Below are 137,795 nucleotides of genomic sequence, written 5' to 3'. Positions count from 1 at the left end.
TGAAAAAACAAACCAAGACTCTTCTCCGGGATCGGATGGCATAGACTACAAAATGATTAGAAAGATGCCAATAAGATGCAAGCTTCTGCTTCTGGACATATTCAACGAAATTTATACAGCCCAAACCATACCAGAAGAATGGAGAAATTGCCAGATCATATTCATCAAGAAACAAGATGGGAATGGCTACAGACCCATAACACTATCCTCATGTATGTGCAAGCTGTTTGAGAGAATGCTAAATAATAGACTTCAATGGTGGTCTGAGCAGCAAGGAATCGTGCCGTCTTCTCAATCAGGATTCAGAAAAGGAAGATCCTGCGTTGACAATCTCTTCAATCTGATTACGTACGTCAAATCAGGTTTCGTAAACAAACAATATACCGTAGCAGCCTTTTTAGATGTAAGTGCAGCCTTTGATAACGTGCAATGTAACATTCTGCTGAAGAAACTGGCTGAAATAGCAGTTCCGATAAACACACTTAGCTTTATAGCTAATTGGATGTACTATAGAACTGTTAATATCTTAAATGGAAACTACAACAGAAAAATGTATAAAGGAGTACCACAAGGGGGAGTATTAAGTCCATGGCTATATACGGTATACGTATCACAAATTTTTAAAGGTATAACAAAGGATATCCAAATATCACAATACGCAGATGACATTGCTATATACGTTAGAGATAGTTCCTTAGATAAAGCTAGAGTACAAATCGAACAAGCAATAGAAATAGTTAATTATAATCTAAAGCAAATTGGGTTAGATCTATCCTCAAAGAAGACGGAAATAGTCATTTTTAATAACAGAAATCTGAGACTGAATACTATACCCATAAAAGTAGAACAAGACATTAAGTGCAATATAGGGCAAGTAAAAATTTTAGGTATGATCCTCGATAGTAATCTGAAATTTAATAATCACATAGATAACATGAGAAAGCAATGTCTAAAAGCATCAAATATCATAAGGTTTCTCAGAGGAGTATGGTGGGGAGCAGACCCAGAAACGCTGTTAACAATCTATAAGTCATATATAAGATCCAGAACGGATTACGCCTCCTTCATTTACTACCCAGAAGTAGATCACCAAAAAAAAAGAGTTGAAGCCATTCAAACAATGGCGGTAAAAATGGCTTTAGGACTTCGTATGAGTACGCCATCAAATGTAGTTCTAGCAGAGGCATGTATACCATATCTACAGGTTAGAGCATCCTTTTTGTCTAAATTATACTTAAGCAAAGTCTTATCGAATACTCAGCACAGTGCCATCAAATACATCGAAGAATTTAGACACGTAATCAACTCACCTAACAACGTAACAGAAAAGTACAAATACTCTATAATAAACAAATGTATAAAGGAAGTTAAGGAAGTGGAACATATGTATTTCAAGAAAGAGAACTATTCATGCTTCTCAACAGACTACAATTCAATACTGACAGATGTAGAAACCAACATATCCAGTGGAAGACAGCTACAGGAATCTGACGCAGTGAATTATGATTTTAACATCATTCTGGATGAAAAGTACAGGGAAAGCACCTGTATTTACACGGACGGCTCGAAATGTACAAAGGAAATATCCACAGGAGCAGCTATCTATTGCCCTAATAAGGACATTAGCCAGACGAGCAGCATACATAAAACAGCGTCAGTTTTCACAGCAGAGTGCTATGCCATCACAATGGCTCTGGATCTGTGCTTGGAGGATGCTGAAAAGTCTTATGTTGTAATCACGGACTCTCTTAGTGCCTTCCAAAGTTTAACTAGTACAACCGTCAATGTTAAAACTAAGAACTATATTTTAGAAAGTAAGAATAAGATCAGGCAGTTCAAAAAGAAAAGTACAAATGACAGCAAAGTAGAATTTATGTGGATTCCTTCACATCGAGGTATAGAAGGAAATGAGGCAGTGGATCGGTTAGCAAAAACAGCTACAATAACCGAATATAATGAACTAATTAAAATACCCCATACAGACTTTAGGCAAATATATAGGGAACAAATGTGGAAGGAATTTCAAGATAATCTCAATCACCAGTTTATTACAAAAGGTATATTTTACTATGAAAGATACTATGAAACCAGAAGAAAACCATGGTTTCACAAAAGAGGAATGCCGAGAGATGTAATTGTAAGAGTTTGTAGATTAAGATCAAATCATTATAATACTAAAGAGTCACTAGTTAGAAAAGGTATATTAGAAAGCGCGGAATGTGATTGTGGAAGTCCTGTAAAGAGTATGAACCATATTTTATGGGACTGCCCATTATATGAAAAGGGTAGACAAGAATTTTTTGTAAAATTGAGAAAAGTTAACATAGAACCACCGGTAGATGTAAGTTATTTTTTAAGCGAACCAAAGACAAGACTGTTAAAAATACTTAAGGAATACTGCGATGCTAACGATATTAGAGTATAAGAGAAAAAAAAAAAAAAAGAAATAAAAATATATATATATTGTTACGTATGGAGACGTGTCTCCACGTTCATTTCGATTAGAAGTTCTAATCTCTTTTCTGAGAACGAAAAGCGTCCCAACAGGCCCCTTGTTTAATAATTGTACTCCGGCTGGACGCAGCTGGCACGAAGCATGATTCAGTAACAGCACCGTACGATTTCCTAATATGGAAATCTTCAAAACATCCCCTTCTGGAATGTTTTGTCAAGATAGTCTTTGATAGGAAACATCCTGGCTAACCCTTCGTTTTACCCCTATAAACAAAAGATCCAGCTGCAAACCTTAAACTCACTAGAAACGACAAATACGAGTATGCGACCGTAAAATAAAACAGATACATTCCCCTCTCATTTTTAGGGTATATAAACCCATGCATTTTCATCCTCTTTGGTTAGTCGAGAAGCGGTTCAGTCAAGATTCAGACGCGGTTCAGTACTCGTGCAGTCACGTCGCGTCAAGTCTAGTGAGATCGGGTTAAAGTCCCTTTCGAATCAAAACGTAACCTTATAGATTCCGTCAGTTCGGTATATATTCTATTTGGCATTCAACAATCGCTATCTAACCCCGCATTGCCAGTGCGTCAACACCGTGCATCATTAGGTAACAATTTCTCTAATTGAACATTTACTACATCCACTCGCGACACAAACAATCACACTTGTAACTATTCCAAATCAGAATATATTTGTCTTGTTTGTTAACTCGCGTAATCTACAACCTTTAATTATTGCCTGATATCCTAATCTAATAATTGAACGTTCCCACATGATACAATCTTACCGCTCGGATTGTATCCATTAAATTATATATAAGTTACGAGGCTTACTAATCTTAGATTCAATTCAACGAAGATTTCTCCAACCTAGTGGCTCCCCGGTTTCGCATTGGGTGCGTCCACGAAAATTATACCATCCTAGCGGAACCCTGATTTCGCATTGGGTTCTTCCGTATCCTAGCAGCTCCCTGGTCTCGCATCAGGTGCGTCTGTGAGTTATCCACCTTCCTTTAAATCGGGTTCGCCGCGTGTCTCTCCTAGTGACTCCCCGATCTCGCATTGGGTGCGTCCGCGTACTTAACTAACAAATTGAAACCATATTCCTGGGGTAACAACCCCACGCCGGCCTCTCGCGTTGCTCGCAGCCCTGGCTAAGTCAAATCGTTATGTATATAGGTATAAGAGAAGCATATATTTGCGGCTAATGGGTCCGAGTGGACTCAAGTCTTTGTATTATTGTTGTTAATATTGATAGCAATAAAAATAAAAAAAAATAGGTTTAAGGGTCCCGCGGATACATGCGGAACCAAGATGCAGCCTACTCTGCACAGAACCGCTGGGAGACTTTTTATCGATAGTGATTAACTCGTGTATGTTGTAGCGTGGCCAGTTGACCACGCGAACATAGCTAGATATATATAGTATCGATTAATGGCGCGGAGAGGCAAATTTAAATATAAGATGCAATCGCGTATTTCATACATACGTATTTTATTTGGGCGCGATAGTTTAGAGTAGGTAAAGAAAGACCGGGAGAGTTCCATAGAGATCCTTGACGAAATTCGAGTCGGCGAGACTAATTGCGGAATTTAGAGAAAGTCACGCAGCCTCTTAGAGTAGCTTCTCCAATTCTACATAAATTAGGGATAGTCGAAGTCCGGAATCAGTTAAGGACAAGAGGTCATAAATTCTCAGTCAAGGACCTCTTGGAACTCCCTCGGACCTCTCGCTCGTTCGGTCCCACATGGCCCCACGTCCCTTGTTTTGGCGGGGCTTCACCCTCATGCGTACCCCACTCCCGTGCGTGCGCTATTAAGATCCATCCACTACCAATCACCATCAAGCAGCAACCGGAAGACGAGTGATCCGACGAATCAACGCCTAGCCAGAAGATCCAAATTTTCCTATTGGCTAAGGAAGCGAGACGAGAAGGAAGAAGCTAGAAAAAGGATTCGAAGCTCCAGGATGAGACAGAACTCATTGTAGAACTGAGGGAGTTACATCTCCCAGTACTTCTAATAAAATCTACAACAGTATTTCGCCTTTAAACTCTGTGTACAAAGTTTATTTCTTAACTTCCACGAGCAGAGCGCTTCAGCGCTCCACGGGCACTCGAACCCACAACCAAAATACCTATTCCACCACACTGCGACGCAACAATGTAACTGTAGGGAGTATCGTTGACTCCCTAGTGCATCCGCTAGGCGACGCAGCAGGCGCCAATAAATAGGAGCACGACTCTATGTATCTAGGGATTTTCCCCGAGACACGGTCGGCGTCCTCCCTAGGCACCAGTCGCACTGAGTCTGCCGCCACGTGCAGATACAAATAAAGTTCCTCTTACCAACATACACGTGCCTAGTTCTTTACCTGGATAGTAGGCCCCATACCTACAACTGGTGACCCCGACGTGATTGATATGGAGCCGCCTGCGCAAAACATGGCCGTAGCCGTGCACATGGCGAAATTCTGGGCGGAAAAACCAGCATTATGGTTTGCGCACCTGGACGCCCAGTTCGGTTTGCGCGGGATAACGCAAGAGGACACCAAGTACCACCACGTGGTGGCGCAACTGGATGTAAAAACCGCGCAAGAAGTAGAGGATATCCTGCTGAACCCGCCGGAGGAGAATAAGTATACGCGGCTAAAGGAGGAATTAATCGCGCGGCTCTCCACTTCCAAGCAGAGGAAGATTAAGCAGCTCCTCGAACACGAGGAACGAGGAGACCGGACGCCGTCGCAGTTCCTGCGGCACATAAGGAGCCTGGCGGGCAACGAGGTGCCGGAGGATTTCATCCAGACTCTGTGGATGAGGGCGCCAACCAAGGAGCAGCACGCCCAGCAGCCGGTACCGTAGACGTTCCCGATCGAAGTCCAAGGCCGAATCTCGCCCCAGCGGCATCTGCTGGTATCACGGGCGATTCGGAGACAAGGCGACAAAGTGCACGAAGCCGTGTACTTTCCAGTCGGGAAACGACCTACAGAGTCGCTGATGGCGACAAGCGGCCCTGAGAGGACAGCACGTCGCCTCTTCGTAACCGACGCGACGACAAAGACCCAGTACCTGGTCGATACCGGGGCTGAGGTCAGCGTGTTCCCGCGGAAAAAAGTGACCGGTGCGCGAACGAAATCGAGCTACGTGCTGACCGCGGCGAACGGTTCACTAATTAACACTTACGGGCACGTAGTGATTAGTGTAGATTTAGGATTACGCCGGGCATTCCCGTGGACGTTTGTTATTGCAGACATTTCGCGACCCATTATTGGTGCGGACTTTTAAGCCCGATTTGGTCTCCTGCCGGACGTTCAGGACCGTCGGTTGATCGACAAAATCACCGGCCTATCGGTAACCGGAACAATACCGACCGGCACGGTCGAATCGGCTCAATGCGTGGCACCAGTGCGGTATACGCGCTGTTAAAACAATTTCAGGATATTACGCGTCCCTCAGTGTGTGGCAGTGCGGTGAAACACGATGTTAAGCATCACATCGTGACGACACCGGGACCTCCCGTATCGCAGCGACCGCGGCGTCTCACGACGGACCGGCTGAAGGCGGCGAAGCGGGAATTCGAGTATATGCTGCAACAGGGCATCACTCGTCCGTCAAAAAGTGCCTGGGCATCGCCGTTACACCTGGTGCCCAAAAAGAATAGTGAGTGGCGTCCGTGCGTGGACTATCGCGCGTTGAACGCTAGGACGGTACTCGACGCGTACCCAGTGCCGCACATTCAAGACTTCGCGCAGAGTTTGCACGGGAAAACGGTATTTTCGAAAATAGACCTGGTGCGCGCGTACCATCAGATCCCGGTCGCGGAAGCAGACATTCATAAGACCGCGATCACTACACCGTTCGGGTTATTCGAATTCCCGGTGATGACTTTTGGACTGCGTAACGCCGCGCAAACGTTCCAACGTTTTATGGACGAGGTAGTGCGCGGGTTAGACTTTGTGTACGTTTACATTGACGATGTGCTGGTGGCGTCGGACTCAAAAGAGCAACACCTCGGACACTTGGAACAATTGTCCCAGAGGTTCGCCAAGTTCGGGGTAGTGATAAATTCGGCAAAGTGCGAATTTAGCGTCCCGGAGGTGCCTTTCCTCGGGTTCACGGTCGGCAAAGCAGGGATTTGCCCGTTGGCCGATAAGGTGGAGGCCATCACTCGTTACCCCAAGCCGGTAAACCAAGCCGAACGCAGCAGGTTCCTGGGCATGGTAAACTTTTACCGGCGGTGCATCCCTGGGGCGGCGAACATCCAAGCTCCACTCGTGGCTTGCCTGACATCAGGCAAGAAGAGCGAGCCCGTGGAGTGGACACCGGAGGCAGACGCGGCGTTCACGAGGACGAAGGCGGCTTTGGCAGCTGCAACCACACTGGTGCATCCGTCAGCCAAGGCCAAACTGGCCATGATGGTGGATGCCTCGGACATCGCGTTGGGAGCAGTGCTGCAGCAGTTCCGGCAAGGTACCTGGGAACCGCTTACTTTCTTTTCTAGGAAGCTAAACCCGGCGCAGCGGAACTACAGCGCGTACGACCGAGAGCTGCTGGCAATGTACGCGGCGGTGAAATATTTCCGCCACGCGGTGGAAGGCAGGAATTTCACCATTTTCACCGACCACAAGCCGCTGACCTTCGCCCTCAGCCAGAAGCCGGAGAAATGCACACCCATTCAGTTCCGCTACCTGAACTACATCGCACAATTCACCACAGATGTGCAGCACGTCAAGGGCGCAGAGAACACCACCGCCGATGCCCTATCGCGCATCGAGGAAGTGGTTGCACCGGTGGATTTTCACGAGCTCGCCGACGCGCAAGGTTCGGACGCCGAGCTGCAGCGGTTGATGGCAGACCCCCGAGGCCTGGTCATCAAGAAGATCCGCCTCCAGCAGCCCAGCGTGGACGTGTACTGCGACATTTCCACCGGCCAGGCACGCCCACTCGTGCCAGCAGCTTTTCGCAGAGCCATCTGTAACAGCCTACACGGTCTGGCACACGCCGGACCCAAGGCAACCGTGAGGCTGGTCACGCAGCGCTTCGTCTGGCCGTCCGTCAAGAAGGATTGCCGCACCTGGGCGCAGACGTGCATGCGGTGCCAACGGGCGAAGATTTCACGACACGTGTCGACGCCGGTCGGGGAGTTCACAGCTCCCACCGCGCGTTTCGACCACATTCACGTGGACATCGTTGGACCACTGCCGCATTCCAGGGGCTACACGCACTGCGTGACCGCCATCGACCGCTTCTCCAGATGGCCGGAGGCGTTTCCAGTGGCTGACATCAGCGCGGAGACCGTCGCGCGAACGCTGTTCGCGGGCTGGATTTCGCGCTACGGCGTTCCACTGAGGATAACGACGGACCAGGGTCGGCAGTTCGAGTCCGTGCTATTCAAGACATGGGCACGAGCGCTGGGAGCGGAACACCATCGAACGACAGCTTACCACCCACAGGCCAACGGGGCCGTAGAACGTCTTCATCGGCAGCTGAAAGCGGCCATCATGTGCCGCCAGGAGGAAACCTGGTCGGAGGCGCTTCCGGCAGTCCTGCTCGGCATCCGGGCAGCAGTCAAAGAGGACAGCGGGACGACACCAGCAGAAGTGGTCTACGGGGAGACTCTGCGTCTACCCGGCGACCTGATTGCGGGCAAGGACCAGGTGGGGCTATCCGTCTTCGTGGAGCAGCTGCGAGACCACATGAAGTCGCTTAAGCCGGCTCCGAAGGCGCATCACGGTCATCGACGGGTGTTCGTGTTCAAAGACCTCGACACGGCATCGCACGTGTTGGTGCGTCGCGACGCGGTTAAAAAACCGCTACAACCACCGTACGAGGGACCATATTTAGTTTTAAGCCGTAGTGATAAGAACTTTGTACTTAGAATACGACAACGCGACGTAAACGTTAGCAAGGACAGGCTTAAGCCAGCGTTTCTGGTCAGCGAGAACTAGTGGTACCGAACCATCACGTGCAATACCAGCTAGAGCCTCCCAAAGACAGAGCAATTTTCCTGTCTACCGATAAACATTATGTTTACATCTAAGTTCTGCAAAGTTTAAATAGTCGTTTGTATATATTTCGTAGTTATAGCACCGTGGATTTATGTATATATGTTATATTTTGTTTTTATATATATAGCGCGATAACCAAAGAGCAGAATTAGCATGTCTGTCTGCGTCTCACCCGCCATTACTGGCGAGGGGGGTGGTGTAGGGAGTATCGTTGACTCCCTAGTGCATCCGCTAGGCGACGCAGCAGGCGCCAATAAATAGGAGCACGACTCTATGTATCTAGGGATTTTCCCCGAGACACGGTCGGCGTCCTTCCTAGGCACCAGTCGCACTGAGTCTGCCGCCACGTGCAGATACAAATAAAGTTCCTCTTACCAACATACACGTGCCTAGTTCTTTACCTGGATAGTAGGCCCCATACCTACATAACAAAACAACTTTATTCGACTTCACTTCGAGAGCGTAGGATCGAGACGTCTGTCTCGATCGAGAGTCCGGCAGCGAGAGAGTACATCGGGCGGTTCTCTCGCCTGCATTGCCCGAGGTTGAGAGTGCCAACCTCGTCGGAGCATATTCTCTAGGCGCGTGCCTAGGGGAATGGCGCGGCAGCGCCAATATCCCTACACACTCCCCCCCCGAGTGTATACGACATTTAAATTAACCGCTGCTTTAACAAGGAGAAGTGTTACACATACTGCGTGCACTTACAATTTTCTTTTTATAATTCTACTCGCTTCGGTAGCGAACGTAACGCGCTTTTTATTTGTATACGTGCGGTTCGTGCTGCTTCCCGAAACGACTGCAGGGTCGCCGGCAGCTTCTAAGTTCGATTCGCGAACTGCGTACGCGGGTTTTACATTTTCAACAGATACCGAACGCGGTTTACAATTGACCTCGATTTCGATGACTCTGTCGTTGACGCGTTTTAAGACTTTATGCGGTCCCGTGTATGGACGTTCAAGCGATTTCTTGAGAGTGCCTTCGCGAAGGAACACGTGCGAACATGTTGACAAATCTTTAAATATGAACGCGCGCTTCTTGTGTCGCTGTCCCATATTTGCGGGTCGGACGGACCGTCGTCGGGAAGAACAAACTCTCCCGGAATACGCAACGTCGTGCCGTACAGGTATTCGGCAGGTGAGGACCCGGTGTGCATCACGTTGTTTCGCAACCCTAACATCACGGTGGACAGGACTCGTGATCATTTCGTGTTCGCGTGACACATTATCGCGGTTTTCAGGCAGCGGTGCCATCTTTCGATCATGCCGTTAGAGGCGGGATGGAACGCGGTAGTACGTATCCGGTGACAACCGGATAGTTGCAATAACGCTGTGAACAATTTGGATTCGAACTGACTACCTTGGTCAGTTGTTAGCGTTTCTGGCGTGCCGTATCGCGAGATCCAGTGATCTACAAAAGCTCTACACACGGTGGTTGCTTCGATATCCGGCAGCGGAATGGCTTCGGGCCATCGCGAGAAACGATCGATTATTGTAAGGCAATAGCGATTGCCGTCGGAAACCGGCAGCGGACCGACAATGTCCATATGGACGTGTTTAAAGCGGCTGTCGGGGGCTACGAATTCCGCAGGAGCCATGTGGTTATGCCGCGTTACTTTAGACTGTTGACAGTCCAAGCAGTCTTTGGACCACTTAATAATGTCGCGATGCATGTCCGGCCAGACGTAACGTTTCCGAATTACCCGATCTGTGATCTTAGCACAGGGGTGTGCAGGGTTGTGGAAAGTGTCGAAAATCTTTTTTCTAGCCGGCTGTGGAATGTACGGACGCAAGGTTTCGCCCGTGAGGTCGCACGCGATCGCAGAGTGGGAAGGTCCCCACCTTATCTGTCGCAGGGACAACGAGTGGTCAGCGGAGCGCAGTACTTCCTTAAGCTCGTCGTCGCTCTCTTGCATTTTGGACAGTTCATCCAGAGAAATGTTCGAGGCGAGGCGCAGCGAGTCGACTCGTGATAATGAATCGGCAACGACGTTTTCCGAGCCAGGAAGATGCTCAATGCGAGTGGTGAATTGTGAGATATACGACAACTGTCTGAGCTGTCGAGGAGATGCCTTGTCGGCTTTCTGACGAAACGCGTACGTGAGAGGCTTGTGATCTGTCACAATGCTGAATTCACAACCTTCTAAGAAGTGTCGGAAGTATTTTAGTGCCTCATAAGCGGCAGTCAACTCGCGATCGTACGCACTATAATTGCGTTGGGCAGGACTGAATTTCCTGGAGAAGAAAGCCAAGGGCTTCCAGGAGTCTTCGAGCTTTTGCTCGAGTGACGCGCCCATGCCGAAATCGGAGGCGTCAGTGACGATACGCGTCACTGCGTTTGCCGCGGGATGAGCAAGCATGGTTGCGTTGGCGAGGTCACTTTTGACCCGAGCGAACGCTTCCTCAGATTTAGGAGTCCATACAATCTCGCGTTTGTCATTTTTCTTCGACTCGCCGAGGTACTCGTGCAGGGAGGCCTGCACGTCGGCAGCGTGTCGAATGCTACGTCGGTAGAAATTGGCCATGCCAAGGAACCTACGAAGATCGGCAACGGTCCGAGGCCTTGGAAAATCTATTATGGCCTTGACTTTCTCGGGAATTGGGCTAGACCCGTGCTGGTCAATGACATGACCGAGGAATTCGAGAGATGACTTCCCGAACTCGCACTTTTGGGTGTTTAGCCGAAGACAATATTCCTGCAAGCGTTGCAGGACTACGCGTAGGTGATCTTCATGCTCCTTTCGGTTCGAGGACGCAATGAGAATATCATCGATATACGCGAATACAAAGTCTAAATCCCCGAGGGCACGGTAGATGTAACACGCTGGAAGGTTTGTCCGGCATTACGCAGGCCAAAGGGCATTACCGTGTATTCGAAAAGTCCAAACGGGGTAATGACCGCCGTTTTCGGAATATCAGACGGGGCGATCGGAAGTTGTTGATATGCCCGGTGAAGGTCGAGCTTCGTGAAAACCGATTTTCCGTGAAGGTTCACGGAGTAATCGTGAAGATGGGGGACTGGATATTTATCAGGAATCGTTACCGCGTTGAGACGGCGGTAATCGCCGCAGACGCGCCAGCCCCCCTCCTTTTTCGGGACGAGATGAATAGGACTCGCCCAAGGACTGCTAGAAAGCTTGCAAATTCCCGAGCTGACGAGCTGTTTGAACTCTGCTTTCGCGGCGCGCAGTTTTTCCTGCGCTAGCCTCCGTGCGCGTTCCGCAATTGGTGGACCTTCGGTCACAATATGATGAAGGACGTCTTGTGGCGTACGGTCATTATTCTGTGACGGCCCGACAACATTCGGAAACTCGGTTAAAATTCCGGCGAACGCGGACGCTGGATCGACCGATTTAACATCGCGCACGGACGAAGGTTTTACAGTGCCGATGGCGGCAATCTTCGTCATGGAGTCGATCAGTTTGCGGAGGCGCAAGTCAACGAGCAGCCCGTAATGTTTTAGAAAGTCGGCACCGATTATCGGGTACGGTGCCGATGCGACGCAGAAATTCCACGGGAATGAACGGCGGAGGTTGAGATTCAAAGTCAAACGCTTCTCGCCGTACGTGTCAATCATTGTCTCATTTGCCGCGTAGAGTTTATAACCCGTTGGGCGACGCGAGCCTTTGGCAACCGGCAGCAAAGAGAGGTCGGCTCCGGTGTCGATTAAGAACGTGAGACCGAGATCGCGGTTCCGCATTTATCCGCGGGACCCTTAAACCTACAACTGGTGACCCCGACGTGATCTGGAAATCAAGAACCACGCTGCACGTGCCCGGAAACTGGTGCACGTTTTCACGGAGACCACCAGGAAGAGATTGCCGGTTCTTGGCGGCGGGCAATCCGCTCGCTGCACGCTGCCGTTGCTGGTTCCTGGCGGCGAGCAATCCGCTCGCTGCACGCTGCCGTTGCTGGTTCCCGGCGGCGAGCAATCCGCTCGCTGCACGCTGCCGTTGCCGGTTCCAGGCGGCGAGCTATCCGCTCGCTGCACGAGGTCGAACACTGCACATCGGATGCCATCCTGGACGTCTACAGAGGACGAGCTTGCTGGAGTTCCGCTAATTGCGTGAAGCCACCGACCACCGTCGCCTTGACGAGCATCACATTGCAGCCAGTCTATCGACGAGCCCAACCATGCGTGCGCCGACAGGTATCGTTCCGATTATGCGAAATTTCGCCCCATTATTGTAAACGATCGTGATCGCCGCGCGGTACCTCGTGGCGAAAATAATCTACGAAGCCATTTTCGTATGCCTGTTGATTCGACCGTTTCGCGACCTTCGCGTTGTTGTGTTTATGCCGTGTCGATTCCCCCGTCGACTCGCGTGACCGCTACGACACCGGATAGTTCATGTTTACCGCGTCGCGCCGTGCCCTTGCGAAACTGCGTACGTCTGCGCAGAGCACGCGTTACGAATAATTCGCTGCCGGTCCAAACATACGAGTGTTCGAAAATCGCGCAAAATGTCTACCCCCGCGCAGCTCACTCAGGATGAACTCCTTCATGCGTTGTTACAGGATCGCGTCGATTCATACCGGCAACCAAAAGTGCCCGATTTATTCAAAGAAGATCCGGCACTTTGGTTCGCCCAAGTCGAGTCCTCCTTCCGCGGCAAGGATTCATAATCAAGCAACAATGGTCGTACACACGCACCCACGCCCTACACTCGCGCCGCGTACACACGCACACACGCGCTACACTCGCGCCGCGTACACAAGCGTACACACGCACACACGCGCACGCACGCGCCTGCGCACATTTCAATAATGGCAAGAGATTCTTAGATTGTTAGCGATCGAAATTCTCGCGCCACACGCACGCATCCGCACGCGCCGCGCACACACACGCGTTCGCCGCGAACACGCGCACACATACGCGCCGCGCCCACGCACACGCGTCACACACACGCGTCTGCCGCGACACGCGCACGCGCCGCGCCACACACACACACACGCCCGCCGCACACATGCGCACACGCGCGCACGCACGCGCCCGCACACATGTCCAAATGGCAAAAGAATGGTTTAGATCAACCCCGATCGAAATTCTTGCGCCACCACTCCGTGCAAACCGCGCGTTATTTCCGCGAGGTCCTGGAAACATTCTTCCAGCGCACCCCGTCGCGAGCCAGCGCACGGCGCTGCGTACCTTATCGCGTACTTAGTCATAAGTTGTACATAGTCCTCGCGTATCTTAGCTGTAAGAAACATTAAGAAATTGTAAGCGTACGCAACTACGTCGCATTCGCTGCAGGCACTCTCAAGAAATCGCTTGAACGTCCATACACGGGACCGCATAAAGTCTTAAAACGCGTCAACGACAGAGTCATCGAAATCGAGGTCAATTGTAAACCGCGTTCGGTATCTGTTGAAAATGTAAAACCCGCGTACGCAGTTCGCGAATCGAACTTAGAAGCTGCCGGCGACCCTGCAGTCGTTTCGGGAAGCAGCACGAACCGCACGTATACAAATAAAAAGCGCGTTACGTTCGCTACCGAAGCGAGTAGAATTATAAAAAGAAAATTGTAAGTGCACGCAGTATGTGTAACACTTTTCCTTGTTAAAGCAGCGGTTAATTTAAATGTCGTATACACTCGGGGGGGAGTGTGTAGGGATATTGGCGCTGCCGCGCCATTCCCCTAGGCACGCGCCTAGAGAATATGCTCCGACGAGGTTGGCACTCTCAACCTCGGGCAATGCAGGCGAGAGAACCGCCCGATGTACTCTCTCGCTGCCGGACTCTCGATCGAGACAGACGTCTCGATCCTACGCTCTCGAAGTGAAGTCGAATAAAGTTGTTTTGTTGCATACACGAGTGAATCACTAGAGATAAAAAGTCTCCCAGCGGTTCTGTGCAGAGTAGGCTGCACCTTGGTTCCGCACTTCTCCGCGGGACCCTTAAACCTACAGTGTTTTTCGAGCGACACATTCTCCCGTAAGGCTGGCAGTCTTTATCAGGGAGGGCAATCTCCCATGTATAATGTGTGTGTGGGGCCGGCGACACAGCCGCGCATGTGCCGCGCTGTAAGCGCTACTGCGCCTGCGCGGCCGGGCGATAGCGGCAACGAGCGCGTTGCCGACTCTGCCTTTCTCTCTTCTCGCGACGCCTCTTATCGAAAGCAAACGTGTTTTGTATACCGTGTATCCTGCGGCTTACTGCCGCAGGACCGTGCCGGGTTCTCCGTATATTGTTATCGCGACTCGTTCTGGAGTGTCGCGAGCTCTCATTCTGAGTTTGTTTAATAAACCTCGTTATTTCGGTCGTTACCCGACGTGTTTATTACTCGTGAGGAGTGGGCCTCACGTGCTTAACCTAGATCCTCCTTGCCGCGACCACTTGGCGCGTCCATCTTGAACGCAGTCCGTCTGGACATTTATTTCGTGCGTTCTCGCCAGAGAACGCGTGGCCTCCGGCCACTGGTGACCCCAATCTCTCGTGTGTTACGAGATCTATGTTCCTAGTCCCCACGACCGTGGAGGATCGTCGGAACTCATCAGTGCGTACATCTGTACGCCTCCACCAATAAAATCCCCACATTGGTGACCCCGACGTGATGTTGGGAGTCGTGGGAGACGTGGTGGACCAAAAATCCCCACATGTGGACATTAGCAGTGCCACCTAGACCCATTCCCTCCTGACCTCAACTAAAAGCTATATATATAGCTATACGATTCTACAAACATACACATACGCATATACACATACACATATATCTACTGTACAGTACGATTACTACATAAATTTAGAAGTAAACTTATATAAAAAAAAAAGGATATAATATAATAAAAGGATATAATATGCTTTGCAACAATACATTATTTTTACAATATTTTATTTCAAAACATAATAATACATAAATATACATGTAACAGATAATTACATATAATATCAAACTAATACAAATGATAATATCATCATCCAATTATTTTGTACACTCTTTACACTTGCTGCTGCACTGCTCTGCACCTCCCTATCCTAAAACAAACTTAAAAAAATTTTATAATTAATGCACAAAGTAAAATTCGAAAAATAAGCTCAGAAATAAGTTCACTGAGTTCGCTCAATTTTGAAAAATTATTTCTAAAATTGATTCGACACTGAGCAAAGTTTTTTTCAATATTTTTTCAATATTTCCTGGGCTTACTACTCGAATTTTCAATACACTTAAATTTTTGTATTATTAAAACAATATGAAGAAGGTTTTGAAGGTTATAATATCACAGTCCGCAACGAGTCACACGATCATTCATGCCATGCAGCAGTGGTTTTGGCAGGAATAGTAGCGTCCAATAGCAGCAAAGATTGGAACATCAGTCACGTCCAATCACGTTTAATCATGTGATGGTGTAGGTTTAAGGGTCCCGCGGATAAATGCGGAACCAAGATGCAGCCTACTCTGCACAGAACCGCTGGGAGACTTTTTATCGATAGTGAGAAACTCGCGTATGTAACAAAACAACTTTATTCGACTTCACTTCGAGAGCGTAGGATCGAGACGTCTGTCTCGATCGAGAGTCCGGCAGCGAGAGAGTACATTAGGCGGTTCTCTCGCCTGCATTGCCCGAGGTTGAGAGTGCCAACCTCGTCGGAGCATATTCTCTAGGCGCGTGCCTAGGGGAATGGCGCGGCAGCGCCAATATCCCTACACACTCCCCCCCGAGTGTATACGACATTTAAATTAACCGCTGCTTTAACAAGGAGAAGTGTTACACATACTGCGTGCACTTACAATTTTCTTTTTATAATTCTACTCGCTTCGGTAGCGAACGTAACGCGCTTTTTATTTGTATACGTGCGGTTCGTGCTGCTTCCCGAAACGACTGCAGGGTCGCCGGCAGCTTCTAAGTTCGATTCGCGAACTGCGTACGCGGGTTTTACATTTTCAACAGATACCGAACGCGGTTTACAATTGACCTCGATTTCGATGACTCTGTCGTTGACGCGTTTTAAGACTTTATGCGGTCCCGTGTATGGACGTTCAAGCGATTTCTTGAGAGTGCCTGCAGCGAATGCGACGTAGTTGCGTACGCTTACAATTTCTTAACGTTTCTTACAGCTAAGATACGCGAGGACTATGTACAAGTTATGACTAAGTACGCGATAAGGTACGCAGCGCGGTGCGCTGGCTCGCGACGGGGGTGCGCTGGGAAAATGTTTCCAGGACCTCGCGGAGATAACGCGCGGTTTGCGCGGGGTGGTGGCGCAAGAATTTCGATCGGGGTTGATCTAAACCATTCTTTTGCCATTTTGACATGTGCGCGGCGCGTGCGCGTGTCGCGGCAGACGCGTGTGTGTGACGCGTGTGCGTGGGCGCGGCGTGTATGTGTGCGCGTGTTCGCGGCGAACGCGTGTGTGTGACGCGGCGCATGTGTGTGCGCGGCGCGTGTGTGTGACGCGGCGCATGTGTGTGCGCGGCGCGTGTGTGTGACGCGGCGCATGTGTGTGCGCGGCGCGTGCGGACGCGTGTGTGTGACGCGGCGCATGTGTGTGCGCGGCGCGTGCGGACGCGTGTGTGTGACGCAGCGCATGTGTGTGCGCGGCGCGTGCGGACCCGTGTGTGTGGCGCGAGAATTTCGATCGCTAACAATCTAAGATTCTCTTGCCATTACTGAAATGTGCGCAGTCGCGTGCGTGCGCGTGTGTGCGTGTGTACGCTTGTGTACGCGGCGCGAGTGTAGCGCGTGTGCGCGTGTGTACGACCATTGTTGCTTGATTATGAATCCTTGCCGCGGAAGGATGACTCGACTTGGGCGAACCAAAGTGCCGGATCTTCTTTGAAGAAATCGGACACTTTTGGTTGCCGGTATGAATCGACGCGACCCTGTAACAGCGCATGAAGGAGTTCATCCTGAGTGAGCTGCGCGGGGGTAGTCATTTTGCGCGATTTCGCGAGTGTTTGGACCGGCAGCGAATTATTCGTAACGCGCGCTCTGCGCAGACGTACGCGGTTTCGCAAGGGCACGGCGCGACGCGGTAAACATGAACTACCCGGTGTCGTAGCGGTCACACGAGTCGACGGGGGATTCGACACGGCATAAACACAACAACGCGAAGGTCGCGAAACGGTCGAATCAACAGGCATACGAAAATGGCTTCGTAGATTATTTTCGCCACGAGGTACCGCGCGGCGATCACGATCGTTTACAATAATGGGGCGAAATTTCGCATAATCGGAACGATACCTGTCGGCGCACGCATGGTTGGGCTCGTCGATAGACTGGCTGCAATGTGATGCTCGTCAAGGCGACGGTGGTCGGTGGCTTCACGCAATTAGCGGAACTCCAGCAAGCTCGTCCTCTGTAGACGTCCAGGATGGCATCCGATGTGCAGTGTTCGACCTCGTGCAGCGAGCGGATAGCTCGCCGCCTGGAACCGGCAACGGCAGCGTGCAGCGAGCGGATTGCTCGCCGCCGGGAACCAGCAACGGCAGCGTGCAGCGAGCGGATTGCTCGCCGCCAGGAACCAGCAACGGCAGCGTGCAGCGAGCGGATTGCCCGCCGCCAAGAACCGGCAATCTCTTCCTGGTGGTCTCCGTGAAAACGTGCACCAGTTGTAGGTTTAAGGGTCCCGCGGATAAATGCGGAACCAAGATGCAGCCTACTCTGCACAGAACCGCTGGGAGACTTTTTATCGATAGTGAGAAACTCGCGTATGTAACAAAACAACTTTATTCGACTTCACTTCGAGAGCGTAGGATCGAGACGTCTGTCTCGATCGAGAGTCCGGCAGCGAGAGAGTACATTAGGCGGTTCTCTCGCCTGCATTGCCCGAGGTTGAGAGTCCCAACCTCGTCGGAGCATATTCTCTAGGCGCGTGCCTAGGGGAATGGCGCGGCAGCGCCAATATCCCTACAATGGCTGTGAACGTGGTGCCATCTAAGCTCATTCCCTCGCAAGTGAACTAAGCGGTCCAAGGTCATACATAAGAGTTTCCTCCCCCTGGTCTTTACTCTTGGTCTTTATATATATCTCGTCGGTGTCCGGGCCCGGGCCGCGGCTCTTCTTTCTTTTTTGCCGCGTTAAAACAAATGGAGCACGTTTTGTTTCGTACTCCAATGAATAGAACTTTCCTCGTGTGATAGCCTATTATCACGCCGACACCAGAGATTGAATTGTACTTTCCTGTGCGGTAGGACCGCTTCATCCAACTTCCGTCAGCCACGACGGGAATGTGTGGAATTCCACATGCTAACACGTCGCCTCTTCCAACGGCTAGTCTTTTCTCCTCTTCAGCCGCTGCTACCATTTCCGCTTCCGCAGTACGGATTAATTTCTCCACGATGTCGTCATGGCATTTGCTGTATCTCTTCGTTGACATACCGGGGACATTAATGGCAGTGAGGAATTGTTCCATTTGTGCGTAGCCGCCTCCGTTGAGAATGGTTCCTGCCACTGCATTCCGATTGATATCCATGACCTGAGGATCATCAGGTTGACTGTGGATATCGGCTCTATAATCGCACATCATGCATTTCACGGTCAGGGTGGTCTCCAACCCCGTTCTCTTCATACGTATTATGTTCAAATCTTCCATCGAACAATCTAATATTTCGGAATGTTTGCTTATGCGTTTCATTTCTTGAAAAATATGAGGAATATCCACAATGCTGAGAGATCCGTCCGGAAGACACAATTCTTCCTGTGGGTCGACCGTCGTTTCTCTTTCCACGACGAGCTGGTGGGCCTGCACCTCCGCTTCTTCCTTCAGAATGTCTTTGATGGTTTTTTTACGTTTGACTATTTTTTTTTGTCATTTCTTGACTATGCTCGGCGTCAGAAGAGGTTGTCCGTAATATTTCTTTCTCTTGTCCACTTGACGACGGCGTTATACTTTCCATCGTGGATGGCTCGACCGTCGTTTCGTTTTCCTCGACGAAGTGCATTTCTTCGTCGGTGGCAGTTTGCTCCCCGAGTTCTTCAACGTTATCGGTATCTTGTGTAATTTCTTGACTACCCCCGGCGTCAGAAGAGGTTGTCCGTAATAGTTCCTTTTCTTGTCCACTTGACGACGGCGTTACATTTTTCATCGTGGATGGCTCGACCGTTGTTTTGTTTTCTTCGACGAGGTGCACATTTTCTGCTGACCCTGCCTCTTCATACAGGAGACGGCTTGACGTATCCTCCACGGCAAGATTCGCTATCTGCTTCATTCTACATACAGATTACAAAAAAAATTGCTTTAGGTGGATACGGCCCCCCTTTACAGATGCGTTTTTAAAAATGGTAACACTTTAAAAATGGCGAAATTACAATTATTTCAAGTGAACGCTGCATCGCAATTCAGTTGTTCATCATAATCTTGCGAACTTCCAAGTGTCACAATACTTCTCATGCGGTCGGTACTTCTCGAATACTGTTGCTCTCGCGTCTTCTTCTTGACTCTTCGTTTTGGGGCTTCGATACTTTACTTCTTTCTTGAAGACGATTTGCGCACTTCTTTCTTGCCGTCTTCACGGGTGTTTTCCCCTCCAAACAACCACCGAAACTTCTTTCAGGATGCACCTCCAATTACCGCAAAAATCAATCTGCAGTAATGTGGGAGCCGGTGCATCGCTTTTTGTGGACCGGTCGGGAAAGGGGGTACCCTCCTGGGGACGTATCCCCGCGAGGATACCACTTCCTCCCCCGAATACCTGGGACCGTATCTTCCACAAATGAAAGGAGTTCGATGCGTTGGTACAGAGATCACACCCTCGCCTTCTGTGACGACACGTCCTCTTCACAACGAGTCATTTCTTCCGTCTTCATTTCCGTCTGTCTCCTTCATTATTCCCTAATGGAACGTATCCTCCACTTTCTCATGATGTCCATTGAGCAATGAATAATAACTGTTTTACGATGCAGCGTCCAATTGAAATAATTTTAATTTCGCCTTATCATTTTTAAAAACAGGTCTGTAAGAGTGAAACTGTAGAGAAACACCTCCTTTGTTTAAAATAATTGCAGAAACTTAACCCTTAGCACTCGAGTGGTTACTCTGAAGCACCACTGGAGATTGTTGTGACATTATTTCAAAGAAATTACAAAAAATATTACAAAATATTTGTTCTATTGCAAAATTTGTATTTCATAGATTACTAAACATTTCAATATTATATGTGGAAATCGGATCAGTTTCGTATGAATAAAATGAAAATATTCTAAGACGGAAGAAAAATTTAGTTTTAGAATGAAAATAGCGCCAAGTGCAAAGGGTTAATTATTGCCTAATATTCTAATCTAATAATTAACAAAGATTGCAACATTGAAAACAAATTGAAACCATATTCCGGGGGTAATAACCCCCTCGCCGGCGTCCCGCGTTGCTCGCAGCCCTGGCTGATAACAACAAATTAGAGCAATTACTTGACCACATGACGTGAAGAAAAATATTTTGAAAGAACATCCAACATCTTTGCCGCTCACACAGGCACGCACGCACACACTCACCCGCGCAAGGTCGACGTACTCAGCAGAGCCCGCCGATGTCCGTCAGCTGTTACGGTAACGACACACAGTGGTTCAGATTGGAAAATCGTGTGACATTTCCTTAAAATATCGACTATCGCATATCAATATTTAATACTTATGTACTATTTCTTAAATGTCTATCAGTCTATTTGATCTTTTAGTGGCAATGTACAAAATTATGAATGGTATTACATGCCAGCGTCGATTCATAAATTACTAGTACATGGGGCGGAAATTATAAAAAATGCGTTATGTGTTTACAGAAATAAATTGTTGCTGCAATCAAAGTTAGCAAGGAATTAGGTAAGTAGGGTCCTCAATGGACCCCACGTATGCATTCATGTGCCTAGTATTTAGTATTGTAGCGGCTAGCTGGGCGCCGGAAGAGAAATCTTCAGCGCACCAGCACCAAGAAAGATTTATGGTTTGCACAGCATAAGACGCTATTTGTGAGAAAACGTCTTCAACGTTTTTGGCCACTTAGCGGACAGATGTGTCAATAGCGCAAGTGGACGCCATAAATTTTGGGTATTCGAAGGGTCTCCAGCCTAGAGTGTCCCAGCGACGCGTGCCCGGTTTCTGTCACCCGGGAAAGCTGGGACAGCAGCCCGCACAGAAAAATATGGAAAGCCGTGCTAAAATTCAGAATATGCCAAAATATGTGAAAGATGCACTTAGCAATCTACACCATCTAATCACCAACAAGAAACAAGCCTAAAAAAGCGAGGAAGATGCTACTTGTGTTCTCGAGAAGAAGACAAAAAATCGCGCATTATCTGCAAGTTTTGTGATAATTTTGTTTGCGAAAGGCACAAAAAGGTTGAAGGTTTTGTGTGCAATGTGTGCCATAATAAAGAATACAAATTTTGATTTCTGTTATGACTTTCCGATTGTATGTTTGGAGTAAAATACTTGTTTTTACTTCTACAATAAAGATCCTTAGATGTCATTTCTCTGTTTTCTCAATTAAGCACATTTTAATGTGGAGTCCATTAGGGACCCCACTTATGCATTTACGGAATTTTTTGTTACCTATCCGTAGGTTAGCAATTCAACATTATCTGGTTCAAGTTTCACGCTAATATCACATACGGTTTAAAAGTTATACAAAAATGTCGCACGATTTTCCAATCTGAACCACTGTACGACAGTTTGCTTTCTTTTTTTTTTCCGGCGATCAGCTGAGAACGTCGATCCCCCCACCCCCCACACCTGTGATGCTCGATGAATTACGTTGTACATATATGTACATACAGTGACAGTTAGCACGTGTTAGGCGCCGACAGGAGGGCACCTAGAATTTCGTTCAAAATTTATTTTCCACGACATGTTGTTGACTAATTGTTCTAACTTGTCGACAAAATCCAAATCGTATGATGCAATATTTAGTGCCGGGCGAAAAAGAGGTGCCTATGCGAAGTTAACCGGCCGGATTTCACGATTTTACTAGGATTTGGAAAAAAGCTCATAAAAACCAAACGAAAAGCAATATTAATATAATTTAAAAAGCAGTGTATTAAGGACGAAATAGATAAGAAAACAGTGACGCTAATTTTTCTATATTCCTAACCTAACCCAATCTGAATTTTATAATATCGTTGTTCGGATCTGATCAACAACTACCACAAAATACAGTCAGTCAAAAAAGTTTGTTAACGGTTCAGCGGAATGTTTACAAATAACTCTCAAGGAAACACTCTATGGTCAAGTACAATTTAGTTGCTTGGCTGTTAGCAAGAATAAATAACGTTTTCGCGAAAGAATTTCTCCGAAATGGAAGTAGCACTTGCGACCAGAGATTTAACTTTAAAATTAAGAGAAGATGGATTATCTATTAGAAAAATAGGTCAAATAGTAAAAAGGACAAATTCTTCAGTACAATATATTCTTGAGAAATACGCAAAAACTAAATCTATTAAAAGTTTACAACGTACAGGTCGACCACAAAAATTAGAAACTAATCGTAAACGTGCAATCCTACGAACAATTCGTTGTGATCCACAAACGAGTGCACCAAAATTGGCCAGTATGATAGAAAATGACTATGATATAAAAGTAGTGCCCGAAACTATTCGAAATGTTATAAGAAAAGCTGGATACAATGGTCGTACAGCGAGGAGAAAACCGTTCGTAAGTGAAGTTAATAAAAGAAAACGTTTGTATTTGCAAAGGCACACGTTAATAAGGATCAAAGCTTTTAGAATAATGTTATATTTAGTGATGAATGTAAATTTACTATTTTTACTTCGGATGGAAATGTTAAAGTGTGGAGAAAACCAAATGACCAGATGAAACTCGAAAATTTACTCCCATCGTAAACACGGAGGCGGCAGCGTGATGGTGTGGGGGTGTATGAGTGCAGCAGGGGTGGGAAATTTAGTCTTTATTGACGGTATAATGGATCAACATAAATATTTGAACACTTTGAAAGAAAATTTAAAAACCAGTGCCAGAAAATTACATTTTGAAGAGTCGTTTATCTTCCAGCTGATCACTAATCAACAAATTATGAATAATAGTGTTACATGTACGGACACTTTTTTGACCTCGTTTTCGTTGAGTTTTACTTTTGACTTTGTTTATTTGTCAACAAATAAATGTAATATAGCTTTTTTTGCACTGTTAATAAATGTTATGTTTGTGAACATAATAACGCAAGAATTATTTATTTATTACCGTATCCTTTAAAATTATGCAACTTTAAATAAATTCTTGTACGGTGTACAGAGACTTTTTTGACTGACTGTATGTAAAAGTCTATAATTTTTAGTAACGTAAAATTCAGCTGATAATTAAGAAACCAAACCTTAATCATCATTTATGTATTTAAAAAATAATTAGGTATCTTATAATTTATTATAATGTGTTTATAGTAAATAATTCATTTAAATGTAAATTAGAACAGAACACGACTTCGAAAATAGTTTGTCGCTAAATGATGAGTGTTTGGTTTCTTATTTATTTGAAAAGTTCACACAGTATATGGATTGTTTGTCACTTACCTATTCAGGTGTAATCTTCTTCTGCTGTATCTTTTCGCTGAGATGCGAAGTTTTTTGGTTGATGCAGTCGCCTTGGATGCTCGCTTGGCCGCCGTTTTTCCCGCGTGCTCAGTTGAAGACGAATCACCAAACTCCATTTTTTAACAGTTTTCACACTTTTTTCACAAAAACTGCAAACTATACACACTCCCGCTGACAGGCCAGTTCTGGCATAAAGCGCAATAAAAAAAAAACTACACACACTCGCGTCACCACAAGTCCGTATACTTATCTGTTCGCGCTGTCTATAAATTGTTTAACAAATGAAACAGGAATGATTCGCACGCGACACGAATGCGTTCCTGTCCATCAGTAAACTGAATGAAACAAACAACGCCCCAACTAGCTGTTGCCAGTTGCGTCATCGGCCCACCCCCTCCCCCCACCAACAGATCTTTCGCTCTTGATTTGTTTATCTGTGTATACTGAAAAATGTGTTGTAATTTTTAAATAATTTTTTTTTCTTTTTTCGGTAAAGCCACCTACGATCCTCAAAAGTGACCCCCGAATCAAATTGATTTGTAGTCACACCGTGCCGAACAAAAAATTACGAAAAAATTCATGGATATTCTACTTACTAGCATACATGAGTGAGATTTTTTTCCGAATTTTAGGTGGAAAAATCGATTTTTACACAAATCCGAAAGCATAAAATGCCCGATTTTATATCAAACTTCTCGATTGACCCCCTTATATTGTTATGTTCGCTGTGTCTTCATTGTGATTATTAATGTGTATTTTTTTACAGTTCTTTCGGATTATGCAAACGTGTTTGTTTAAAAAAAAGTGGAAATCTCCAAACATTCGAAGAAAGTGCGTATTTCGTATTGAAGTTTCAGAGACACCGGTTTTATAAAAATTCAGTAGTTTCGAAAATTAACAAACAGCATAATATCTGTTGATAAAGCTTAAGCAATTAACAGTTTGTGATGGGGTAGTTAAATTTTCTACACCCGTAAAGTCATTTCGGAAATAAAATAATTTTGCCATCCTGCAAACGTCAGGGTAGGTTTTATTACCTTAGACCCTAACATCTGCAGGCGGTCAACTCTAACATCTTGCGATGCGAATCGCGTACCGCTACACACGCACAAATTCGAAGTATGAATATTCGAGAATTCATGATGACTCGTGTGTAAATTGTAGAATATGATCTTGTAGAATTAGTAAAAAGTAATGATGTTGAAATCGTAAATTCGGTATCATTGCAGTTCAAAATTGGTCATTGCTATTGAGTTTAGGTATACAATTAAAAATACATGTTCTAATATGTTAATATTTTTATAAGTACGCGACATTAATTACCAACCAAATTAAAATATGGCTTGATCGTCTAGTGCTAAGCAAAGGATTACATGTGGTGGCATTTGGAAAATATTCTAACATTTAATTACAGGGAACTGTTTTTGTTACTTCGAAAAAACAGTCAAATTTGCATACATTTCTAAGCCGTTTGTTATGTTCCCAGTGCTTTCTAGACAATTTTTTTTGCAAAACGTCGAGAATTTATCTAACTGTAATGCTAAAAAAGAAAAAGTATAATTTGGTTGGTAAATAATGTCGCGTACTTATAAAAATATTAACATATTAGAACATGTATTTTTAATTGTATAACTAAACTCAATAGCAATGACCAATTTTGAACTGCAATGATACCGAATTTACGCCTTCAACATCATTACTTTTTACTAATTCCACAAGATCATATTCTACAATTTTCAAAAAGATAAACAAATTTTTATTCGTTATTCGAAGGTTCGAATAAAAAAAGTATCTTTATTCGACGAGTATCGAATGAATAATTTTATTCGACGAGAATTTATCCGACGAATAAAGAAAATTTTTTTTATTCGAACTTCGAATAATATTTTCATCTTCTATCTGTATCTTTTATTCGAAGGCTTCGAATAACGCATAAAGATGAAGTGTCTTTTATTCGAATCGTTATTTAAACAATTTTTTATCGGAATAATGCCTAACTCTGGATTGGGACATCTGGTTATGGCATGGGTATTGCTTTACGCTCTTGGAACGTGACTTTTGGGATTTTTAGAAATTAAGTACGGAGTGGCCTTGTCACCGTAAATTTAGCTAATTTCCCAATCGTGTCCGTTCCCAAGGCGTACAGTTAGCAATTGTATGTAGTTTTCTAGGACCGTGCCATAAAGTTGCCAGAGGTCCCATCCTGCCCTTCTTTAGCTTTGCGCTTGACGATTGCCAGACGCTCTGGGTTTTTCCCAGGCTCTAGCAACTCTTTGTATTTAGCAAGTGGTTGATGACACTTAGTCGATCAGGATGGCCTTGGGGCCATCAGGATGTTCCTTAGTCCCATCTCCTACTTTCCTACCGTCCACTCCCTATTGGTCCTCGTCCTGGCCAATCCAGGGATGTTTTTTGTCATCTAGGAAGGGAGGAAAAATCCCGAAGCAATAGGGAGGATCTACGGTTCACTCGATCCTCCAAGTCAATTCGGTTCCAAACGCGCCAGAGGCAACGTCTAATTGAATCAAGAGTTTTCCTGGAAACACCACGCAGCCGTACGTATCCAACTTGTTGCAGAATATATATTAGTGTTGATACTTCTAGTTAGTGTTGATCAGTGTTGACATTTGACTGACTGTGGCAATTCTTCAGATGGAGAATATACAATTTGCGGCGGCGACGGCACCAGCACCGGCAGAGGCGACACCAGAACCGGCGGCGGCGACACCAGCACCGGCGGCGACACCAGCACCGGCGGCGGCTCCAACACCGGCGGCGACGACACCGGTACCGGCGGCGGTGATGGCGGCAGTCGCCCGCCTATCACTTAAATCGAGGCGTGAAGAAAATGTAGTGAGTAGACGGTATATTTCGTCATTCCTAAACGTTTATTTATTTCTAAAACTTTTCATTTCATTTACAGAAAATTGTAAACGGCCGCACCGGCGAGGGGACGTCCCTAGACGTGAGGACCGCGCCTAACCCGCCATCCAGCCCGGTCATACAAATGACCGAAGATATGTTCGTGAGTACAGAAACATAAAAATGTTATATACAATAAGGAGCAAAACTGAGTCCACACTATTTGAAACAACATAACTTTTTTTATAATTAGATCAAATGACTTGAATGTTATTGAGAAGCTAGAAGGATTAGTTTATTAGACGAGGTGTAAAAAATTTTTGAAAAAATTGAAATTGGTCGGAATCGCAAAGGAGATAGTAAAAGTTGGATTTTTCACCTTTTTTTTCTGAGCCTGTATTGAAAATTTATAATAAATAGCCTGTATAATAAATTATATCCATGCTGAAAATTTCACCGATATTGGTTAATTCGTTTACGAGTTATAAACGCTTAAAAGTGGGAAAATTGCCATTTTTATAACTCGTAAACGAATTAACCAATATCGATGAAATTTTCAGCATGGATATAATTTATTCGAGCCAATCAAACACATTCTTTAAATTTTAGATACAGGCTCAGATAAAAAAGCTGAAAAAACCAACTTTTACTATTTCTTTTCCAATACAAATTTTTTTCAAAAATTTTTTATACTTCGTCTAATAAACTAATCCTTCTAGCTTCTCAATAACATTCAAGTCATTTGATCTAATTATAAAAAAAGTTATGTTGTCTCAAATAGTGTGGACTTAGTTTTGCTCCTTACTGTACATGTTGCATATAAATGTTGTATATAAATGTTGTGTATATCTTTCAGACGAAGATAATGAAGGAGATAAAGAGGAGCTCCTACCGCCGAGGAGGGTGGGGAAAAAGGCGCGGTGGCAGCGGGGGGCGTGGCGGCGGCGGGTGGCGTGGCGGCCGCGGCGGGCGCGGCGGCGGCGGGTGGCGTGGCGGCCGCGGAGGCCGCGCGGCCCCGTACATAAATATACAATATTAAAATAAAGTTCATTATTTTTAATATATTTAAATATACTTTCTTCATTTATTGTTCCCCTCAGGGTTACATTTCTATTACACCTCCTTCCTTTCCCCGCTACTATCCTAACTCTAACCCTAACTGAAAAGAACAAAATAAAATAAATAAATAAAATAAAGAAAGTAGTCTTTTTTCTCACACATCTACGCCCCTCCTTCCCTAACAAGCGGAAAGTAGGACCTGCCGGTGGTCAAGCGATCTAGATTTATCCTTCGTCTACCGCTTTTGACCAATGACATGCCCCACCTTTGTATTATAGAGTCAGGAATCGCGGCCTCCCGAAACCTTGCTAGTCTCATCGGTACACGTACAGGCCGACTTGGCGGTGTGTGAGAGTGCCGCGACACGGCTGTTCGAACGAAGCTACGGCAGCGCCGTCGTTTACGATGTCGACCACGCGTGCCCAGATCGCCTCTCTGACAGGCGTCATGCGACCGAATAATGGAAAATGTTGCTCGAAAACGCAAAAGTAAGACCTGCCGGTGGTCAAGCGATCTAGATTTATCCTTCGTCTACCGCTTTTGACCAATGACATGCCCCACCTTTGTACCATAGAGTCAGGAATCGCGGCCTCCCGAACCCTTGCTAGTCTCATCGGTACACGTACAGGCCGACTTGGCGGTGTGTGAGAGTGCCGCGACACGGCTGTTCGAACGAAGCTACGGCAGCGCCGTCGTTTACGATGTCGGCCACGCGTGCCCAGATCGCCTCTCTGACAGGCGTCATGCGACCGAATAATGGAAAATGTTGCTCGAAAACGCAAAAGTAGGACCTGCCGGTGGTCAAGCGATCTAGATTTATCCTTCGTCTACCGCTTTTGACCAATGACATGCCCCACCTTTGTATTATAGAGTCAGGAATCGCGGCCTCCCGAACCCTTGCTAGTCTCATCGGTACACGTACAGGCCGACTTGGCGGTGTGTGAGAGTGCCACGACACGGCTGTTCGAACGAAGCTACGGCAGCGCCGTCGTTTACGATGTCGACCACGCGTGCCCAGATCGCCTCTCTGACAGGCGTCATGCGACCGAATAATGGAAAATGTTGCTCGAAAACGCAAAAGTAGGACCTGCCGGTGGTCAAGCGATCTAGATTTATCCTTCGTCTACCGCTTTTGACCAATGACATGCCCCACCTTTATATCATAGAGTCAGGAATCGCGGCCTCCCGAACCCTTGCTAGTCTCATCGGTACACGTACAGGCCGACTTGGCGGTGTGTGAGAGTGCCGCGACACGGCTGTTCGAACGAAGCTACGGCAGCGCCGTCGTTTACGATGTCGGCCACGCGTGCCCAGATCGCCTCTCTGACAGGCGTCATGCGACCGAATAATGGAAAATGTTGCTCGAAAACGCAAAAGTAGGACCTGCCGGTGGTCAAGCGATCTAGATTTATCCTTCGTCTACCGCTTTTGACCAATGACATGCCCCACCTTTGTACCATAGAGTCAGGAATCGCGGCCTCCCGAACCCTTGCTAGTCTCATCGGTACACGTACAGGCCGACTTGGCGGTGTGTGAGAGTGCCGCGACACGGCTGTTCGAACGAAGCTACGGCAGCGCCGTCGTTTACGATGTCGGCCACGCGTGCCCAGATCGCCTCTCTGACAGGCGTCATGCGACCGAATAATGGAAAATGTTGCTCGAAAACGCAAAAGTAGGACCTGCCGGTGGTCAAGCGATCTAGATTTATCCTTCGTCTACCGCTTTTGACCAATGACATGCCCCACCTTTGTATTATAGAGTCAGGAATCGCGGCCTCCCGAACCCTTGCTAGTCTCATCGGTACACGTACAGGCCGACTTGGCGGTGTGCGAGAGTGCCGCGACACGGCTGTTCGAACGAAGCTACGGCAGCGCCGTCGTTTACGATGTCGGCCACGCGTGCCCAGATCGCCTCTCTGACAGGCGTCATGCGACCGAATAATGGAAAATGTTGCTCGAAAACGCAAAAGTAGGACCTGCCGGTGGTCAAGCGATCTAGATTTATCCTTCGTCTACCGCTTTTGACCAATGACATGCCCCACCTTTGTATTATAGAGTCAGGAATCGCGGCCTCCCGAAACCTTGCTATTCTCATCGCGGCACGGCTGTTCGAACGAAGCTACGGCAGCGCCGTTGTTTATGATGTCGGCCACGCGTGCTCAGATAGCCTCTCTGACAGGCATCATGCGACAATGATCGGAAACAGAATACAGCGCTCGTAGCGAAAAATGCCGGAACTATATTTAATTGAAATAATAGGTGCGGGATGGTTTTCGGGGGCCACGATTCCTGTGTTTAATACGTAATTATACAATACAATAAAGGTTGCATTGACATTGTATATGTCACTGCTAGGTCGCTTGAGTCCAACGGTCTCCATAAGAACCCGGTTATTTAAGAAAATTGTCCTTATGTGCAAATTTTGCCGAATTTTGCAAATTACGCCTAGAAAACGCAAAAGTAGGACCTGCCGGTAGTCAAGCGACCTAGATTTATCTTTTATCTAACGCTTTTCACCCTTGAAAAGCCCGATCTTTGCATTATCGGGCCATAAATCGTGGCCTCCCGAACCCTTGCAACCTTGTACGATCTAGCGTTGTGTGCAGCAAACCATGGCACACGCACACGGCACGCACACGGCACACACACTGTCATTTGAGCTTCTCCTATGCGGCCGTTCGTAGCGTGACGATCGCTAGGAAGCTTCTCCTAGTTCCTGTTAGGAGCGTGGCGACTCAAGGCCACGTAGGAAAACTGGCCCTTAACGATGACGATATTTCAAATCTTGAAACACGAAACCCCATATGTTGATTGGTCTATTCCTATACCTCGTCCGTGCTTACAGATGCATGCACTCTGGAAATTAGTTATCAAAATTGACGAAGTTTTATGGTCTTACCATTGTATCAATGCTCTGTGTTAAATGCAGAATATGTTTTCATTAATTACTTAGCATCTCTCATCATCATCGTACCACAAACAATTAAAATGAACATTTTATTAAAATCTTGTATATCCACAAATTAATAAAGTTGATTTATAAAAATTTGAATATATTTTTATTGACTGAGTATAGATCGGTTCTGTCGATAAGGTATTAATATGTTGTGTGAGAATAATTCTTCAGCGATACCGTTGACAATTTTTATTAAACCTTTATTGTTGAGGATAGTGGTTGTGGCTGTCTAAAAATTACTTACATACATCAATAATTCCTAAACCAATTTAGTTCCATTGAATTATTTCATATTTGAGCTGTTCGTTACTATTCGTATGCAGGTTTGAAATCTAATCGATCAGTTTGGTTACTTTGACGAAGGTAGCGGTGTTGTATGTATGTATCCTTCTTTTATGTTGTAAGTGCGCGATTTCGTTCGTTCTGTGAAGCGTGTGAAGCTTGAATACCATATACACTGAAACAAATTGTGACATGTTAATCGTGAACTAAGAAAAATTCTTTGTCGAAATAAAATAGTATAAATGCATCATGGCTGATTCATCTTATGAGAAAGGTCTAACCGAACTTTCGAAAATGAAGGTAATTTGTGTGTATTTTGTTGATGTCGTTCTAAACCCGGGAAGATAACCTCAACATTCATTTTGTACACAATATAAAATTTCTATATTTACAGTGTTGTTTATGTTCTGTATACGTAGTTATTCAGAAGTAATTCTTATTAAGATTTCATAGCAAGTGATTTTAAATATAGTTGTCGAATTAATTTTCTGAAATAGGTTGCAGATTTGAAGATCGAATTGAAACAGAGAGGACTTCCCACTAGTGGTAATAAAACTGAATTGGTCGAAAGACTTCAGTTAGCAATTCATGGTGGTATATGTTTATAAATGAGTTTTCAACGTATGCATATCTTTCTCTAAGAATTGTGTATTGATTGAGCAATGTTTTCCTCGGTAGATTCTGCGTTATCTTTAGATGAAACAGCTGAAGAGATTTTAGATGAAGATGCAGTCCTCGGTGTAAGTACAGATAGCAGAATTACTTAACATTTCAAAACAATGTTGGCTCTTTGATCCGATTCAGTTATATTGTTTATGGCATAAACTTCATAGAAAAACTGATTTTAATTAGAGTAATTGTAATTCAATTTCTATTAGTGTAGACGTAACAAACAATTTTTATGGTATAGGACGAAGAAATAGAAGAGTTATCGAGTAAACCAGATTCTCAAGAAGTTAACGAAAAAAGGAAATTATCTACAGAGAGTAACACAAGTGCAAAGAAAATAGTTCTAAACCGCAAACCAGTGATTGAAGAAACTAAAAACGAATCGATAGAAAAAACTGAAACTGATGCAAAATCTACTGAAACTGCACCACCTGAAAGGAAAATTATTAAACTATCAGAACTTGGTGTTAAAGAGGTAACAATAAACATTGTAATTTATAAAAATTGTAGACACGTGATTAGTGGCTTTCGGGAGAGAGCCACTAATCATGTGTACATTCCAGGCCGTGAAAGCATCAAATCTACTATATTGTAGACGTATTAAATGAAAATATGTTATCACAATTTGTTTGCTTATTCAGAGATTGGAAATGAGAGCTAAAAAGTTTGGAATGCCGCTATCGGAAGCTGCCAAAAAGGAGGCGAGATCTGCCAGATTCAGTATTAATAATCAAAATAATAAGTCTGCTGCTTCTGTAAAAACACCTGTGGTATGTATTTTTTATTAATTACAATGAAAACGCCATGATGCGATTCAAATATACAAAATTCATTCATTATACACGTTTACAGCATACAACATACGAAGTTTTAAAAAAACGAGCAGAAAGGTTCGGTATGTCTGTTTCCACGTTAATGGAGAAGGTACTAAATAAGTAGAATAAAATAAAATAAAATATATGTAACATTCAATTACTGTTAAATGAATGTATTGTATTCGATTTTCACAAATATGCTTGATTTCAGGCCGAGTTGGAAGCCAGAATAGAAAAGAGAAAAATGAGATTTGGAGAAGTAACATCCAGCAATGATAAAGTACTTCAGAATAAAGTTAAGATTGTTAAATGATATTCAGTGTTATATACCAAAACAGCAACTTAGATTGCAAACCTTATTCTAAGTTTTCTTATTTTCAGTACAATCATTGTATACACAATAAAAGATCATCGTATTTGTTATAAAATACTTTGCGCAATGAATGCAAACTATTCTTTTGTTTTGTTTTTTTTTTGCTGTAACGTTATGCCGACTAATCGTTGAAGCGTATCTAATCGTGTCTTGCAGGAAACAGTGTAAATACATTGGATGCTCGCTGAAATTTGCTAAAAAGCGTTAGATGTAATAAGAAGATTATAATCGGTGTTACGATACTATTTTTTTCTTTTGAATTTATTGATGTCGGAAGTTTTCTATCACTACGAATTCATACAATAAAACGAAGAAATTTTGATTTCGAGCCGATGCGCAATGAAATCGGATACACCGAAAAAAGAGAAAAGCATCCTACAAGATTACTTCAATATATTGAATTTTATTATAAAATGTTTGTATTTAGGCTACAACATGTAATATAATAATTGCGTTTGGTCTAGACCTTTACGAAAAGAAAAGCTAAACTGCACCACATTTACAGTTGTCCCGACGAGACGTTTTCGTCAAGTTTACGTTTCAAGGAAACACTCTTAACGTAAATGTACTATGTTTTCTTTTGTTCTTTCTTTTTTTTTTAGTACGCGTGAAATTAAGGTACATGCGTCGATCTCGAATTTATTATACATAGAGCTTCGAAATGTGTTCTCTATTTATTTTGCTGTCATTCGAGACAATAAAGTCATCGTGTTGTATCACAAAACGTGTTCTGTAAGAAATACACGAATGTACATACATACAATACATATACAGCGTCTGAAAAATTGTTTCACCGTTTTATTCTCATTTCTTTCAAAAAGATCAGATAAAAACGAGTCTTCGGCCATCGCGAAAGACTACGTAACGATTATGTTACATCTGTGTACACGACGATTGCACGTATTAAATCTGGTTTTACGATTGAAAACTGACGCAGCCACGAGTTTATATTCAAGAATACTTTATAGAAATGTTTACACACGATCGATCGAACGAAGTCGCATTATTCCTTGAAGCGCACCCTAAAAGACGAACGGGCCGAGGACACACACGATTACGTTATGTTAAAGAAGACGATAGAGATTGTACATTGAAAACGGTATAGAACCGAAATATATCGTATAGGTGTAAAAATAATGAAATTATAGATGTAGTAAACCGCTCTCTCTCTCTTTCTTTCTCTCTCTCTCTCTCTCCCTCTCTCTCTCTCTCTATGACAATTGTACGGCGTGTAAATTGTGTAATGATCGTTCGAAATTCGGTCCTGTTGACCCATTAACGGTCAGTGATCCCGTTTCGCTGATTAAATTGCACGTGTTAAGCTTTTAGTCTATACCAGTACTTTCAATAATTTCAGATTGGAACGCGAAACTTAAACGAAAGTCTATTAAAAGTTTGAGGTCTTATTTCTGTTTAGGGTTTTCTATGAAGTAAAACCGAATAATTAATACGCTACTCTTTGTCGAAATAAAGAACACTGCGCGTTAATGGACGAAGACTGTCGACGAAGTAAAGGAAACTATTCCAAGCAGCTAATCCTAAGATAATGTATTTTCTTTTCTTTATTTATATAACTTCTATTTATATTAGGTATGCACGTACGTGTGATAACTAAACAGATACACGATCTTTCTGACGCAAAGAGACACTACCAGCTTTGCGATCCGATCGAAGAGCAGGAGGCTGTTGCGCTATTAACAAACAAATAAATCAATCACAAAAATGAAGTAACATTTCTCACTCACTCACTCACTCTCTCTCTCTCCCCTTTCTTCTTTTATAAATATACCTAAATTTGCACGTAATCGTATCTGTTCAACGAATCACTCGAGTCTATTGAACTACCTACTTTTCGTTACGTTTGTTCTTTTTCCTTCCTTGTAATGAATCCACTACTTGAAATCAGACAGGACTTTTATGAAGCGTTTCAAGCAGAAGATTCGTAAACAAAGATTTTTCAAAGCTGCGCAGCAGAGTCCGCAATGATTTATAATAACACGACACGTTCGTATAATATATCTTAATTAATTCTTTATACTTTATTACATATCTATCTCTGTGTGTATATTTTTTCTTTTTCTTGAAAGCTTGAAAAGCGTCTTAAAAAAAATCTTTAGAAACAAAGAAAGAAGATACGAACGATGAGATAAAGATGAAGATAACTATATTTATATATATAATAACTATATACTTTGTAATTATGTATATAAAAAGAAGAAGAAAAAGATTTGTTAGCCTTTGACTCTATTCGGTTGCACATGCTTGGAAAAATCATATACAATTGTGACATAATTTACATATTAACTATGTATATAGTTGTAATTGCACAGCAAAACGAAATAGAATTTCACAGTTTCCACAAGCACTCTCAGCCGATTAATTTTTGCACGCTCCTTTCCGCGCGTGTTTTCGGTCGTCTGACTTTCTTAGAATTGGACTCGGTCAGCCTCCTGTTCTCCAATATAACTAATATATATATATATATATTCATACATATATTCAATGCTCTTGTTCTGTTCTCATCCTTAATAATATAATAATAATCAAGTAAAATTTGTAAAATACAATATTATCACTACCTATGTCATAAATTCTTAATCTTCTTCATTTATAAATAATTATAGTAGTAGTCTTCACACCATTTGTAAATTTATTATAATCGGATCTGCCGTGTTCATTTAATTTTTCCTTCATTTTTCTTTGTTTCCAATTTAAATATTACATTTGTGCCCTTTGCACTAATTCACTTTATAAGTATTCGAAGTGACTCCATGTCTCTGTGTATTAAGTGTATTTGTGTTGGTGGTGCTTTGTACCTGTGGTCTTCTGTTCGTTTACACGTGTGTACGCTTGTACATGTATGTGTATGTTTCTCTGTGTATATATAATACATATAATATAACCTAAAGGACTTATTATATTTACATATGTACACGTAACAACGGTGCGTAGTCCGAATATGTTAATAAGTTTTTCCTCCTTTCATTCTATTTTTATCTCCCTTTCTCTCTCTCTCTCTCTCTCTCTCTCTCTCTCTCTCTCTCTCTCTATCGATTTTCTCGTCGATTACTACTAAGACCGACTTGTTTCAACAGAAAACGTTTACCCAGGAAAGGATACTCTACGAATCTACGCCGGATTTGGAGGTCGTTCGGTTAATAAACTGTGCATTATGAATATCATTTCTGTATATGTATATCGTATTAACGGGAAGAGTCAATAATTAGTTAAAATTCTGGTCAGATCTTCGTGTAATCCTGCTTCCCGAGCATTAAACGCGATTATATTTCTTCGTATCTCTGTCGTTTTGTAATCTAACTGTGTGGTCGTTATCCGCTTCCATAGAAACTTTAATCAAACTCGAACTAATTACAAAAAGCTTACAACTCTTAGGAAATAGGCTCCATTGTCAGCGATTACTACATTATTATTTTCTTCCTTTTTGTTCTCACTTGGCCAACCTTGGATTTGGTTCCCCCGCGCTCATTCTCTCAATCTCTCTACAATCTCTCAATCTCTTTTTCTCTTTGTTCCTTTCTTTCACCTCAGAAAGTGCAAAAATCGTAAGACAACTGTTTGCTTAAGAGGTCGAAGAGGAAGACGATACTAACATTACGCGTGTTTCTTACGTGTTAAAACGTTACTACAGTACGTTGTTAGTAGAAAATAATGCTAGAACGTACATCGTTGTTGTTAACACATTCAGCGCGATGTCGCGTCTCATTGTATTAAATAATTTGGAAAGTTTTGTCGATCGCTAGATAAGAACGCCCGTTGTTTCAGCAGAAAATTATAAAATAATATATGTAGGATGACCACCGACCGGCGACCCGTATCTAACTTGATCTATCGATTACAATAGCGGTCGGTCACCGGCAAGTGATTTCATTTTTGTTCATTCGATTAACATCGTAGGACGATCGGTGGCTACTGGACACATCGTTCTGAATATGTTAATATAATAATAATAATACAAATACTCTTAATTCGTTATTTGAAACATTTCAATGCCCCGAGACACATATGTATATTATATGTATATAATATATATATATCTAATTTTTGTTTGTTTCGTTTAGGATTACGTTGTAGTACGCTAAACCGTAAATCCGTTATACGTTATACGTTATATACGTTGTACGCTTCGCGTTTCTCTTGTACTTGTCCCTCTCGAGCAAAAGTTGCGATCTTACCTGTGCCATCGAAAAACACGCGCCTCCGTAGAATGCGGCGTGCACGGCTAACGCGTGCTACCTAATGATTCAGGGTTGGCCAAGGTCTCACTCATGCTACGAATCAAGATCGTCCTCTCTCTGACTACTAAAGTACGATACCAAACCGCCAAACTCTCCCGAGCCTTCTTCGTCGTACTGTTTATTTCCAGGACCGGCGGCATCGTTCGAATGGCCTTGCTGTTGAGGCGGTGGTGGTGCCTGCGGAGGCGGTGGTGGCGGTTGGATGGGTGGTTGATTGTCCGCAGGTGACGAGAAATGATCCGCTGGATACGGGGAACTCTGGTAGGCTGCCGCGTCGTCTGCCGTAGACATTGGCGGAGGTGGTGGATAGGCACCGTAATGGTAATTAGGAGGAGGCGGAGGATGGTATGGTGAGAAATTACCTGGAGGCCGATTAGGAGGTGGCGACGGTTGTTGCATGTTATGGTTGACCGGAGATGCGTTCGAGAAGGGAGGCATTTGGTGTCTGGGAGCCATGGGATTGTCCGCGAACCTGGATAACGGAGGAGGGGGTCCTCTGACATAAGGAGGCGGCGGAGGAGGAGTAGGGCCACCTTTGGCAAGGGGACTTCCGGCAGCTGGCGGGATCATTGCGGGTCCAGGCCCGAGCGGAGAACTACGATCCCTGTTGTTGATCGATATCGGTCCGCCCCCCGACGGAGATGGATCCATAGGATGATGAGGCGTATGATACATTTGCGGACCAGGCACTCTCATCCTCATGGGTGGAGTTCCCGACCTTACAGCTGCGAAATGAGGTGGTATAGAGGTTTGCCCGGTTTGCCTGTAAGGTGACGGAATCCTTCCGCGCGGTTGTATCTCGTAACCCGTTGATCTAGGTCCACCCATCATTTGACTTCCAGCATTTGGCCCACCAAAGTACTTGTGCCCCATCGCTGCGGCTGCAGCGGAGAACGATTGCGGGCTACTCGACACTGGCTGGGACTGAAGCATTCTGGTGATAACGGAAGACTGTTGCTGTTGCTGCTGATTGTTCGGCGGTAACGTCGGGTAGACGGGCTGCTGCGAGGTTGGAGTAGTTTGCGAAGCAGGCGGCCCTTGCGTCGTGACTACGCCAGCGGGTGGTGTGGACGGTGCCGATCCGGATGTGCTGCTACCTGGTGTAGGAAGTATATTTGGTATATCGCCAGGTTTGATCTCCGGATTCGAGTCGGTGCCTATACCAATTAAACCAGCTTCAGCAGCAGCCTTGGCTGCTGCCTCTGCGGCTCTAGCTGCCTCCAAAGCTAGAGTCTTTTTACCCTTACCACGCCCTCTTCGTTTGGGTTTCATTGGGGACCCATCGGGATTGAAAAGTTGTCCGTCCGGTCCTGTCATCATGGGAATGTGTCCTTCGCTAGATCTCTCTGCCTCGGGCGTCATAATCGTTGACATAGTGGATACCATGGTGGGCGACATGTTACTCGTTACATTCTGCGGCAAACTGGTTGGTAAACTGCTGGATAAACTGGTAGGTAAACTAGTTGGTAGACTAGTTGGTAAACTGGTTGATAGACTAGTTGGTAAACTAGTTGGTAAACTAGTTGATAAGCTAGTTGATAAACTAGTTGGTAAAGTAGTGGGCAAACTGGTAGGTAAAGCGGTAGTAGGTAAAACTGTAGTGTTCAAACTAGGAGCGCCGTCCCTGCGCATTTGTTCCGCAAGGATTTCAGCTTTGCTCCGGCGACCCCTTTTCTTCTTTTTTGGTACCTCGCCGTCGGTACCTTCCGGCGCATTAGGATCTCGTTGTCTCTCGGCGGCCAGTATTTCCAACGCCTTTAGCCGCGCTTTCTCCAACTTTTTGGCTTCGCGTTCCTCTTTCTTTTTCTTTTTTGCTATTTCAATGGCAGCAAGCTCCAATTGTCGCCGACCATACTCTTCGTCTTCCATCATCATCTGTTCGAGTTGTTCGTCGTCTAAATCTGCCAATTCGCCAGGACCGAGCCCCGTCAACGAACCCTCTGGAACATCTCCGCTAAAAGAACCTGCCACCGACATAGTCGTACCAGATAGTCCGACGTTTTCCGAAAGATTATCGTCTATTTTCGAATCGATATCCGCTATAGGATTGTCCATAACATTAACCATGAGATCCTTCTCTCCGTCTTGGTCGTCTTTCCTTTGCATCATCGACCCGACCAAAAAGTTTTGCTTTCGCGCCTTATTCTTACTGCCAGGCTTAGGACCCGGTTTCTTTCGCTGTTTCGGCGTTCCGTCGTTTATAGTTTTTCGTTTACCTCCAGGACTTTTACTTTTTCTTGGTTTCCTGGCTTTTGGAGATTTGTTTTTTAATTTGTGACCATCTTTTTTTGGATTATATATGTCCCCTATAATATATAACATTACAGTTCAGATTAATTGGTACCGCCGTGAAAGCTTCAGGTTCAAACTAACGAGAACACATGCTTCTACACAAGCTACCTGAATCGGAATCTTTTTCAACGTCATCATTTGCATCTTCGCCTTCGTTCACGACGAATTCGTCTTCGCTTTCGCCGGTTCTTCTCAGTGCCTTTTTCAGCTCCTATAACATTAGATAAGACACGTTTTTATCTTTTCTTCAGGTCCATATATTTTTCTGCATTCGATATCATTGTTTTATATTTGATTACCTCTTCGCTGTCGGACGCTATTTCCTCCTGATAATTAATTTTTCTCCCTCGAGTTCGCCTGCCTAAAATTTCTTCCTCCTCCGGCTTGTTTTCATCGGGAAGTCCACCGTAAATGATCTGAAAGCGTTCGATCGAATTCAAATTAATCCAGTCTAATAAACATACAATACCGAATGATCGCAATGCAATTATATTGTACAATAGTTTACATACTTTCCTACGTATTACCGGGGCGTTCTTTGGTTTCGTCGAGATCTCCTGAAAAAAATTAAGAAACAAATAAATAAATAAATAAATTGAAGATATACAAATGTAAGATTTCATAATAAATCACTCTCTCACTCTCTTTTTCTTTTGCTGCGCGACTTCTGGGACCGGTAGAACTGTTGGTATTTCAGGTATTTCTGTATTTCCATCCTCCATTTTTTCGTCTTTTATTTCGTTGGTGTCTGTAATCTCATTATTCTCATTCATACTTTCAGCTTTGATCGGGTCTATCGTTTCTTTAGAGGCTACAGTTTTTTCACTTTCTACTTGTGATTGCGGTTCAATTGTCATTTCCTCGTTCGACTCCTCGTTCTCGCTTTGATTATCAGATTCGATGATACGTTTTCTCTTTTTTTTCTTCTTACTCTTGGTTTTTGGCAACGCCCTGTATCTAGACGTTGATATAGTTCTACTCCTAAAATGAATGTACAATAAGTTCAGACCATCGATCATAATTAGATTATAATTATAATAATGATGGATGATATCTTACTTTTTCTTTCTCTGTCGCCACGAGTTGTCGCTATCTTCGTTATCAGAGTCCCAAGCAGATCGAGATTTCTTCCTCTTTGGTCTATCGCTTTCCTCGCTATCATCATTTACTGTGAACAATTCGTTATCCAATAATTCATTGCCTTACGTAAATAAGCTATTTAAAGTAATCAATATAATAATAAGAAGGTTTAAAGAATTACATAATTCCTTAACTGGTTGGTTAGTTAGTTTTGGAGTTGTTCTTTTATGTATCTGTACTTACTAAAGTCTTCTTCGTAGCGCATAGTTCTGGCCCGAGTACTTCTACGAACTGATCGCGAATCTCCCTTTTTACCGCGTCGTTTCACATCGGCAAAAGTACTTTCTTCGGAAGAAGTCAAATGATCGTAGAAATCTTCTTCTTCGTCCGAACTTGTACCCTTGAAGTCTTCGTCGCTTTCTGGATCATCGTCGCTGCTTATGTCGAGACTATTCAGTTTCCGGTGTTTTTTTCGCGACAATATTTTCCTTACAACTCCCTTGTGATCTTCCTCGTCGTCTTCCATACCGTCTTCTCCTTCCATCTTGTATTCTTCGTCGCTGTCTTTTTCCGATTTCCGGTCAATATTGGTTTTGCCCTCTTGCGTCTCCTCCATATTTAATTCTTCGTGTTTAAAATTAAGCTGCTGAAAGGTTTCATTAATTGCAGGGGAAACCTTTAAATAATCCGAGCGGATGCGTAGCAGTTGCTTTATGGATGCACGATTAACAACTTTACCTCTGCTTCCTCTTTCTTCGCGTTTACTATAGTCGCTATGTCCTTCCCCCTTCCTTGGTTTCCGGCACCTTGGACAGCCTCCACCTCATCCTGAATGGCGGCATTAATCATGGCATCGTAATCGTTAAATTTATATCTGTTGGCAGATCTTCTTTCGCGTAACTGATACACAGGCTCGCTTTCTTCGCTGGACGATGTTTCCGAACTCGAAGAAGAGGAAGCGGTTGACGATTCTACAAAAAATTCTGTACATATCACAAATACTCCGACAATGATATCCAACCATAAATTAAACAACAGAACAGAACTCATACTATAAAACTTTGAAGAAAATACACGATACCATTGTCAGACTCTTGACTAGATGCTTTCGACTCTCTCTGACGCGGAGATTCATTTTTCTGTAGAACATTATCCAAGCTTATACCGACGAAGGCTAGTCTTTTCTTTCTTAACACTTCGTTCTCGTGTCGCTTCGCCAACTGGTCGTACGTTTTCAAACTTTCTTGCAGTTTCACCACTAATAAATTCTGCAACAAACATTACAAACATGCGGTCAATTTCGCATAACGTAATTCATGTTGAACACGCTGATACGAACGAACAATTAGCTTACATGTTGACACGGTGGACAGAACCAATCGCCTTCGGGTATTAGCATAAGCGCAGGTCGAAGACAAGAACAATGCCAGCCTTTGTCGCAAGAATCGCACAAAAGTATCCACTCTGGGTGATCTGCTTTATCGCATTTTTGACAAGCGTATTCATCGTCTGCTTCTTCGACGTCGCTCTGAGCTAAAGATCCAGAGAAAAGATTACAATACGAAGCACGGCGGTGTCGAATTAATTACAGTTTAATCGCCTATATAATACCTTTTTGGGCAGTTCTGGCTCTTCTCAGTGGTTCGGACTCTTGATCTTTTTCAAGGTCACTTTCTGGTGAAAATTCATGGTCGCTCTTGAACAGCAAAGATCCTTCGCTCTCTATTTCCTCTTCCTCGTCTTCTTCTTCCTCGTTTTCGTTTTCTTCGTCGCTACTAGAACCCGAGGAACTTTGCCAAGGATTCGATTCGTTAAATTTTGACAGCATTTTCTTCTTCTTTCTTTTTCTTCGTTTCTTCTTGGACTTTTTTTCTTTCTCTATTTCCTTTATCACAACTTCTTCTTCGCTTTCAGGCTGTAAATGATTACAATACAACTGTCGTTGTTGCACGATACGCTAACAAAAATAAGAAATTTGTAAAAGAAGAAAAGAAAAGAAACGAAAGCAAAGAAAAGAGAGGAAAGGGGAAGAGAAAAGAAAAGAAAAGAAAAGAAGAGAGGAAAAGAATATGTGAAGATGTACTTTTTGCTTCTTTCGTTTCTTCTTCTCAGTAGAATCTTGTTTCTCTTTCTTGTCATCTTTCAAAGTCTCTTCCTCGATTCTTCTTTTATCTGCTTCCTCCTTGATCTTCAATTGTGCTATTCTTCTAGACTGTCTGACCGGTGTCTCATTTTGGGTTGCTCCTGACTGTACTTCAGCAATGTCTCTTCCAACCTCAAGACCCAGTACCATTTTTCCTGTGGGAAAAAGAATATTTGCATATGTAACACCAACACAACAGCTATGTTAGAGCGTTGTCGATGTAACTGAGATCGAGAAGTTGTAAGTGATAAAATAATTGATATTCGCTTACTTTTCTTTCGCTTTTTCTGCGAGATTGGCGTCTGATTCAAAGGATCGTTGGTGGTCGGCGTCCCATCGTGTTGGACAACGCCGCTGCCATCGCCGGCTCCGTCGGGCGATACCAGTTCCGGTACCTGATCGGTGGTTCTCTGGAATTCATTGTGTTTTGGTCGAGTGGAACGCGCATTTCCTCTATAACCGCGTCTTCGCCTTCCTCTAGGACGGCCTCTCGCCTTTCGTTCGATTACAATCGAACGAGCAATACCCTGGTCGTCGCTGGCATCCTTGACTTCCTGTTCTTCGAACTTTTCAAAACCACATTTCACAGTCTCGTCTTCCGAGCTTATCGTGACGACACGGCATTTCCCAATAGGTCGTAGCGATTGTCTGTCAGCCGTACGTTTCTCGCGTAACCTTATCCTTTTACTTCCCATACCCATTTGCCTGATTTCCCTAATATCCCTAATTTCCCTGATTTCCCTGATGTCCTCGTCCTCTTGTTTTCCCATATCTTCCGAATTCGATTCGTGACAACTGTTGCGTCTCTTGCGGGAAACCTTCGGAGGCTCTGTCGAATCCAACTTCCATCCATCGTAAATAAGCTCGGACACGGGTTTCACGCGTAAACCTATTTTAGGTATAGGTGGGACAACGCTGTCGTTCTCGTCGACTTTTTTCGAGGTATCCTCGTCGGTACACGCTAAAGGATCGACCTCTTCGGGTGCGGTACTAAATAGATTTTCATCGTTATCCAAGCCCATCGAGTCATCCGACACTAGAGAGACTGTATTGATTTCGATGCTTTGAATCTCCGACTTCTCTTTCTTCTCTTCGTCTTTAACGCTGGTTTTTTCTTGATCTTCGACCGGTGTACCGTTGCCCGCTGATAGAGAAACTGTTTTCGATTCGTCTTTCGTTACCTGTGTTAACCTAACGTCAGAAGCTACGACGTCCTCGTTTACTTTGACTTCGGTGATTGCCACCGAGCGAACTTCCACTTGTTTACAACTACCCGTACGTTTATTCAATTGCACTACGGAATCCGTTAAATTCTCTAATAGTTGCTCATTAGATTCTATACAGAGGGGTTTCGATTTCAACGGAGGACCATCTTCAGTTTCGGAAACGTCGCACAATCTTTTATTAGCCTCCTTTTTCAAATCGTATTTCGTAACAACGGTTTCCGGCGTTAATTTTTTTGTCTTTAAAAATACCGTACCGTCGTTTTCGTTCAACGCAGAACTCACCGAGGGAGACACCCTCGTAATAGTTTCATTTATAGCCTGCACAGGTTCGTCCAATTTTTCATGATTTTCCAAAGTATTATTCAAGGTTTCCGATTTCTCCGACTTTTCCGACTTTTCTGATTTATCAAAATTCGCAAACTCTAGATTACCCGTAGGTTTAGAATCTTCCGGTGACACAGCTGAAACATTGTTCTTGCATATTTCCGATTTATCTATACCCGAGGATACATTGTCGAATTTCAGCGGTGAAGCATTTGCTACTGGGTGAGCGGATGCATCGACTTTCGGTAATTCTTTGTTCAAGCGACTTTCCTCGTGCAAACTTGTATCAGTTTTCTTTTCTGTGTCACCGATTTCTGGCAATTCGTTGATCCTTTTTCGAGATTCCGATTCCGATTCTGATTCTGATTCTGATTCCTTTTCCGTTTCCCTTTCCGATTCCGATTCCGATTCCGATTCTGATTCCGACTCGGATTTCGCGATTTCAAGTTTATCGGTAGCATATTTTATTTTGTCGTTTTTAAGAAACTTAATATCATTATCCAAACTTGTTATTAATTTTTCTTCTAGAGGTCTCAAGCTCTGTTCTTTCAAATTTTCATCAGACTTCTGATCGTTGGCCAAATTAGACTCGCTAGACTCGACATCTTCTCTAGTTAGTTTGGGAGGTTCAATTTCACTTACAGTGTCTACCATTATGGAATTTGCTTTTTCTTGAAGAATCAAGTTTTCCACTTTTTCTATAGCAGGAATTGAACTTTTGTTTTCTTCTAGAACGTCTACAGCATCTATTAAATTGTTGGTTTTGATTAATACCGAGCCTGTACATTCTTTATTTACCTGGTTACACGTAGTTCCGGCGTCCACTTCAGCAGAAACCGAAACTGCCGAGGATACGTCGGTTCTCGTTAAAACCGTCGTACCATCGTTGTCGTCCCTAGTCGAATTATTTCGATTTTTAGTTTCGTTTACCGTTGATACGATTGGTTTACCGTTCAAATCATCTTCCACGACATCGAAATTTTGTTCTTCTTCTACCGTTTCGTTTCTTTTCTTTTCTTTGCGCTTTGGTTCTTCGGTTGATACTCTACCATTATCCTTCTCCATGCGCAACTCCGATTGTCGATCATCGACGAACGAACTCCGTGCTTTGTTCGTTGCATTCATAGTGTCATTGTTCAGAGTCGATTCTTCCTCTTGGTCGCCTTCTCTTATGGTTTGTTGTTTGTCGCCATCCGTCGAACCTGACACAGTTTCCGTCAGATTACCGAGAACCAAGTTATTTTTCGTTTTAAGCGATTCGGTTACAACAGATTCGGAAACATCATCGCTGACATCGTTCGAATCGCTGCTCGCGTAATTTGCAACCAAAGATTGTTTAATTTTCGTTAAAGATTCCTCAGACTTTATAGATTCCACACCGACCACGACCGACTCCTCGACTTCTGTCTCTGTCCTTGTCTCCTCGGATTTTTTAATGTCTTCACGGTCCTCGCGCGAATCGCTAGTATTTTTATTTTTCTGATCGCCCTGTTCTTCGGTAGATGTCAAAACAACTTTGCAAGGATTCGTTTTATGGTTTTCTGGACTCGCGACCTGATTTTCTGCCACCGTGTCAGGAGATTTCTGCTGGACGAAACCGGCGTTCTCCGTTTCCTCGTCTCGAGGCGGCGAAGCGACATCGACGACAACCTTGGTTTTACTTGCTTCGACGGAAGATGAACGTATGTCGGATGAAGTTTCGCTCGCGGAACATACGCTTTCCACGTTAAGGAGTTTGATCGATTTTTGATCAGCGTAGGAACTTTGATTTTTCAATGCGGCATCGTCGTACTCGTTCGCAGTTTCAGCCAAGTTGGATAAACTTTCATCTTTCGTATCATCGACAACAGCGCAATAGTCGACATTAGGTTTGGATGGTTGTTTAAAGTTATTTGTGTCAGGTACTATCTCTGTCGACGGTAACGCATCGTAAATAGGATACTCATCTTTAAAGGGCGACTTCTCAGAATCTGGTTGCGCTTCGACGCTCTGACACGGGGATATGTTCTCTACGTAACCAGCATCCGAACTACTTATCCTAGGAACTAATGCGTCTTTGTCGCATTGTTCGACCGATTCTGAACTGGTAACAGCTGCAGAATTGTCCGTGGAATCGATACTGGTGTTAACATCGGGCACAAATTTTTCGACGATCGAATCAACTAACGGATTCTTTTTCGCTTCTTCGGAATTTCCAAAAACTTCGCCTTGCACTTTGATGTCCTGCGAGGTATCGTCAACGGTCCGTTTGCTGGCTATGCCGTGATTAGAGCTCGCTGAATCCGCCGAATCCTCCGACACCGAATCAGTCTGATTCTTCGTTACTGTTACATTATCGCCGTCTATTGTTAGTTCTTGTTGATCGTTACTATTTTCCGAGAAACTATTCGCTTCTTCGCCCTGCTGTTCGCTAATATCTTCACCAACAGAATTGGATCTTTTTTCAACAGGGTGCTCTTCTAGCTCCTTACCCGCGGAACTATCCACTCGATGATCAGCGGAACATTCGGGTTTGTCCGCGTGATTCGATCCAGAATCGCAATCGTTATCGTTATTGTATCCTGTTTCGAGCTGCGAACTCGAACACAAATCGTTAAGGGACGCCGAATTCGTTTTCGATTCAGTGTTTTCTTTCAGCGTTATCGAGTCTGACGATTTGCAATCGTTTTTAATCTCCGAACAAGAAATCGGGGTTCCGCTAGTTTTCTCAGTGCTATCTTCGATGCCTGACGTTTCGTTTCGCGATTGCGATTCGACAGACATGCTACACTCCTCGTCCAATGTTTGATGTTGCGTCGACTCGATCGATAACTTTTCATTCGAACGATCTAGGCTCAAGTCGTTGGTATTGTGAGACTGTGAAACTGCACTGATGAACGCGTCCGTTCTATCGGACTTTAAACATTTGTCCGTTTCGCTACTGGATATAGGATTTTGTACAGTATCGCCGATAGGGGATTTCAAATTTTCTTCGGGTTTTGACTTTGATTCAGACTCGATTTGTGGCTCGGGCTTAATTTGTGGCTCGGGCTCGGACTCGTGCTCGTGCTTGGGTTCGGACAAGTTCACCGTGCGGTATTCTTCTTTTACGGAATACTTCGAAGAAACTGATTGCTCCCATGCATCGGTTGATCCTCCGGTCAATTCTATCCTGCTTTTATCGTCATCCTCGCACAGTTCATTGTCCGATTCGGATGTATACGATTTGACCTTCAAAGAATTATTGTTGGTTTGCGTCAGATCAAAGTCGTCCGATTTGTAGGAAGTGATCACGACATCTTCAATAGGTTTCGATGAAGAGACACACTCGTACTGCAACGTGTCCGATTTCGATTGTATAGTTGTCGAAACTGTATGATCGGATTGCGATTCGAATGCTTCCGCTCTCGAAGTGTACGATATACAATTAGGCCCAAAAAAAAATCTTGGCGGCGACGTAGAGGGTTTACATTCATTGTCTACCTTTTCCGTGGGAGAGGCATCCGCCGCCTCTGGCGAAAGTTTATCGTTTATCGAGTACGTCGAAAGTGTCGAAGGTGTCGCTTCCGATGTATCCGCTTGACATAAGGATATAGACGAATCGCATTGCATCGCGGTAGCATCTTGGCGAGTCGAATGTTGTTTCTGTTCGGTAGAATTTTCTCCGGTTTCTTCTTCCAAATCCCGTTTCGCTTCCACGTTGCTCTCCTGTAATTTCGCATTCTTGATATTTACAGAGTTCCCGTCTACTTTGACGTTGACGCGTTGTTTCCCGCTACTAGAATCCTCGCATTCGGCTTCGGTTTCGGCTTCGTCTTTCTTCGATGATATGTCTTGTTCATTTGATATGATACTACTGTCGCACTCTGTTTTCTCCCCTGGCTTTCCGACGTCCCATCGCGATATCCTCTTCGCAGAACTGTTGCTGTTCTTCGGTATTATCTGAATACCCAACGTTGGCTTGAACTTTGGCTTTTCTTGCGAAGAACCTACAACTTGACAATTGGTCTTTACATTAGAGATGCTGGAAAACGACTGAGGAAAGTTTCTGTTCAACTTGATCGAAGGTTTGTTCGTCGTTACCAGCGAACTACCGGTTGCTATTTCATTTAGAAGCCTGTCATCGGATAGTGTTTTATTATTCGCTGACAGAGACGAGGCAGACGAGGCAGCCGAGGTAGCCGAAGAGTCGGCTTCGTTTTTTGATTCGTTGCTTTGTATATTCTTATTGTCAGCCGGGGTCGACGCGTCCTCGCCAGGGTTACCCGTCTGGCATTCTTCCCCAGATCCTTCGCCGTAAAAAAAAATTATCGGTTCTTCGACCGCTTCGCCGATCCCGGGATTAACAGCGTCGCAATCGCTGCCAGATCCTTCACCTTGGATCATCATCATCGGTTCTTCGATCGCTTCGCCGACCTCGTCTCTCCAATTTCTACCGATCAACGGTATTTTATCCATAGATCCTCTGATCGGTATCACATCGGTTCTTAATCTCTTTAGCACGTCCTGTTGTATATCGTCCCCTCCTTCTATCGGACGCTTCACCGGTGCCGCGTTCATCCTCAACGACGTTATCTTGTTCGGATCCGGAAGTATCGTATAGTTAGGTAATCTGTGGTCTTCCTTGGTTGGCAGTCTGGCGGTGTTGTGATACGGCGTAGAGGCCATTTCATAAGCAGGAAACGACATTTGTCGTTTACTCAAGTCTGCCACCATCGCGTGATTACGCATCATCACGGTTCGAGCATCATACGGTGAATTCGTAACTTCTGGTTTATTCAACTTTTTCGTACTAAGGTCCATCTCTCTGTGCTGAAAATCCTGCATCCTATACCCGGGGGAAGGTAAATCCATACCTTTATGAAATTTTCGACTAGATAAATCTATTCCGGAGAAATCCATTGGCCTATTTTGTTCGTTAGCACCTTCCCAGCCTCTGGGCGACGTAGACAAGTCCATACCTCTGTGCCCTCTGAGCGCGTTAGATTTCTCAGTTTGACTTCTTGCACAGAAATCTTGCGGTAACCTGTCGGCGTCTCCGTTCGCCGTGTTTCCTCCTACAATGCTACCCGATCTTGCCAAATTCTCGGCTATCTTTTCCAAAGATTTTGCGCCGCTTGGCTTTTCGAGCTTCTCCGATTGTATCCTCACGAGGTTCGCAGCCAGCTGATCGATCGGTTTTACCGATAGTTTACTATGCGCCGTTGGCATATCCATCGATGGAAACGAGAGAATATTTTTACCGGGCAACTTGTCCACCGGTTTCACGATTTGTTCCATTAAATCTTCGTGTTTCTTCGCATTGAAACCTGTGCTCGCTAGCGCTACCCCAATAGCCAGCTTCTCTTCGTGCGGTTCTTTCGTTTCAGCCATGTTTACCAGTTTGAGGGGAGACGTGATAACAGGTGTTTCAATCGATTTAAGTGGCAATAATTCTTCCGTATTAACTTTCGAACTGCATACCGTCGTCGCATGTTCTTCGGACTTAGTATTAGCATTAGGTTTAGCATTAGCATCAGCATTAGCATTAGAATTAGTATTCGATATATTAAAAACCGTAGTAATCGCAGTAATCGCAGTTCCTTGAGGTATGTTCGTTTCCCTTTCTTGAGACGCGGTCGATTCTTTCCCCGATATCGTATCGACTTTGCCGTTAACAACTTTTAAAGAAGTCGCCGATATCGAGGAAGGTGTGGCAACATTATTCGATTCCACTACTTCATTTTCTATTATTTCCCGAGAATCGTCTTCCTCCGTATTTTGTTTAGAACTTTCGTCGTTTGTTACCTCGTCTTCAGCCTCTATTTCTTCCTCGACGCGATCGACTCCGTTGGCATTACCTTGTTGTCTTTCGTCTTCGCAATATCCAGCTCTAGATAGATCCTTTCCTAATTCCTTTTCGTCCGAACCTTCGACCCGAACACCACTTCCTTGTACGGTCTCATCTTCCAAACTCGGGGACGTTGTTACTTGCCCCGTATCGATGATAGGTTTCTCAGAAATTTCTAAACTATTGCTATCTTCGTTGATCGGAATAGCTGCAATCTCGCCATTCGACAAGGTGTTTATAAGGTTGACAACGCTTTCTCGATCCCTGGTATTAACAAAACATTAACTAAGCAACTACTCTGAAATATGTTTGAAAGCTGTTCCAAAGTACAAAATACACGCAAGTCAAAAACTTACTTAGCTATAAGCTCCCAATTTTCATCATCTAAATCTTCCCTATATACTCTTATATTGCACTCTTCGTCGAGCTGACACCAATACGCCAAACCAGATTTATCTCTGCCCAACGGTTCCACGCGTAATTCGTTAGCTGCCAATTTATTCACCTCGTTTTTAAACTTTTGATTCAAGTCGAATTGCGTTTCCAACAGAACCTGCAATGACAAAGACTTTTTGTGTACAGCGGATGAAACTGTGTAATTTTTAACAGAAATTTCGCAAATACAAAATCAATCGTTATTTATTCTTATTTGTATCGAATATGCTTGATTAATTTTCTTTATACTTTGAGTAGGCGTAGTTTGACCGCGATGCGAGCCTTTTTATAGCCAAAACGTTCGAGCTCCCATCCATCCTGATTAGAATACGTGTGGCAGAACTTGACCAGCGCTCGTTCCCATTTTTCCGGTGACACAGTTTTACGTGTTTTACGCAACAATTTGATGTGCAGGTCTATCAATTGTTGTGGTACTACAACAAGAACAATCAATTGTAATCGAAACGGACACATATCCCAATGTACTGAACATTAACTTTTATTCGTATACATTTAGTTAATAAATTTATTACTAAATATTTCTATTGCCCTATTTAAAAAAGAAAAACATTACATATAGATATTTTTAAACAATTCCTTTTAAACTGATTCGGAATATCAATAGTTGTCTAATAAGCAAAGAAGAAAAGTATATTTAGGTTATTGAATAAATAATGGCAAAGGATATTAATCTCGAAGAATAGAGAAGAGAAGAAAAGACCTTATTGATTAAAACTAAGTTCACGGTTAAAAATGCATTCGATATTTTCGTATGCTCCTGTCAAAAACTTTCTGTCTTAATTCCCTAGGTTCGACGATTAAACAAAAAATGGTCCGAATTATGAAACTATATCGCAACAATGAAAATTTTCAGTAAACTATTCCAATGAAAAATAATGGTTGATTCAGAATTTCGAATGAAATAGTGTTCTCGATAGAAAAGAAGAAACACGCGGCAGTAGGAAATAAACAAAATATTTTTGTTACCGTATGCCGTATGCCGTAGTAATGTATGTGTACATACAATATTCGAAGGACCGCCACGCGATTCATAACTGGCAATCACGTGTAACCGACATTGACAACAAGGGAGGTGGCAGCACGGGAGAAAATAACAACAGAGGAGTGAGAGTAAATCGAACCCGCCTGTCAATAATATTATTGAAACATATCGATGAATCGTAACAGCTCGCAATAGTTCTACACGGTTAATTCATTAGGATTAGTTGAATCGCTAACGACAAAGAATACAGAGGAACAAAGGACGAGAGAGAAATTGGTAAGAAATGACGAGTAGAATTCCGCTGGAAAGAAAAAGGGATAAAAACATAGTAACGAGTAGCGTGTTTACCCCGTTGATACAGGTTCCGAATGATACCGCGTATGGTTCAAAAAGCTGGCCGAGTTTCGAAGTACCGGAATAAACGACGAATAAGAAGAATAGGGTTTCAAAAGGAAGGTAGATAGAAAAACGGTAATATCACACGCGAAGCGAGACTTTTGGCCTCGCGGGGGCGGGTCAGTCATCCTCTCTCGCTCTCTCGCGCTCATTTCTACGCATACACGTATGCAGACTCGAGTTTACTCACCATCCTGCGTGTTCTCGAGCATCTCTTGAAGGCGCGCGATATCCGGATAAATGATGCCGCAGGACTTGCCAAAGCACTCGAGAAACGAGCAGATCACAGCGAAATTTGGGTCACTCGCGCAAGAGGCTTCGTTATCGGACGCCATTTTTCCGCCGCTTCTCTCTGGGCCCGTCGCCGCTAGGCGATACACTACGCTAGGCGGCCTAACAACTCGTATCGCATTTTCGTGAAATCGTCTCCGCTGGTCGAGAGTGCCGAGACCGAGCGGTCGCGGGGCCCCTTTGCAATCGATAAAAACGTTGAAACACGACTCGAAACTAACGAAACGCCGGCCTTTAACGAACGTTCCAAACGCCGCTTCCCGCTTCTCGTCGCTTCACTCACCAGTCACCAGTCACCAGTCATGAGTACCTTTCGTCCGATATTCCTCTCTCGTTCTCTCGCACTCTCTCTCGCTCTCGCTCTCTCTCTCTCTCTCTCTCTCTCTCTCTCTCTCTCTCTCTCTCTTACTACCTCTACCTGGCGCTCACGGCTCACGGCTCACGGCTCACACCCGCATCGAGAAACCACAAACGGATGGCGGACACAAACTAGCACACGCGCGCTTTTGCGTCACAGAAACACCAGATTGAAAAAACGAAACGGAGCAATTGGGAAAACGAGAAGCGAGGCAAACAAACCCGTGGACCGCGCGCAAACCTTGTTTTTATTCTCGTTCTCGCAACTTCCACACTTTGTTGTCTGTATTGTGTTCTACGATTCAAGAAAACGAACGGGGTTTCTCACTCTCTCCTTCTAGTTCACTTCGCACTTTTCCACATATCACGGTGCTCGACCGCAAACACACCGATACACAGAGCCAAGCAGAGATCGTTGCGCCTCTCGAGTACAACATACAACCACGACGACAACGCAACGACGCAACGACGACAATGACGCGTATGCGTGTGCGTGTGCGTGCATGTCATGTGCATGAGTGTGCGCGCGATGTGTCGTGTCCTGTCGTGTAGTGTCGTGTATGCACGCGCGGAGAACGCGCGCGCACGCACGCACCTTCGCTCGCAATAATAACCGATGCACGTAATCGCGGGGTATCGCGTTCCCTGGACACGTTACTCGCACCTCGCCGTTCCGTCGGCGAGAATCGTCGTTGCTCTCAAATCACTGGCTGTAACCGGAAAAATAATCACCTCCGCGCAACCACAACAACAACGAAAATCGTCCCCCTTCCTTGCACCGCGGCGCACTGGACATCGCCTTCGGGTCCGGGCTACGAAACATTTAGGGGGTTCTCAACCTCGAGCCCAACACCGTTCCTGGACCGAATTACCTACAAACTACAACTACGATGCTTTAACCTGTATTTATGAAAGCCACATTTTTCCCTTCCTATTTACGAACATTTAAAACTCCCCCAACCCATGCTTTCGTTCATTGTACGATTGCGTCCGTAAAATTATTCTAAAACGATTCTTCGGAATCGGATGTAACTTGTTAATTGATGGCACGTCGATAGTAACTATAATATGTTCATTGATTTTACGAAGCAAATAGTTCTTTTTGTATTAGAATGATTTTTGAACTTGTACAAAAACTGTCGAATGATCATTTCGTTAAATATAATTACATTTAAATACTTTTCTATTAACTCCTGGTAAATGTCAATGTATCGTGTATATACAATATATATGCATATATGTTCAACAGCATCATATTCTATTGACGGTTATCTCATTCAGTCTGTTTTCCATTGTATTACAAAATAATTTACAACTGCACGTGTTCGATTCTGAACCAGAAAGTATTACCTTTCATAGAAAATTCCATAGAAAATTTATTTGAAATTAAATTCGCGTATCGCTTGCAATGTTCTGTTTTAAAGTGCCTGTTTCTCGATGCTCAGCTTGATTCTATAGTGTAAGAGTGAACGAGTAAGTTCCTCTTTGTTTTACTTGTTTTATCAGAATTGATATCGCGGTGTCTACCCATGAAAATACTTTCATTTGAAGTTTGATCTGGCTTGAAATACCCGCCGTTGCGCCGTGGCGCGCCGCGCCGCGCCGGGGAACCGTTTCAATAATACCAACGAACGATCCATAAAGTCTGTTCGATCTATGTACCTTTCAATTTCGATTGTATCGAAAGAGCGCGAAAAGTTCATGACTGAACGTTGTCGAGAGCCGAGAGCCGAGAGCGCACGTTTCAAGACTTTCAAGGCTCCCCTGAGCGACGCTCTCGCTCAATGACTTAGTTCTGCGTAGTTCCGTGGAACTTGAAATAGCAGAGGCAACGATTCGATCGATCAGACCCAGCTAAAGAGTATACGAATACAAATTCTGCTTGGCGAACCTACCATCCCCGGGGACACTCGCGGTTCTTACGAATCAGTACCAAGAAAAACGTTAACGTGGATTATTGGACCGTGTGTGGAAACGTGCAGCATGCAGCGCATAGCACGCTTCGTTCCGATTTTTCCACTGTTAGACCTATCGTAAGACTACTGTAGAGTGTAGAGCGTAGGACACAGTCGAGCACGAAAAGCCATCTATTTTACACCGTGCCGCTGTACATCAAACGCGTTAAATACGACGACGTATCGCGGCAGGCCGAGATTGTGCGACTGTTGCAATCGATCGTAGCAGTAAGAAACTCGAGCAAACCTCTATACTCTATACCATGTATATCTAGACAAGTACATATATGGAGCATAGAGACTCCTTGTCGACACTATTGTGTCCTCCACAACGCGGCAGAGTTTGCAGTGTTCTTCGGATTGTTCGCTTCCTTCCAAAGCGTTCAATTAGCCATTATTTTCAACACGATAACTCGTTCACATTTAGGAGAAAACAAACCGGAAATCCATAGAACCGATCGATAAGCAAACTTTTTAAAATATGAAAGTTTTCACGAGACAGAGACTGTGCTGCCGCACCGCGTGTTGTTTACTTTCAAATCGATAACGCAGGATACATTTTCACCGAGGTTATCGATCTCGCTTTTGCTTTGCTAAATGCCAAAATTGGCTTACTTGTATATTTCAATTATTACAATCCTTTTTGGTTGTTAGCATATTCTTATTAATTTACGAATGTTAATCAGATGTTACATGTACATAATTGAATCGTCCGAAGCCGACACAAATTACGTACATGCAATATGTGATACATTTGTATGTATGTAGGTATTATACATACTTGGGCTGGGATTGGGACTGGAACCACACTCCTAAGGAGAAATCGAGTTTTCATCTAACAAACCACTTATTTTTATCATATGCCAACGTTTCTTAATAACTCGAAGAAAGAATATAAATATACGTACTAACAATTAGCATTATTGTATGTATATTTATAGGAAATGAGTAATACATACTTCGCCTTTTTTAACTAGGTAATTTCATAAAATTTTCTTTAATTTTCCACAACAGTCTTGCATATCAAATATGTTTTTCTTATTGTATTATAGAAGTGTTCGGATAACTAAAGGAGTCCGAATGAGAGAGTAACGTCGTATAATATTCGAAAAGTATTGTCTATGACTAAACGGTGTAATAATATTATACAAATGATTCGTGAAATATAAAATGTTTATTTTCGAATGAAAGTTTTCGAACTTTGCATCCCAACAAGTTCTATCGGTATATGTATAAATGTTTTTATTTACAAGGTATATTACTAGAAAAGGACTTAACATTATGTTATTGGTTGCGTTTGATGATGTTCGATACTGTTCAATTCCCTCTCATACTTTATACACTATACGTATCATTTTTTACCTGAGTAAACTACTTTCTTTTTCTTTGATTTTGTTTGCTGTACATACATAATTCTCGTTATGTGTATCCTTAAGCTAAAAATTCGAATATGGAGAGTTTGTTTGAATACATAGCACCGTACATGCCATTAGATAAAACAAAGAGACTCCGCCGATCATTCTCTTTCACAACACATTTCGAATGAGCTTATGCGTTTGGCGCACCAGAATCCTTAAAGAGATGTATTTACTTGGAATGAAATCACCTTGTTTGTACGAAACTACACAAAGTGTGATAACAGTATCCAAATAATGCGTGAATCTACATATCTTTCTAAATGAATTTTATTTTACACTGCTGCAAGGCTTATTCTACTCGATCCGATCATTTGCTTTCCACATTTCGCTTTCCGGATACGTTCTATTTATAAAAAAATATTTCTTTTTCCGCCGACTCAATGGAAAAATTATTGCATTGTGAACAATATTTTACAACTCTTGAATTCTCACAATTCACGATAAACTTTTTCATCGCCAAATTTCATTAACGTTTCTCCTACTACAAAATATAAACAGTTAGGAAACATGTATTATTTTAAGCTTTCCGACCATAAAATTTGAAAACTTTTATAGAAATTCTCTATCTATTTAGTTTTATTTCTTTTAATGTAATTCTAGTTGTTTATCGACACTGCATAATCACTTTTTCCCCGTTATGCAACCTTACAATGTATATAAAAATTTACTATGTACAAAATAGATCATATACAATTTAAAAATATGTATCCTTCTATACCTATCGCTTACTTTTTTATATTGTTTTCTTTTCTCTTTCTGTTTTTCTTGTTTTGCATCAAGGTATTGTAACACGTGTCCAGTACGATAATTTGTATACAGTGTTAATAATTACTAATGGTTAATAGTAATTTATGATGAACAAAAATATCTAAATGATAAACATTAAAATCGTACAATATGTCTATGTATTAACGTCCAATCTATTTGGAGCTGGAAATTTTATTTGAACCGATTAAAAATTAACGATACCACGTACACAAAGAAATTCCATTGCAACTTTATGCGAGACATTATGTGGAAAGCAAATTAAGCACGTTGTTGTGTTTATATATATATTTATACCTTTAAAAAAACCGTTCTGTTTTCGTATAAGTCAGACTTAATAATTATATATATTCTATGCAGCTTTCAAAAAGCATGCATGCACATATATGTTAAATATTATAGAATCACGCCCCATGAATGGAAATTTCATATTCTCCAAGATGCTCTTTACAAAAAAGAAAAGAAAAGGAAAATTAAGGAAACGAGCGGTTAGTAATGAAAAGCGCGCGCGTAAGTACTATCATAGAGCTTTGCAATAAGAGATTGAAGAAAAAAAAGCTTAATGTGTGGAGATGCAATTTCCAATCGAACTCCTCAATAATCGACGAGATTGAGAATTGTATACATACATGTAAAATGTTCTATTGTAGAAAAAGCAGGGCTCCTCGTAAGACGAGGTTTAATCCTAAAAATGTATAATGATCAAAATCACTTGGCTGCCCTTTGCGCAGTAATGTTTTTTAGTTGTTGCTTATAAATTTCTGCCTCTTCCTCTTTTTTTTGAAGCCGTTTACGATATTCGGCTGCTTGTCTTCGTGCTTCGGCTAATTGCCTATTTAAAAGGGCAATATCCATTACCGGTTCGTTTGTATCTGTATTATCATCTTCGATAATTTCCTCGATGTCGTCGTCCAATTGTAAAATTATTGGCTCTGTGATCTTTGTTGGAGCGCCAACAATTTTGTTCTGTCGAAACCACAGAATGCAAAAATGAATTATACTAAGTAAGTATAGTATAGTAACAATAATAATGTTCTTGTTGAAATAACGAATAAATAAATATCATCTACGTACCTCTGGCGATGATATGATATTTTTCGCCTGTGTAAGCGTCGATACGGGTGTAGTGTTAGAAATCGATGAAATGAATATTTTTCCAGCCTTATTGTCTACAGAAGACCTCTTCAATATATTCGGTCCTCTAGAGGTAAGAGTAGGTGTAGTGTGATTCAATATTTGATCTGCTCTGATTGCTATCACTTTTCTCGAAGTTCCTTTTTTTCCAGCTACTTGAAGCCGTTTCACTCCTATCGAAGAGTTTCTTGTTAGATTCAGAGCGAGTTTTCCAGCTTCTGTAAACAAACGTATCGTCGGTATTAATAACAATGAAATTAATTGAATTACGCGACTTTGAAATACTTCGTACCAGTCAAAACGACCGTTCTTCCACTTTCCATTGCATTTTCCACGATAGAAGAATTGTTATCCACAGGTATCATTGTGATTCCATGAGCTTCTAGTAGCCTAAATTGTTTGTTCAGGCCCCCGACAGCTGGAACATCTTTACGTTTCCTAATATTGTTTGGATTATTCGCATTAGTCATTTCATCCGCATCTTCAATTTCTTTATCTTGGTCATCATCAGTGTTTGGTCCAACGTGAATTTGTTGAAAAAGCATGCGCTGTTTCTTCCCGACTTAGACAAAACGTTTAACAAACATAAATAATCTTTCGTAAATGTAAATATTTTAAAAAACAGTTTTAAAAATCAAGTAAAATACCATGAGTAATCTTTCTCCTAGGCTGAGACTCTTGTTGTAATAGTTCAAATTTCTGTTGTTCTTCGTCTCTTTCCGATTCTAATTGTATTAAATTATGGGTTGCTACTTCCAGTTCCGCCGTATTTGCTTGATTTTGTTGGTGAGCTCTAACGCCAACAATCTCTCTTTCTTGTTGCAGTATATCTACCAAATCTAATCTGTCGTGTTCCAACGCAAGACTAATAGGAGTTTTATCAAATTTGCTAGTGGCGTTCGCATCTGCTCCATGTTCTAATAAAACGTGCATTACTTCTATGTGTTCCCTCTCGACTGCCCAATGCAAAGGAGTCATTTTCAACTGGAAACATTCTTTTCGTTATGCGTATTGTAAACCGGTATCAGTTATCTAATTCTTATTTTTATTACCATATCTCTACTATCAACATCCGCGCCATAATTAAGAAGCAATTGTGCCATCTGGTGATGACCTTCGTATGCTGCCATATGCAAAGGTGTTCTGTCTACTTTTGTTCTCGCATCCCTTGAAATTCCTGCTCTTAGCAAAACTTCTGCTGTGTCTGTATGATTATTCTGCGCAGCAAAGTGCAACGCGCTGGTACCCAGCTAACACAGAACAATGCAGATAGTACAATTATGATACTGTACACGATATATATATGTATAAATTTTTTATATATATAAGTATATATACCCAGTCTGTAGTGAAGGGTGCCCCTCTACACATAAGGTCACGAACCGTATCGGTGTCTCCATACTTTGCGCTAAAAAGCAGTTGCTTTCCCAGTTCTACTATTGATATGGCATCTTGAGATCTCACACGATGAGATACATCGAGGATTTCGACCTGAGAAATATGATTAGTTCAGACAACATCCCTTCAAAGTAACAAACAATAAGGCATATTACAATGTATCTACGTACAGGAATAAGGGTATCCGTATCCAGACCCTCAATATCATTAGTGCAAATACTTTCAGCTTGCATTTTCGTGTATTGAACTTAGTCCCGTTCTTTTTGGTGCACACTAAAATCAAATGATCCATAACAATTGTTATCGATTGGGCTTTTTTCAAAGTAAATGGGGCTAGCTGTGACCATTCCATTTTTCACTCTGAGCAATTCCGCTGGTGTTGCTCGACCTTGAGTCACCGAAATCGAAAGTAGGTCGGAAAAATTTAAAATTCGAATCGAATTCATCGGTATCGACACAATCTATTCGCTTTTGCCTATCCGCTCGGAAATGCAGCGTGTGTATTTTTCGAAATTTTCCTCGGTACAGGATGTTTTTATTTTGCCATTTCAGATTGCGAGGAACTTCCTGTTCCTGTTCATTAAACGGAAGTCCCATGCCATAGGCCCCGTGTTTTGTGCTTGAAACGAATCAAACCGACGAAAAATAGCGTGGAAGGATGATATACTTACGGCCAGTTCATTATTCTCTCTTTTTCGTGATTTTTCCTCTAGTTTTCCGACACGCACACGCTCTTTCAGGAATTCTTCCTCCCCACAGCCTTCTCGATTTACCGTCTTGGTAAAGTTTCATGAAAATGGCGACACCTTGGCGCCATTCCTAATACAATTTTTCTTATCGTTCGAAACAGTGTTCCATGTAAATAAGCATTGATTTTCTTGGCTAAACATGTTTCCTTTTTACAAAATAATGTATTTCCAAAAGAAATTTTTACCGTTTTATTCGAATACTTCTTGGATAACGATTAAATATGTTTGATCGCATGATGATTCGCAGCGCCACGTGGTGGCACATATCCGATATACATTCTGTATTAAATAGGTTAGGTACGCGTTGTGTTTCAGAAAGGTTAGGTTACGTCGCAAACCATTCTTCTTAAGATTTGTATTTCGAAATAGTGACACTAATTAATGTAATATTAATGCCAGAAATAACAGACAACTTTATTTGTTACGACATCTGAAGCTTGAACTTCGAATCCTCTTAAACTCGTCTACCGAATACATGTTACCGAACACAACAATTTACCGTTTAATAAAATATACATAAACAAGCGTAACCCGTGTCCCGTGCACCGTGCCAGGGAGGCAAGGTATTTGTCGTTTATATACATATATGTGTTTACCAAACAACCGAATCTTGGGTTCAATCTTTGTTTTTTCATGAATCAGTAAAATCTTTCGATTATAGATGTTCGGATTGTTCGGAAGTATGAACAAAACCTGAAATGTGAGTGGTCCCGAGTCCCGAGACGATCTATATGTACTCCTGATATCTTTCTTTCATTTACTATACTCGGACGTCTCCGACCGATCTCAAATTTTTTTCTTTCGAATATTTTGTCATGCTTATGAATATTGTCAAAAAAGAAAAGTAATTGTTACTTTCTATTGATAGACATCATGAACGTCGTTTTCTTTTTACGGGTGTTTACTTTCTCTGCCCATATATTTATTAACATTCATTCGTTTTTGTAACGGAGAAAAACGATACAACACAACAATGAATTATTGTGTACCACGCTATGGTGAAGCGACGAGCAAAAATAAGTGTATACTGTCTGTTTGCTCCAGTTTGCTCTTACTAACTGCTTTCTAACAGTCTTCTAGAAACACTGATATATATATATACCAGAGAGGAATGAGAGTGCTCACGCCCGGGTTTTCGGCGTTCCCGATATAGTGCTGACATCTGCTCAGCCTTAGCATGGCACAGAACTGGCCAGTCTTTCCTGGAACAGAACCGGTCAGTCTTTTAGCATGACACAGAACCGGTCAGTCTTTCCTGGAACAGAACCGGTCAGTCTTTTAGCATAAATTGAACACACATTATTTTTTTAACCAGGATTAGAACGTACAGCCACAGACGAGGTATAAGGATAGACCTATCATCCAATGCATTTTCGTGTCCAACGTTTTTGGGGTCACGTAACCCCATTACCATTTTCGTGTCACATCCTGTATTACCAACTGGAACTAAAATCTGCTGACAGCGTCGTTAGTGGTAGGAATTAAAATTAAAAATAGCTATATATATAGTCACTGCAGTCTCGCGAATACAATAGAATATTGTTTTCTAAAACGCTTTAACGATTTCAAATACTAATTTCGGTTATGATTAGTTAAACTTTATGTTGGGTATAAATAACAAATGAATGAAACTGTACGTACAATACAGAATATGTTTAACTGCAAAATTCGAAATGTTGTAAACAGCCAAATATTAATATGTACTTTATAAATGTAACGTATACGCGAATAAATTATTGTTCAGAACTGTATTGTTATTGTTATAGGATGACATCATTTTGTTCCTATTATTAATTAACTACATTGCTTTGAACAGTAATTATTATATAAATATTTTTTAAATCGTTTTTATGAAAATTTTCATGAACATTACAAGACAAATGTTTTAATAACTTACTAAAAACTACAAAGCCAAGCTTTGAACGTAACTTGGTTATATATAAATAACCTTTTGTAATTTTGAAATTTGAACACCAATTATTACTATATTTGTTAACAATAAATAAAAGATTCGTCTTAACATCAGCTACAACAATATGTAATAAAAAATACTTAGTTTTATATTTACTTAAAAAATTAAGATGACCATAATTTTTTATCAAAAAAATTTTTTCTATTGGGATTCATAGATAACTGAGTATCGATTAACTTTTGTTGGAAACATTGTTCTGCCAGATTATCCGAAATGTTTAAAACATCCTCAGATGGCTTCTTTTGGGTCACTGAGATCTTGGTTGGTGGCCCGTCGAGAAATTTTCCGAGTGTGGTACTCGCGAAATGATCGTAATTCCTTATGCGTTGCTTCCTGGGTATCTTCTGAAAGATTTCCGATGGATAATAGCTTTCTACCACATCAGCACCTTGTATGAGCACTTTGTGTACAGTTACCAATATATAATACCATGCATATAAATTCATTCCCCGATGCTCTGTGTGCAACTCGTGCTATGTACTCCAACTCTTCCGGGGTGTACTGCGTCAACAGGCTTTCTATTTGCCTGCGATTTATCATGTCACTTGCCTCAGAAAACCCTTTTTTTGGTCGTCCATCTTCACTGCGTCCTTCAAATTCAAACAGTGGTTGTTCAAACCAATCGGGCCATTTTAAAAGAAATCTATCAACATCGCGTTCGTTGTTCTTCCATTTTTTTTACTAAATTGATAGAAAATTGTTTAATTATTTTTCTAACAAAATCTTCTGACGTCTATCAAAATTTTCAAAATTACATGTCTGAGCCACATATTCATAAATTGAATTTTGGACACCAACACTACTAGACGCACAGACGTTATTTCTATCTCGAAGAAATTGAACGATGTCCCTCCCTACAAACAATCAATATTAATGTAGAATACTTTGCACAAGTGTTCATTAGATTTATCTAAGAATTTCGCAGTATTTCGTTCGTAAACAAATTTATTTGAAGAGAGAAGTCAACCTTTTGTCCGAACTGACCGTTCTATGTAAGTGCTTATGAATCAACGGCTATCGCCATTGTATATTGTTTTGAAAGAAGTCAAAGGGCAGTTAGGACCTCGTGTACGAAGAAGTGTGTTCACGGCAGCTAATGTCCACATTGAAGCTTCCACATCGGGTAAACTAACGAAAGAATTATTTAGAACGTGGTTGACTGAAGTATTTCTCCCATCTGCTCCAGAAAATTCTGTTTTACTTCTTGATTCATGGAATGGATATAACGACGAGATCATACGTAACGCCCTGCCAGAGGGCCGATCTTCCGATCTTGCAATATTATTAAATATTGATATCAATCTACACGCAAGAGATAATATTATTAAACTACACTCATTAATCCACAACCAATTATCAGCTGCGCGTTATAAACGGCTGTTTCAATATGCTTGGTTCCGCAGTGGATATATAGAAGAGCGGCCAGGAGAATTTGAAAATCCCGTAGAGGTCTGCTTTACAAAATTAGATGGTCTAACGTGTTTCCATTGCTCAAATGTAGTTGTACTTAAATGTTCTTGGTGCAAAGAACATTTATGTTTTTCTCATTTTATCCTTGAGTATCATTATTGCCAGAATTATGTAGAATAATCTTTGCGGACAGCTCTTCTTTCAAAATCAGCTCTTTTCAGAGCTACCATAAACGACGAGGGAAACTCCAGCTTCGAGGATTCACAGTTTAAAAAGGCTGCAGGTATATTTTGACCGAAGGCCCAACGATTGCGGAATTTCACAGGCGAATTGGCTATAAAAGTCGGTACCCTTACTCCGCCGCACAGTGGTCTGAGAGCGGCTAAAACTCCATATTTTCAAGTGTCTTATAAAATGAAATTTGTTATATTTTTTACTAGTAGGGGATTAAATCAAAACGTTTCAAGGATGAATCAAATTCGGCAATTCCATAAAAATGAATTAAATTCGGCCATGCTAAGCATACCTAGGTTTCAGAATGAACTCAAGCGCATGTTTGAAGAAACCGTATGCGCCTGTAAAAATAGAAATACGAAAAATATTTTTTTTTTCTGGCTTACTTCGAGTACTAAGACTCGGAAACAATCGTGGAAACTATTTATTTTTAATTTCTTCGAGTAGTTTTACATGTAATGCCATTAAACGTGGAAAAGAGCAACGTTAATGAAGTTTAAAAAGTGATATCTCTCTTGCGCCAACGTGTGCCAACGTGCGCATGCTAAAAACACGTTTGTAGATGTCTAAGTAAATAATAAATCCAAAATTATACTGCGGCAACCTGCGGCTTCGCGTTTTATCTCATGAAATGTCGGTGAAAAACGTGGTGTCCCGGGTGAGGTCAGGTTTTTAGTGGGTCTAGGTACGCCAAAAATCTGCTACCTGAGCCACACACTACCCCATTCTGGGATGTGCGTAAGGCATTTTCCTCCTCTTACTTAAAGAAAAAAAAGTATACCTTTTTCGTGTAAATAATAAGCTTAATTAAAATTTAAATAACCGTTACCTCCATATCATAAATTTTCATTAAATCTTGTACATAAGCGTATTCTTCTTATTTCATTTTATTTTAAATTACATAAAATTATTATTATTTAAATTAAGTAGTATTTTTTTATGGAGAGGAATTATTTTTTATCATTTTTAATCTAAATTGTTTCTATACTCATTTAAAGCAGAATAAATGCTTTTTCAATTTATATAAATAAACTTTTATTTATTGATAGTAAACAAAATAATAATTGTTGTTGAAAATTTAAATACTCATTTAGCGCTATTTATATCTTGAAATTGATTCATATAAACTGTTGTTGGCTTCTTTGAACCTTTTGTTATCAAATACAATTTTCAAAAAGGGCGGAAAAATATTCAAAAGATTGTCAAAAAATATTTTAATGACAGTTGTTATGCGAGGTTTTATATTCGTTACAAGTTGCGGCATGTCTGTTATTATCGATAATTATTATCGATATTGTTATTATTGATAAACAATTACTTCAAAACTGATAACAATAATGGTAAGAGATCAACTGAATCTGAACTCCTGTATGCTTTTACGATTAAACGATAAGTCAGATCAGCAATAAACAGAATTTTATACAGATTTATTGTTTATAATTAATAAGTTCTTGCACAACTTATGAAAATATTTGGAAAAAAGAACTAATAATTGTATGTGTAATGTTAACATATAATAACAGACACGCTGCAACTTGTAACGAATATGGAACCTCGCATAACAGCTGTCATTAAAATTTTTGTTGACAATCTTTTGAATATTTTTCCGTTCTTTTGAAAATTGTATTTGATAAAAAGAACGTTCAAAGGAGCCAACAACAGTTCATATAAATCAATTTCAAGATAAAAATAGCGCTAAATAAGTATTTCAATTTTCAACAACAATTATTATTATGTTTACTATCAATAAATAAAAATTTATTTATATAAATTGAAAAAGCATTTATTTAGCTTTAAAATGGGTATAGAAACAGAAAGCATTGTACTTAAACAGAGATGAAATATTCAGGTTGAATTAATCATGTAATATCTCGTTTCGTTTACTTTTCCAGAATTGCGACTGTAACTTGGAAAATAGCCGAAATACGCGCTGTGCATTACATGGCAGTAACAGTAAATTGGCAACTATGCGACGAATATTCTCCGATGTGGTTTGGCAACTACGCCTTCGATACCTGTGATTAAATTTAATTCCTAAACTCACCACTCTAAATCGTAGAGGGCATACCAAAACCTCTGATTTTTTGAACGGTCGATATTTCAGAACATCGGACACGAAGTCCCATAAGATGATAGCACAGACGAGGTATAGGAGTAGACCAATCTGCTAGAGCCCCCCGAGCGTGAGACAGAAAAATACATTGGGTGATTGGTCTACTCCTATACCTCGTCTGTGATGATAGGTCTATCCTTATACCTCGTCTGTGATGCAGGTTCTGGTCCAGGCTAAAAATTAGACTAGGGAGCAGCACTATACCGGTGACACTAAAATCCCGGGCGTGAGCACTCTCATTTCCTCCCTGCTATGGCAATAAGACGAAAAGGTGGGGATTAAAACGTGACGCTGTAAGGGGAAGGGGAAACTCTACGGTGTTGTGTATGAGGTTAAGTAAATTCAGGCATTCACGTGTCAATATTTCGTGACGATTTAAGTTGAAATTTCGATATGAAGAATAAAAAAAGGTATAGTGTTCTTTCGATAAAAAACAATTTCAATATAAGTGTAGATAATTTTCTGTTGACATTTCTTTATTAAGAATTATTAATAAATAGTCGTATTGTACATTGATCGAATAGATTATGGTTTTATTAATGGTTTTTTTTTTATTGAAGAATAAGATGATGAACAATTTTATGATTTCAATTTTTTAATAGGACAAAAACATTCCAAGCGAACAAAGAAGTAGATAATTTAGAGGATGTAGATATGAACGTAGTCACAGATTCTGAAGAAGAATATTCAGAAAATGAGCGAAAATTACTTGAGAAAGTACGAAATAGACGTTCTTCCGAAAGCTATGATAGTGATTACGAAGTTTACGGGTTACAAAATGACGACGAAGATCAAGGTGTTACAGAGAACGAAGACGAAGCAGAGTCTATGGCATCAGATATCGAAGGATTACAAGAAGATTATGATTTACCAAATGAAAAAGCTTGGGGTAAAAAGAAAAAAGCTTATTATTCTACAGATTATGTAGATCCTGACTATGCTACGGCTAGTCAAAAGGATTTAGCTGACGCAGAAATGGAAGAAGAGGAAGCTAGAAACATTCAAAAAAGATTGGCAGAACAATTAGACGATGCTGATTTTGGTTTAGATTTTATACAATCAACGAAACCCAATGAAAAAGAAATCCCGGATGATACAGAACAATTTATAAAAACTGATCTGAGTAAACTTAGTAAAAGACAAAAACAAGCAATAATGGAAAAAGAAAGTCCTGAATTTATGGCGCTTGTAAAGGACTTTAAAGGTAAAACAACTTTAATACATTTCATGTTATTATCTTTAAATTCATCTATTCTAAGATAAATATCTGTTGTCTATGATTTAGATCGCCTGACAGAGGCAAAAGATGTATTAGGACCATTTCTGGAATTGGCTAAAGTCAACTCATTTCCCAGTTGTCTGGCTGTATCTTTTGTAAAAACAAAGTATGATGTTTTATTGAATTACTGTATCAATATATCGTTTTATTTAATGCTGAAAGCAAAACGATTACCTGTAAGTTCTCATCCTGTTATAAAACGTTTGGCACAATATAGCCAATTGATTATTCAGTTAGAGTCGGGACAAGGAAATCTAATAGAAGAGATCAAAGAAATATTAAAAGCTAGGAAACAAGGGAAACCATTATATAATATATTGGATGGTTCTGAAGTAAGAACTGACAAAAAGAAAGTGACGAATCATTTCAAAGAAAAACTTGATCATATAAAAAAATCTGTAAAAGCAAAAGTTACTAGTCAACAGTTACCAAAATCCAAGTACGAAACGGGAAAAAAACATTTTGCAGATGAAGAAGAGAATTCTGAAGATATATCCGTAAAGGAAATGAACGATTTAGAAAGTCATACAAGTATAGAGGAAGAGGAAGTAGAAGATACTATAGAAAGAGAAGAGGAAGTAGAAGATACTATAGAAAGAGAAGAGGAGGAAATGGAAGATAGTAATATAAGAGATTTAGTAATTGAAAGCGAAGGCAAAAGAGGAATTACATATCAGATAGCAAAGAATAAAGGTTTAACACCGCATCGTAAAAAAGAACAACGCAATCCTAGAGTAAAACACAGAAATAAGTATCGTAAAGCGAAAATTCGACGAAAGGGAGCTGTACGTATTTGTGTGTCTATTTCAATCTATAATAAGCATTTCAATGAAACTAAAACTTTTTATATTGCAGGTGAGAGAAGTGAGGAAAGAAATAATTCGATACGCGGGAGAAATATCGGGTATTAAAGCTAGCGTAAAGAAAAGTATTAAGCTAAAATAAGAACAATAAAAGAACGCCTACGTTAAAATTTGCATTGAAAATTATAAAATTATTTTATTTTCTATGAATATACAAGACTTATATATATATACAAATGTAAATACAATTAAAAAATCTTGTATTCTGACAATATTAATAGACTTTATTTTATCTATCTGTAACAGTACGAATGACCAAGATCAGATTCAAGTTAACAAAACATAACATACTAAATGATCATTTTAGAAATGTAATTAACAAACGTTTTATTTCTTTTAGTATGCATGACATTATGACATTTATTTTGACATCAGATTTTCGACAAAATATGTAAATTTATAATAATATAACGATCAACTGCGAACTATGTAAGAGTCGAACTTGTATGTATGTATACATGCATACATACATACGGACATATACACATCAGTTTAATGATTTCAGAATTTTTCAAAGAATAGTGTTTAATATTTAGAGGATTTTAAACTTAAGATTGATACAGCCTAAACTTCCAACTTGGCCAATATATCCGACTCACGAAATAAGTGAAATTCTTTATTATCTTCGAGCTCTACTTTAGTTCCGCCATATTCTGGCAATAAAACAGTATCGCCAACTTTGATGCTCAGAGGAACGTGTTCTCCTTTCTAAAACAGAAGTGAAAACTATTACTATTGTTCTATTAGCAACATAATAATTTCCTTTTACAACTGCTAATATTTTCTAATACCTCGTTTCGTTGTCCAGGTCCTATCGCCACTACAGTGCCCCGTAAAACTTTTGCCTGAGCTTTCTCTGGTAGAACAATACCTCCCTTTGTTTTGGTTACAGCTTCAGCTCTTTGTATCAGAACTCTATCGAAGAGGGGTACGAGTCTCTTAATGGCGTTAGCTGCAGCCTAAAACGAAACGAAACAAATTCAAATCTTTGTATAATTTTGAAACTTATCCGAATTAGACGGTCGAACATAAAATTTTAACAGCAATTACTTCGAGGCTATGCATAATGTAATTTTTAAAAGAAGTTTCGTTACGTCAACAATTCAGAATACGTTTAAATAAAAAGATATTGATATTCGCAACACTAATTCACTAAATTGCAAGGTACAATTCCTTTAAGATTATCTGCTAGCAACTGTAATAAAAATACGTTTCGTCGTAATTACATAAATAAATGACAAAATTGTCTTTCACATTTAGTCTTATGTTTAATCGATTGGTTTACAGTCATCTTTTTCTCTGTTTGCAATAACAAAAAAATAAAACCATTGCCAGCCTTGCGACAGAATTTGTAAGGATCTACAAATTACTGAAGAAAACAAATGAGTAATGTATACTAGACACTTTGAAAATATGAAATCTATTTAAATCATTGTATTTGTGCGGCGCATTGTAGAATATTCCTTGCATTAAATATATCTGTTGAAATTATTGGTTTGAAGGTTATCTTCAAAACTATGTAAATAAGTATTACTAATTGACATATTATACAATACGTAAAATTATTCATAGCAAATTCAAGTTATTATAAATTTCAAAGCCTTACCATTCTGAATATTATATTAAGACGTTATGAAAACTCTATCCTGATATAACAGAACCGGCAAGCACACTCGTGCACGTTGTGTAACGTAACCTACAGTAGAGAAGCGTAGCAGTAGCAGACCTCTTTGATTTTCTCGAAATTTCCAGTCTCCCCTCTACACATACAATCTTTCTTTGCCCCACCAAGCGTTCATTGATTTTGCGAGTGTGATGGGAACTTCATACACACGAGTTACGTAACTCTAGACTTAAATATCAAAGATGGCCGCTAGATAGTGTTCTCTCTCGGTATTGTGCCTTTTCATAGAAGACAATGTGAACATGGATGTATTTAGAGAGAATACTTATGTATATAATATTAACATTTATTGTCAGTCCTAAAACTCTATACTATATTAGCTTAATGAAAATTGATAAGCATCATCATATGTATAATTTGTTATTATTTAATGACTTCTGCAGCGTATCACTCGAAAAGGAAGAATACATAATATCGCACGACCATTATACTGTAATATTATTATACTGTATAATTACTAATAATGCGGCTTCTTAGTTTACCATATAGTACTATATATATATAGTATAGTATTACTTGCAATTTAAATGTCGTATTTTTTAGACATATAATGATGTACAATAAATAAATATAATTGAAGTAAAGCTAAGTAGTACATTTTTCATATTTCAAATGTTCTATTTGTAGAAAAATAGATATGTGTATGCATACATAGATTACAGGGCATCAGCCTAATTAGTTTATCTCTGGAAAAAAGAATAATTTTGTCTATGAGTATTAGCCTTTACAACGTTTTACAAATATATATGTATGTAAGTAAATGCATAAATATATAAGTCGCGATAAGAACATAATAATAATTCTCTTTATAATACGTAGTAATGTATTTTTATTTATAGATTATGGGTAAGCGATGATTTGGAAATTGAGAAGCATTGAAAAGAAAACGAGTTCGCCGGTTTTTCAACATATGTGATTGGTGTATACGAAACGATTGCATCACACGAGACGAGTTCTAGTACATTCTAGAAACTCAACATCCCACAGAAAGAAGATGTACAGCGATGTCGGTGCATGGAATGTCGTTAAAAAAATAGCAATAAAGAAATTACAAAGATTTTATTTGATTCGTGTTGTATTCCATTCGTATGAAATAATAAATTTTGCATGTTTCTTGATCGAAAATTTTATGGTTATGTTAGAATAAGCTGGAGAGGGAGGGGGCAGTTCCATGTGATAGCGCAAGCTCCTTCTCTATTCGCTCAATTTCGGTCACAGTCTTCACAGTCGCAGTTCACACTATTCACACATCTTATTCTCGTGGGGAGACAACGTGCGGTCACGCTGCGACGATTTTCAATTACTTTTGCAATTGCGATTTCTTAACCAACCCCTTTTGCTTTTTCATTAGATAAAGGTAAAAATATTTTAACCAAACTATCACTGTTTATTTTAAGGGAAATAAGCGTTAGCTCCATCCGTGCTGTTAACCGGTTAAATTCTGCTCAAATAATTTATCATTACAATATCTATTTCATCATTTAATTTTCTTTTTGTTCTTCTCGTCTTAGATCAACTTATTTTCGTATTAGATTGAGATTTGTTTCATCTTTATATTTTTTATAAATTCATGTTCGTATGTAACTGAGTACGAGTACATAATAAGATGATAATGTTATCATGCTATTCGCACGTATGATCACAATTGTTTTGGATATCTTTATTTTATTAGATTTTTATTTTTTAAAGCTAACAATATTTTTTTCTTTATCGAAATTGTGTTCCTCGAATTAGCCGGCCGGGTTAGGATGTGTTGTTTGTTGGAATTTTAAGTGATAGAAAAAATTAACTTCCCGAGATAGAATTAGAGCGTACATTATGACATTAATTTTTATGTAAAACAATGCTAAAAAGTGTAATAATTCTTGAAATAATTTACCTTGGAGACTTGATTATCATTCACGCGGTAGTTTACATAACCACATTTTCAAAACGTAATCGTACGTCTATCGCGCACTTGAATCTTTTTCGATCACTATCAACGTGAAACATTATAGATTTTATGAATGTAAAATTATAAAATGTCACTTACCCAATACTTTGAGGAATTTAATTTCTCGAAAATTCTAATTACCAGTATCAAATTAAATTGTGAAAATAACCAAGCTTTTGTTCGTATCTTTTTAGATGTACAGACTACCGACCGTGTTGCGCGGTGCTGCTTTGCGCCAATTACAAGCTCGTTCTTATGCTAAAGATGTACGCTTTGGATCGGAAGTTAGAGCACTTATGTTGCAAGGTGTGGACATTTTAGCAGATGCTGTTGCGGTAACAATGGGTCCTAAGGGTCGTAACGTTATATTGGAACAAAGCTGGGGTAGTCCGAAGATTACTAAAGACGGTGTTACCGTAGCAAAGGGAGTAGAGTTGAAAGATAAATTTCAGAATATCGGGGCAAAGCTGGTGCAAGATGTAGCAAATAATACCAATGAAGAAGCAGGCGATGGCACAACAACAGCTACGGTTTTAGCAAGGGCTATCGCTAAAGAAGGCTTTGAAAAAATTAGCAAAGGTGCCAATCCTGTCGAAATAAGAAGAGGTAAAAACTACGTAGTATGATATATACTACAGTCTCCATATAGAGTTACCATAAGATTTCAAGCACACCATTTTAAGAGCAATATTTTACATTTTCTGTGCACCATTTTAGAAATGAATTAATTTTCTTTATTTTAACATCCGTATTGTAGGCGTTATGCTAGCAGTCGACAAGGTTAAAGACGAACTGAAAGCTTTGAGCAAACCAGTTACTACACCAGAAGAAATTGCACAAGTCGCAACTATCTCCGCTAATGGAGACAAAGCTATCGGCAATCTTATTTCCGATGCCATGAAAAAAGTTGGAAAGGAAGGTGTTATTACAGTGAAGGACGGTAAAACGCTGCACGATGAACTCGAAGTTATAGAAGGAATGAAATTTGATAGGGGCTACATATCTCCATACTTTATAAATTCTAGTAAAGGAGCAAAAGTTGAATTTCAAGATGCACTTTTGCTCTTCAGCGAGAAAAAAATATCGTCTGTACAATCTATAATTCCAGCCTTGGAATTAGCAAATTCACAGCGAAAACCATTAGTCATCATCGCAGAAGATGTTGACGGCGAAGCTTTGTCGACTCTCGTGGTAAACAGATTAAAAATTGGTTTGCAAGTGGCTGCTGTTAAAGCCCCTGGTTTTGGAGACAATAGAAAAGCAACGCTTCAGGATATGGCAATTTTGACCGGTGGAATCGTTTTTGGGGACGACGCGAATCTCATCAAGTTAGAAAACGTACAAGCGTGCGATTTAGGCGAAGTAGGAGAGGTAGTAATTACAAAGGACGACACGCTCTTCCTTAAAGGCAAAGGAAAAAAGAATGACATCGACCACAGGGCGGATGTAATTAGAGATCAAATAGCAAATACAACTTCAGAGTACGAAAAGGAAAAGCTGCAAGAGCGTTTGGCAAGATTAGCATCGGGAGTCGCAGTTTTGAGAGTCGGCGGTAGTAGCGAAGTGGAAGTTAACGAGAAGAAGGATCGTGTTCACGATGCTCTTAATGCTACTCGTGCTGCGGTCGAAGAAGGCATCGTTCCAGGAGGTAAAAATAATGTTTCAAGTTTCTTTGCTATTTTCTTCGATTTATTATATTTATTTCTATTTGTATCTATGGCATAAAATTCCACTAGAACTAGATTGTTTATTCTACAGGTGGAACTGCCCTCCTGAGATGTATCCCAGTTTTGAAAAATATTAAATCGTTGAACAGTGATCAAGAAACAGGAGTTAAAATTGTAGCCAACGCTTTACGTATGCCGTGTTTACAAATTGCTCAAAATGCAGGTGTTGACGCGAGTGTAGTAGTGGCAAAAGTTAGTGAAAGTAATTTAGGATACGATGCTTTGAACGACGAATACGTCGATATGATCGAGAAAGGAATTATCGACCCGACAAAAGTAGTGCGCACAGCACTGACCGATGCTGCGGGTGTTGCATCGTTGCTCACAACTGCGGAAGCAGTGGTAACAGAATTGCCTAAAGAAGAACCTCAGATGCCAATGGGTGGCGGCATGGGAGGAATGGGCGGTATGGGTGGTATGGGAGGCATGGGCATGTAATGAAGCGGGATATCTCGCATAAAGACTGAATTTTCTATTCTCATTAATATTTGGCCAATATTGCAATTCAGTCGCAATGTTAACTTCTCTGTTGTACACGGCGATTAGAATTGCAAATACACGACCATAATTTCCAATCGCGTAATCGGAACGTTGAACGTGTTTAGTACAATTGTACTTTAAAACGAGCGATCGAGACACACCGAAAACAAATTTGTTACTTACATGTTGTAATATTTGTTCCATAACTGTTTATCTTTATGTTACGCATTTATAAGCATTAGCATTTTACCAAGAACATACAGATTTAACAAAGAAGAACGTAGAAATTTAATGTTCTGCTGTAACCTATACAGGATACGATATGTGAATGTACTGCGTATATTATAACTTGAAGAAAAGTATATCAACTTTTTACGTTTTAAGTGATCGAATCGACAAAATTTACAGTTTTATAAAACAGATTTGTTTTCATTAAAAAGTCACTTACTTGTGTTGCGTTCAAATAATTACCAAATCGATTCATCGTTTCGCCACTGACAAACTTTCGACAAAATACAACAGCAGCAAATTGGTTTCTGAATTGCTACATTTCAGAACACAATTAATTTTTCATCCACGCATGAATGAAAGGAAACGCAAGTGTACAAACACATGTATTGCAAAATAGGATAGAAAAACAAGTTCTTGTATTTTTTCCGTAAATGTTACAATTTATTTTCCATTTTTTAGTCTGAATAAAAGTATGTTTCAATTATGTTATTGTGTGTTTGTTGAAAAAAAATATATTATATATATTTTCTCCCCCCCCCCCGCCCCCTTTTTGGAAAAAATATTAACGCTAAATCTTTGTAAAATTTCACAAGAAAATCGGTTTAAATAAATTTAGAAATAAATCTTATTCCAGTATCGATGTACGATTGTATATTTATCTTTTCTTTGATACTTTTTTTTATCAATTTTATAGGCTGTGCTTAAAGACTCTGATACAATTTGTCTTTAATATACTGAAGTACACAAATTTGTATACAAGACATAATTTACATATGACGAGTAATCAATTTCTTCTCACATTATGTATTTCTATGCACATAAAACGCGATCCTATTATCACAATATCATATTTTAGTAGATCGTTAAATTAATTTGATCAGGAAACTATCAAGAAAGGTGTCGCTTAAAGCGAGTTGTTTTGTAATATAAAAACTATAATTATATTAAGAACAAGATCCTTATACAAGACTTCCTTGCGCAAAAATCATTTTGTTATTTAATATACAAAAATATTTCATTATTTCCTATATTCTTTAAATTCTTTAATATTACCGATCCAGGTGTTATATTTCAATAAGCTATCGAAAAAAATTGGTAAGGTAAAATCAATGTGAATCAAAGTGAAATTATGAAATTGTTTAGTACGCAATATGCGGCATTAAAAAAAAATAGGAAAAATGGGTGTGTTAAGAGTACAAAGATCTATTCTTTTCGGAATTAATACACATATTTGAAATGTCTACACATATCTGATAAAAAGCATAATTGTATGTATATCTTACATACTAACCTAGGCTCCAATTTTCTCAATTTCGTCTGCGTCTTCAGCGTTAAGATAACGTATTTTTTTCCCAAAGTGAGCCTCTATCTCTTTACAAATTGCCATTGCGTGTGGCGAATCTACCAAATTAATAGCAATTCCAGATTTCCCGAATCGTCCCGTTCGACCAATTCTGTGCAAGTATGTTTCGCAATCTGCTTTCCAATTTTGGTCCATAGGTAGGTCAAAATTGACTACTATTGTTACTTGTTGAACATCGATACCTGAGGGATAAGTAATATATTTTCAAGTATCGAATGACTCGTTAATAATGAATTGAAATAAATACCTCTAGCTAAGACATTCGTCGTGATGAGAACTTTCTCAAGACCTTCTCTAAATCGATCCAAAACAGATATTCTTTGTTCAACCGTTAATTCACCAGATAAAACAGCTACTGCATGACCATCTTTTGTCATTCTTTCTGCTAACCAGTTTGCCGTTTTCCTAGTCTGAGAACAGACACAAACTGTTATTAGATTTGTGATATATTGTATAAACAGACAAAATATCAGATCGATGCAAGTATGAATGTGCTGCTGTCTTACATGGCAAAAAATGATTGCTTGGCCTATTGTTATCACGCCATAGATATTAGTAATAGCTGTATATTTTTCTTCCAAATCTTTGCACTTTACATAATATTGTTCGATATTATCTAAACTCTCTTCTTCTTTTAACAATCGTATAATCAAAGGATTATTAACTATAATTTCCGCAAATTTCATGACTTCTGGTTCATAGGTTGCAGAGAAAAACATCATTTGACATTTGCGTGGAAGTTGCCTGTGCAAATAAAGCGTATAAAGCGTATAATGCATAAATGCATAAATGTGTTTAATGTAATTAAATTAATTGTTGTCGCTTCAATTACTTGTGAATACGAATACACTGATCTTGATGGCCTTGCGTTGCAATCATTACATCCGCTTCGTCTAAAACGAATACCGATATCTTGCTCAAACTAAAGAACTTAAATTTGACAGCCCAGTCTAAAACTTTGCCTGGTGTTCCTATAATAATGTGTTCGGTAATCGTTGATCCACGACTTACTGAAATAATTAAATACATTATATTAGAGTAAGTATGAGTATTGGTTTAGTACAAGGATAGAAGATTTCTATAATATAACAGTAGAATATGTGTTACTTTCTTCTCCTCTGACAGCATATTTAATTTTTATTTCATTACAAAATGCAGACATTTTTGCTGCTACTTCTCCTGTTTGTATAGCTAATTCGTATGTTGGTGATAAACAAAGCACTTGAGGATAATTCTTAGTTGTATCTACTCTGCTCAGCATTGCCAATACAAATGCTGCTGTCTTGCCAGTCCCAGACTGTGACTGAGCTATCATATTTTGGGGCCTGTAAATGATTTATCCAAATTTAAATTCATTATAAACATATTACACGAAACACTATCGACAAAGGATAAACTTACGGATCCGCGAGTAAAGTAGGTAAAGCGGTTTCTTGAATTTTTGATGGTGCATTAAATCCCATTGCGTATACTCCTTTTAATAAAGCTGGTTTTCTACAAAACATGTCATTGGAAATATAGTTCTTATTATATTGTATGATTATAAAAAATAATGACCTAAAACTACGTACAGATGAAGAGCTTCAAAAGTTTTAACACTATATAAAGGTGAGGATGGGTCTTTTCTTTGAACTTCTATATCCTTTGTTGTTACTACTAAACCTTTGCGTATAATTTTTTGCAAGAAAGATTTTTCTGCTGGCGAAATCTGCTCCTCCGTCCCATCGTCATTCTTCGACTCTGTATTGTTCGATACATTTTCCTCAGGTTGTTTTTCTATGTTTAAACTAGACACCTGTCGATAATGACTAATTATAGGAAGACAAATTATTCTCCCTAGTTCTATAAGGTATTGATATGTCGATAGCAAGGTTTCAATATGTACCCTGTGACAGGTAAAAGACTTTTGGTCTCATTGTCAATGAAGAACGTGTATAAACAAAGAAATGTGAGGTTACGCCGGGGTTATATTACGATTGCGGAGAATATTACCTTTGCGGATAATTTGTCTTGTTCGTCCGGATATTTACCCCAATCGACTTGAGTCGAAGCCATATTAACAGCAGTATGTATATTTCCAGGAATTGAAGAAACAACTTGACTCTTAGGTGGAACTTGGAACGCCAAAATGACACACAATCACACAATTCAGCACAGCAGCATGAAACAATTTAGTGCGCAATTGCGCATGCGCCTACATATAAACAATATATATTTTTGTCCTCATGCTTATGCATATATATGTAGGTTAGGTACATATTTACGTCTTTAAAGCATGTGTTTCAATTACATTGATACTGAGTACGGTTAAAAATGAAATTTAAAGAATATCTAATTACGATAGGCGGGGGTTTGTTAAAATTTTAATAGTTTTATACAATTTGCTGTTGAAGAATCGTCTGTGACAATTCGTAGTTTCTGCAATATATAAAAGTATCAAAATGAAATTCGTCAAATTATACAGATTGTTCGATAACTGGTGCGGGAAATTTCGAGGACTCTTCTATTCAAGGCGATAAACAGAGGAAAATGAAGAATAACAAATTTACAACTTACTTGTATGTTATGTATCTAACACAGAGGACTTTCGCTACTGCGCTTTGTGGTAATTGGAAATAGCAATATGCGAAAAATTCTTATAGTTTCTTCCCCTAGTCTACACTTTTCGTGATCTGACGATCTGAGAGTGAGATCCGACTTATATACAAGTACATATGTAGTACGTGCGCCATTATGGCATGATTCGATAATCTCTTCTGAATTTTGGTTGTAGTTTACAGACTTTTATATTGTTTATGAAAATAATCACTACGTGGAAAAAAAAGCAATTGTCGACTGCTACGATAACTTACTGACTTGAACGGATAATTGGATTTTGGCGGGAAATTGTTTACATTACGGTTTGTTTTTCTTTGTTTACAATTAGAATGAAAAAAAAGGTGACTCGGAAACTAAATGAGAGTTTGTTGTCTATTTGGAAATTCATTATATAAAATTGTACGAGTATGTACATCTAGAATAATGTTAAAGTTGTTATGATACATCACATTTAAAATGTAATTTATCATAACATTATAAAGGTGTAACTTTTAATACATAATTAGATCTTAATTTATACTACTGTTAAATTTGTAAATTATAAGATTTACATTTTATTTATCGACATGTATGCCTTCTTGTTTTTGAAATCATAATTTACCAACTTTTCGTTACACGTGTACATATGCTATGTACAGTAAATATGGTAGCCCTTAAATGTACAGCACACTGTTGTATCTACCACGTGTATTTTTATATGAAATATACATTGCATTTGACATATGTACAAATTAAATTGTTAGGATATTTTACCTATGTTTATGAAGGTATATTATACAATTCATTTGCAGCCAAAAATAGGTTTTCCTAATCTTTGCATTACTATATATAGTCTCTCTTTCTCTCTATATAATTATGTATATATATATATATGTATATATATATATACACACATATACATATATATATACATATAATTCAATATATATATATATACATATTTATATATATATATTTTTGTACACATATATATGTATGTACGTATACATTCTAAGTAAGAAGTATGTAAAATATGAAATGCACATTGAATTATACGCAGGCTGCTTCAATTAAATCATGAATTGTTACATTTAATCACAAATGTAATTATACTATGATTTTTTTTTTGGTATTTGTGGTACAGGGTTAGCTTGGCTAGTATATCCATTAAGAAACTTTGACAACGGCAGCCGTGGTCTTAGTTCCGCTTGATTGCGGTACAAGGCGAACAGTTATCAGCGAAAGGTCTATCATTTTGCGCTGGTATTTTTTGTGAAACACCATGGCAGCAGACTGAGTCTTAAACACAATTGTTGCGCTACGTTCACCCATTTGTATGCTCTACAACACGAATAAAACGAACAAGTAATTATTAAACTAAAAAATAGATTATTTATTGAAAAGAAAAAAACAATAAGATAAATGTATTACAAAATCTTGGTAGAGAAAGGTAACATAAATTAAGTTTTAGAAGTAACTTTGACCAATAATGCATTGGAAAAATTAAAATAAATCTCTTTAGACATTTGGTAAACTGAAATAAAACTTTTACATGTTACGCAAAATAATACTATACATTGTAAAATATATCGCTACGTGCGTTTCTGTTTGGGTTAACAGAATCGAGAAGCGTATACGCAGGTAAGGTGATACATACATTGATTGATGAATAAAATAATTGTTGTTTCGTTTGTGATAACAAGTATGGTTATCGGATATATTAAAATGATACAAGTATCCAAGTATACTTAAGATTGGAAGAATTTGGTTTTGATCAAGTTAAAGAAACTATAAAACTTACAGCGCTCTATTTTTGAAATCTTGAATATATTGCACACAAGACTGCGACATTCGAATGAAATCATTTTTGGGTAAATATACTCGAAAGGAAATGAAATAATAGTAGCAAACTAAATTCTGCGTAATAATTCTGTTAAAATAATGTAAAAAGTAAATCAATGAAGTTGAGGAGTGAGTAAAAATGCGTAAAAGAAAACAAAATTCCAAATCAACGGTTAATGTTCTCATGCAAAAATAGTCACCTCAATTGTTCCAATCCCTTGACACATACGTTTAATTTGTGCCTCAGATGTACTCGCTGCTAAATTTTCTACCTTCACGGTATTTGTTTTTATCTCCGGTAATTTTTTTTGTTGAGCCGGTGTCTTTTGAAGTACAACTCTTTGATTGCTCTGGGTATTCACAACAACCTTTTGTGCATTGGCATTTGTCGCTTCTTGTACGCTGATGATAGTCTTCTGTAGACTTACAGTTGGTTTTTGTTTAAAGGTTCTCTGTGGATTGTTACCAATCCTCTGTCCAACCGTTACCAATTTCTTCGACGGATCCGACTGACTTTGACCAGCTTTTTGAGTTGTAGTCTGCGTTGGATTACTTATTTTGTTTTGTAACATCACCTGACCTTTTTGTAGATTCGACACTGTTTTTTGGATAGTAGTGGCAACTTTGTGAGTAGTCGACAACGATTTCTGTATTACGACACGTCGCGTACCAGACTGCGTACTCAAAACTTTGGTACTATCGTTGGCTTGAACTTGGACAATTGTATGCCCAGAGTTACTGTCCTTGGCAGAGTCTACTGACTCGTTCGGCTGTGATGTTTGTATTGTTCTCACAATTCGTATGCACGATGATTTTTCTGCAGCCTACAACAGAAATCATAAAGATATTTCAATTTGTCGAGTCACCGAACCACATTCAGTAATTACAGACATTATATGTATATGCAATATATCGATGATCGAGACATTTGCCTAACAGATCCATCCGCCAAAGTGACATTTCTTTTACATTCAAGAGTATAGATCATTCTATGTTAGATTAGTCGTTGAAATTTGGAGGAAATGAAAAGGAACAAAAGTACTTAAAAAATACATTTTATTGAAACATGAGTAAAAAATATACAGTAAAGTCTACAAATATATATATATATATATATATATAATATATATATATATATATATAATATATATATATATAATATATATATATATATATAAAATTTATTCATCTCTATATTTCATTTGGAATTTGTGTACTACCAATTCTGTTGGCAATGATAAATATTTAAAATTGATATACTTCTCAGTGATGTATAAAAAAAAAATGCGACAACACGTGCAACGACAATTTCTCTTAAATATACATATACACATATATGAAATTGCAATATACAAATATATTTATGTATATATAATTTACTCGAACAGTAATCGGTATTTTAACGTAACACGAGATGATAGAGCAAACTTGAATAGGTATGTTGATACTTTTTGCACTTTTGATCAGTGTATTAAGCATATACATTGCTTATGAATGTTCCGAAAAGAAACAAAATGTACTAGTGTAAAGGTAAATATTCTCATTCTATTCGATGATTTATAAAATTATTATACAGTCGGCAAAAATTGTACGTATTCTCATTATTTTGTATCACTAATGCTAATAATTAAGAAAATACAGTATTTTTAGTGCTGTACCTCGGTAGCTTGTGTATTGATAGGACGACCGCGTCCTCTGCCAATACCGATATGACCTTTGTTCGTAGAAGCATCTTTTACAACTCCCATAAGTACCGACACCGATTTCGTATCTCGTGTACTTTCGTTTGCTGGAAAAGAAATTTGATGTACATATATAGAGCGTACGATTATATGCATGATATTTGAGAAAACTATATTCTTTTGTAGATGTCTCTTATGCATGTCCCTTTCGCATACATGTCCCTACGTTTCAAATAAGTGTTCATTTATTTTGTGGAAATATGTTTTGCGACTGCCAAGATACGGATGTTTACAAGAGTACTAAACTTATTGTATGTAAATACATACACGCATTATTTTCAGTTTTAGCTTCTTCACTTTGTTTCTCCATTGCAGCCATTTTTCGCCTATTTTCCTTTTCACGTAAAATCTTTTCCCTAAGTCGCTTCTGTTCTTCCATTTTCTTTCTGTACTCTTCCATTTCCGGATCATTCTCTTCGTCCTGAAATATTTAATTTATCAGACAATACGTTCTCATTCTATATATGTATCTACACCAGGTTTGTGCAAGAACCCGAAATGTCGGGTTCGGGACGGGTCGGGAACTCGGGAATTCTCGGGCGGGAACTACCGGGAACCCGAATGAGACATAGGCAGCCGGATACTTTCGGGAACCCAGAACGTATCATACTTTCAGGAGCTCGGTAGTTCCTGCCCGAACGTTCCTGCTCCGACTCGAGTGTCGGGAATCCCGAGATTTTGACTTCTCGCACAAGCTTGATTTACACTCTATATGACAAAGCATCATTCGCATCGTACATCAAAGAGTGAAATAAAGTACATACCTTCTTCTCGCTACTGGTGGTACTTAAGGTATCTACCGTTCGCACTTCCTGAAGATTCCTATTATTAGCTTTCATACGTTTTGGACTTAGGTCGCGTAAAGGTCTATCTACCGAATCGGAGATTCTTTTTTGTGGCAATCTGGATTTTACCAAAGCATTCGTGGGTCTGTTACCAGGTGACTTTTGTTGCGCATGGTTTTGATCGTAGCTTTCACGGTACGCATTCGAGGAGGGCGGCCTACTCTTTGGAATATAATCGCTTCTAGTTTTCGATTGCAAATCTCTGTCGCGATAATTCTGGTGAGTCCCTCTATGATCCTAATGGACATGAATTCCATAAGAAATTAATCTGATCGAAATTCCAACAAGTAATATAACATTGTATTGTATTGTAATCATTTGTACGGATACATTACTTACCTCTTGGTAACTGTTTTTCGGATCCCATTGACCCGTCTTATACTTGGAGGCAGCCTCGTAGCTACCATCTCGTGTGTAATTACTTTCGGTGGAATATTGTTTACCGAGAGTTCCACTCTGACTCTTCTGAGACTTGTTCTCTTGCCACACGTCCGAGAAGTACGCATAAGGATCCTATTTCGAATATGTAATTGATACGTGTTATTCCACGTCCACGAAACGTGTACGTGTTCGCGGAGAAATTTTTTTCTTTTTCTTCTTCTTCTTCAAGAGAGAGAGAGAGAGAGAGAGAGAGAGAGAGAGAGAGAGATTTCCAAATACATACGTCGCTTTTGTTTTGTTGATAATTCTGTTGGTAGTGCGGTGGTCCTTGTTGCTGCGTCTGACCATAGGGATTTTGACTTTGATAAGACGATACTGATTGTGAAAAGTGACTGCTAGGAATCTGCGATGACAAAGGTGTTTGCTGTTGGGCGGAATCCCATACCAGCCTTGCTGCTTCGTGTGAGAAAGAAGATCGTTCGGTTATGGTATTGTGGTATTGCGTGGTATCGGCAAGAGAAATAGCAATAGAAGCGCCGAAAATTTGGCTAAACGACTTTTTTTGAGAAACTTACCGTCGTTGGTCGATTGAACAGCGCCCCGAAAGTGAGGATTGATTAAAATCTTGTGGCCTGGAGGTAAAGGTACATTGGGTACATTGGAGGCGGACTGTTGCGGTACCGGCAACGAATTAGTATTAAATTGGCTGGTAGGTACTTGATCGGAATAACCAGACCGCGAATCGTAAACCGGTCGATTCTCAAACTGAGTCTCTTGAAAAGTTGGTCTATTCTCGAAAGGCGGCTGATTCGATACTTGTACGTTGGGATGATTAATAGGCGGCCCTTGGGAAGGTTGTCGTGGAAATCCTTGCAGCGGTAACGCCTGGGTTCCTTGTAACAACGCTGCAGGTGCCGAAGCGACGGACGAAGCAACCAACGGATTCAGGTTTCCAAGTAGCGATCCTCCTGGATTTCCTTGCAACAAGGGACCTTGATTATTCTGCATCAGACGGGTTTGATTGTCTTGTACGAGGACGTTCGAGCTCTGAAAGGGTCCCGGTTGTATTTGACCGTACGGCGGTTGACTCGGTGGATGACTATGGTTGTGGTTGTGGCTGTAAGGTGGTCCTTGCAGCGGCGCTGGCAAGTTACCTCGTGGCCCATAATCTAGTCTCGGGCCAATGATTCGAGGGACTACTTGACCTTGAAATTGATTAGGATTGAATTGTGGTCTACTATCTACAAAATGTGTAGGACCTTGAAGCGAACCGTTCGGAGAATAATGCTGGAATGGTTGTACTTGAGAATTTGGTTGTTGATAAATGATCTGCTGATTTTGTACGTTGTTCGGTACTCCAAGAAGAAACGGTGGCCTGGCTTCGAGTAACGGTGGTCTGCACACTGTTGGTGTTTGACCATCGAAATTCATATTGCGCGCGTTGTTAAATCTAATGGAACATTTTAGAAATATTTCAGAAACATGAACTTAGTCTATCTATCTATTTATCTATCTATCTTTGTCGCAGACGTTACAATATCAACAAAACAACTGTAATAACGAAGATGTCTAGTCATCAAGTACCTTGGATTAAAGTTTCCAGAATTCTGTATATTAAATCTTCCTCCACGGCTTCCTCTTGCACTTCGACCTCTTCCGCGGCCTCTGTACATCATCAACTTCGATGGTTCAGATGTTACAACGTTTTCCAAACTGTCCGGTATATTGCTATTCATTTTCGGTGAAACTATAGTTCTCTCGTTTTGAAACCTGTTCCTCCTTTCCTTGGCCTCTTCACATTCATCGTCTTCCATTCCTTGTCCAGCCGCTGCTGCGTAGATCTTTGCATTTTTTTGTAACTTCTCTCGCAAATCTCCTTTGCCGATATTTGATGAAGCATTAACGTTATCGTTCGTCGAACGTTCATCTTTTTGACGCGTTTGTTCATTTTTGTATTTGTCGATTTCGTCTTGCTTGTAATACTTTGATGGAACTTCTAGCTGATTTCCATCTTCGTAAAAATCATTGTCATTACTTCTATTCAATTCTATATTTTCATCTTCACCATCTAAGTCGTCGTCGAGTGCGTCGGTAACTCCTAAGTCCAGTACATCATCTGTTTCCTCTTCTCCCTTATAGCTATTCTGCTGCTCAGGGAATTAAATTGCCAAATATTTGTAATGAAAATATGATATTTAGCCATAGTTGTTACAATCTACTTTTAAATAACATATTGGCTGGTAGGTAAGGTGATCTGTTTCGATCCGATCCGATCCGATCCGATTCGATCCGATCCGATCCGATCCGATCTAATCTGATTCGATCTGATCTGATGAGTATGTTTGCATGAATACGAATGTTTAAAAATGAGAATTTTATGATCTGAACGACGATGCGTTGGATGATTATGATTTTTTAATGTCATGTCGCAATATTAAATTCTCATATTTCTATTGCTTTATGCTTATAAAATTTATCTAATCAAATATAATCACAAATGTTTCGCTAAAGTTCACCGTTAAACACAATTACTGTGTTTCGTGTAGTCAAGTATTGAATGGAGATGTATATTCGTATCTTAGTTAATTATTTCAGATAAATTGTACTTAATGTTCGATACTTAGTTAGGATGGTCGAGTACTTCTTTGCGACCGAATAATTTTTTAATTACTTAGCTTATACTTAACAATAATTAAAATCGTTATAAAAATATATTGTACACGTAATATAACTTTTGATTGCAGCAACATAATATATAACAGCATGTTACTTCGGATATATTTTATAAGTTACTTGTACAATAAAAAATGTCTTGCTCTTCTAGCTGCTATTTTATACAATAAAAATAGCTGAAAGTTTTTAATACTGTAATATTTCATGCTGCTGTTCATGCACTATGAAAATGAAAGTAGATATACGAGCTTACATTCTATGAAAATTAGTACAAATATCTATGGAAATGTGAACAATATTAATTTTTGTTACAATAGCAATTTACCGTTACAGACTTGAATAATATCTGTACACGGTAGACAAATGTTTTAATGAAAGAATTTATAACGTACTTAAACCTTCTTTAAGGATTCCAATTATCTAAATTATGCTTTCATCTGAACAGCATTCTATCTACTTTTAGTGTACTGTTAAACATGTAACAAGTGACTTTACAAAAATAACTATGTTACAATTAGAAAGAACACAACAATTTCCAATTCCAAGTCAAATTCGAAATTTTATTTTAATACAGTATTCAAATTGAATAGTTTTTCGTAAATTTTACATTTTTCTTTGAGACATTTATTAAGTTCATTAAAACATTTTTATGCTACAGATCACGGCATCCAAACACATTGTTTGAAACAATCGTGATAATTAAATATATGTATTGTGTTTTACAAAGTTCATAACATTTTCAACTATAATTGGTTGATGTAAACACTTTACTTTAACAAAGAGGTGTAAATCACTGTGATATTTACATTTAACTTTGATTCTGGGTTACAGTGATAAGTATTTGAAATGATTTTTGTAAAAGGCAGGGAAAAGGAAAAGCGCATCAAAATACTGTTATATAAATTCAACTTTAAAAGGTCGGAAAATATAAGATCTTTTGATACTTGAATTTGCTGAATTTATCATATAACATTAAGATATAGGTAGACATTACCTTTTATTATGAATGCTACACGTAATTTAGAATAATGAAATAATATTTACAAATAATCTATGACTAATTGTGTTTCATTTTCCCTGCTCTAATGTTTTTTAGATCAAGTATGTTACTTATCTTACATATTCCACATGTTATTTCCGCATGGTATTTTCATGTTCTTTTCATACCATGAAAAGTAAAATTACAACATGAAATTCTCGCTTGTTCAATGATATCTATTAATTTATACGCATTTGCTTTTAACCTTACATCGGATGTGTTACAACCGTGTAATATCAGCAGTTTTTAAAAAACAGATTGTACAATGCGTATTGTATGCAATTCTTTCATCTATACTCTATACAATCCTTTTCAAACGCTTTATATATACACAAACAAACAATTGTTTAATTTACCAACGTCATTCTTTGATAAAAAAATTATACACAATGATTATTTATATGTGTATCTGTTATAACTCTCACATACAATATAAATAAAACACTACAGATCGAACAAATCTAATAGCGTTGAATTCCCATCTTGCATGCTGAAATATATCGTAGATAGACAACACGAATATAAATTACATTAGATTTAATTCGTCTGAATCACGTAATTCTTCGATTTTAAAGTAATCAAAAACAAAAATAAAGACTGATAACTAGCATAGTCTTAGATTTTTCAGAATTTGTAAAACAAGTTTACAATAATTTAATATTTCAAGTAGATAATATTACAATCTAAATAAATGAATTGGATAATCTTTGATATTCCATTTCAAGATAAAATGTTTCAGAAATTCGCTATTATCTTTCATTGTAGAATAATCTTGTACGATAGCTTATGACATTACAATGGTGTGCAAGTTTTTGTTTAATAACAAAATAAGTTGCAGCAATATATGCTCACCCTCTCCAATTCATAATCATCTGCTAAAAGGGCCTCTTCCTCGTCATTTCCAAGATCATATTCTTCATCCCCAAGGTCTTCATCCAATAAAGTATCGTCGCTACACAAATAAACATTAAAATAAATAAAGAGGAAAAAGTAATCAAATTTTGTAAAGTAGCAGGTCTTAACGATTGAAGATTTTACAGGATTGCCATTTCGCTTAAAGCATAATCGATAAGTGAAATAATCCGCAATCACGTCGTACGTATCTCATGAACTACCGATTCTAACAGATTTTAACCGATTCGTGTAAATGGGTTAAAGAACAGTATACAAAACATGTTATAAATAAAAATAATGCGTTATGTGCAGTATTAAGTTTTATTAAAGTATAGAATCACTGATAAGTAAGTATAACAACTGAAGAAACTGGAAGGAAAGGAGCGCAACGAACGATGTTTGATAAAACACAAAATATATAATACGTCATTAGTAGAAGCGATGGTTACTCTAACCTTTACTCATGCAAAAGCAATGGAAGCTTGTTTAATCAACAATACAAAATCTGTAATTATGAAAAATAGCTTTACATTTATATTAAACATTGAAACGATAAAAAGATGTTCATATTTAAAAATAATAGAAGGAAAATTTCTTACTGTTCCGACATTATATGTGGACTTTCCGATATTTTAACGAAAGTCTGCAGTCTGTGATGACTACTATGTAGACAGCGAGCAGCGAGCTCCGTTGGATCGCATCGATATCTCATTTCGATATATCGTTTCTCTTTATCGAATTTTCGAATCGTTTCCCACTAGACTATATATGTATAGTAGCAGATTCTGATTAGTCGTATAGAATAGTTTATTATCATTATTATTATTATTATTATTATTATTAATAATATTGCTATTGACGTTACAGACTCAATTCCTAATCCTTTCGCAATTGCAGACTTTAATATGCATAGCTCGTAGCATATGATAGGAGTTCAATCGTGACCTACATACTCTGAGAGCAACAACATTTTTCGTCAGCGTGCATTTTTTAAAAAATATCCTGAAATAATCAAAACACTGAATTGCACATTAAACCAAGTAACTATTGCAGGGTTTGCTGCAATTGTCGATAAAATTTTCCGGACGCCTTTAGTTCGATTCGAGTAATGTGAAGTGGGCGCCTATAGGCGCCTCTCGTTTCAGCGAACCGAAGTAAGTCAGGCATGGGATTTAGCCCAATTTAGCCCTAGTTCAGACCGGTTCAAACACGGCGGAAACCGCGCGAACGCAAACCGCGTCGAACTTATTTACATTAACGTCTCATATTCGTTTAAACCTGTCCGCGCGGTCCAACAATCCGTCATACAAACCGTGTGGTCGAAAACTCACGGTTTCCACCGTGTCTGAAAGTCTGAATTAAGACACTAAGGTTTAACACATTCACGACGGGGCCGTATTTTGGCCGTTGTATTTGTATCACCGGTGGTACATCCCGTCGTGAACGTGTTAACTGTTCGATCCGAGATCCGAGGCTTTTTCGAAGACTATACCCCCTAGATTCGACCGCGCGTCTTGCTGTCCGTGAGAGTCGTAGTTCCCGAGCCACCTCAGGCCCGTACCATATGAACTGCGCGTGGCGCATTGGAGCGACTCTTGTATCGATAATTTTCACATTACTACTCATCACGTGTTTATACAGGGTGTCCCACATAAATGAGAACACCTAAATATCTTTCGTATTTACAGTCCTATCAGAAAACTTCAGAGATTATTCTTGCTCAAGGTGATTTCAAGGTCAAAAGGGTGGTATCCACTAAATTCAGTTTTTTATTGTCTATCATGCTATCGTAAAAAAATATACTATTCCATTTAAAAAAAACATCGGTGACCTTGAAATTTCATTAAAAACACGATATAAAAAATTTTTTTCTTCGCCATTATAATTGCCCCCTGCAATAGTGTCAGTTTGTCCTCTGAAGTTTTCTGATAGGACTGTAAATACGAAAGATATTTAGGTGTTCCCATTTATGTGGGACACCCTGTATATATGTATATATAGGTATATAGTACTCGTGTAAATACTTGTATTCGTCGGTAAGACAGTTGGTTTTAACCAACCGAATTACGGTGTCCGTAAGATAGTAAGATGTTGAATTGAGTTTAATTTATTCTTACGATTCGTCTATTCTGCTTTTTTACGTCAAATAGGCACTTATTTCGATCGTTCTGTATCCATTTATTTGACACATGTATTTGTAAATGTAAAATTAAGGTGAAATAGAATATAATATGTACCGACACATTTATTCGTTTTCTTGAATGTTGGTTAATAAAATGAATACTTGAAACGTTGGCTTTTTAAATTTACGTGTACTGTATACTATATATTGTATATACTATATTATATCATCATTATTTAGAGGCCAATTTACAAAGAATTGAGGCTTGAAATATGCATTCGTTATGTTATAAACATTTTTCAAAGTATTCTTTGAATTTCAATATATTATTGCATTTCTATAGAAGCAATTTGACATTATTAAAAACACTTTTCCACGTTAAGCCAGCTGTAATCTTAGGAATAGAAACCAGTTGCGATGATACAGGTTGTGGAATTGTTGACAGTACAGGAACCGTGTTAGGTGAAGCCATTAGTTCTCAACATAATATTCATTTAAAGTAATTTAAATTGTTATTAAGTGGACCGTTTGTAATACTATAGATAATGTTTGGTAAAAGGACTTTGTTTCTTGCTTGCAATAATTATTTTATGCTTTTAGTTTTGGAGGAATTATCCCTTCGGTCGCACGTTCATTGCATACAAGTAATGTTACTAGAGTTTGTGAAGATGCATTCAGGTCTGCAAATTTGAAATTACAAGACATTAGCGCTGTGGCTACAACCGTAAAACCTGGTCTACCTATGTCACTAGACGTTGGAACAAGATTTGGAAAGTATTTAGCAAAAATTGGAAAAAAGCCTTTTATACCCATACATCACATGGAAGCTCATGCTTTAACAGTACGAATGAGTCACAAAGTCTGTTGAATAAAATAGGGATTTGAAACAAGATTATCAGTAAAAGAATATAGATTAAAGCTGTATTTTTTGAATTTAGGTCGATTTCCCATATATTGTTCTATTAGTTTCTGGGGGCCACTGCTTACTCGCGATTGTAGAAGATGTAAGCAAATTTTATTTACTTGGAACTACTATGAATAATGCGCCAGGAGAAGTTTTCGATAAGGTAATATCGAGTAATATCTAACTGTTCCTTGAAAATGTTATATTATTGGATATGAATTTTTATTGGAATTTCCTTGATTTTTCATAGTAATGTAATTACACTACAAGCTTCTATTCGTAGATTGCACGAAGACTCAAATTAAGAAACATTCCAGAATTTAGTACTTTAAACGGAGGTTTAGCTATAGAAACTGCAGCACGTAAAGCATCGAATGTCGACCAGTTTACATTTACACCTGTAATGCCACATCAATGCGATTGCAATTTCAGTTTTTCCGGATTGTTGAATATGTGTGGAAGGTATATTGAAAGACAAGAGAAAGAGTACGGCATAATTGCTGATATGATAATGCCTAATGTGTGTAACTTGTGTGCGGCGTTTCAGTTAGCTACTGTAACGCATATTTGTCAGAGAACTCAAAGAGCATTAGAATTTATCGACAAAATGTCATTATTTCCTAAGGACAAACGAACCCTGGTACGTTCGTATACACCAAGAAAATTAAGTTCTATACAATATTTAATTGTATTTTCATTAATTAGGTGGTATCAGGGGGTGTTGCATGCAACAATGTCCTAGCTAAAGCACTGGATATTATAAGCACAAAATTAGGTTTTAATTTTGTAAGGACGCCGCCTAAATTGTGCACAGATAATGGAATAATGATTGCATGGAACGGAGTGGAAAGATGGAATGCAGATAAAGGCGTTATTAGAGACGAAAACGATATCGACAAAGTATGCGTAGAAAAGAAAGCTTCGTTAGGAGAAGATTGGACGGAGAGGGTAAAGGCAGCCAATTTAAAATGCAAGTGGATCAAAATAAGAGAAGAACTTACTTAAATGATATAATGGGAAAGTGCGTATTGTACGTTTTGTCAATAGAAAACAGAAAACTGTTATTTTGTAACAAAATCTATTTTAAACAAATATCAATTACGTAAATATAGGTACATATCGTTGCGTTTCTCTTTTTAACTTTGCTAGTAAAAGATGTTCCATTGAATCGGTATTCTCCACATCGTACTGTGCTTCTTCGTATTTATCAATAATATCTCGCAGTTTTTCTTTAATTCTCTCGATTTCATTTTGATTTTTTGAAATTAACGACGTTGGTAAAATATCATCAAATTGCAAAAAATTGTCCGATCGTATCGATTCATCGAATTCTGATGCGATCTGCGATAAATCATTTAATTTCGATTTGATCTCATCAAACATTTTATTTGCATCTTTGGTGTCCATTTTATTTATCAAGAGCATCGCCGGTCTTTTTAATAAATCCGGTTTATAAAGTTCAATTTCTTTGTTCAATAATAGTATAGTTTCTAAACAATTCCTATACTTGTACTTATGAGACAACTGAAATCCCTGAACATCCACTACAAACAATAATAGTTTTGTTCTTTCTACGTGTTTTAAAAATTTGTGACCCATTCCTTTATCTATATGGGCACCTTCGATTAAACCAGGCAAATCCGCAATGGTAATCTGTCTGTCATCTTTGTAATTTACAGTACCTATTTGCGGTCTTATCGTTGTAACTGAAAAAATGATAGAACTTTTGTATGTAAGTTTACCATAAAGTTTCTAACAAATAAAACTTACATGGATAGCTAGCAATTTTTGGTTTTGCTTTAGAAACTGCATTTAAAAATGTACTTTTTCCTGCGTTAGGAAAGCCTATTAAACCGACATCTGCGATTAGTTTTAGATCAAGAATTATGGTTCGATTTTCGCCTTTAAGTCCGCAGTATCCTGTATTTTCACAACCTCCCAAACCACCCTTTGCGATCAAAAGTTTTGCGTCCTTCGAATTTACTTCGCCTGGATATTTATACGTACATGTATACGTATGCGTACAAAGTCATAGTCTGCTATCGAAGTTATGAAATTCGAGGCGAATACAATATAAAGAGGCATTACCAAGTTTAACATTGTTGTCGTCGTAAACGGTAATACCGACTGGAACATGTATATTCAAATCTGTTCCGGGGGTACCAATAATTCCTCTCGACGTACTTTCACCGCCTGGTCCAGCTGTCAGTTTGAAGTTCTTTATCTTAGATTTCACCATTTCCAGAGTTAATCCGTCTTCTGATACAACAAATACATTTCCTCCTGCACCCCCTACTCCACCGTAACGAGGAAGTCCGGAACCTCCTACTCCTCCCTTTACATGAACGCGTAAACTGTCAATCAGTCCGCGACGTCGAAATTTTCTTGCTAACTAAACAGGTAATATGCATATACATATGCATGTACAATATATGTAACGAAGATGTTTATCGAATATCCCATTAACATGCGTATTAAAGTTTATTTCATTGCCTTGTTATTTTGTTTATTACCTACCTTGTTCGCATAACCTAGAATATGTGTCAATAAAACCATTTTTTTCTCGGTATGAGATAGTTCTCGTAAAAGCGGTTCGACAAGAATTTTTTACAAATTGATAATATCTGTGACTGGGTCTTCTCCTATTTGTACCTGTAACTGTATCATAATATTCTTTATAAAGTCAAGTTTGACGATGATGATACATATAACATGATATAACATCTACTACTATGTACATACGCGTATATGTAATATGTATATTGTATGATACAGATACTATACCGTATTACGTATACGGGTATGTATATCGTTGTTCGGAAAGCTAATCAGATGGCGCTAACAAGCTGCGTGACATGAAAATCACTAACTAACAAATCGGAACACATATACCGAAATATTTCATCGACTATATTAGTGCTAAAACTTCATTTTATTCGTCGCACAGTTTGTGTTTTGTTTATGCTCAACATTTTTTTAACAATTCATTATTAGCAACACCATCGAAATAAACGTTGTGCCATATATCGATATACACATGTACTATATATTTGTACAATACATAACATTGTTTCGGTACCGTTAAATAATAAACCTATAAAATATCTTTTTTCAGTCATTTATGGCAAAAAATGCTGAAATTATCGAGTTTGATTTACATACGTGTACCTATAAGTATAAGAAGAGATTACGAACAATAATGTATGTCTGTGTGTCAAGTGGGCGGATGATGAGTTTATACGCAGACATAAGTCAAAAATAAAAAAACAGAAGAAGAAAAAATAACAGTTTTTCATAGAAAAGCTCGTGTTCGAGAAAAGTGAGTTCTAACGGAGATTTCCGTGGTCTAGTAATTGCAAGAAGTACAATAGAATCGATAGGTCATGATCAGACGCGCTGTCAGCCGATTCTAGTAAACGGAATCTTAACACATCTTGCGCGGGCACTTTGCCGCCAAAGTCTTACCGTGTTAAATTCATTCTTGCAACGCACGTTTTGTATTTTTCAACGCATGTCTATCCGATTTTATTGTAAAAACACATCGAACACAAAAACCCATCGATAACAATAATCCATCAATAATCCGTGAAAAACGACTTTAGTCGCTTCCCGCTCAAGATGTGAAATCCGCACAAAACAAGATGTGTTAAAACAACGAAATGTTAATCTTTTTTCTCAACTTGTTTGTATAAGTAGAACTACGGGCGCACTATTTGGCCGTTTGTATCGTATCATGATTTCGGTGAATTCTGTCGTCACAGGTAATTGATTCACTACGGGAAGGTAAATTACAGCCATATTTGGTGTTTAAACTTGACGAGTTCGAGACGCGTTTTCATGTCGAATATATTTTAGCGGACATCTAACCAATAACTATACTTTTGCTCGGTGCAAGGAAAAAAAAATATTTGTTATATCTACAGTACAAATGTATATTTCATTCTGTATACAAATGATTCTAATCTCAAGTTTAGTTTTCAAACTGAATGGTGCCTAATTATTAAATCTCGTTTCTCTGGTGGTCTGCGGCCCACAGTTAACACTAGGTTTACGGAGTACTAAAAGTGACTATTTTACATTACGTTATAAAATAAACAAGAATGTGCTGTCCAAATTTTTAGCCATTTTTTTTTAATAACATACCCAAAGAAATAAATTTGTTGAATAATTTCTCATGGATGTATCTTTAGTCTTAATAATTGTAAATTAAAAATATTAGAACCCGTCATTTTGATGGGTCCCGTAAACCTAGTGTTAAAGAAATGCTGTTACCAATTAGAATGGTACAATAGTATTATAATAGTGTTGCATTTATCGAATCAGATAGAAGGAAACGCTTCGAACTGAATGAAAGTGAAGGAAGGAAAAACCTGTTGCTGTTTTGGTTGCAAACGGTAAACATTTCGGTAACCCGGAAGAAGAGGGAGAGGAATTAAAACCGCAACAGCGTTTCATAGATGTTTCAATTGTTGCGAGTCCGATCAGTGTACACTGCCGGTAGGATGCACCGTCGTCGGGTCAAGTGAAATCAATTGCGAAGTTTAGTAGGAATCAATTGATGTAGAAACATAAGAGATAGCGAGAAGAAGTCGAACGAGGAGAATAGGTGGATGCATTAACGTATTTGTGTTCGTTGTTAGAGGAAACACGGAGGCTCGTCTAACGACGTACGCGTTAAAATTAAATCCAGCCGGAGGCCGACGAATACGTCTTGCCGACGGCGACGACGACGGCTACGACGACGGCGACGGCGACGGCGACGGCGACGGCGACGTCGCGACGAGATGCGTCCTCTAGCTCAGTCTCAAGAGCACATCCCGGCTGTACGGGTGTTCTTCGATCTTTGATACTTTCCTTTTTTCTTCCTCCCTGTCCGTAGTTTCGTGCTTTCATCGTCCGAACTCATCGGTGACACGTTTTCACACGTCTCCTGCTTTCGCAATCGGTGGCGAGTTGGCCCGAGTTGGTCCGAGTTGGTCCGAGTTGGTGCAAACTCTTTGATTCGGATAGCATCCGTTACCGAACTGTTCTTCTCTTCTCGTCTCGTCTCTTCTCTCTGTTCCTTCCACCGCTTCTGCTTCGCTCGCGCACGAGGTAATTCAGCAATAAATAATAAAAGGAAACGACTCGCGTTTTTCTCGTAGCATGTAAATGTCTCGTAGTAGGTGTCTCCGACCGTTGACGAAAACCCGAAGCGTGTCCTGATTTTTCGCAGGCGGTATTATTGGCACAAGCAATTCGATATTTCAGTTTGTTCTATCTCGGAACGAATTTCGATGATCAGCGTATTACATATGTATGTATTTCTTTTTTTCTTCAAGATCTTTCGTTCTTTCGAGCAACTTGCCATATTGTTAGCGACTGTATATTATTTTCTATATTATTTTATACTGTCGACGAAGCGTCTTCGAAACATTCAAATCTTACTTATGTATATGCTGATCCGTGTTTAAACGTGTTGCGTTCGAATCATCTCCATGAGCGGCGAGCCGAACACACGGTATACACGCTTGCAAAATTTTCAATAAAACTCATGTTTTGAGTACATACGCGACGCATTGGAACGAAGGTTAACTTTCGGTGTCACTGATTTTCTTGAATGATCGTAGGACAAAGTTTTTGATCGGGGTGGGGAGTATGTCATCCAGTTACTAGCCTTGATCGTCTGCCAAATAATTGATAGGGAAAGCGTACTGCTGTCACATTCTCGTGCTAATTTTACGTGCAATAAGTATCTACGACGCGCAATTGACAATTGTCATCGTTATCGTGGAACGTACCTTTAATAGCTCGATTTAGTAATTACAAAGAAACGCAATGACTCGACCAAAGTCGAGACACTGTTATCCCTGGTTTCTTTCAGCAAATATTTCAAAGATCAAAAACCATAAGACATATGTATTCTGTACGAGTAAGCGCAAAGCCGAACGATCACGACCGATGATATCGTTTGTACAATAGTTTGTAACATCTTTCGCACGAGAATACAAATTCTCGATACTCGTGGACAGCTGCGATTTATAATGTCTTCTTGAACCCAGACGAACCCAGACCTTCGTTTCGCTAAGAATATAAATCTATTAATAGAAAAAGAAAATAGGAAAGGAAGTACATCGGCATTTCTACGGACGTTCATTCCATTATATATATATATATTCCGTATATTATCGACACATTTTGTTGCGTTGTTAATGCAGATGGATCGAGACGACGAGGATTTTGGAGAGGGTTTCATCGCGGAATCTCATCCACTTAGGCCGACGCATCTTTCCGTGCCCCTCAGTGGTCGGCCCGATTCCAGAGCACCGAGTATCAGTAGCAGTGTCAGTGATCTAGATGCCCCAATTTATACAAGACAAACCACTATACCCGTTTCGGCACGCAAAGTGAGTACAATGAGTTTTCAGTTTTCGGTTTTTAGTTTTCTGTTTTTAGTTTTCAGTTTTCGCCTACCATTGAAATTACTTTAATTATCACAATATCTAAGAAATACTTCGTTGACATATTTACACGATGTTATCGTATATCCGATAGATGATTCGAAAATCTAGTGAAACGCAATTGGAATTAATAGATTTTAGATAGGTGGAAGAGGTAACTTCTGTCCGCTCTTGTCGAGATGTCCTTAATTCTACACAGCGCTTTCGTCTGTTTGTACCGGAGTCGTCCTATTTGTTTCATTAGACTCGATAGAAGCGATACAACTATGACAGGAAACCACTTTATTTTTAGTGTTTAGGACTACCGCGTGTACAACGTTAGCTATACGAATATGACGCGAATGTAGCGAGACGAGCGTCAATGCAACATATAGTACAACACATAACAATAAATATATTGAGAAAAGTAACGTCTCGTGTTTGAACGCGACGGTCGTATATATACATATATAAGTAGGTACATGCGAGAGGAATGCGCATGAACATCCTTCTACTATTGCAACATCTGTTCGATTAAACAGATTAGCACAAGATTTACCGGTCTTTTTCTAAATATTTCTACCGGTTCGTATCGACATTTAACTTTTGATTATCTCGCTTTCCGAACAGATTATGGAACACTAGTTACTAATCAACCAGAAGCGAATTCCTATCGAGAATCGATTCATGGAAACGATATCAAAGCCACCAAAAGCACGAAAGGCATCAAAGACGAACGATTCTTTTAAGTAGTAATTTTTTACCTTGAAGGCCTTCGGATCATTGATCGATTCTCCGTAGATCTTACTATCGGCGGATATTGTTGCGGTCGGTACATGCTTTCCTGATCGTACAATCTGCAGTTTCTTCGAGTGACGCAAGATGCGTTCTCGACTACTGCACGTATACACGTATTTGACCCTAGTTAATGGAATTCTAAGCATTCAATTAATATGCCCTTAGTACCTATCGGATAATTAAACGATGCTTAAGCTACTCGCCATAGTAGACGCATATTACTAGCAATTTTTTGTTCAATACAATTTGCACCGTTGAAAATCTTACATTAACGAAAATCAATCGCAATCGTTGCGAACCTTGTATCCTTCGGAGAGCAGCGATACATTAATTTCCATTGTAAAACACCGACCCTGGCGATATTCGGTGCTCGAAGCTAAAAACAGCAGTTTTTGGGAAAAACCATCAGGTAGTTATATCGTATGTCGTATCAATATAGCAATGGAAATGCTACAAAGTACATCTAGGTATATCTGTTAGCGCCGTTGCCGATATATCCAACCTTCAGGAATTATACAAGTAATAGAGCAGCCGTAAGTACACGTGCATAATGCATCCGATAAATAGCGTGGGCGTAGGTATCTACTCAGGTACTTACGCGCATAGTGACTATTTCGAAAGATACTCGCGTAGAAAAGTAAACAGAAAAGAGTAGGAAATCTTTTCATGACCCACTACTATTCAGAATTTATACTTTAGCGTATTTCAAAAATTGTTCTATCGATGTCGTAGAGCATAGGTACGCGAATCGTCAACAGGTGGACTTTTCCTCGTATTCGTTTTGGAACATTGTGGCGCGGCGCGGGTTCGTAGACAGCCTTATTGACCCGCGAAACGGTGCTCATGCTAATGTATGTTCGTACGACAAAACTATAGTAAATTCACCGACTAGCGTATGGCTAGATTCTTTTGCGCCGAATCGTGTACGCGTTCCTCTGTAATATATAACGAAAATATGGTTGAAAATAAATCATTTGACTCGACTAGCCGTTGAAACGGTCTGTGTGTCTGAAACGATTGAGAACACTTGGTAACCTAACGCGCGATTGGTCGGATTGGAGGGCGTGCACAAGGCGCGTCACCTGTCGGTATTCTTTCTCGTTTCTCGTTTCTCGTTTCTCGTTTCTCGTTTCTCGTTTCTCGTTTCTCGTCTCTCGTCTCTCGAAACGTATAATCTCGCCTGACGCAATCGAACGTGAAAATTACGGTAGAACAAAATCGAACCACATAAATAAATATACATTATTGAAAAAGCGAATATTTCGCTTTCTGTTACACGTTTATGGAAGAGTACCTATAAAGTATGAATTATAGAAAAACATGCACGGTCGTATAGATGCATGTATGTTTGTAAGTACGTCAGATATATACTTGCATACGTATGTAAAGTGTGTATGTATCTATATGTATGCGTCGAGAGTGGAAGTTTAGACGCAAATATTCATTCATATTACAGCGCAGAGATTAATTATAATACTGGTGCGTCAGCATCGATTCGAACTCACGTTTCTTTCCAATTTCCATTACATACTGTATTCCACGTGTCACGGGTCACGTGTTACGATTCCTGACCGTTGAAAATTCCTACGTGCGTTACCAACGCGTTCGATCGGACGTTCAATTTAAACTTGTACATACATACATGCATATTAATTGAATCACTTATATATTTCATTTTGTAATTACAATATTCTTTCGCGGGTCAGAGTTCATGAGCGAATGTTTTTTAAACCGAAATTCAACGAACGCCATTGCAATAAAGCGACGATGCGTAATTTGAAATGTAAATAATTGCTTTACGACGTCAGCGTGCTAAGGGAAATGACTTTGACTTTTTACGCGCGTTTACTCTTCAAAGATAACATTTTAATATCGAGAATTAACTTGTCTAATAATTGTGACAGAACCTCAGTTACCGTTATTGCCAGGACTCTTATAAAGCAAGGAATCTGAAGTTGAATATTTTACTTGGCTAGGAGTGTAAATCCTTAAGTAAGAGAGAGAGAGAGAGAGAGAGAGAGAGAGAGACAAAGGTAAGAAAGGAAAAGGAACGATTGTTAGGGGCTCGCCACTCGCCATCTGTTGAGCAGTGACGTTGCGTAGGTTGTGATGTGCATCGACCGTAAAGCCATCGTCCGGAGCGCCCACGTTATAGCGCCATTTCTTTTTCACCTGAGATAAGATAGTGCGTTTCCAAAGTTGCTCGGATGTTTCTCCCTCTCTCTTTCTCTTTCCTTTATTTTTACATTGAAATATATCGAACAAAATTTCACTCACACTAAAAAATAAATTACGGTCGCTGTCTCGTACGTCGCGCGTTTCTTGCCATGTGCTTGAAAAGAGGTTAGGGTTCCACTACCATTCATTGAATACTTTATACACAATGAAACAAGTCACATTTTTTTCGCATTCGTCTCGATCAATGGGATACTTTGACGTTTTACATGTATCTATTTGTAATCGTTTCGTTATAGATGTACTCATACAGGGCGATCTGATGGTACAAACCGTAAGAAGATTCCTTTTCCAAGAAAAATGAGTCCGTTGTGTTCGCTTGCTCTAGTATTTGCGGGAAGTAGACTTGGTCAGTCATGAACAGACACACCAGCCGATTCCTTGAATTTTCAAACTCGATTTTCCCTGTATATTTATACCGCTTAGAATGAACCAAATTTCGTGGACATTGAACGTTACACGATGCAAATACCTATTTGTACAAATAGTAAACGACTTTCTCTTATTATTTTCTTCCCGCGCGTGTAAACCAGTTAGTTATTTGTAATCGAGTTTATCGTTTGAACGATTAATGCGAAGGATTGTTAACGTCGGCGACGTTTTCGCTCATTGTCAGAAGTCAGCCCAATATGTCTAGAAAGTACAAACAATATCGATCTAGCGGTACGTAAACGTTTGTCCTAAATAAGAATCTGTGGAGGCGCAGGCTCGTCAAAAAGAGCCGAAACTAGGAATCAGTATACCTGCTACCGTACGCGCATACACCAACGTGTACGTTTTGCTGTCTATGTATTTGCAAAAAGTAAACATTTCGGGAAATTAGCGCGTGGTTAATCCTTGAAACGTTTACACCGTAGACTCTACAGTTTACGTCTACGGCATAGACGATTTTTTGTGTGCGGAGAAGTACGCGTGTTGAAATTGATCTTCGGAAGATATATGTATATTACGTAAAAGTTGGACCTCGTAAAACTCGAGAAGCGATCGCACGAACACCGACCATAGAATCGCCATAAATGTAAGAACATTACACAATATTCGAAACGGATAACGTTTGAGGTTAATTACTTTTATAGCGACAAGAATTACATATCGTCGTTACGGTCAAAGGTTGCCCCCAAAATACATATGTATGTAGATATATGTTTTTTGCACGGTGCAGTAGACAAGTATATACGAACATAGAAAAAGGACACCGTGTCTCTGATGCAAAACTCGAATTTCGAATTCCAGACCAAGAAACAAAATGAATATTCTGTGAACGTCCGTTCTGTAACGGTACACCACGTAATGTGCTTTAATCACAACGAATTGCATGTGTAATCCTTTGATATTGGAATAAAGATAAATTTAGTAATATGACGCCGTCGTCGTCGTCGTCATCGTTGTCGCCAGCGGCATCGCCGTCGTCGAGTGAAACGCGATGATTCGTCTGAGAATTTTGGAGTACGTGAGATCCTGCACGAAACACGGGTGAGGTGCGAACGATAAATGCTCGTTGCTTCGTGGAAACACGAGACTGATTCGTAGAAACCTTGCGTCAGTTTCCGAGATGAAGCAACCGTAGGTACGGATTGCGATGAAAGGTGCAAGCGAGTCGAGACAAGGGTCAGTGAATTTTCGCGCTTGCGCTCGAAAATCTAGGGGAAGCTCGTTGGAAAGGTCGTCCGCGTATCCAGAGGGTATAAGCGCACGAGGATCGAACCCGAACCGAAGGGATAGTCGAGCCCGCGTTTTCTTCGTTCGAGAGATCGACGGTGAGTACACGCATACATGAGTACGTTTTCCGCTCGTTGAATGTTTTCTATTCGCGCGCCTCCGGTCCTACGGTCTCTTTCTTCTTCTTCTCTGTGGAAATCTTCTATTCGTTCGATTTACAATTAGTTTGACGTGAAACCAATATGTTAACCATTATCTGTAATACAGTTCTTATATTCTATATATACAATCTTTGCAATCTTTGACGGTAATCGACGGTATTTAACGACCACCGGTACTCACCTTTGCTCGCGTGAAACTTTTCGAAACTAATTTCATGTACATACATACATACATTCGTTACGTGTTGCTTCTGTTTGGTCTCTCGACCGATTAGTCCAAGACTCCTTTTCCAACCGTATACCTAGATAGATGCGTACGTTCTGGAGCGATTGCCACCACGAGTAAGCAGTTGTCCCGGCGATCAGTGTCGAGGGTTGCGCTATAGCTACTTACATTCATATACGTAGTAGACAGTGATACAGTCGGTCGGGCAAACAACTGACAATGAAGTCAGGGTAAACGTACGGTTATCTAACTGGTCCGTCGAATGAATTAAACGTTCCGCGTGAATGTCAGTTGGAGCGATTAATTATTAGCATTGTCGGCACACGATATTACAGTGTCGAAGCGAAACAGCTGACGGGAAGCCAAATAATCGGAGGCTCGCAGGCCCACGGTTCACAGCTCACAGATCACAGCTACATACGTAAACGCATATATAGCGTGTGTTGCTACTTGTCATCTTTCGCACAGTGCTCGCAAAAAAGTAGACACACTAACGTTGCCAGCTTGATCTATTCTTGCCTTCCTTTCTATTGTCCTCTGCTATCTTCATTTCGATCGATTAATCGTGCTCTTACCTGGTTCCGTAAGGTGCTTGCCAATCGTTGATTCGATGTATACTATACACACGTAACTGTATGGAATTAATATTTTGCGACGAGTGTCTTCTACGAGCGTTCAATAAATAAGACTTTATCGGTAGCGATACAATGTGGTGCGACACATATTAAATAATTAGAATTTAGTTCTAACGACAAAACTCCTTGAAGAAGGAATTCTTTCTGAAATTTGATAACTCTGGTTCTCCGATGAAACGGTAATAATTTTGCTGAAAGATAGAAACCTCTTTTAGGCTAATCTTCAAACGCAGTTGACAGTTGCTTTGCAACTGTCGTGGAAAATTCGAAATTTATTTTTACACAATTATCTGGGTGATAACTGGTGTTAAATTATCTGGGTTTACGACCGCTTCCATCCTACTACATATTACGAATAAGGAAACTACATATTTTTTCTTTGCATCGATCACAATGATTAATATCGATATAACATTTCTACACGTGTACCATGTACACGCGGGTTTTGAGGGCTTTGTCGATAACCTTTGCGCGACCTTTCTTAATCGTTGTCTCGTCGAGATACATACATACATGTACATACATACATGCATACATACATATGTAGGTTCGTACAATGACAATATCAGTTGATTGAAAAATGAATTTTTTAGAAAAGCAAATTAATACAAGTGTGTTCTATGAGAATTCATAGTCCTTCTGAGCTGAAGCTCTTCCACACAAAGACACGCGAACCTCTATTATATTATTCGCGTGTTACGTTCTCGCGTACGAAATATACGCTCGGGAATGGAACGTGTGTCTCGTACGTGTGTACGCAGCTCGCGATGCGATACCTATACATACACGAATACGTATGCGACACATGAATCACGATTCGTGAGTCTCCGAATCTCCTTGTGAAAGGACTCTTAGGTTTTCCTCGAACAACACTGCGTCGTATGTTGTAACTTGTAACAGCTCGTGAATACCGAGGAGAAACAATCGCTCGTACAAATAAGTAACAAGTAGATCACGCTCTTTCTATGTAGAGACACATTTCTACCTTCTATTCTTTCGAGGGAGTTCTTCAACTGAAACGTTCTTTAACTTTCATTGAAAAATTTTCCAACGGATAGCCAATGTCACGCGGTAAACGCAAATATTTAAGAATGAGATCTAATTTAGTACAAGATTAAATATAATCCATGCTTCTGTTTCTTCTTTTTTTCAAGCAGCGTCACGATGATAGCAACGGAGGACAAGGTATCGTGTGGGTCGTGTACGAGCGTGCTTGTGCGTGCGTGTGTGTGTGTGTGTGTGTGTGTTATAGGATGAACGAATTAACAGAATCGAGATACGTTTAAAACGCTCATTTAACGGTTTTACTTTAGCCTAACAATGAAATTCAGGAGCAGACTACAACGCCGACAGCTCTGACTATGGCGCCAGAGGTAACCAAATTTTATAGAAACACATTTACAAATATTATCGGGTTGGTGTCTTATCTTTCCACTCTACTTGTTTGCTTTTTTACACGCAGCCCACCACGAAGGATAAACAGTGGGTGAGTACGCGACACGTTCACAGCAAATTCTCTGTTGTAATTTTCAGAACAGAGTTCGATACTTACTTACTTACCTTCGATACTTACTGTATCGTAAGGTTTATCGTAAATACTTAATGTTTCTACAATATTATACGAGTTACATCTTACTCGCAATTTTAGGGAATAAGGCGACAAAATCAACCGGATCGGTCTCTTTATCTTTTCGAGTTGCGTTAACGGAAGTTGTCAAAGATTCCCCTTCCGTTTTCGTTTCTGCTTCCGTGTCTTGTAGCACGTTCAAAACCCTCCGTTGCGCGTCTCGTTGACTAGCAAGGGCGCGGAACAAGCAAACCGGTACGAGGCGGAGACAAATATAATTTCTGATAAAACTCAAGCTGTAACCGTGTCGAAAGTTCGTCGATAAAAAGATTCTTGTCGGGGTCATGACTATAAAACGCAGGAACTTGGATAAAAACCAGACGACGGATAAAGGTCGTGCTGTCCGTTTTTCGATTTCGTTTTTTATTCGTTTCGTTCGTCGACGTCCTCATGTATTTCCCACCTGTGTCAAGTTGTTTGCACGTTTTAGGTAGGCCATGATGAAAACTGTCAAGCAATTTGTTCGAGATTTTACGCCCGACTTTGTATTTGACTTTGTATTGGACTTTGTATTTGACTTCGTATTCGACTTCCAATTTTGAAAGATAACGAACGGTCTTGCAACCTCGGCACTCGATTCTTGATTCGCGCTTCAACCAGAATTCCACGAGCGATGAACGAAACCGAGTGGTTTCGATTCTTTCTACATATATTCTCAGAATTTCGACGCTCGACGAGGTATTCGGAATTTCCTATTTGCTGGGTGACAATGATATTGCTACGAGGTCACCGAACTTGACGACTATCACTGAAACTTTCTATCCGCGAGAACGGAATACCGGCTGACTTGGTTCGTTGAACAATGTACAGCCACCAGCAGAAGCAAGATTTTTTTTATAAAAGTCGCGCGAGAAAGAATCGAGGCAGGCCAGATGGACGACCAAAAATACTTTTCCATGTGTGTATGTTTCTCGTGTTACTTGAAAATCGGTGTCCCGCCCGGAGGAATTGATCGTACAGACGGTGGTTCGTTGTCATTGTTCGTGGTTCGTAGACGTAGACGTATCGGTTACCTTCCGTAACCAAGAGCGCGGGAGGCAAGGGAGGCAAGATTGTGCGCCGCGCGTCGTTCAAGAGATACATCAAGGGCACAAGCAGAACGAGTACTCTGCTTCAATACTCTTAATTGTAAAATTGGTGTCCGCGAACTAAGCATCGCCGTTAACAGACTGTGTCCGGTTCTGCGCTCCCGTTTGAGACGGTACTGGATGGTAATAACAAAAAACACAAATAGATCTGAAACGATCGAACAATCTTTTAGCGATCGGTTTTCCAGCGTCCATCGCGAATTTACATACACGGAAGCCTTGACCGATCAAGTTCAAAGTGTTTCTTGCCCTCGATGCGACGCAAAAAGTTCTTGAATACATTTCCTTCGAGGCGACATATGTATTTGTACGTTAAATTGATACATCTTCGAAGAGAGCTTTGTACAAAGTATAAAAAGCTTTTCATCAAAACCAATTTTCGAAAAGAAAGCCAACACGACGCCTGTTTGTTGATCGAACATCGTAATTATCGAAAATAAGACATTTCCAACCTCCGATGCGCACGAAACGGCCGTGCAACAGTACAGCTTATAATACATATACATATGTGCATATGTAATACATTCGAAACGACCTCAACAGATGTATCCTCTTAATAATATACGACGGGTGAAACATAAACTCGTCTGATTCGTGATCGATGAAATTGAGACGAGGATAAATATATGTATTCTTTGAGAAACAAGGACGATCGCAAGGAAATCGAGCCGTGGCGGTGTCGTGTTTGCCACATTATATCGCTGAAAGGACGCGCTACAATTACAACATTCAAATACGCAATAAGAATTTCAAATTTGTTTCTTACTTTCGACCGGTCTATGTACACCTTCGCCGCAACAAATTTCGGATAGATTGTTCTCGTATCCCTTTGTTGTGCGGTACGCTGTACGCGATCGCTGTTTCGTACTGCTTGGCTCGCGTTGTTTGACCACGGGGGCGTATGCGGCGACAGCAAATTAGATATGTACGTAGGTTTCGCCGGTGTGGGGAACGGTACGGAACGGAACAGAACAGAACAGAACAGAATGGAATAGAACAAAACATGAAGAAAAAACAAAACCCCAAAAGAGAAATGGCAAAGAATACGGCTGCCTCGAAGCAAGTCCGATCGTGGACAGATGGTTCCGTGTGTGGATTCCTTTCTTCGTTCTCGTCGCGGGAGAAATGCAGAACTGGTGAGAGGCATGGGCTGGTGCGTGTCGGCCAATGAGATTCGTTCGAGGATCCCAGTAAGCGAGCTGGAGCGAGTAACGAGTAACGAGTAACGAGGAACAAAGAGGAGAGGGAGATACGGACTGGTTTCGAAAATCGGCTTTCGTCCCGCTCGCACGAGTATCGTCTCAGTAGCTTACAAACGCGACCGTGATACGGAACAATTCGGTGGTTGGTCGTTTCTCTCGAATCTCTTCCTCGTCCATTTCGTTGCTCCACCGTGTGTATCTTTCGATTTCAATTCTTACCGTGTCGTTTGTACGCGAGACTGGTCGCGCGATTGCTTCTAAATACAAAACAGAGAGTGCGACCGTTCGAATCAACGCCGCCGGTCCGTCGTTTCGTTACTTCGTTGATTCACCCATTTATCGATCACCGGGTTCGCCATGAGCGAGACTACTAATGGGTGGCTACAGGTAACGTCCTTTCAACCAAAACCAATTTCTAATTGCTTATCGCCTTCCCGCGTTGTCACCTTCCCGCGTTGCCGCCTTGCCGCGCTGCAACGCGCCTTTTAAATATCGGTACGTTACGTAGTCTATTGGCCGATGCTCGATCATCGAAAGTCACTTTCGAACGATAGTCTTTATCGACGAACGACCGCCGTGGTTCCTATCGGAATGGGTACGAGACATCAATGATTTCGATTTGTATTTCGGAATGCGTGGACGAGTCCTCTATTCCGGAACGGTGAAGCGTTTCTTGAAATTCGCTATTGTACTTATTCCGTTCGGTTGTGAATAGTGCGCAAATATTATTAGCATACGAACGCTAACGTACAATGTGAACATTCGAGTCGTATTGTAACCTCCGAAACACGCGAAGCCTAGTATCGATGCTCTAATTGCTGTTCAAAAGGCTTCGTCGGTTATTCGTTATTTGCATCGATTTACATAGATGTATGTATTTTGCTTTTTTACCTCCGTGGATATCTCCTGTAGGCGTGTATTCGAGCAATATAAGAGATATCGATATGTCTGTATCGCGAATAAACGTCTTTCCTGTGTTGCTCTTCCGTCGAAAGTGAAAGGAAATTAATAAGAGCCGATGACATTAATCCGAAACAATGTTAATCACGTCTGGATCGCATACCAAACGATCGATACCGCATTAAATGTGTGTCATACCGATCGTTGGTGACATTGTCGCAAGTTTTCCGTACTCCGCGCAATCCTATATAGTTCACGGAGTTACATATATCTTTGGTTTTATAAATCTATTCGCACAAAGCAGAGGACACCTTAACACGAGCAACGAACAAAAGCGGTAATTTGCGTATAACGTATACATAGATAATACGTAGGCATTGACTACCGTATGTATACTCGTATACTGGTCGTGCAGCGTGCAGTTACCTATTTCCTAGATTTGAAAATCCATTGTTTCTCGTACCTACATAGGTACGCGTTCTCGTTGTTATTATGTTTTTAAGTTATTATGTAGGAAATTCGGTTGTGATCCACGAGAATCCAACAAAAAGAAAGTATAAACGGCTATCTTATCCATCTTATCAATGGGTTCGAAGGAATTGTCAGTTTTCGTTCGATTAAGCTTGCTGGAATTTGCTTTGATTTCGCGACAATTTTATCGTAGTTTGTAAGATCGTTGACGCGTTAGCAAATGGATTCGTTATTAAAATTTGATCTCTACACGGTAGAATGACGGGCGCGCAAATGGCTTTTCTAACGATTTGCTCGAAAGTAAAACTGCGAGACGATTGCGAGGCGGGGAAACTTTTCCCCTGATTTCATATCGCATTGTCGCGTCGCGTCCCTTCCCGTCGAATATTTCCGTTCGAATTCGGCACGATAATATTGTATCTCGCATTATTTTCATTCCTATGGTTATCCTATTACGTTTCGTCTCGTCTCGCGTTGGTTAATGTTCGCTCAATGGTGATAGTGTACTTGGAACAGTTGCCCGGAATCAAAACAAAGAACCCCCCTTTATTCTTGCCGTTTTCGACAAAGACATTACAATCTTGCTGTGACCCGTATTTGCAACGCACAACTCACCCGTATGTACAACCGAACAAGAATCGTAAACGATATTCCATATATCGCGCGCAGTGTGACGCAAACGAATAAATAATTCAACACGCCACTACTTTCAATATCATGCATATTAAATATATAAATTTCAAACCAAGCACGAGATACTGCACGCTACACGATAAAAGTAGACTGTTTGGATTTGAATTCGGTTCAACGGTTAATACTGTGCGGGAACGCGATTCTGTTCGTAGAACGAACCGGTTGAGATATCTGTAGAAACGTCTGATCGTTCGAAGCTATTTTTATTTGAAAAGATACCAAGCACGAAAAGAATCTTGTTCCGTTATTTTCTGCCGAAAAACTCTGTTGTAGTTGTAGCTGCAGGTACTACCTACTTTTTACCGTGTCCATTGACTGCACACGAATTACAGATTACTCGAACGGAAAAATTACTAGCACGATTAATTGTGAACGGTGAAACAAACGATCGTATAATTTCCTACAGCAGAATGCATTGTAAACGGTAACGATTTTATGGCTAAACTCGTAGAACGGTTTCCGGTTGGATCGCATTTTTGGTCAAACTCGTGTTTTTCAAAGCAGTTTAAAATCATGGTCAACGTGAAAGTTGTTCTTTTTCTTTTTAACAGAAGCCAAGGCCGCGTCATCGTTCGCGGTATGCAAAGAGAACGATTTACCAAGACTTTCGGTGACTTTACAAAAACAAAATGTATTGCAACGAGCACTAACGAATCTTAACCGCAAACAAGCGTAAATGTCCAAAAAATTGCTTTTGGATATTCGGTGTGACTATTACGAATTTTGGGCAGAAAAATTTGATGGTTCGCTTGTAAAATAATGTTATAGTCGCGTGATACGATGTTCGTAGGAGACGCAAGTTGATACCAACAGGAGACGAAAAGCGAAAAATTATGCCGATTTCTTTCGTTTTTTCGGACAACTTGACGCGACGGCCGTTTGCGAGGCCGTCTGCCTTTCCAAAATAAAAAAAAAAAAGAAACTTTTTTACGTTGGAGTTGGAATTTCACCCTTTCGGCGATATGAAGTATACGAACAAAACAACTTCCAAAATGGTGGCAAAGTCCATACAATACAGCGATACGAAAAAAGAGATACAGAGACCGATTTAAGCATTTATCTGTCTCTCTCTTTCGGTTGGTATCTATCGTCGAAACTATTTTTAGTATTAATGCCAAGACGACCATTATTTATATCAGTTTATACTAGACTTGTACGTTATACTGATTATACGTATACGGGTGTAAGTACCGATAATGTCGATGGCAGCGTATTCTGATACACAATGTTGATACGTTGAGTCACAAAATATCGATGAAATCGTCGCGCTGTCGTGATGGAATCGTCCGAGGTACCTGAACGGCAAAAGAGAAAAAGAAAAAAGAAGGTCTGGTACCTAAACGATTCCGCTTATCGTACGTTGAAGCGTTGAATAAAATGTTGGCGTTCGCGCGTGTCGTTGCTATAATTAGGACGCTTCGACTTGCCACGAGGCTCGTTAAGAGAGGCTCGGCGACCGCGAGCCAATCGGCGTGGTCCGCGATCGACACACCTCTGTCTCGGCCAATCGGAGCGGAGCAGTGCCAGAGATGCGGCCAGCGAGAAATTTTCCTCGTTTCGTTTTGCGAGACGTAACGAAGCTCGTTCCAGAAATGTCGTTCCAACGTGTTACTTTCGCCTGACGGAATGGAATTTTCTTCCTGCGAAATATTATATACGCGTCGTAGTAGTTATCCGAAATCTTTTATTTCGAAATCTATGAAACGATACCTCGGTGCTTTATCCTCTAAATGTCCAAACACGATACACGATACACGATACGCGGTACACGGTACACGATTCTACGCAAAGGCTACGAGCCACGAGCCACGAGCCACGGTCACACGAGTATGACGGTTCTCGGTGTCGCCGATGTATACATGTGCGCTTACGAAGCAATTTCTTTCGTATTCGCTAGACAGCGGTCTATCTCCAACTTTTCTTCATTTTGGATCACGATCCGCGACTTGTTTTTTCGTTGGGATCGAGTATTCCGGCGAGTCGACAAGCGGATCGACCCAATCGAGTCTCCCTTTTACATTATGAACATTATGTATTTCTTTCCATATATGGTGCAAGTAGCCATCAGGCAATACCTCGATGCTCGTACGATCACGCGATAGATCGTACGGGACCAGAAGCACAGAGTCATAAATTTGTTTGTTGACCGCGTAAAAACAATTTGCCTCATCTTTGTCGTTGGAATTTCGGAACTTTTCAATGTGTCTTCCTCGGTGGTATCTTAGCCAAGTTCCGAATAAATATAAAATCGGTTCAAGAATGTTGTTCCGCGAAATAGTCGTCGCGCGATATTATTATGACGCGGCGCGGTGTTCGGAAAGTTTGTTGCGAGTTGTAAGTCGTGGCAATGCTCCCACATGAAAACGAGAGACAGGCGTCTCTCTATTACGTTTCTTAACATGCGTATTCATGAAAAGCAAAGATCGCGCGAGTTTGATACTTACATTTCTAACAGACTCGATAGATGTTTCTCACCTGTTCCTACCGAGCTTCGAGAGTACGTGAAAATTGATTCGTATCGTGTTCCGGTCAATCAATTTGGATGTCGCGCGGCGAACTTTTACATAGATATTTATCGTTTGAACTTTGAGAGTAAAGTAAACGGTGAAAATGAACGATCGTCTAGTGTTTTCTAACTCGTCGACCGTTCAATCACCTTTCTTATCTCGAAACAACTGGTACTTTTCGCGGTAATCAACAATACCGTATAATCTATCGGAACCTGCAATTTGCTAATTGGACGTGTATATGACGCGACGCGACGTCCTCGAGAAAGTCCATAATAATAATGATAATGGTATGTTAACACCGCCACCAGCGTTGTCACGTACCACTAGTTACAGTTGTATGCACATACATACATACATACATACATATATGTACAATGTACCGCGTGCTCTTACCTCTAATCACAGATTTTCGTACGTTTACGCGAACGGATGGTTACGCCTAAATAAGTACATATGTATGGTTAACACTAGAACTACCGAGTAATAAATACAACTGATCAATATTGTTTTATAATAATGACAAGACTACCAAACCTAATACCATTTTCATTCTAACATGTGCTTCAATGGAAAAGTTCATTCAAAAAATTCTGATGAAAACATTTTTATAATTTCAGTAATTGCGAAAGAAAAAATTAAATTAACTAACGGAAACGATATTACGTACATTATATCAATTGCGCTACGTTCGTATCATCGTGTGCACAATCGAAATTTTGAACACGACGATTACGATAATTCGAAGCAATTCGCGTTTTTCTACGTTCGAATCGAGGAATCGAGGAGTCGAATAAGTAATTCGAGGTGGCTTGAGAAACACTGGTTTGCAGTTCACGGTTCGCGAAGCCTTCCTCGCAGTTCGACTGCACACTGTACTCCGTATCGTGTGACTGTGGTGTCTGTGTATGGTGTGTGTTTGCGTGTGCGTATGTGTGCGTGCGTGTGCGTGCGTGCCTGCGTGTGTGTATGCTGTGTGTGTAGAGGTGGTATAAAAATGCGTGGCGGGGGTACCAACCCGCAGAGCAGTCTTTGACACGTGTTCGAACGCATCGGCGTTCCATAAAAAAAAGTTTCAATTTCCACGATTCGATCGTTGATTGCATCGTTCGCGCTCGGTCGCTGAATAAGATTCTGTTCGAAACCTTGAGAGACGATCCCGATATTTCGATGACTCTAAAGACGATCAGTTTGGAAATACCTGTCCTCAAAAGAGTGGTAAGAAGCCAACGAATTTCCTTCATCTATGCGCGCATCAACGACAAGTGACCGCGATATTACTCGAAAACGAGCGCAAAACGCAAAGATTTCGAGTTTGGAGAGGCCAGAGAGAACCCAAGGAACTCACCTCGATGAATTTTCCACGTATTTCGTAACTTTATGTAAATTACGATATGAATATTCAAAATGGAAAAAGATCGAAGGATTCGCGGTAAAAAACCGATTGTCGCGTGAAATTCTCCTCTATTTCGACCGGAATAAAACGAGTCAATTCGTTCTAGCTGATTCACGTTTATCGTGTATCTATACTATCGTGATATTTCGAACGGCGTAACATTATGTTGTAAATACTTACTTGTGTTTATTCGAGGACAAATGACTCGCTATTTTGGAGGTGTTTTACGATAAAGTGGGCAGGGTCGTTGTTACGCTTATGTGTATTGTAAGTAAATTCCATCGCACAATTGCCTTCTGTCTTATATCTAATCGTTTAATCGGCGTCGAAAGATAACAATGACATATGTCGTTCGAATACATAATTCGAAAAAAAGGTGTGTCTCCTTGTTCGCAGTTGTTCGCGGTTTTTTTTCACAGTTTTTTTTTCACGATTTTTTGCGGGTGCCGGCGGGTACTCGACAACGAAATTTCCGCGATTTCCGCCAGTTAAGCACGAGAAAAATATTAATAACGAATTATATGCATCTTGGTTGCAGGGTCTAAACGGACGGTTAGCGTTTGCTATTGCGGCTGCTGCGCTCGGATCATCTTTCCAGCATGGATATAATACCGGCGTCGTTAACGCACCTCAGCAGGTATTTCGCAAAACGCATTGTCAATTGTCAGCGTTTTTCTAAAAACTACCGAGCCACATATTTCTTCGCTGATTCTGTTCTCGCGCGTTTATTCGCTGCCTAACCGAATCCAATCGGAACGCGTTGCCCCTTATTGAACAGCGAAACGTGAGAATGTTCATCGATTTATGATAATCCGTCGCTCTTGCTTACAAAAACGAAACGCTTGATAATTCTGCTTGCGTCATTAACTGACCGTATACTTACCTTTGCATAATCGCATCCGAGCGCGCTCGAAATTTGTCCGCGTTTCGATACTCCAGTATCGCGCGCACATTGTACGATGTACGATCATGGATGACAGTGTCAATTACAAGTCGCTTATATAACACCCCTTGCTAGTGGGGTGTCGCGGTCTTTTTACATGTTCGCATGCTACTTGAAATTGTTCGTTATGTAGACCGTCGCATTTCTGAATGTCAATGATCAACACGACAACTGTTCGGTGCGTATTAAAAATGCACGTGCGAATTTATCGAAAAGGAAATATCACGCTTCGAACCTACCAATTCATGTTCTCCCCGCAATTGTTTCGCTGTTTAGTTGTCGCGTGCGCGGAATTCAATTCTCCCAGTGATTATTGGTCGATTCCTTGTTGCATAATCGCAACAACAACAGCAATAAAAATAACAATAATAACATTGCTGACATTGCACGCCGAAATTACATTTTGGTTACGCGGCAATAAAGATCAAAATATGCCGTTACTAGTTACTACCGAAGAAAATAGAAAAGAGAAAAAAGAAACGGTGCAGAGCGATGGATTACCTTGAAAACTCGACGAAAATGATCTCGTGAGGAAAAAACGTATTGTATCGATGCAAAAGGATTTGTGCTTGGCGTATTTATTCCGACTTTCGACATACGATCGACATGTACACACGTACACGCACACGTACATATTTTTTGGCGGTCGCGTGACGAACACGCGTCGAGCTTACGTTTGTGACGGTCTCTGGTGTGTTACAGCTTATCGAGGACTGGATCAGCCAGCTGAAAGAGAATCGTACCGGTGTACCGACCAAACAATCAGAGGTAACGATGATATGGTCGATAGCAGTGTCCATATTCTGCGTCGGTGGAATGATCGGTGGATCTCTGGTGGGTTCTATAGCCGATCGTTTCGGTAGGAAGGGTGGTCTCTTACTGAACAACGTGCTGGTCCTCCTGACAGTCATTTTCGAGGGCTTTGCCAAGTCGGCGAACAGTTACGAGATGATAATCATCGGTAGACTTCTGATCGGTATCAACGCGGGATTGAACGCTGGTCTAGCACCCATGTATTTAGCCGAGATATCGCCTATTCATCTGCGAGGAGCCGTCGGAACGGTTTATCAATTGGTTATCACCATGTCTATTCTCGTAGCGCAAATTCTCGGGCTGGAGCAAGTGATGGGCTCGGCTGATCATTGGCCCCTTCTTTTATGCTTGACGATCGTTCCCGCGATCTTCCAAGTAGCCACACTTCCGCTGTGCCCGGAGAGTCCGAAATATTTGTTGCTCAGCAGAGGAAAGGACATGGAAGCCCAAAGAGGTATGTTTCACGAGTCGATTCCTAGCCCTAGCCCAAGTCCAAGTCCAAGCCAAACCGAGATGAGACTGGCCGTGTGTTATTGGACCGAAACGTTTATCGGCTACGGTAACAAGTACAACGTATGCCCGTTGTTATGTTACAGCTTTGTCCTGGTTACGCGGCACGATCGAAGTTCACGATGAGATGGAAGAAATGAGAGCAGAGTATGAATCGGTGAGGATGGTGCCAAAGGTTACGCTGAAAGAGCTGTTTGTAAACCCTACTCTTAGGATCCCGCTGATAATCGCGCTCATGGTGATGTTCGCGCAACAACTGTCCGGCATAAACGCCGTCATGTTCTTCTCGACCAAAATCTTTACGATGGCGCAACTAGACAAGAACGCGGCACAGAATGCGACCATGGGTGTCGGCGCGATGAACGTCGTCATGACTTTCATCTCGTTGATACTTGTCGAGAAGGCTGGAAGAAAAACGTTGCTCATGGTCGGCTTCACCGGAATGTTCATCGACACCGCTTTGCTCGCGATCTGCCTTGCTTTCGCTGTAAGTATTGTTTTTCTGTTCTCGAACTCTAAATTCTCAATTCTCAATTCTCAATTCTCAATTCACAATTCACAATTCACAATTTTCATCTTTTCGCCTTTTGGAGAACACGTGTGCTACACGTAGCAAGAATGCCAATTAGACTTTAGTCAAAGTCATCGCATTGTTGCAACGATCGATGAAACGGTTAAAAAAAACGGATTGTTTTATTTTTTTAGGACACGTCACGCACGGCAGCCTACTTCTCGATCGTGTTGGTGATCATGTTTGTGGTCCTGTTCGCGACCGGACCCGGAAGCATCCCCTGGTTCTTGGTATCTGAACTATTCAATCAGTCCGCGAGACCCGCGGCAACCTCGGTTGCTATCGCGGTCAATTGGACTGCGAATTTCATTGTCAGCATCGGATTTTTACCGTTGCAAGAGGCGATGGGTCCTTACGTATTCATCATTTTCGCGGTGCTACAAGCATTCTTCGTTTTCTTCATTTACAAGAAGGTGCCCGAAACCAAGAACAAAACGATGGAGGAGATTAGCAGCATGTTCCGACAGATATCTTACCAATAGAACTAACGATAACTCTGGTGCTGGTGCGCGGGTCTTTCCGCGCGTCGCGTGTCGCGTGTCGCGTGTCGCGGCTCGCACTAGCGCTCGCGGAAATTCAATTGTCCGGCAGTAATTTGTTTCGCAAGAAACGTCTTGAGACGAATTCAAACAACAAATTGAGCACCGATGCAAATTTCTTTGAAGAATGGCCGTGGCTTGACTGCAACGAGTGTGTCGCAACGTCTCTTTCAATTCGTTCATTGCCATCGAATCGTAACAATGTTTTAGCAACAAATCCAGAGTATTAAATATTTTTAGACGAAATGTTGTTCGAAAGGAATTTCTATTTTAACATTTTGACGAATCGAACGGGTCGACGGAATGATCATAAGCGTATCGTAGATGCTGTCAAGACGCACGCATACTTTTAAAGGAATTTCATTTTTAAGTAAACTTATATATCTAGTTCCTATTATTACCGGCACAGTTAGCTTATCGTAACAAACGAGGAAAATATCGGTTCACGAACAACAGGTTGAAAGTCGTTGCACGTTACCATTTGTTTGGTGGAACGGATTTACTCGTTTCCCTTCAACTCTTTTCCTTTTTCTTTATTTTTTTCACTTGAAAACTTCAAACATTGCGTGCATTCGATGGAAAGATTCCGAGATCGTGTCCTCTTAGTTAGGTGTACTATCATAGTAAATATTACAGACAGCTCAACTTTACAAAGACGAACGCATACATAATAAACTAACATATATTTACGCATACATATATGTACATACGCGTATATATACAGATTGTAGCATGTACAATGTAGCATATAGCATAACAGCATAGGACTATAATAGCATAATAGCACAATAGCATATAGAATATAGCATATCTTTCAAAACAAAAATATTTGGAATGAGAAGATTATCCATGACACGAGCACAATCGATCATCGATCACCGATCGTCGACAAACATAGGTGAAAATCGGTGATTGTTCTATTTTACATTTGCGATGACGCAACTGTGTCTGAAAAGAGTTAGGGAACGATATTATTTAACTGTGTTGAATAACTGTACTAAATATTACAACTCTAGTCATAAGAATACGAATTTTTTTCCACTGCAGCAACATTCGACAAAATTCTACAGTGACGAACACTTTTTATTCTGTTATTGTTTTGTTTTATTTTGTTTTGTTTTGTTTTTTAAAATCGTCGTATATTTTCCGATACGAAAAGTAATTTTCTTCGGACAAATTTAGCTCGTTACAACTGGACCTTTTACCCACGTTTCATCTGTCTACGCCATTTACGAATACGAAACATCCCACACGATAAGGAGAAAAATATGTAACTTGACAACATTGGAAACTGTTTGAGCTCGTCAGATTCATTCTAAGGAAAATGTCAATATTCTCGAACTAAAATAAATTTTTTAGCATTCTGTTCGTTACTAACGTATAGATTTACACGAATATATATTTTGTTATATTGACATTTTATCGAAACAAGAAAATCGAAGAACGCTATAACAATTGTACATAGAGATAACCATAAAGTAACCATCGTATACTATAGCAAATAATTATATTTATGTATGCATGTAATTAGTTAATGTAAACCGTTGTTGTTATATTTATTAGATATTTAACTAATGCAATGTAAACGGTAACTCGCGACCGTGTTAAAGCGTCAAACGTATGCACAGTTTAGGAAAAGAAAGCATCGTCGCATCGTAAATTACGGATCGACGATGTAACTTTTTACTTACTATGTATACATCTCCTCGAATCCGAATAATACTCAAATATAGGTAGATTTTTAATACCAAATCGCAAGAGAGACATGTTCTTTACGGTGTGCCGCTAAGTGCTACAACAAACACATATATATACTTGCTTTCGAACATTTGTTGTTTCCTTAGACCGATTGGATGCAGTACGCAGCGCCGCATCACCCACGTTGGACATTAAAAGGAAATTTGTTGACATGTTCGTTCAACAATTCACAGAAAAAGAGAAAGAAACAATTATTCGACAGAGTCGTTTTCCTCCGTTTTCAATAGGTACCATTTCAAGAACCGTGATCGTGTCGGTTACGTCTTTCGAGTAATCGACAATTTATTGCTCGTTTATAACGATGTTCGATTATCGTTAAATACCAGCTATAGTCACGGTTTCGAGGCACACCGACGCGATGTTGCAAACAATATAAAATACATAGATAGAGTAGACGGAATAATATCATATGCTGCAACAAACGATTTGTTTTGTTCACAAATTGCACCCAAATTTCTTTCATTCGATACAGACGATACTGTTGCGAATTGAAAAAACGTAACGTAGCACAGTTTAAGGAGAGATTATTTCGAATTGCGGTTTATCGATTTATATCGCATAAGTTTAACGCGGTACAATTATAGCATTTAGTGTTAGCTTCTTCTCTTTTGTACGCAATCCTCTATATTGCAAATCTCTTTTCCCGTAACAGATCGACTATACATATCCATAGAATGTAATGGAGTATCCCATAAAGCTCGTACGCTCAAAGATTCTCATTTCTATTGCCACTATAATAGATTAAACGCGCATATTAGGTGTTCATTGTTCACGATCATTACTACAATTATTTAAAAAAAAAAAACATTCTCGCATAATTCATCGGCGACGTTACAGTTTTCTCATAGAACATTACGAGAATGTGTAATACATTATATAGATTCTGACTTTTGATGCCAATATACAACTTATCAAAAGAAAAGTTTTATGGAATCTTATTGACTAGGACCACGAAGTGGCAACGCAAGCAGCAACCGAAAACACTTCAATCGTCACGTGCTATGCATATTCCTCGCCGGATACCTAATTCCTAGATCTCGATCAGATCGATCGAATATACGCATTCGTTTTCTGCCGAACACGTATTATTTAAACTGTGCAACACTGTAATCTGTTGGCATAATTTTGTATCGCCCGCGAGAATCGTTCGTCGCGAATGCGCATGCGCGCCCACTACCTTATAATAAAAATAAAGATTCAAAAATAAATATCAATTTCAACGACGCGTTCCTGCATTATCAACAATTTTCTGAAATTATCACGTAATTGGCAAACACAGTGGCAAATAATCTACCAGAGAACCTTATTGTCACTTATCGTTTCCGATTATCGCAACGATATCGAGTGTAAAATTATTACGAGCGACTTTAAGATTATTTTCGCACGACAACATGGCATTTTTATCGAACTGGCAAAGACTTGCATACTGACATACTCGCATCTTGACACGCCATCGATCGTTTCTTTCAAATGTTTCGAGACTACGATAATCTCGAATAATTTCTCTATAGATACATATGGAACGAAATTTGTTGATGGTAAACGCTAATAAAGTATGTAAATACCTGCACGATATATATACAACAATCCGCCGTGAAAGCAATGAATATTAAAACTATATAGACTATAGAGCGCATGCGCAAGTATTCGTTACAATTTACAGTTGCAAAGAATAAATCGTATCGGTTGTGCATTGCTCGCGCTTCCGGAGAAAGAGAAGGAGACGAAGAAAGAAAACTAGACGAAAAAAGACGTCGGTCGATGGCGGAGCAAATCGATCGATGGGAAAACGAAACGAAACCACAGACGATCTCGTCTGCGATGAAACCACAGACGAAAAGTTGAAGGTTTACGGTTGCGTCCGCGAGATGTCAGCAGTCGTGGATGCCAAGGGGGCCGAGAAACGTCGTGCGCGGCTCGCATCGTCCGTCAGAGTAAACACGAGCACGAGCATAAGCATAAGCAAAAGCAAAGCACGAGCACGAACTCGGGCGAGAGAGGCGCCTCGTGTACCGCCGTACCGCTGTACCGCCAGTCTGCCACTAGCGGCAGATACATTTTGACGAGTGTTTAGACAGGGATAGATCTGAAAGGGAAAGGACACGGCGGAACGGCAAACAGTGTCGGGAGAGTGAGACGAGACGAGACGCGACGTGACGCGACGCGTGAGCATCAACCGGACAAAGTAACGATATGCGAGCAGAATATAGAGCAGCGGTGAGAAGAAGGCATCGTCGGTGAGGACATTGTCAAGACGCTTAATGTGCGCGGTGCGGGCGCGTGGTACGCTCGAGGCGGCCACAAATGAAGAAGAGGGAAGCCACGGCGAGGGTGGTAGAGAGGGAAGATGTCGAGTGGCTCGGCCTCAAAGCTCGTGAACGGTCAGAATAAGAAGGAGAACGTTCGCGCGTACAAGTACGGGAACAGGAAGGGGAACGAGAGCGGCGCTGCTGGCAGCACTGCCTCTTCCATAGTTGTTCTCGCTGGTGATACTAGTAACGGTAACGCTACTGTTCTTGATGCCGCTGCTGGAACTCTTTCTGATGCTTCTAGCATTACCATCGCCGGCAATTTTGGTAGTGACAGTGGTAATGGTGATAGAGCCTGTTTCGCTGGTAGTTGCGGCGATAGTAATAGCGGTAGTAATAGCGATGTCTGTGTTATCGGCTTGACCGCCGGGGGCGTCGTCGGCAGCGTGGAGTACCACGACGTAAACTCTGATTTCAAGGCACCGGACAATCTCGACAATCTCCACAACCTCAACAATCTTCATAATCTCCACGATCTCGACAATCTCGATAATCTCGAGGAACTCGAGGAGGAAGAAGAGGAGCAGGAGGAGGAGGAGGAGGAGGAAGAGGAGGAGGAGGAGGAGGATCGAGAGGATCAAACCGAGACGAACGACGAGACGGAGCTGTGCGAAACCGAGTTTCAGGATCCGTACCCGGGTACGTGTATCGAAGCGCCAATCGTTAATCTGACCGCCACCACTACCAACGCTACCACCGACACCACCACCACCACCATCTTCACTATCATCGAGCACGACGATCAAACGACCACGGCCGTTTCTGCTGCTACCTCTTGCTACGAGGGAGACGAGGAAGAGGACAACGAGGAGGACGACGACAACATGGTTGCGGCGATGAACGAACACTTGTCCACCACGTCGGCCACCAGCGGCGTTAGGAGTAGCACGGTGTCGACGTCCAGTACCGCTGCCAATTCCGTTCTCAACCAGAACAACAATAGTTGTTCTCGCAATGAATTCCAGAACGTCGACGAGAACGGCAAACCGGCTGCTGGAATACTCAGTTTCCCCTGTGATTTCGATCACATGTACGCCAGCATGACAGACGGCGGAGCACCGGCAGCTGCCACTGCTACCTCCGCTCTCGGTGTCAGCCCTCTTCGAGGCAACGAACCGCGTCAGAATGATTTGACGGAGGTGAAACACCTCAAGGAACTGTTGCTTCTTCATCTCGATTTGATCCAACAACAGTCCGAACAAATCGTTACCAAGGATAAACTTTTAGCAGCGCTTCGACAAGAGAACGAAACGGTACTCTCTTTCCTTTACAATGCAAAAGCTTCATCCGTTTGTTTTTTACTTTTCTATTTTTTATTATTATTATTATTATTATTATTATTATTACCAATAGCGTCCTTTAAAGTTTTTGTTTTTTCATTATTGTCGATATCGTTATGGTTATCATTGTCATTGTCACTTTCGTTGTCGTTATAGTTATTATTATCATTGTCATTCTCGTTGTCATTGTTATTGTCATTGTCGTTATTATTATCGTTGGTATCGTCCTTATTTCAAATTTTGTTTAAATTTTTACTCAACCCTTCACGAATCGAATTTATTGAACATTTCTTTCGAGAAGCACGTATTTCAAAATACCGCGCTTTTGCCACCCGTGCGCCTCTGTGTACGCATCTGCCTGCTCCTCTTGCTTTTGGTTCCATTTTCCCGGTTCTTGGACCTGTTTCTGTCATTGGTCAGCCAATCGTGAAGGTCAGCCACTACGTTGCCACGGGATGGCGCTGTTTCGGAGAGAATCGTATCTTCGAAATTCGGAGCACGTTACACGTTTCTGTTCGATTCTCGCGCGCAATCTGCTTTGGCAATGACGGCACCTTCACAATGGAAAATGGAAGATTCTTTACGAGAACGGACTTTGTGAAAGAATTTCATTTTAAATCGCTCGAGCATATCATTATCGTTACTGCTTCGTCTTGCTATGCATATGTGTGATTAATTGTGGAAACAATAATGCCTGGAATTCGGAAAGAAATCAGAATACGACCGACTTGTCGTTTGTTGACAGTAAATAAAGATGTTCGATCGAACACTACATAATTTATGCGATTGTTTATCTTCGAACGCTCGCGTTAGAGTTAAATATGAGAGCAAACTTGATTCGCCAAGTTATTCTACGATTCTGCTTTGTTAGGTTCAGTTGTTGCTACATTATTTCAGAAATACGATGGAACATGGTGTACTCTTTAATTATTCGTTCTTTTTAAGCAATAATTTGTGTAGTTCTGCAATGTTTAACGTTCCTTTTTTCAACGTTATTCAAACGTTTAGTTAAAATACACGCACACACACACATACACACACACATTTTCTATCCTTTAAAAGTCAGGACAATACGACTAGTAATGCTGTCAAAGCTCTATTTAGTTTTGCTAACGAGAGAATATTTATGTTATAGCTTAAACTACGTTTAGAACGTATGGACAGACGTGTGAACTTACAAAAGTTGAGATCTGAAAATAATGAAAATTCCATTACATCGGAGCACATCGGAGCATGTTCTCCTCCAAACATCAATTCTGTAAATGTGCCATCGACCAGTGAGATTCATAGGACCGTACAGACAGAGAACAATAATTCTCAGTATAACGAAAGCTTTAAAATACGTTTGAATACTAGCGGCGGAATTACTACCGTTAAACAAGAACCGAACGATAATCAAGGCAAACTTGAGGCAAAAGTAGAAACTAGTAGCGATATTAGATTAGAATGGGAAGAGAGAAAAAAGAGGAGATCGGATCCGATACCATTATCTGGTGGGAGCAAAAGAAAAAGAGGTGTTTCGTGTTCATCTACGATCAGTAATGACACTTCTTCGACGGTACAGGACAAGGTGTTAACTCACGAAACGAGTAGAAAAGTAGATAGAAAGGGCAAGCTGTTGGCAAAGAAGCAGTCTTTTCTTACGACAGAGGAACATTATTATACAGCCGTCGGAGATGCTAATTATACATTAAGTTTGAAGGAACCTAGTCCAGTGGAATGCGATACCTCTTTAGAAGTACCGAATTGGAGAGTGAAAATATATACAAGTTGTTACACGATGGAAGGAACTGAAAATTTAGATGACGAAATTTTCAACAAGAGGCATTTAAAATTGGAAAACGACGAAAGGAGAAGAAAAAGATGGGATGTACAAAGGATAAGGTTTGTATCCCGGTGATCGTTGAAAATAATAGTTTTATCTCCTTTTATGCTTATTATAATATTATATCGTAGCGCGCATTACGCGAAAACGATTTGTTGTTATAGAGAACAAAGGCACATAGAAAAGCTGAAACAGAGACAAGAACGTCAAAATCATCAAGCCACCTGTTACAATACAAATCATACAGGACCCTGTCCCTCCACGATCGAGGAAGAAGCAGTGTCGTCGTTATGGCCTGATGTAGAACAAATACAAAGTCTTCAAGTGGATGCCCAATTACCTATTACCGCATTTGGTGCTCCTATTCCTAGTTTTACTCCAAGGTAAATAGAAACGTATTCATTCGTTCATTCGTTTATTCATATGTTCATCCATCGATTCCGTACTACACCTTTGGTACACCGCCTCCAGTTAATTACAATGAATTTTACGATTACAGCGAATTTTCTTTACCTTGGTCAAACATGCCACGATCAACTAGTCGGCGTCCAAAACGATCAACAGGTAGAAGAAAATCTACTAGGAGATAAACTTTTACGATAACAGACACGACTACCTTTGTCTTATAATTTTTAATCTTTCTTATAGACTTGCTCCCTTATACTTCCGTTTTTCTCTTTTCTAACATCATATTCTTTATACTACTCGAAATAGGGGCACCAAAGATATTTTTATTACCTTTTTTAAAATATAATTCAAGAAAGATAACTATAACTGATAGGAGTACCTACCACCTTTTTATTTTCTTCATAATTGCCGGTAAACTGTTTATTTACTGTGAACATTTTTCTCGGAAAATACTGATTTTGCGATTCGTTCCGCTTCAATCAATCGGAAGATTTATTTTATCCGTACAACTATGTGTATTGTCGCAATTTCATAAAAACGTACGTTACTCATTTATTCGATTTTAATTAGTATTTATTATTTATGTCTGAAATCTCAATCGGAATCGTACAAATTATAATAATAATAATAATAATCGTCATTGTCATCGTTATCGTCGTCATCGTTAACATCGTCGTCATCGTCATCGTCATCGTCATCGTCATCGTCATCATCATCATTATCATCGACATCATCATCATAAACTTACACACGCTCAGATTAAACGTATTGTATTTTGCAGTCAATTGCATAAATTTTCAGTTGAAATTCATATTCGATTTAATTGGAAATACAGACACGCAGAAACGCGTGCTGCAAATTGTGAAATAGTAATTCGAAAATATAATCTGTTGCGATCACGTTACGTATGCGAACGAACACATCACAGATTCTTCGTAGCCCCTTTTCTTTGGTCTCGAATCGATGGTCAAGGACAGAATTCGTACCTATGGAATTGTCCCATAACTATTTCCAAAAAGTACCAACGGTACAAATGTATTTATTGTATTGCATATTTATTGTTAAGGACTAGAATACTCCTGGAACGGTGAAAATATATAGTTGATAGAATAGATCCTAAAAAGTTCAAAACCATATTGAATTAAATCTTTGCAAGTCTTATTTAATATGAAACCAATTTCAAGTTATAACAAATCCAACGTTTCAGAGAGCATTCGTATAAGAGGGCAAATTCTTCGATTCAATATGATTTTGAAGCGTCTAGAATCTTTACATTGCGATGTATATCGATAAGTATCTCGTGCGTCCATCCGGTAAATTATCTCAGCTATGTTGCACCCTTTGTGGACCATTTTTGTAGTATAATAAACATAAATTGTCTATTTATGGTAGGTTTAAAAACATTCATAAACATAACCATTGTCTTCCTGAAATATGAAAAGTGCATCGAAAAAAAACTTGTTGTAAAGTGTCTCGGAATCGCAAAAACGCGATATCCATCTGTTCAAAATTTTCAAATAATTCTATGATGGTTGAACGAACATTTTCTGCATTCGATTAACGTGAACAAAATATTGAACACAATTTTTATCACGAAAATGGCGTAAACGAAAGAAATGTATTTATTGTACAAGTACTTATACGTATAATGATATAAAGTCGCAACGTGTAAAGATTGCATGCACGATAGTATAATATTTTAGACTGTGGTAAATTTCGAGCGAGACTTGGAAACACTGTATGTATATTTTTTTAACTCGAATTCTGAGTATTATTAGGTTCAGAATACGAGTTCAGCCGACCGCTGTGCAACAAATTTGGCTAATACAATGGTTCGCGAATATGTTAAATAATAAGTATTACAGTTAAGGGAACACATAGCTCTTGATAAATAAGGAAAAACAAGTAATGCAAACGATGTAACGTGCATACGTCGGCCACGATGACATCATAAACCATTTATATAGGAGATTATATATATATGTTACTTGTAATATTTTATTCTTTTATATATATACATGTACGAAATATTACGAAGGAAAAGGGGTTACGACGTCCAAGTAGAAAAAGTGCGCGGCAAATGGAAGTTTGATAAATTTTTGTAATTTCTTTTTATTCGAATGTTGACATTGTTTTCTATCTTCGAAATTTTCAACTCGGCTCGTTGACCGCTCTCATACATTGTGGTTTGTTTAACATCTTTTCTGTACACATAATTCCGACAAATTCTAAGGAGTCACAAATGTCAAGTTATACACGCATACATACACACATATACACATGCATACATGCGTAAATATATACATAGATAATGTCTTTCATGATCTTTCTCTCTTTACGTAAATTTTAACGTTGCATTTAATTCTGATTCTTTGCACGTATTTCGATCAAGGTACTAATTTCTACTATTCATCTACCACATTTAGTTGTATTATTTTGTTTTATATACTACGTGACAACTGACGAGGTACTCGATTTAACCGTCCATGAGAAGTATCAGAATTTCATGAACTGATATGCTCGACGTTGCAACACGGTGAATATAGTGATTAGAATTTGTAAATAAAGGAACATCTTTCCAGTTAAATGTTAGTTTTGTGTTCCTGTTTTATTTGATATAGATACACATACATCGATCAGGCACTACTGATGCTGCATATATATATATATATATATATATATATATATATATGTGTATATGATGGGGGTGGTGGTTTGCGCGTGTGTGTGTGCGCGCGCGCGTATACATGCATTGAACGGTCCTACCTTTCTTTATATTAAAAAAATAAATGGCACATATTTTTACCAATCTTGTGTAATCTTTTTCTTTGTTGAACAATTTTCTGATGTCTAAAATTTCTTTTTTACTCAAGCAGGAACTTATGTTAATTCCAATGATATTTGTACATATAGTCCTCTTTATGCGAAATTTGAAAAGAAAGGAAGAAAACGGTAACCAATTGCAATATATGTATACGCTGTATTATATAATTTTTTAATTGGTTTCACCGCATTCATTTGTTTATAATCTTGAACGATTATATTTCACAAAGAGCTTCAAAATTTTAATGTATTATACAATTTCAACAGATTTTGAAGTCATAAGATTTGGAACGTTTACAGGAACTTCTTTACGTGAACTTCAGGATCTGTGTATACATATTTAATACATATATACATACGTATATGCATACATAAGTAGATGCATATATGTACGAACATATATATGTTTAGATACACACACACACATAAATATATATATTCGATTTTGTGTACGTGCGCGTGTTCTCGCTCGCGTATGCGTGTATGTATTCAAGTGTGATTACGTATCTGCATACGTTTACGAAACATACGTAAGTACACAAATATAAATAATCGTGTATATGTTTTGAACTTAATCGAATCGAGTCATAATATATGTAAAATATATTTATTAAATTACATAATATATATAATACATATATTATTGGTACTGTGTATACAGAATATTTCGTACATAGCTGGTGAATCGAACGAGAAAAAACAAAATTGCTTTCATCATAGAATATATATAATTAACAGGAGTCAAGAAAACAAGAAAAGTTTTTAATACAACTAAACGATTTCGACAAATTCAGCCACGCGCTTATGAAATGTTCTGTATGTATAATACGAGTTACATATTTTAGGAATATGAAATACTGAATAAATAAGATTATTTCGTACAGAGCAGTGAAATTTTTTATAAAAACCGAAGCCGAACCGTGATAGATGTAAGTTTCATTTGACAGGAGAACATAGGGGAGTAGGGATAAATTAGAAACACTTTCTATGTACAATGGACGGCCCCGATTCATCGTACTCCTGTTTCGAGATCCACATTTGCTGGAAGGTGCTCAAACTGGCCAAGATCGAGCCACCGATCCAGACCGAGTACTTCCTTTCCGGAGGAGCGATTATCTTAATCTTCATCGTAGACGGTGCCAATGCCGTTATTTCCTTTTGCATTCTATCCGCTATACCTGGATACATGGTGGTACCGCCCGACAACACTGAATTAGCATACAAATCTTTACGTATATCGACGTCGCATTTCATGATAGAATTGTAAGTCGTTTCATGTATTCCACACGATTCCATGCCCAAAAAACTTGGCTGGAACATCGCTTCTGGACATCGAAAGCGTTCGTTACCGATCGTGATCACCTGCAATCAATATTTCTTTAGTGCTCTCTCTCTCTCTCGCCCTCACCCTCTCCCTTTCCCTTTTCTATTTCATTTTTTTGTTATCCTTTGCCTCTTTGAAGCGGAAAAGTAAATGTATATTTATATAATTGAACGGTTGTACCTGGCCATCAGGTAGTTCGTAGCTCTTTTCTAGGGCGCTCGAACCGGCAGCTGTAGCCATTTCTTGTTGAAAATCTAAAGCAACGTAGCACAATTTTTCTTTAATGTCTCGGACGATTTCACGTTCCGCTGTCGTTGTGAAAGAATACCCTCTTTCGGTCAATATCTTCATAAGGTAATCCGTCAAATCTCGACCAGCTAAATCCATTCGTAAAATCGCGTGCGGTAACGCATATCCTGAATAAAGGAAAAAAAAATATGCATATCTACATATTTCCGATATATATATATATACACTTCACTGTACTGTATGTATACGCGCATATATATGTAAACGAAATGTTTGGATACCCTCATAAATTGGCACCGTGTGTGAAACTCCATCACCGCTATCCAACACGATACCGGTAGTGCGCCCTGAAGCGTAAAGCGACAAAACCGCTTGTATAGCAACGTACATTGCTGGAGAATTAAATGTCTCAAACATGATTTGTGTCATCTTTTCCCGATTAGCTTTTGGGTTTAAAGGAGCTTCTGTCAAAAGTACGGGATGTTCTTCAGGAGCGATTCGCAATTCGTTGTAAAATGTATGATGCCATATTTTTTCCATGTCATCCCAATTGGTCACAATGCCATGCTCAATTGGATATTTTACTGTTAAAACGCCCCGCTTGCTTTGAGCTTCGTCTCCCACGTAACTGTCTTTTTGCCCCATACCAACCATGATACCCTGAATTATCGGCAAATGTTTATTATTAAATTATATTAAATTAAATTAAATTAAATTAAATTACATTAAATACTAGTAAAACAAGGTTTCATCAGAATGTTATTTTATTTTTCCTCCCCAATGTGCGTCGGAAAACTAAATGTTTGTCTGTGTATGATTCGTAATTTAATTGATCTAAAAGTAAACATTATTTACAGATACCGTGGGCAAAATCAAATATTTGAATGTTCGAGTGTTAGAATTGTCTAACATTAAAAAAAGTTAATGGCAAAAGGTTAATCATCTTAGAAAGCAAGAATAAACAATAGTCGTTGTACCTGATATCGTGGCCTTCCCACAATGGAAGGGAACACTGCTCGTGGAGCATCGTCTCCTGCAAATCCTGCCTTGCACATTCCCGATCCATTGTCGACTACTAAAGCTGCCACATCGTCGTCGCACATTGTTAAATGTGGTTGTCCAATTTCTTCTTAGGTGTAAGAAGAATAAAGTTCGATTACTTATCGAAAACAACGAGCAAATTTTGCTTATGCGACTAGATTTTGTACTATCTTAACGGCGCGTCGACTTCTCTAATATTGTTTCTGTGAAAGAATGGAGCTGCTTTATATCGACTCCCCCTCTTACAATTAGTCTACCTGTGCATACTTGTGTCTATGCTTTATACCATTTATACGTTGCTTATAGTCCGGTAAATTGATGTAAGCTTAAGATAATGCACAAAATCGTTGCTATTATCATTGTTGCTACCATTGTTGCGTGTGTTCTAAAATTTTCATAATTTATAACAAATCTTTTACAAATTCCTTACTAAGTTAGGAAAGTTTTATCGGTACTCTATTACACTTGTTATACACATAGGTTCAATCAGTTGCCTAGACAAAGAAGAAATTTATTTCAAAGCTGAGCAAATTCTTGAAACCTGTAAACTAATAATGTATATGTATATAACTGTACTAATATCGCGTCTAATACAGAAGCTAAGATGAATACCTTATAAGAGAGTTTAATTGGTTTTTAATATATGCCAATTAGGCACAGAGTTTGTATATGAAGTAGAGCATAAAGTGATTTCCTTGTCTCTTTGGTTCTGCGAGATTCTCCTAACAAGCAACTGAAATAATACACGTTGGCAGTCTTTGCTTATATTTAAGATCCTGTAATAAGCAGGATCACTTATTATAGAAAGTGAAAACCAGCTTAAGAGTTCACCGAACACGAATGAATTCGTTCGAGTTATGGCATGTAATGTGCTATAAGATGTTATCAAGATAATTATCGGAAAACGCAAAATGGTCTATTTATAATCAAAAATTTCGTGTAATATTTTTCCTATCTAAATTCTAAATATTGTATCTTGTATTTTATTTAATAATTTATTTAGTAATTATAATTTAGAGACTACATCAACCGTGATTACAGATCTTTATTTCCTAGTAAAGCATTTGACAGCATCAAAGATTCTTCTTCGATATTTGAAAAGAATGCATTCGGAAACGCACACGGGCAGAAAAGAAAATGTATCAACGTTTGCTTCGAGTTCGAATGTGTATTTCAGTTATATTTTAATTATTAGGTATGTATAAGTTGAACACTGCTTCCATACATATTTACAGAAAATAGATCTGTTTCGGCGCGCCAAGCCTCCCAGAATTAACGCATTTTAAGAAATCACTGTTCCAGAGAATAAACACTGGCCAAGAGACTCTCATTATAATCGGTGTATTACATTTCTTAATTAACTGTTCGACTAATGCTTATAATTAGGCCGTGAAATTAAGTACCTAGTTTAGTCTTAATTTGCTGCGTATCCTATTTTCAACAATTTCTTGGAGTGCAAAATATATGTGTAGAATCGACAACTGTTTTGAAGTATTAGTAAAAATCAAAGATTTTACTTACAGATGAATAAATAAATATTTTTCCATTCACTTTTTTCTTTTGTATCTTTTGTTATTTATAACTCTCTCTTAAAAGCTCTATGTATATTTACAAGTAAACTGATGTACATACAAAACACAATAACATTTTGCAAACAAGGTATCTCTTCCTTGCACACCAACCTTCATTTATCCCACAGGCCAATCTCTTTCATTCTCGTTTGAAAGTATTTTTCTAGAGCGTTAGCGCATCGATAATATTCGGTATCAGGGCTATTATACAAACGACAATTAGTGAAAATTCTAGTCATATCGGCGATAAATAATCTTCTTGTCACGTAATATCGTGCCTTTAATCGATCGGTCATTGTCTTCAGATCTAAAATACAAAAGTCAATTGTAGGTCTGGGTTTTTCTATGATCTATTTTCTATGGTATAATATTACACCTATATGCTATTAACTATCAGATTATTCAAACAGTTCGAATATTGCTGCATTTACACACCCATGGGATATTTGATGTGATCATAATAATCTGGCACGTCGTTCTTGTCTACGGGTTTTAAGAATGGCCACGCCGTACTATGATTTTTGACACTGTTCAAAACGTTTTTCAATGCGTTATACAAAGAATCAGTAATGTCTAAGCACGCTTCCATTGGCTCCGGCCCTTGAGTCCCTTTAGCCACTCCTCTCGTTCTCGTCTGAGCGTAACTTTTCCAACCGGTTTCACGAATGCCAGGAATAGATTCCACGGGAATTCCTCTGACACCTTCTTTGAAGCATGTCAAACCAGGATGAACCTTCTGTATTTCCTGTTGTCTTTGATGAATTAGCTTTTTAATAATTTCTTTCTGCTTCCTTATAACAGCTGTAAACTCGGTGTACACGATCTTAGCATTTAATTCACAATGCATCAACGTGGCACCTTCGTAGTCCTTGATATATCCTTGATGCATCGATCGTGGTATCTTAATATCTTTACTGAAACCTTGCTTTTTAAAGTACCCGATTGCAAATTCATCGGCGAATGTGAGAAAATGCAATATATTATTTTTGATGTGGTAATCTTTAAGCATGTTCATCAAATGCGTACCATAGCCTTTTACTTGTTCTTGACTTGTTACAGCACAGAACACTATCTCTGTAAACCCCTGAGTAGGAAACATTCGGAAACAAATACCACCAATTGGTCGACCATCTTTTATCAAAGCTAGTGTTTTATGCTTTCTAGAAACAGGAGATTATTGTAATTTAATCATTTTAGTAATTTAATAATTTAGTGATTTATTAATTTATTAGGAAAGAGTATATCCTATAAACAAGCGTGAAGTTATTTGAAATATTTTTCAAGTCACTTACGGATCGAAAACTAATTGAGATATGTACTCTTTTGGCATTCTAGGCAATTGATGGCTAAATACATTGTGCAATCCAATTAGCCAGAGCATAGTTTGTTTGGACACTGGCTGTGTTAAACTGTTCCCCACAACGTGAAATTCAATAATCTTTCTGCTTTCCTCGATCTTGGCAGTTTCATCACGGGGAACATTCGGTGGAAACACCGCATCGGGTCCACACATATAGTTCGGATCGTTAATAGTCGCTACAATTTCAGCTACAGTTTCTTCCGGTAAATCTTCGAAAACTTCTTCGTTCCTTCTCCTTTTTATGTCCGAACGTCCTTCAGAATGCGATCGCTTCTCATGAATTTTCTTTATACCAGGACTTATATTAATTGTTGTGTAATTATCTTTCTCGTTCGGAGTAACTGTAACTTTTTCAAATTCACCGGTTCTTCTTCCTTGATTCGGTTTCGATTCTAACGCGGTTTGTAAATAAGTAGGAGGCACTTGTTTAAAGTCAGGATCCCAGATCGGCGAATTATCAGAATAAATTTCTGCTTCCAACATCGAAAGGAATCTGAAAGCAGTACATAAGAATACATTTATGTACTATTAATAAAACAACAAACTATTAGAGATACTACTAAACTAATAGAAGAAACAGAAAACTACAAATATTTGTACATACTTAGGAAAATGTGTTAGGACTATTACTCTCTTTTCGGGTGCCAATTTATCCCGTTCGCTATGACACTTGTCTAATAATTGTCTTGAAACTGGCTTGAAGATGGCTTGAACAAACGTTCGACCAAATACCAAAGATGTATCGTAGTGCGGTAAAGAGTCACAGAATGCTGGTATGTGACAGAAAACCAACCAACGTGTATGGTTAATTTTGTAAGCAGGAGCATCCTCCACGCTAATTGTACCTCTTCTGGTGCTAAGCGGGTCAAAGTTCCAATGATTTAAACAATGCAAAAACATCTTTGCCATATCGCACATTGCTTGCATGTCTCTCTGTGGTAAATGTCCATATTTATAAGCTACAAAATTCATTACCGCCTTTGCTATGCTTGGTCTCTCGAAGGGTGGTTGTCCCAAAGGACCTTCTATCGTAGGTTTTGTCATAGACTGTATACATTTCCGTAAGAGTTTATACAAATAAAAGTAAACTTTCTTGGTGTCTGGATCTTCTTCTTTCTGCAATCCCAAAAAAATATTATCGGCGTCAATAACCATGCACAATAATTTATTGATTTCTTCTTCCGACTGATTGGTCAAGTGAGAAACATGATTTTCCAAAACATGCGTGCAACTTTTGCAGGGATCAAAAAAATTTATGATAGGTTGTTGTACATCCGTTTTGGGTGATTTAATTAATAGTTGGGGATTTTTCCAGCCTATGCACTTGCAATCTTCAACTTTACATGCACTGTACGTTGCAATCCTCAATATTTTTTTCATTTGTGGCAGATTTAGCATTTGCTGCTTTCGTTGTTGTATTCTTTGAAGATTATTTTGCCGGCTGCTTTGTTCCTGAGGTCTGACGCCACTCTGTTCTCTGCTATTTCCAGGATGTTGAGATGTACTGGTCACAGACTGGTTATTTTCTTCTATGGGCTGTAGCGTTGTACTGCGATTCGCTTCCTCGGTTGACATAATTTTGCTAGAAATTTATACGAAAACCATCTATAAAGATTATAAAGAATTTTGGTTTTTACATCTACATAAAAAATTCGAAGAAAAGGTGAAGTTTCTAGAAAACAGTATTACAATCTGTCTACTTATCAAACATATTGAGTTTCAAAATACCATCAAACTTACGTTACAAGAAATACGCAGCGTAAACGTGAAATTTACAAATAACGATACGATCGCAATAGCTGTCACAGTAAAGTGTCGGTAAAAGCAATTTTACGATGTATAATTATAAGGAAAATGTACAAAATAAATGTTATATTTCTTTCTCCGATATAAAATCTTCGATCATTGTTTACATTATTATAAACTCTTGCGAAAGGTTAGGGAACGTGATTCTAAAACGCATCTGAATGAATGCATTGCATCGGACGCTATCGGACGCAATCGGACGCTCTTCCAATTTCCAATTCTAAAACAGTCTAATATAAGACCATAGACTAGGTACAGCAGTAGACCAATCACCCAATGTATTTTTTTGTCACACGTCCGCGGGGCTCAAGAGCCATCTAGACTTACCATTTTTGTGTCACATCCTACCGTATCGGTCGGAACTAATATCACAGACGAGATCACCGACGAGATATACAGGGTGGCCCACATAACTCTGAACAGCTCAATATCTCGAAAACTATGCCATCGATGGAACTCAAGGGCCATTCTCACTACATAAACGTGAAGTGGCCTCCCTGCCCCTTTAACGGGGGAGGGGAGGTACCTTTGTAATTTTAAATGGAACCCCCTATAAAATGTTACAATGTTCAATTTAATAATTACAAAGAGTGTATCATGAACAAAGTGCATGCACTTGGAACTGTTACAGAAATATGTAAGATCGCTCTGTCGATGAAGTGTCGAATGTGGTTTATAACACGAGCGACTGGAATCCACCTCTTTTGAGGAGTTTAGTAAATACACACTGCATGTCTAGCCTTTCTTTAATTAGTTTTGGAGGCAGGTCTCTGGAAGTTGTGGATGCATTCGTTTGTATGGTCTGGCTTGCGACTCAATAGGGATTGTTAGCGTACCATAAAACTCCAGATGTGACACAGAACACAGGTAGGTGTGCTGGGCGCTACGTCACCAACGCACTAAAGGACTGAAATGAAGGAAACACTTCTGTTTTTTCAATGATCGTCGCAAAAAATTGTTCTTCCTTGAATATGGATGGTACCATGGTATTGAGTTGTAAAAGAGTGTTAAACAGAGCTGCAATGGAGGCCATAAAAAATTAGTAGAACGGTGAAATAAAGAGTAAACTAGAATGTTTTCGAGTAAAATTATTTAAAAATAGTTCTAATGTGTTTTTAAAGTCATCTAGTAAAAATCTTATGGTGCTGAGGTGGAAAAAATATTTATTCATGAAAGAAAAATTTTTTTAGTTAATAATAACAGTAGCTAAATATATGAAAAAATTTAAGATAGTGTTGATGACAATAGCTCATTATTAAATTAATATTCAGGTTGGTCGCTTTTAAACTTCGATATGAGATCTGTATTTGTTCGAATTTTTCCGGATTTTCCATTTTTTACAACTAAAGTTTGCAACTACAAACTTGAAAAAAAAATAAAATACGTATCATTACAACTAATATTATTCTTAATTTATATTAATTAGAGATTTTGTACACAAGATTTACATGTTAGTTACATATTTCATATAAAACAATTAAGCTGTACGTTCTAATCCTGGTTAAAAAAATAATGTGCGTTCAGTTTTATGCTGTAGGGAGTATCGTTGACTCCCTAGTGCATCCGCTAGGCGACGCAGCGGGCGCCAATAAATAGGAGCACGACTCTATGTATCTAGGGATTTTCCCCGAGACACGCTCGGCGTCCTCCCTAGGCACCAGTCGCACTGAGTCTGCCGCCACGTGCAGATACAAATAAAGTTCCTTTTGCCAACATACACGTGCCTAGTTCTTAACCTGGATGGTAGGCCCCATACCTACAACTGGTGACCCCGACGTGATTGATATGCCGTGCACATGGCGAAATTCTGGGCGGAAAAACCAGCATTATGATTTGCGCACCTGGACGCCCAGTTCGGTTTGCGCGGGATAACGCAAGAGGACACCAAGTACCACCACGTGGTGGCGCAACTTGATGTAAAAACCGCGCAAGAAGTAGAGGATATCCTGCTGAACCCGCCGGAGCAGAATAAGTATACGCGGCTAAAGGAGGAATTAATCGCGCGGCTCTCCACTTCCAAGCAGAGGAAGATTAAGCAGCTCCTCGAACACGAGGAACGAGGAGACCGGACGCCGTCGCAGTTCCTGCGGCACATAAGGAGCCTGGCGGGCAACGAGGTGCCGGAGGATTTCATCCGGACTCTGTGGATGAGTAGGTTACCCGTCGCCATGCAATCGGTGCTGGCCACACAAGATGGCGTCGAGCTCGAGAAAGTAGCGGCCCTGGCGGACCGGATCAGCGAGGTCACGCCGGCGCAGATCCACCCAGCAGCGGCGGCAAACAATGTCGCAGCCCTCGGCGACATCAACGCCCTCGTTGAGCAAATTGCCGCACTCGTGACCACCAAGCTGGAGGGCAGAGGGCGCCAACCAAGGAGCAGCACGCCCAGCAGCCGGTACCGTAGACGTTCCCGATCGAAGTCCAAGGCCGAATCTCGCCCCAGCGGCATCTGCTGGTATCACGGGCGATTCGGAGACAAGGCGACAAAGTGCACGAAGCCGTGTACTTTCCAGTCGGGAAACGACCCACAGAGTCGCTGATGGCGACAAGCGGCCCTGAGAGGACAGCACGTCGCCCCTTCGTAACCGACGCGACGACAAAGACCCAGTACCTGGTCGATACCGGGGCTGAGGTCAGCGCGTTCCCGCGGAAAAAAGTGACCGGTGCGCGAACGAAATCGAGCTACCTGCTGACCGCGGCGAACGGTTCACTAATTAACACTTACGGGCACGTAGTGATTAGTGTAGATTTAAGATTACGCCGGGCATTCCTGTGAACGCTTATTATTGCAGACATTTCGCGACCCATTATTGGTGCGGACTTTTTAGCCCGATTCGGTCTCCTGCCGGACGTTTAGGACCGTCGGTTGATCGACAAAATCACCGGCCTATCGGTAACCGGACCAATACCGACCGGTACGGTCGAATCGGCTCAATGCGTGGCACCAGTGCGGGACAGTGCGGTATACGCGCTGTTAAAACAATTCCAGGGTATTACGCGTCCCTCAGTGTGTGGCAGTGCGGTGAAACACGATGTGAAGCATCACAACGTGACGACACCAGGACTTCCCGTATCGCAGCGACCGCGGCGTCTCACGACGGACCGGCTGAAGGCGGCGAAGCGGGAATTTGAGTACATGCTGCAGCAGGGCATCACTCGTCCGTCAAAAAGTGCCTGGGCATCGCCGTTACACCTGGTGCCCAAAAAGAATAGTGAGTGGCGTCCGTGCGTGGACTATCGCGCGTTGAACGCTAGGACGGTACCCGACGCGTACCCAGTGCCGGACATTCAAGACTTCGCGCAGAGTCTGCACGGGAAAACGGTATTTTCGAAAGTAGACCTAGTGCGCGCGTACCATCAGATCCCGGTCGCGGAAGCAGACATTCATAAGACCGCGATCACTACGCCGTTCGGGTTATTCGAATTCCCGGTGATGACTTTTGGACTCCGTAACGCTGCGCAAACGTTTCAACGTTTCATGGACGAGGTAGTGCGCGGGTTAGACTTTGTTTATGTTTACATTGACGATGTGCTGGTGGCGTCGGACTCAAAAGAGCAACACCTCGGACACTTGGAACAATTGTTCCAGAGGTTCGCCAAGTTCGGGGTAGTGATAAATTCGGCAAAGTGCGAATTTAGCGTCCCGGAGGTGCCTTTCCTCGGGTTCACGGTCGGCAAAGCAGGGATTTGCCCGTTGGCCGATAAGGTGGAGGCCATCACTCGTTACCCCAAGCCGGTAAACAAGCCGAACTCAGCAGGTTCCTGAGCATGGTAAACTTTTACCGGCGGTGCATCCCTGGGGCGGCGAACATTCAAGCTCCACTCGTGGCTTGCCTGTCATCAGGCAAGAAGAGCGAGCCCGTGGAGTGGACACCGGAGGCAGACTCGGCGTTCACGAGGACGAAGGCGGCTTTGGCAGCTGCAACCACACTGGTGCATCCGTCAGCCAAGGCCAAACTGGCCATGATGGTGGATGCCTCGGACATCGTGTTGGGAGCAGTGCTGCAGCAGTTCCGGCAAGGTACCTGGGAACCGCTTGCTGAACCCGGCGCAGCGGAACTACAGCGCGTACGACCGAGAGCTACTGGCAATGTACGCGGCGGTGAAATATTTCCGCCACGCGGTGGAAGGCAGGAATTTCACCATTTTCACCGACCACAAGCCGCTGACCTTCGCCCTCAGCCAGAAGCCGGAGAAATGCACACCGATTCAGTTCCGCTACCTGAACTACATCGTACAATTCACCACAGATGTGCAGCACGTCAAGGGCGCAGAGAACACCACCGCCGATGCTCTATCGCGCATCGAGGAAGTGGTTGCACCGGTGGATTTTCACGAGCTCGCCGACGCGCAAGGTTCG

General features: G+C 40.3%; 14 protein-coding genes and 1 long non-coding RNA gene across 32 annotated transcripts; 7 read left to right on the top strand and 8 right to left on the bottom strand.

The window, feature by feature from the left end:
• The first annotated feature begins 30,936 nt into the window (after positions 1–30,936).
• LOC143353158 (SAP domain-containing ribonucleoprotein) lies at positions 30,937–33,015 on the top strand. Of its 3 annotated transcripts, none has more exons than XM_076786259.1 (8): positions 30,937–31,392; positions 31,590–31,683; positions 31,771–31,832; positions 32,003–32,236; positions 32,403–32,531; positions 32,614–32,685; positions 32,788–32,871; positions 32,958–33,015. In XM_076786259.1, the coding sequence occupies exons 1-8, from the start codon at positions 31,342–31,344 to the stop codon at positions 33,000–33,002; spliced, it is 771 nt and encodes a 256-aa protein (XP_076642374.1). In that variant the 5' UTR covers positions 30,937–31,341; the 3' UTR covers positions 33,003–33,015. The 3 variants fall into 3 exon arrangements, with proteins under 3 accessions (XP_076642374.1, XP_076642373.1, XP_076642375.1); XM_076786258.1 differs by having other exon boundaries at positions 30,938–31,392; positions 31,590–31,686; XM_076786260.1 differs by having other exon boundaries at positions 30,938–31,392; positions 32,788–33,015.
• Positions 33,016–33,332: 317 nt separating this feature from the next.
• On the bottom strand, positions 33,333–52,586 carry LOC143353156 (uncharacterized). Of its 3 annotated transcripts, XM_076786256.1 has the most exons (17): positions 52,104–52,586; positions 50,764–50,948; positions 50,436–50,632; positions 42,992–50,343; positions 42,661–42,875; positions 42,189–42,492; positions 41,932–42,110; positions 41,659–41,845; positions 41,316–41,548; positions 40,821–41,223; positions 40,557–40,665; positions 40,139–40,478; positions 40,010–40,054; positions 39,797–39,913; positions 39,606–39,708; positions 38,453–39,511; positions 33,333–38,302 (listed from the first exon to the last, which is right to left on the bottom strand). In XM_076786256.1, exons 1-17 carry the CDS (start codon positions 52,246–52,248, stop codon positions 37,239–37,241), a joined length of 12,237 nt encoding a protein of 4,078 aa, XP_076642371.1. In that variant the 5' UTR covers positions 52,249–52,586; the 3' UTR covers positions 33,333–37,238. The 3 variants fall into 3 exon arrangements, with proteins under 3 accessions (XP_076642371.1, XP_076642368.1, XP_076642369.1); XM_076786253.1 differs by having other exon boundaries at positions 33,333–39,511; XM_076786254.1 differs by having other exon boundaries at positions 33,333–39,511; positions 40,821–41,220.
• A 3,159-nt stretch (positions 52,587–55,745) lies between these two features.
• On the bottom strand, positions 55,746–60,239 carry Atac3 (Ada2a-containing complex component 3). Its single transcript, XM_076786257.1, has 8 exons — positions 59,903–60,239; positions 59,402–59,504; positions 59,172–59,324; positions 58,886–59,083; positions 58,481–58,817; positions 58,126–58,395; positions 57,774–58,051; positions 55,746–57,665 (listed from the first exon to the last, which is right to left on the bottom strand). The coding sequence occupies exons 2-8, from the start codon at positions 59,462–59,464 to the stop codon at positions 57,408–57,410; spliced, it is 1,557 nt and encodes a 518-aa protein (XP_076642372.1). The 5' UTR covers positions 59,465–59,504; positions 59,903–60,239; the 3' UTR covers positions 55,746–57,407.
• A 169-nt stretch (positions 60,240–60,408) lies between these two features.
• Positions 60,409–61,001, top strand: LOC143353159 (uncharacterized). Its single transcript, XR_013082082.1, has 2 exons — positions 60,409–60,543; positions 60,642–61,001. It is a non-coding gene; the product is annotated as an uncharacterized LOC143353159 (long non-coding RNA).
• A 4,961-nt stretch (positions 61,002–65,962) lies between these two features.
• Sas10 (UTP3 small subunit processome component Sas10) lies at positions 65,963–68,065 on the top strand. Of its 2 annotated transcripts, XM_076786249.1 has the most exons (5): positions 65,963–66,119; positions 66,312–66,913; positions 66,995–67,566; positions 67,597–67,773; positions 67,844–68,065. In XM_076786249.1, the coding sequence occupies exons 1-5, from the start codon at positions 66,103–66,105 to the stop codon at positions 67,931–67,933; spliced, it is 1,458 nt and encodes a 485-aa protein (XP_076642364.1). In that variant the 5' UTR covers positions 65,963–66,102; the 3' UTR covers positions 67,934–68,065. The 2 variants fall into 2 exon arrangements, with proteins under 2 accessions (XP_076642364.1, XP_076642363.1); XM_076786248.1 differs by having other exon boundaries at positions 66,995–67,773.
• Positions 68,066–68,161: 96 nt separating this feature from the next.
• LOC143353155 (10 kDa heat shock protein, mitochondrial) lies at positions 68,162–69,641 on the bottom strand. The gene is made up of 3 exons (XM_076786252.1): positions 69,458–69,641; positions 68,643–68,810; positions 68,162–68,559 (listed from the first exon to the last, which is right to left on the bottom strand). Exons 1-3 carry the CDS (start codon positions 69,458–69,460, stop codon positions 68,416–68,418), a joined length of 315 nt encoding a protein of 104 aa, XP_076642367.1. The 5' UTR covers positions 69,461–69,641; the 3' UTR covers positions 68,162–68,415.
• Positions 69,642–70,730: 1,089 nt separating this feature from the next.
• Positions 70,731–74,390, top strand: LOC143353151 (heat shock protein 60A). Its single transcript, XM_076786247.1, has 4 exons — positions 70,731–70,892; positions 71,663–72,074; positions 72,226–73,116; positions 73,227–74,390. Exons 2-4 carry the CDS (start codon positions 71,663–71,665, stop codon positions 73,631–73,633), a joined length of 1,710 nt encoding a protein of 569 aa, XP_076642362.1. The 5' UTR covers positions 70,731–70,892; the 3' UTR covers positions 73,634–74,390.
• A 152-nt stretch (positions 74,391–74,542) lies between these two features.
• Positions 74,543–78,151, bottom strand: Dbp80 (putative ATP-dependent RNA helicase Dbp80). Of its 2 annotated transcripts, XM_076786251.1 has the most exons (9): positions 77,262–78,151; positions 76,841–77,064; positions 76,671–76,763; positions 76,377–76,594; positions 76,102–76,279; positions 75,776–76,013; positions 75,517–75,679; positions 75,198–75,451; positions 74,543–74,985 (listed from the first exon to the last, which is right to left on the bottom strand). In XM_076786251.1, exons 1-8 carry the CDS (start codon positions 77,322–77,324, stop codon positions 75,198–75,200), a joined length of 1,431 nt encoding a protein of 476 aa, XP_076642366.1. In that variant the 5' UTR covers positions 77,325–78,151; the 3' UTR covers positions 74,543–74,985. The 2 variants fall into 2 exon arrangements, with proteins under 2 accessions (XP_076642366.1, XP_076642365.1); XM_076786250.1 differs by having other exon boundaries at positions 74,543–75,451.
• Positions 78,152–78,273: 122 nt separating this feature from the next.
• LOC143353150 (uncharacterized) lies at positions 78,274–87,988 on the bottom strand. Of its 2 annotated transcripts, none has more exons than XM_076786245.1 (11): positions 87,862–87,988; positions 87,221–87,320; positions 84,241–84,803; positions 83,232–84,106; positions 82,940–83,112; positions 82,615–82,788; positions 82,195–82,512; positions 81,698–81,851; positions 81,347–81,477; positions 79,889–80,512; positions 78,274–79,187 (listed from the first exon to the last, which is right to left on the bottom strand). In XM_076786245.1, exons 1-11 carry the CDS (start codon positions 87,972–87,974, stop codon positions 79,014–79,016), a joined length of 3,399 nt encoding a protein of 1,132 aa, XP_076642360.1. In that variant the 5' UTR covers positions 87,975–87,988; the 3' UTR covers positions 78,274–79,013. The 2 variants fall into 2 exon arrangements, with proteins under 2 accessions (XP_076642360.1, XP_076642361.1); XM_076786246.1 differs by having other exon boundaries at positions 82,940–83,109.
• A 1,264-nt stretch (positions 87,989–89,252) lies between these two features.
• Positions 89,253–91,403, top strand: Tcs4 (Threonyl-carbamoyl synthesis 4). 2 transcript variants are annotated; one of them, XM_076786240.1, is made up of 5 exons: positions 89,253–89,883; positions 89,985–90,225; positions 90,323–90,451; positions 90,572–90,928; positions 90,994–91,403. In XM_076786240.1, exons 1-5 carry the CDS (start codon positions 89,657–89,659, stop codon positions 91,291–91,293), a joined length of 1,254 nt encoding a protein of 417 aa, XP_076642355.1. In that variant the 5' UTR covers positions 89,253–89,656; the 3' UTR covers positions 91,294–91,403. The 2 variants fall into 2 exon arrangements, with proteins under 2 accessions (XP_076642355.1, XP_076642354.1); XM_076786239.1 differs by having other exon boundaries at positions 89,985–90,243.
• LOC143353148 (GTP-binding protein 10 homolog) lies at positions 91,350–95,095 on the bottom strand. Of its 2 annotated transcripts, XM_076786242.1 has the most exons (5): positions 94,960–95,095; positions 92,806–92,946; positions 92,377–92,680; positions 92,059–92,277; positions 91,350–91,994 (listed from the first exon to the last, which is right to left on the bottom strand). In XM_076786242.1, exons 2-5 carry the CDS (start codon positions 92,842–92,844, stop codon positions 91,387–91,389), a joined length of 1,170 nt encoding a protein of 389 aa, XP_076642357.1. In that variant the 5' UTR covers positions 92,845–92,946; positions 94,960–95,095; the 3' UTR covers positions 91,350–91,386. The 2 variants fall into 2 exon arrangements, with proteins under 2 accessions (XP_076642357.1, XP_076642356.1); XM_076786241.1 differs by lacking the exon at positions 94,960–95,095 and having other exon boundaries at positions 92,806–93,009.
• A 148-nt stretch (positions 95,096–95,243) lies between these two features.
• Positions 95,244–117,623, top strand: LOC143353146 (solute carrier family 2, facilitated glucose transporter member 1). Of its 6 annotated transcripts, XM_076786235.1 has the most exons (9): positions 100,362–100,870; positions 100,974–101,497; positions 103,579–103,606; positions 103,735–103,794; positions 103,884–103,907; positions 112,844–112,942; positions 113,951–114,515; positions 114,658–115,058; positions 115,277–117,623. In XM_076786235.1, the coding sequence occupies exons 3-9, from the start codon at positions 103,586–103,588 to the stop codon at positions 115,622–115,624; spliced, it is 1,518 nt and encodes a 505-aa protein (XP_076642350.1). In that variant the 5' UTR covers positions 100,362–100,870; positions 100,974–101,497; positions 103,579–103,585; the 3' UTR covers positions 115,625–117,623. The 6 variants fall into 6 exon arrangements, with proteins under 6 accessions (XP_076642347.1, XP_076642350.1, XP_076642349.1 ...); XM_076786234.1 differs by having other exon boundaries at positions 100,362–101,497; XM_076786236.1 differs by lacking the exons at positions 100,362–100,870; positions 100,974–101,497 and having other exon boundaries at positions 103,571–103,606.
• A 1,531-nt stretch (positions 117,624–119,154) lies between these two features.
• LOC143353145 (uncharacterized) lies at positions 119,155–125,851 on the top strand. The gene is made up of 4 exons (XM_076786231.1): positions 119,155–121,001; positions 122,164–122,912; positions 123,018–123,236; positions 123,353–125,851. The coding sequence occupies exons 1-4, from the start codon at positions 119,787–119,789 to the stop codon at positions 123,441–123,443; spliced, it is 2,274 nt and encodes a 757-aa protein (XP_076642346.1). The 5' UTR covers positions 119,155–119,786; the 3' UTR covers positions 123,444–125,851.
• A 109-nt stretch (positions 125,852–125,960) lies between these two features.
• LOC143353149 (actin, clone 403) lies at positions 125,961–128,768 on the bottom strand. The gene is made up of 4 exons (XM_076786244.1): positions 128,635–128,768; positions 127,939–128,317; positions 127,589–127,824; positions 125,961–127,446 (listed from the first exon to the last, which is right to left on the bottom strand). Exons 1-4 carry the CDS (start codon positions 128,758–128,760, stop codon positions 127,057–127,059), a joined length of 1,131 nt encoding a protein of 376 aa, XP_076642359.1. The 5' UTR covers positions 128,761–128,768; the 3' UTR covers positions 125,961–127,056.
• A 340-nt stretch (positions 128,769–129,108) lies between these two features.
• Positions 129,109–133,707, bottom strand: Gcn5 (Gcn5 acetyltransferase). Of its 4 annotated transcripts, none has more exons than XM_076786227.1 (6): positions 133,370–133,707; positions 132,234–133,211; positions 131,562–132,122; positions 130,705–131,429; positions 130,381–130,576; positions 129,109–129,192 (listed from the first exon to the last, which is right to left on the bottom strand). In XM_076786227.1, exons 2-5 carry the CDS (start codon positions 133,202–133,204, stop codon positions 130,383–130,385), a joined length of 2,451 nt encoding a protein of 816 aa, XP_076642342.1. In that variant the 5' UTR covers positions 133,205–133,211; positions 133,370–133,707; the 3' UTR covers positions 129,109–129,192; positions 130,381–130,382. The 4 variants fall into 4 exon arrangements, with proteins under 4 accessions (XP_076642342.1, XP_076642343.1, XP_076642344.1 ...); XM_076786228.1 differs by lacking the exon at positions 129,109–129,192 and adding an exon at positions 129,294–129,431; XM_076786229.1 differs by lacking the exon at positions 129,109–129,192 and adding an exon at positions 129,455–129,570.
• Positions 133,708–137,795: the final 4,088 nt, after the last annotated feature.

Source organism: Halictus rubicundus, chromosome 4 (assembly GCF_050948215.1).
Source record: "Halictus rubicundus isolate RS-2024b chromosome 4, iyHalRubi1_principal, whole genome shotgun sequence".
NCBI classification, from domain to species: Eukaryota; Metazoa; Arthropoda; class Insecta; order Hymenoptera; family Halictidae; genus Halictus; species Halictus rubicundus.
This window is presented reverse-complemented; position numbering and strand designations above follow the sequence as displayed.

What these genes read in the sequence shown, in the direction of transcription:
- LOC143353155 (XM_076786252.1), bottom strand. An exon ending in GACCTGGACAACGAAACGAG is followed by an intron (nt 68,560 to 68,642) that starts GTATTAGAAAAT and finishes CTTCTGTTTTAG; the next exon opens with AAAGGAGAACACGTTCCTCT.
- Atac3 (XM_076786257.1), bottom strand. Translation starts at nt 59,464, where the DNA reads ATGCAAGCTGAAAGTATTTGCACTAATGATATTGAGGGTCTGGATACG. An exon ending in AAGAACGGTCGTTTTGACTG is followed by an intron (nt 58,052 to 58,125) that starts GTACGAAGTATT and finishes GTTTGTTTACAG; the next exon opens with AAGCTGGAAAACTCGCTCTG. An exon ending in ATATCATATCATCGCCAGAG is followed by an intron (nt 57,666 to 57,773) that starts GTACGTAGATGA and finishes TGGTTTCGACAG; the next exon opens with AACAAAATTGTTGGCGCTCC.
- LOC143353151 (XM_076786247.1), top strand. Translation starts at nt 71,663, where the DNA reads ATGTACAGACTACCGACCGTGTTGCGCGGTGCTGCTTTGCGCCAATTA. An exon ending in TCCTGTCGAAATAAGAAGAG is followed by an intron (nt 72,075 to 72,225) that starts GTAAAAACTACG and finishes TCCGTATTGTAG; the next exon opens with GCGTTATGCTAGCAGTCGAC. An exon ending in AGAAGGCATCGTTCCAGGAG is followed by an intron (nt 73,117 to 73,226) that starts GTAAAAATAATG and finishes TTTATTCTACAG; the next exon opens with GTGGAACTGCCCTCCTGAGA.
- LOC143353148 (XM_076786242.1), bottom strand. Translation starts at nt 92,844, where the DNA reads ATGGTTTTATTGACACATATTCTAGGTTATGCGAACAAG. An exon ending in TTCTAGGTTATGCGAACAAG is followed by an intron (nt 92,681 to 92,805) that starts GTAGGTAATAAA and finishes TTACCTGTTTAG; the next exon opens with TTAGCAAGAAAATTTCGACG. An exon ending in AAAAATTGCTAGCTATCCAT is followed by an intron (nt 91,995 to 92,058) that starts GTAAGTTTTATT and finishes TCATTTTTTCAG; the next exon opens with TTACAACGATAAGACCGCAA.
- LOC143353145 (XM_076786231.1), top strand. Translation starts at nt 119,787, where the DNA reads ATGTCGAGTGGCTCGGCCTCAAAGCTCGTGAACGGTCAGAATAAGAAG. An exon ending in TGGGATGTACAAAGGATAAG is followed by an intron (nt 122,913 to 123,017) that starts GTTTGTATCCCG and finishes TTGTTGTTATAG; the next exon opens with AGAACAAAGGCACATAGAAA. An exon ending in ATTCCTAGTTTTACTCCAAG is followed by an intron (nt 123,237 to 123,352) that starts GTAAATAGAAAC and finishes TTACGATTACAG; the next exon opens with CGAATTTTCTTTACCTTGGT.
- Sas10 (XM_076786248.1), top strand. An exon ending in GCTTGTAAAGGACTTTAAAG is followed by an intron (nt 66,914 to 66,994) that starts GTAAAACAACTT and finishes TCTATGATTTAG; the next exon opens with ATCGCCTGACAGAGGCAAAA. An exon ending in AAATTCGACGAAAGGGAGCT is followed by an intron (nt 67,774 to 67,843) that starts GTACGTATTTGT and finishes TTTATATTGCAG; the next exon opens with GTGAGAGAAGTGAGGAAAGA.
- Dbp80 (XM_076786250.1), bottom strand. Translation starts at nt 77,324, where the DNA reads ATGGCTTCGACTCAAGTCGATTGGGGTAAATATCCGGACGAACAAGAC. An exon ending in CAGTGTATTCGTATTCACAA is followed by an intron (nt 76,014 to 76,101) that starts GTAATTGAAGCG and finishes TTATTTGCACAG; the next exon opens with GCAACTTCCACGCAAATGTC. An exon ending in GACGAATGTCTTAGCTAGAG is followed by an intron (nt 75,452 to 75,516) that starts GTATTTATTTCA and finishes CTTATCCCTCAG; the next exon opens with GTATCGATGTTCAACAAGTA.
- LOC143353156 (XM_076786253.1), bottom strand. Translation starts at nt 52,248, where the DNA reads ATGGCGTCCGATAACGAAGCCTCTTGCGCGAGTGACCCAAATTTCGCT. An exon ending in GCAGAAAAAGCGAAAGAAAA is followed by an intron (nt 42,876 to 42,991) that starts GTAAGCGAATAT and finishes TTTTTCCCACAG; the next exon opens with GAAAAATGGTACTGGGTCTT. An exon ending in TCTGTCCACCGTGTCAACAT is followed by an intron (nt 41,846 to 41,931) that starts GTAAGCTAATTG and finishes TGTTTGTTGCAG; the next exon opens with AATTTATTAGTGGTGAAACT.
- LOC143353149 (XM_076786244.1), bottom strand. Translation starts at nt 128,760, where the DNA reads ATGTGCGACGACGATGTGGCAGCTTTAGTAGTCGACAATGGATCGGGA. An exon ending in TGGGAAGGCCACGATATCAG is followed by an intron (nt 128,318 to 128,634) that starts GTACAACGACTA and finishes CCGATAATTCAG; the next exon opens with GGTATCATGGTTGGTATGGG. An exon ending in CACGGTGCCAATTTATGAGG is followed by an intron (nt 127,825 to 127,938) that starts GTATCCAAACAT and finishes TCCTTTATTCAG; the next exon opens with GATATGCGTTACCGCACGCG.
- LOC143353146 (XM_076786232.1), top strand. Translation starts at nt 96,486, where the DNA reads ATGGATCGAGACGACGAGGATTTTGGAGAGGGTTTCATCGCGGAATCT. An exon ending in TCGTTAACGCACCTCAGCAG is followed by an intron (nt 112,943 to 113,950) that starts GTATTTCGCAAA and finishes GGTGTGTTACAG; the next exon opens with CTTATCGAGGACTGGATCAG. An exon ending in CGATCTGCCTTGCTTTCGCT is followed by an intron (nt 115,059 to 115,276) that starts GTAAGTATTGTT and finishes TTATTTTTTTAG; the next exon opens with GACACGTCACGCACGGCAGC.
- LOC143353150 (XM_076786245.1), bottom strand. Translation starts at nt 87,974, where the DNA reads ATGAGATATCGATGCGATCCAACGGAGCTCGCTGCTCGCTGTCTACAT. An exon ending in TCAATACACAAGCTACCGAG is followed by an intron (nt 80,513 to 81,346) that starts GTACAGCACTAA and finishes TTTCTGTTGTAG; the next exon opens with GCTGCAGAAAAATCATCGTG. An exon ending in AAGGGATTGGAACAATTGAG is followed by an intron (nt 79,188 to 79,888) that starts GTGACTATTTTT and finishes TTCGTGTTGTAG; the next exon opens with AGCATACAAATGGGTGAACG.
- Gcn5 (XM_076786227.1), bottom strand. Translation starts at nt 133,204, where the DNA reads ATGTCAACCGAGGAAGCGAATCGCAGTACAACGCTACAGCCCATAGAA. An exon ending in GTCCTAACACATTTTCCTAA is followed by an intron (nt 132,123 to 132,233) that starts GTATGTACAAAT and finishes TACTGCTTTCAG; the next exon opens with ATTCCTTTCGATGTTGGAAG. An exon ending in TCACATCAAATATCCCATGG is followed by an intron (nt 130,577 to 130,704) that starts GTGTGTAAATGC and finishes TTTGTATTTTAG; the next exon opens with ATCTGAAGACAATGACCGAT.
- LOC143353158 (XM_076786258.1), top strand. Translation starts at nt 31,342, where the DNA reads ATGGCTGATTCATCTTATGAGAAAGGTCTAACCGAACTTTCGAAAATG. An exon ending in ATGAAGATGCAGTCCTCGGT is followed by an intron (nt 31,833 to 32,002) that starts GTAAGTACAGAT and finishes TTTATGGTATAG; the next exon opens with GACGAAGAAATAGAAGAGTT. An exon ending in CTTCTGTAAAAACACCTGTG is followed by an intron (nt 32,532 to 32,613) that starts GTATGTATTTTT and finishes ACACGTTTACAG; the next exon opens with CATACAACATACGAAGTTTT.
- Tcs4 (XM_076786239.1), top strand. Translation starts at nt 89,657, where the DNA reads ATGCATTCGTTATGTTATAAACATTTTTCAAAGTATTCTTTGAATTTC. An exon ending in CAACATAATATTCATTTAAA is followed by an intron (nt 89,884 to 89,984) that starts GTAATTTAAATT and finishes TTATGCTTTTAG; the next exon opens with TTTTGGAGGAATTATCCCTT. An exon ending in CAGTACGAATGAGTCACAAA is followed by an intron (nt 90,244 to 90,322) that starts GTCTGTTGAATA and finishes TTTTGAATTTAG; the next exon opens with GTCGATTTCCCATATATTGT.